This window comes from Melopsittacus undulatus, chromosome 9 (assembly GCF_012275295.1).
Source record: "Melopsittacus undulatus isolate bMelUnd1 chromosome 9, bMelUnd1.mat.Z, whole genome shotgun sequence".
Taxonomy (NCBI): domain Eukaryota; kingdom Metazoa; phylum Chordata; class Aves; order Psittaciformes; family Psittaculidae; genus Melopsittacus; species Melopsittacus undulatus.
In genome coordinates this window covers 43623800-43745114 of record NC_047535.1, presented here as the reverse complement: position 1 = coordinate 43745114, position 121315 = coordinate 43623800, and the positions used below count along the sequence as shown (strand labels likewise).

General features: G+C 40.1%; 1 protein-coding gene and 1 long non-coding RNA gene across 4 annotated transcripts; both read left to right on the top strand.

The window, feature by feature from the left end:
* Positions 1-25829: 25829 nt before the first annotated feature.
* On the top strand, positions 25830-53399 carry LOC115945981 (uncharacterized). Its single transcript, XR_004080146.2, has 2 exons — positions 25830-25896; positions 50350-53399. It is a non-coding gene; the product is annotated as an uncharacterized lncRNA (long non-coding RNA).
* A 13014-nt stretch (positions 53400-66413) lies between these two features.
* On the top strand, positions 66414-81403 carry WNT5A (Wnt family member 5A). 3 transcript variants are annotated; one of them, XM_031046061.2, is made up of 5 exons: positions 66414-67372; positions 70437-70570; positions 71763-72028; positions 76729-77021; positions 78534-81403. In XM_031046061.2, exons 1-5 carry the CDS (start codon positions 67367-67369, stop codon positions 78990-78992), a joined length of 1158 nt encoding a protein of 385 aa, XP_030901921.1. In that variant the 5' UTR covers positions 66414-67366; the 3' UTR covers positions 78993-81403. The 3 variants fall into 3 exon arrangements, with proteins under 3 accessions (XP_030901921.1, XP_030901919.1, XP_005145876.1); XM_031046059.2 differs by lacking the exon at positions 66414-67372 and adding an exon at positions 67913-68289; XM_005145819.4 differs by lacking the exon at positions 66414-67372 and adding an exon at positions 69688-70086.
* The last annotated feature ends 39912 nt before the right edge of the window (positions 81404-121315 follow it).

Here is a 121315-nt window from a genome sequence, read left to right as displayed (position 1 = left end):
GCCCCATATGAAGTCTATTCTTTCTCACTCATTAAGGAATGAACCTGGTTTCTGTTTTATTCAATCTTGTATATACATCTCACCCATAAATATTTAAACTAAGTAAATATAGAATCTTAAACATGGAATATGCTTTCATTCTAAACTGGTGTCTGTGGGGGAAGGTAAAAATATTCAAAGACCAGTGGTCCCTTTGGAAGAGGAAAAAAAATGAAAGCATTGCCTAAGAATTGGATAGACTTGTGCTTGCTGTAGGGCAGCAAACCTTTTACTAGGTTATACCTGCAAAGGATGTATAAGAAAGGGTTTGCAGCTCCTTCAAAAACACGTGTCTAGTATTCAGCCCCTCTATCTGGGGCTAATTTAATCCTCCTCCATTCAAAATGCCTCACTCCTGCCTACAAATGCAGAACAGATTCCCTGGTAATTTTCTTTCTTGGATGTACCGTCATTTTATTCCTAGCTGGGAATAGCATGAAATGGAAATACATTTATGACTCTACTTAAAATCAAACACCAAACACAGTAAAAGCAGGGATAATCCAAAAGATAGTTCCATAACAAAGTGATGCAGAAAAATGCAGAAATATGAAGCATATTGAAAAGTACACAACTGACATTTTTTTCCAGGAAGATTCCCTTTAGTGAAGTGATTTTTGGAAGCAGCATAATATGGCATGCCTACAGTACTTAATTAATTTTGGCTTCATTGCCAGTCCAACCTCATAATGTAAATTCATGGTTTTAATTTGATTCATACGAGTGAAGTTCAATGCACGTCTAGGTGTGCAGCAGGTCTAGATCATATTCTTAAGGTACTATTAACAGAGTTGTAAAAGTAAAGTTTTAGTAAACTGAATATGATGAATAGTGAGCATTTGTGCTCTACAGTGTTATGGCTCTGTGACTCTTCTATGCATATTCCTTACACTTCTTCCATATATATATATTGTACAGTCTGAAATGCTGAGGGATACTGAAGTTTACATCCCAAGGCACAGTCTTGCTGAGGCTTTCTTTAAAAAAATACAAACTCACTGTTTTATTCTGGAGCCTGTGGTTCAGATTGTAGCTTGTGTAGGTACCAAATGGGTTGGAGCAGGCCCTGCAATGAAGTCTGGATCCTTTTGTGGCTAATACGCCTTTGAAACATAAAATACGCTTTGATTATAAAGGGTGTCTTCTGTAAACAGACAGTCACAAAAACTTCATGTTTACAAGGCAAATCAGACCAAACCTCAAAATAGAAATGGAAAGTAGATAATATTTTGCGGTGCATCACAGAGACATCATTAACCGATCAATATGAATCTTTATTGAATCTGATGAGGTCACAGAATTGATTTTAAAGGAGAGACAAAAATACACCCTTTATTTTAATTGATTTCTATGTGTAGACCAAGTACCTGAACTGGACCAGTGGCAAAGGCTGCTTCAGCTAAGTTTACTGCTGCTTCTCGTTTTTGTTTTGTGGGGCTTTGTGTTTGTTTGATTGCCTCATAGCAGCCTTCCAGTACCTATCTGAAGGAGGCCTATAGGGATGCTGGAGAGGGACTCTTAGGGACTGTAGTGAACAGGACAAGGGGTAACGAGTTAAAACTTAAACAGGGGAAGTTTAGGTTGGATATAAGGAAGAAGTTCTTCACTGTAAGGGTGGTGAGGAACTAGAATGGGTTGCCCAGGGAAGTTGTGAATGCTCCATCCCTGGCAGTGTTCAAGGCTAGGTTGCACAGAGCCTTGAGTGATATGGTTTAGTGTGAGGTGTCCCTGCCCATGGCAGGGGGATTGGAACTGGATGATCTTAAGGTCCTTTCCAACCCTAACTATCCTATGATTCTATGATAATGAAGATATATTTTTTTAAGATAGTGTTAATATAGTAGTGTTTTTAACAGCTTCGTCTAGAGCTGTCCATTCAAGCTCTGCTGGTTGAAGTGTTGCAGTAATGAATCCTAAACTCAAATTGCTTCATAAGAGTGTGGCTTTGTTCTCCTGTGCACACTGACAGATACAGAAAGAACAATAACTTTCTTTGGCCTTAGATCAATACTGTAATGAAAATGCAAATACTTGTGTATGTTACCACAGCTCCTGTAGAAGCACCTTTCACACATTGTTTGTGTTTTTTCCTCACTTTAATTATCTGACTTAGCCCACAAATTCAGTCTGTGTGGCACAGAGCCTTCCAGACAGAAGGAAATGTCCTGTCATGTCTCCTTGTGCTTCTGTTTCCCATCTCTTCAAACTGTCCTCCTTCTGAAATGTTCCACTTCAGCTATGCAGTTACCCTTAACTACTTCCTTTTAGTAAATTTAAGTGAATCTAGACCTCTGAGTTGCAGGTACCATTTCTATAGGAACATATCCTCTTAATCCCTGTGGGCATCTTAACTCTGCTGTGCAGAATGAGGTACAGCCGCTGTGTCTGTAGTTGTAATATACTTCATTAGTTTCCAGAAGACAATAACTTGCTTTATTCCCATTTTATAAGGATTAATTATACTCAGAAAAACCACTGGAATCGCAAACAGAAAAGGAAACCAGATGTTGCTGTTTCTTAACCAGTGTTATTTGTGGACAAATATTTAAGCTATGTGATCTAATTTTTCTTCTGGAACCTTTGGGAGTTGGCTACTGAGTGAATAAGACATCCAAAGTACATATGAAAATATAATTTACCTGATAGTATCATTCTTTTACCTAACTAATGCAGGTAAATATCAGTTCCCAGCCAGCAAATTTGCGAAAGTATTTGATTAGAATAGGAACAATCCCCAAGGCATATTGTGTATACAGTCATAATTCATAAATAGGCTTTTGTTGCATAATGCACAGTTGCACATTTCCAACAGATTCAGTTTTCTGTGTGCTAATGAAATGTACAGGGATAAACCTCTGTGCAGAAGCTTCACTTCTGGATATGGTGTTTTGTAAAACAGACATATGCAATCTCTCTTATAACAGTGGTTGATAAGGCAGTTAAAGACGTATTTGAAAGTAGGCATGTGTTCCTAAAACTGTTTCTGTCTGGTTTAATTCTCATATTCAGTACCTGTAAAAGTTGTAGGATGTATTTCTAAAGTATAGAAGCTTCCTGTTTGAGGCATTATAGGACAGACAAACATATCAGTTTGTATTGTCCCTTTCATAAGTTCTGATTCTTGACACGACAGAGATCCTGAACTGTGGCATTTCTCCACATTTACCTTCCAGCTGTCTTCATGAGCACCTAGAGCTTGTTTTCTGCCAACCACTCCTATTGAAGACAGTGTGCCTCGTTTCATTAACAGAAATTATCTCAATGCAAAATGTTGTAGTACTCAAGTTACTACTACCTCAGCATTCGTACCAATATGCATCATATTCAGCTTTAGCTACCTAATTCAAGAAAGCACCTTATCCTTATTTCACCCAATTTGCTCTTTTTGCATCCAGCAGTTCAATGTCTCTTTTCATACAGTTTCTGGTGGCTCTTCATTCTCTTATGTGGTCTTTCTGCTGTTCTCCCCTTTCCCTCTACAACCTTTCCAGCTGCAATATGGTTGCCCATGGCAGGGGGGTTGGAACTAGATGATCTTCAGGTCCTTTCCAATCCTAACTATTCTATGATTCTATGAATATTGTTTCCCAGGCTTTCAGCTAATTTGATCTATTTTCAAACCTGTCTCCAGCCTCTCTTCCCTTCTTTATTAATAACCAGCAGGATCTTCAAAACTCTCTTTTTCCAAACTTAACCCCCCACTTTCCCAGGTTATGTCACCTGTCTCTGCCTCTTCAACTTCTTCCTGCTGTTCTCCAGTGGCACAGAAGCTTTGTTAACAGTTGTGTTACAGTAATTTTCATTGTTCTGTTCTGACCTTAGAAGTTCCCATTAGCTGGTCCATGCAAGGGCTCAACCTCGTGGACTTTGCACTGAGCATAGTTAGAGAAAAATAAAGTACGTAGGTTCTGTCACCAGAGATGATGAAAATCTGTTCCTCTTTCTATGATACCATTTCCTGTTTATAAGAACTTATTATTGCTGACAGTTTTTTGCAAAGGGTATAATTCTTAAATGTATATTCATCCGAAGAAGTTGATGCTTTTTTTCTTTTACTGTATGAAAGATTTGTTTGCTTTATGTAACTGTTTCCCTTGTCTAAATGTAATTTGCAGACAGTGATGATAAATATTAAATGTTCTTGTAAAATAGTTAAATTGTCTGTTTCAAAACTTAGTAAAACATTGATGTTTTCATTAGATGCCGGCACTGAGGAATGTCCAGCTTTCATCATAACAGAGTGGTTTAGTTCCATGTAAGTCTAAATACTGTTCCCTTGGGTGATATCTTACTGTCACCTGCTCCTAAATTGAGAATTATTTGTTCAGCTAAAGGTGGGTTTGTTGTTTTTCTTTTTAAAGGAATCTTTTTTCTCTTTCTGTAACAGACATCTTTGATGTGGGACAGATTCCCTTCAATGTAAAATAAATCAAAGCCTGAGATGCTATTAAACTACCCTTTCATTTCAATATATCCAGTTCTAGATAACCAAAACCTGTTCCTTCCTGCCCTTGTTCTCCCTTTCTCTATTAAACAGATGTGTGGATTTTCAGACAAAGAGTTCTGTTGCCCACATCATAAGCTCCTAAATCACTAGCACTTTATTGATGAATAAAAATGTAATACTAGGTAAACTTAGAACACATTCTCAGTAGAAATATCTAAAAATGTTTATCATGAATAACAAAAGTGCAGCAACCAAAGATAGTAAGTTACTATAATTCAGCATAAAATAAATCAAAAAGCTGGATGTTTCTGATCTCACCTCAACATTTAAAAGAATCAATTTAACCCATGTCAGAAAACCCTTAAAACTGTATAGCACAAATACTGCCTTGTTTGCATTGTTCGTAAATAAGACCTGTTGTCACATTCAGCAAGCTATGTTTGGCTTATATCTAAAGAAAAGCTCTTGGTTTTTTGTTTTTGTTCTTAATAAAGCTCTGTTTATCTTTAAGACACATACAGATCATACAGATGTAGGGCCAAATCAGATTCTGCTTGAAAGGAATGAAGGAATGCATAAATAAATGCATTAGTACCTAGCTGAAACATATTGTTTTGAATTCCACAGGGCTAGTTTTAAATAATGACTGAGAATATTAGCAATTAAGTAGATATGGTTCTTCAGGATGAAAAGTGTACAGGATACATCTTAAAACAGCAAAGGATATGTGCAGTTATTATTAATATCTGGGAAAATTCTGTCCAGGAACCTGTGGAAGAACAAGAATTGTTGTCTTACCCCAGTCATCTTCGTCAGCTGATGGCAAGGTACAGCAAAGCACTATACATTCATGTCCTTCTCTACTCCATCAAAAGGAAAAGCTTCCAGGCCCTGTCTACAAAATTGGCCTCTTTAATACATTTCTGGTATGTCATATATGGTATTAACATCTAGCTTTGAATCTCCTTGATATCTCCTGTATTTATGCATTCTGTCTCTAGATCTGCTTCCTTGTGAAAGTCTGCTTAAGACTGCTACATGTACAATATGACTATTATAATCCTAGCCTCATAGTCTGCACAGAATTTCCTAAGTATGTGTCCTTTTCATATAAAACATGTGAAAATTGCAGATAGATGGAGAAAAATGGTTCTGTGCAGTTCATGTCTTTGCTTTCATCAGCATGTTTCAGTCATTTCATCACTGAGTTTTTCCAGTGTTAGAGTCCTCTCTTATTCTTCTGTCTTCCTATTCTGATGATTGTGTGTCCACTCAGCTATAGAATATTTATCTTCTTAGAAACAACCTATAACACTCTTTCTGTTTCTCTTCTTCCCTGTTTTTTTTTCACTTCTGGCACTGTAAGTTCTGCTTAGTCTTTGTTTTTAGACCAAGAAACAATTCTACTGACAAACATGGTGTCCTAAGGGAAAAGGCTATGCATTATTGGTGGCCTTATGATGCAATATCAGACACCTGAACATTAGGTGTTTCTTCCTGATATTAGGAAAATGCCAATTAAAGAGATGGTGATTGAGGAAGACCTAATTAATGAATGTTTCAACATAGATCTAAGATGTGTTATAGATTTATCTGTCTACCTTCCCTCCTGTTTGGATTGCAGACAAATATATGAAACAAATTGTCACAAGGTGTAAAGTGATCTACAGAGGGAGTGTGTGTCTAAGGCTAAGGATACCTGTGGATTTCACAGCCACAGCATAATATAATACTCTGTAGTTCTGGGCAGAGATAAGAGCATTCTTACTTGCTTAGTTAGCAGGTGCTGTGAAACTGTGTCTTCATGTCTTTTAATAGGAAGTATAAGGAAAATCCTACTAAAGGACTTTTATCGTAGTCTTGTTCAATTATTTGTTACAGTGACACAGAGATGAGAAAGTGGCTAACCCAGAGGTCAGCTTTATCCCAGATTCAAAATACTTACCAGGCAATTAACAAATAAGTATAACTTGGCTTTTTTTCTTTGTATAGAACAAATTTATAAAATGGGAGAAAAATAATTAACAATATTAAAGTGTGTATGACATCTATTTCTGTTAGTACTAGGGACTTTGCTTACAAAAATATCAGATCTCAGATGATTATGTGCTAGATAGCATTTTATGAAAAGGAAGTTTCTACTCAGCCCACTTATAGACCAGGAGGTCATATTATACTTTTATATACTATCTGAATATATATATTTATGATCCTAATAGTGTCAAATGATGGCTTTGAGTCTGTGAATTAGGTCTATGTGTTTGTATGTGTACTAAGCAAGGATGATTTGTATTTGTGTGTGTGTATATACACATGTTCATTTTATGTATACATACCTATTAAGCAAGCTTAGACAACGCTATGCGATGAGCTGTCTAAACTTGTTTCTAGGTTCCAATCCTGTTTACAGCCTGTGGGCCTTATTTTAATGTAAATAATGTAAAAATGAGGGGGAATAGGGTCCCCACTAGAATTACTAATTTAACAGCATTTTTCACACTGATTTAGTAATCTAGTAAATTCATTTCCATAATGGACAGCACTGGTCAGGAAATAGCTGTCCTGTCAGCTACTGGTTTAACAACTGTTGGTTTATTGAATCATAGCTTCTAGAAACCTAATCCATGGATCTAGAAACCTAAACCATGCATGGAACATTCAGATTTGTTTCAGATTCATTCAGTTTTATTCATCATGACCTGACTATAAAATCAAGGTGTAAATGGAAGCTACAGTTTGAATTTGATGTCATCTAAGGAGTATGAAAAGATTTATCAGTGAATGGCACTATATGCATGTATGCAAAGAGAAAACAATCTGCTGTTCTTCTAGACAAGAAGACACTCTGGGACACTCAGGTTCTTTAAGAATAAAGTCATGGAGGCATTTTCTACATGCCCCTATTATAATTCTAGTAATTCCAGGGTTAGAAGATGCTAGAAAAGGCTGATATATTGGTAAGTAGACTGGTCATATTGGTAGCAGAACTTGCATACACTAAATATTTGCGTGTGCTGCAGGTTTAGCAGTTTGCAAAAGCACAAGAATTCCTTCCTTTATAGTAAAGACTGTTTTATATTGTGTCATTTTTAACAAAACATTCAGAAAGCAGTATTCAACCCAGAATGTGCAGAAATGTCAGACCTTCTAACTTGTGTATTTTAAATATAAGTAGTTAATACAAAATTAATTCCAATGATACTCAAAAGAGAGTTTATTTTGTATGATGTTCTCCTCCATTGTATATAAGGTTTTACATAAACCTGTAACACGGGTTGGGGGATTGCATATATTTTAATAAAAAGCCATGAATGGAATTTAAATGGCTTACTGGAGTAACTGTTTCATCAATCAGTTAGAATCTATCAGCAATGAAAATCTTGATGTGTAATCGTTACTTAATATTTATAAATGGTTTTGATACAGAATATTCATGCTTAAAATGCATTTATTTATGTTTTATGTTAAGTTTATATATAGCTCATATGTACTTTAGAATTTGGGAGTAATACAGAGTTTAGTAAGTGTTTTTCCTTTCAACCAGAGAAAATTATAAATTGAAGTTGGCTAGGGCTGCCCAAATTACTTAGTTACACTTACTTAATTATTAAATCCATTCACAACATAGCTTAGAAATATAGTAGTTAAAAATATCATACATAATCATGCTCTAAAAAAATAGCATTTGGCAGCTTTACATTTGTACTAAACAAGGAATGAATTATTGAAGCACTGAAACAATGCCAGTCACAAAGCCATTTAAATCTTCTCTGCTTTTGTGTCATTCACAGTAAAAGCACTTGTTATCTGTTTCCAATTTACATACTGTACTTCTGCTCTATACTCTCAGTTTGGAAACAGAAGATCTGGAAATACCTAATGGCAAATCTTAAGTTTCTTGAAACTAATTAAATAATTTTAGTTCATCAGAAATCAATTAGTAATGATTAATATTATCTACAAAGTATGGAACTGACCACTAAGAGAATATCTACATTATAGAATACAGGAAATTAACTGGTATATGGTTTGCATTCTTTCTTTCTGGATTAAAGTGCATAGTATAAATATCAAGGCTCAGTCATGTATGACTTCCAATGAGCATGCTGTCAAATACAGTCATAGCTCTGCTATGCTATGTAAATCCAAGCTGCTGAGCAGTTAGCAAACAGTTAGCTAAATGACATTCTTTTGAAAGCTTTTAACTACCACAGGATGCATAGTTAAAACCAGCTGCATAGACATTCTTAGATGCCATAATTAAACTGATAAATCTACAGTGACATATATTCTGATGAAGGGATCTGCTATTAGTGGATTTTTGTTCTTTAGTGATCATTTGTGTATCTATAGCATCTTGCTGAAGAATGCAGGTCCATGCTTAAAAGCCACTTGACCTTTTTTATGAAAATAAAAACTATATTTTAGTTTAATACTTTGTGAGAAAAATATTTTCAAATATATAAAAAAAGCTAATTTTCTGTACCTTTTTGGTAAACTGAATAGTTTTACAGCAAGATCTGTGACCAGTGTTACTTTTATCATTGCCAATCCTTGCACTTGCAGGACGAGCACAAAGTTCTTTGGGAAAAAATTTACTGCTATGTGTGTGACCTACTAAACCATTGTTGGAAAAAACACTGAATTCTTAGTGTTATGGCTTGCATTAGGAGTGTGATATCTTTTCTTTTAGCTCTATAATTTAACTGTCATTTGAATGGATATAAAATTCTCTGAAGGTAGAACCTGGTCCATCATTAACTATTCTTTGCATGGATGAATGAATGGATGGATGCAAACCACATAACTGTTTTCCCCTTGTTTTGCTGATGTGTGTTAGTTTGTCTGGGTTTAGATTTGGAAACGTCTGGGGGTGGTTGGGGGAGCAGAGAGGGTTGTATGCAGTGTATGTAACTTTCAGATCCTACTGAACTCTCCAAAAGCACTTTGCTTTAGAAATATTGAACTGCTGCCTGCGGATCAGAGGGTCAAGTTCATATCTTGTGTCCTGGAAGCTATCCAGCTTCCTAACAGAGACTCATAAATTCAGGAAGTCTGTTCCGATTTTGAGACCAGTTGGAAATTGCAAAATAAGCAAAAATAAGAAAATAAGAAATAGCAAATAAGAGTTTGGGCCAGTTAATGGGGAAATAAGAGCAAATACAAATTAATGTGAGATGAGCTTAGTTGCTGCTTACCAAAGCCAATGGAAATGTTCCTTACTTAGGATTGTCCACAGTGATAATGAATTTTCCACAGTAAGGGTAGCTGCTTTTGCTGATGTGTTAACCAGTGTTAATATTTGGCTATTTCTTTGTTCAGAGTACTCCTGTTGCAAAGGTAATTATATGCCTAGTGAAATGTTAAGAATATTTTAGCAGGTATTTATATCTAGATCTTGGACCATCCTGATCTTTTCCTAATTGCTGTATAAATTAGATGAATTTTAACATTATTTTTAATATTTTAACATTTTAACATTTTTTAACATTTTTAACATTTTAACATTTTCCTGGTCTTCTGTAAAAATTCAGTGTTGCTTTTGGAGAGGTTTAGAGCACTGCTTTTTGAGAGAGGATTTTTTCAGCCCATGTTCCCTATTGTCATGGATCAGTGTGGTCCGTATTTGACAAATCTTTTTCACAGGTGGTTATTACAAGCTATTTTTATTTTCTCCTTGTTATGATACATAACAAATTAAGAAAGTAAATGCCTTAGTCTAGATGGAAATCTGCAACAAGTCATAAATGCTGTGATTGTGGTTCAGAAAGACTGGGGAAGTTTTGGCCTGAAGTATTGTGGAAAATGCTTCCAAAATCTGCTCTTTTCTTCTTCCAGATAAGTGGTTTCTCTCAGAGTGAAGGTTAATTTATTTTTTCACAGGTTTGTTGTTTTTTTCCACAGTTCTGTGCAAAACTACTGATGTATTTCAAAATTCACTTTGCATGAAAGCAAGGTTTTTATTAGTCGTTTCTATAAAAAGATAACCGACAATTAAGATATGCAATGGCAAATACAATAGTTTCATTCCTGTTTCCAAAAACATTCACCCGTACAAAAGATGGTATCGTGCCAGTTTCAGAAAGTCTAATGTGACTTGCAAATAAGAGCCTCCAGGGGAGCAGGAATGCAGCACTCCTAATCCTGGCCCAGAGTTGCTGGGAGCCCAAGCAGTAGGTATCTCCCTGCTCAAAGATGGCATGTTTTGGCCTCTTCTTTGCTGGTGATGTACAGCTATGCAAATGATGGCTCTGTCTCTTAGTATTATCAGCACTGCTGCAAGTGTAGGATTTTTTCAGGCTGTTGCATTCAGGAAAACCAGGACACTTGCTGTTAGTGGCTTTTCCCATGGAGCAGAAGCAGGAAAACGCAAGGTCCGTTTCCCCTGCTGGGAACCCCTTCATGCAAGGCAGGTCTGTACAACATGCTGTTCTCATTGGGATTACACCAGCCCCTAGGTCAAGTATCCCACGTGAATGTCAGGAAAATAACACTAGTGAAATGATGGAAAGCAAATCATCTGGTTTGCCTGTACTTCTGAGAGATTGCTTTGTAAGCAGTGTGACATCTTGCTATGGGTGTTAAAATGCTTGTGACATTCTGCAAGTGAAGGGTTATGTACGGGTAACACCATGACTAAAACCTTGTCTCTAAGCGCTGCCCCTGCATATGTAAGTGCTTGTGTGTGGGTGTGTGGCTTCCAGACTCTTGTAGAGAAGTGGCTGGGCACCCAGATAAGAGAGAGGTCTGCTTCCTTTTGTTAGGATTCAGTACATGTTACTGGTTTTGGTTTTGTCTTAGAGTGCATAAAATCATCTTTATATGGGGATAATTAGGAATGTTTTTGTTGAAAAATCCAAATTTGCTTCAAGAAAAATGTTTTGAAGGATGCAATACTGTGTGCAAATTCAGGTCAGGTTTGGGGAGCAGATGTGCTTGTTCTTTTAAGAAGTGTTTTTGAAGAGTTTTAAACATTTGTTTGTCCTCTATAGAAAACAAATTAGGATGAACTCATAGACGAGCACAGCAGGTTTTCTACCACAGCGTTGAAACTTGTGTGCACAAAAAGGCATATACTTCTGCATTTTTTCTTTTATGATACGTCTGACTTTACTGCGTGTTTGTATTCATTTACATATATTTCATATACATATGGTCTGTCATTTAATTCTCCGCTGCGTCATTACACAAGAATGCCAAAGCTGATTCTAATTGTTCAGCAAACTAAAGGAATTTAGGGAGGTTGCCCAGAAATTCAACGTTGCTTAAATAAGATACACATGTATTTTAAACCTTTTAACAGACACGTTCTGTGCCATATCCCCTTTACTAATATTAAAATAAGACTTATCAGCACAAGCTGCATAAGGTTCTGCTGCTGGAGCCAAATCCTGGGATCAGCATCCAGGCCACGAGCCTGCAATCAGTTACACTTATGTTGAACTTCATGCACATTTGTCATTCTTTTGAAATCAGCAGGATTATTCACCTCCATGAGACAAGTATGTGTGGAACTGATTCCATGAGCAGACCCTCCATTTTTATTGGCTTCGTTATGAATCTGAGAACAGGAAGAGGAAAATCTGCATTAGAAGCACAAAATTTAGCTCTCGGGGATCACATTGGAGACAAAATGTTGGTACTCAGGCAGTTGGTAGTTACTGAAGGAGAAAAGGATCGTGCAGGCGACACGCATGGTCAGTGGTGGAAGGCGTGTTCTAGGGGATAAAAGAGATTATGGAGAACAAGAGAGTGGAAAGTTATTCCATTGGTTCCTTAGCTCAGCTGAACCTTTTGAGGTCTTGTGAAAAATAACAAGCACATTGTGAAATGGTAGGAATGAGTGTAGAAGGAAAGATTAGAATACTTTTATTACTATTTTAACATTTTAACATCTGGATCTAGTGAATATTTTGATGACAGAGTTTCCCAAGCTGTTTAGCTGAACCTGCTGGTTTTTGGCTTATCTTAAATGGTGATGTTAATATCATCCAGGAAACGTATTGTCTCCCTTAGGCACTGCTTTTTACATCACCCCTTGAAGTGTTTTCTGCAGTTTGTGCTGTCATGTGCAGTACTTGTAGAAGTTTTTGCTATCAGTGCCAGTATTTAGCAATGGAATTTTAAATGTATGCATGGGTGTGATATTAATGATCTTATTGCCTTTGATTCTTTAGGAGTTTTGTTTGTAAATCTGGGCTTGAATCTTTTAATAATAACATTCATGCCCTCCCTTCACTGCCCAAATAAAAGACCAATAACAGCTGTGCAGAGATTAAGACAGGCTAAATGAAATCTTGTTACATTAGATTAACACTTGAAGGAATTTGGGATGATATTTTACGTTGTGTCCCAACTAGTGATGTAGAAAGGAGATGAAATAAGACTAATTTTATTTTCCATTTTTACTGTCTCTCTTCTCTCTGTCCTTGTTGAAAAACTATTGTCATTTATGGCATTAAAACACAGAATTATTGCCCCCAGACTTTCAGTGAACCACAGCTGTTGACCTTTTTTGTCAAAGGCTCTGAATACAAAGCTACATTGGGAACATTTGTAGCCTGTGGACCATGACAGTACTGTAGACTTCTCTCCTGTCCTGACAGAAGAGGGTGTGCTCACATAGCGACTGCATTATTTTCTGGCAATTGTGTTAAAGATTTCCTTGCTTTTGGTTTTTCTGCCTCTTCTCAAGTGTACAGTCATCCTTCAAACCTATTATACTACCTTCTCAATACTATGGCTTTGTCTCTAAGGTTACACAGTATATTGTTTAAAATGTTTACCAGTGCTGTACAGATATTAAATTAAGCATTGCAACTTATTGTGGAATCGGTAGATATTTGAAGCTGCATTTAAAAGACGTCTCGATTTCCTTACTATGTAATAGTATATCACAGTGAATAGGAAAGTTAAAAATTAGCCTTTTCCAGTATAGGAAATGTTAATTTTCAGTGAAGACTTATGAATATTAAATAAATTCTGAATACTAAGCATGTGAAAAACTCAAGATGTCTTACTTGAAATATGCCATAAACTCTTTTATTTTTCCGGGTGATTAAATTAAGCACTTTTCAGTAGTGCACACCAGCTGTTGCATCTGTAAATAGAACAAGTCCTTTCCCACAGTACATACTGTATATTTCATTCGTACAGCATTTGATTTTGACAGGTAATCTTTACTCTTCTGCATGCGAAGTAGAATTCAGAGAATAAGTAAAAATTAAAGGCAAAATACAGTGTGTTTCACAGCTTCTCTGAATTTAAATAGAGCCATATCTTTATTAACAAATGCCAGCACATTCTGTTTCTAAATACGTAGTCTACACATAGCATGAAGTCTTAAGTTTGGACCCAGTTTCCTTCTTCTCTGTACAACTGGCATTTTCCCAGCCTTTAATTTCAGACTGTATGAGGAAAGCAGTGAGGGTGGTTGTGAAAGGGAATTCTGCCTTTTTTCTTAGGCAAATTTGCTCTGTGAAACTTGATCTGTCTTAGTTACATTTGTGAGATTTTGTGAATAAGGAGGAGCAATGTGATATGAATGCAAAGATCGTGCATTTTTAATATAATTAATTAGGTCATACTCCAACTTATATATGAAAAAAACCCACAAATCCTTTCATAGCTTTCTAAGCATTAACATAATTGTAAGCATACACTTAATCTAAATAGTCTTTTCCCTCAGAGAATAAACAGGTACATTTTCTTTTTTGCATCCCCAGTCAAGTCCACTTAGAGGTGCAAGGAACAGAAATTGTACTTGTAATTCAGCTGCTATTTTGAGATTATACTGGTAGAAAAGAGGCTGCCTTTCAGTAAACTGGTTTTCTATGCACTTCCCTGTCCTGTATCCCTTATCCTTCTCTATAATAGGACAATATACTTCTCTCAGCTGAACTGCAAAGTTCTCAAATATCCTGAAAATCAAAATGAGGATTAATGCTTGGAATGTACGCACCTACTGCAAAAAAGAACCCAAATCAACCTGTGTGCTAAATGTGACCCACAGAGATCTGACTTTTGGTCACTCCAGATCCCAGGAATCAACATTAGGCACATAGGGGCCACAGTGATTAAACAGGAACGCTGTTTGGCTACTCTGCTTTAGGTAAATCCGAAGTACTATAGTAATGTCCAAAAGCCTATAGAGCATAAAGAATGAAAAATAGCAACAGACACTGATGATGTAGTTTAAGACCATTTAATCCAATAACCTCCTCTTCTAAATTAGCAGCAATATTACTTGAATACCTTAGTGTTGAAATATGTACAGCTATTTATTATGCCAATATCTGTTGCCAAATTATACTGTTATTATTTTATGCAAGAGTTGTTAGTAGTATATGCAAAGTATATTTTTTTCCTTTTTTGCATGCCTATGAACTCTGTAGTCTGCAATGAATCAGCCACTTTATAAGGGGCATTCTGTGGTGTCATTTTTTACTGCTGTCATTACTGGTAGGCTGTTATCTCACCATAAACAACTGTCTGCTGGTTACTGAATGTTCCACATACAGACTGGAATGCTCCATAACTGCAGAGATCAAGTTTAGGCACTTTGTTGCACAAATACTGCCTCCATTCACATTTTCAGGACTGAAAATTTACTTTACTAGTAGTACTAGTAACACATGATTGTTCAGCTGCCTAGAAGAAGCATCCCCTCAAATCATGTAGTAGTTAAGAAGGTAAATGGCATCAAATTACTGAAGGCTGTGTGATTGAAAGCGGATCTGATGGGTGAGGATGCACTTCAAAGCACAGGAATGAGTGATGGTCCTTCAGTGCTGAAGAAGTGTGATGGAAAAAGGGAGAAGGAGAATTAAGGTAATGGCTCCTTGCATGAATCCTGAACAAAGCAATGAAGTTGAGTCGGATTTATGGCAGTCTTTGAGTAGATCAGCAATACTTGTTTTCCTAATTTAATACACTGTTATACAAAAGACAAGTACATTTTTTTCCCTTTCTTTCAATAGTTGACATAGTAGCTCTATTTTATTTTTACTTACAGGAAGAACAGTACAAAAGACATTATATCAGAGGAATAAAATACAGTTTGTATACACAAATTTATCTCTAAAGTCTTCATAATAGGCTAAGAAACACAGAGAAGGTATGTTCTGTCATCATTATGGTGATCCTATCCTTTGATTTAGCAAACTTCCCAAAACTATAAAGCAATTATAAGAAAAGCTAAAATGAGATCTGTTTTTGGAGAGCACAGCAGTGTTTAAAAAAAGGTTAAAGCAGGACATTAAGTAATGTGAGAGGAAGCACACAAAGAGCGCAGAACTGTCATTCAGAGCATCTAGGGTCTAGCAAGGGAAGGCCAAATTCAGACAGGTGCTGCTGCAGCACTTCTGTCAATACGGTATCTTTCATATTAGTATTTTCTAAATATATTGGTTGGTAGTTTAAGTTAATATCTAGAAAACCCAAAACCTTAGATTAATAAGAAGGTTCTATCTGTTCCCTGAGGTCTTTTGAAACAAAAGGTTAAACACAGTGATGTTCTGCAAGGGATAATCTGAAAGCGTCTTCCTGACCTGAACTGTAAGGGTACAAATATGCAGGGATCCTTCCATCAGCACCTATTGCCAGAGGCTACTTTCTCCCAGCCCAGGCTGTCCCTTGCTTGGCATCCTCACACAAAGTGTGTTTTCCTGCAGCTCTTCTGACATAGCTTTTAAATAAAGAAATTCTCTCTGAAAACACAGAAACACAGAAAACACAGAAACAAAGCAAAAGAATTCTTTAGAATGAAATTAAGGAGATTGTGGTTAATAGTTCAAGATAGTGGCTAATTCTTGAGGGAAATGTGGTAATAACAAAAATAAGAAAATAAGTCTCCTTGGAAGAAATAAGAAAGAAGTTGTAACTTATTGGCAGTTTTTCTCCTCATGTGATATTCTGGGAAAACAGAAAACAGTAATGATTGCAAATTAATTACTTGTCATGTCATAAACTAGATTAATAGGCTGAGATGTTTTCAAATTCTTGACATAATTGAAATCAGTATTGGTATGAATTGCCAGAATAAAATACAAGGATGACAGATTCATAATATGAGGAAAAGTACATTTTTAAGTATATTAGGTGCAAAAACATTGGAAACTATTCATCTGATTTAATTATTTTTTTGGCAAAAACATTAATGCAATACCTTTGAAGAGTAATTGGTATAAAGAATATCCTCAAAGAAGAGCATTTCCACATGCCTAGGCTTTATTTTGCCTTCATTACGCTTCACTCTGAGTTGAATATTTCCTATCTATAGCGTAAGGATTATTCTTGTTCTGCAAACATCTTAACCTTTTAGATTTATCACATTATGCTCTCTGATGCCTTTTCCAGATGCAGATCAGTTAATGATAATCAAAGAGGATTTTTAAGCCCTTTAATGTTTTCACGTCTGCCTTTCTCTCTTGCAAAATCAGACAGATTGGAAGCTTATTCTGATCAGCCTAAAATGGGCAAATTTATTAAGCAATAATTGCTTTCAGGTTGCATAGGAACTAATATGTACAGTCCAACTATAGTTCAACACAAACATAAATTAAGGACTGAAGAATGATAAGAATGGAAGGACCCTTGGGCAGGACTGCCATATACTTTACTTTTAGTCCTAAGTGTAAAACTTTGACTGAAGAGCGCATATAAGAAAGCTCATTTTAGTATATCATAATATTCATTTCTATATGACTGTGTCTTACACTCTGCATCTTTGAATCGATACTTGTTTTGAGTTAGGAATTTGTTGTATGTGCATCGTGATGAATCCCTGGTCATTGGCTGGTCTAAGTAGATAAAATCAAGAATCGTTTTTATTAATTTGTATCATAATCAAATTAACTGATGCCATTGTCTATGAACTGGGTTTATTTCCTCCTGAGCTCAAGATCAACCAGATGCTTAGAAGTCAAGATGTTGTCACAAAATGAAAGATATATTCAAAATAAAGTCTAGACTAACTATCTCTTTCTCTTCCCCCTCTCCCAACATCCTTTTTTTCCCCACCCCCATTATCTCATGAACTTTGCTTCTCACCATAAATTTGTCTGATACTGACATATTCAAGATAGTAAGTCTAGACTTTTGGAAACGCTGTAGACTAATGAAAAAGTCATTGAGGTGGTTCTTAAGTGTTGGGCAATGTTCCCAGGGCACCTTTGACAATCGGTGTTACTTTAACATTTCTGCTCCACATTTAGAGGTCTTCTCCATTGCCTGAAGGGAACCCTATGGACAAGCAAATGTTTATGATAGTGACTTTGTGGGTGTATGATCTGGTAAGATGTTTCATTAACTTCTTGTGGCCTCTCCAGTCACTACAAGTCTTAAGGATCTTTGCTTTTATGATGGTTTTTGAGCTGAAGGCTCCTGCTCCTGGGGAGATAATACTGGCAGTAGAAAGCTTGGTGGGGGGCGGTGGCTATTGGCTTTTGCCTAGTATTAAGCAGTCACTAGCAGCAGACATCATGTGCTTTCTGCACATGTGTTATGACTCCTGCTGTGAAAGCAACCTTAGTAGTTGCCATCTGGGGTGCCTTAATTGATGTATTTGGATACTCTTGTACAGCTGTAATGAAGACTTCAGCTGGTGTTTAGCAGAGTTGTCTTTGGGTTTTGGTTTATTTGCTCGCTTATAGCTAGTAAAGTGATGGCCAAAGCCAAAGCAAGAGAATCACAGTTCAAAGGAGACCTATTTTGATAAGACAGGAGCCCAAGAAGTACAAGAAAGGGTTGTGCTGCTAGGGGACACCCACAAACCTCTGTGCAAGCTCATTAAAAATATCTCCCTTTTTAATGTCCTTTATCATTTACTGCTAAAGAGTCTGGAAGAGGTGAAGCTTTGAAGGATGTCATTTGTTTCTTAAGAGTTATGTCTATGAGTGGTTTTGTTAGTAGCAGAGGTTCTGAAAGCCTTGACTAGGTTCCCCTTTCTCACAAATATTATAATGATTAGTGATAAAACAGTGTATAGAGCTGAAGATCCCAAGAGGGCAATTCTTCAAGTTGCCAGGTGTTTTTTGCAGACTACAGAAGGAATGTGCTTTCTGGGACTTGAAGAAATACTGCATACCACAGGATTATTCTCTAGGTGGCAAATCTTGTATTTCCATTATTGAACTTGAATTGATTATATAAATAAGAATTAATATACTAATGCTATATCTTATTTTCAAAACTTGTCAGCTCAAATGGTTTAACATTTTCAGCACTGTAATGCATTTGCTTTCTCTGCTGCTATGACGAGTGTCCCCCATGTGGTGCATATATTATACATAGTAGACTTAACTATATAAAGATATTTTTGAGGTGTATTTGAGCATCATTATGTAATCTGTTCACTGGTACACAGAGGTTTTGTTTACAGAGGCTTGCAAGTGCTTGACTCCACACCAACCTGCACAAACCCCTGTATCCGCACAGCACCTCTTGACACTGAGCTGAGAGCTGTAAGCACTGTACACACTGCGAAATGCCACTGATATCAGTGGCTTCCACTCAGACATCATGTAAAATTAGTGTTCTGTTTGGTAGATTCTAGCTGTATTGTCCTGCCCCAGACTTTGCTTGTTTGCTGCTTACATTTGTGCCAGTGTGAAATGCTGCTGTACAGCAACAGGGTATATAATTCAATGTTATTATCTCATCCCAAGTTCTCTCTCCCTTCATTGTTAAAAAAACAGCTTTCCCACTACAAGAACAGATTACCAGTTTCCATTCATAATTAAACACACACAAGTAACTGCACTACTCAATCTTTTTAATGCACAAATTAAACCAATAATTTATTTAATGAAAAGAAATTGGATACCATTTCAGGTATCATCATAAACATGGCCCTACATATGGACCATCAGAAAGCATCAAAGACCTTGTATTTAAAGTTGATGAGAAAGATTTTAATTCCTTTGCAAATGAATGCCTTCAGCATAATTTGGATTTAGTTGTTGCAGTTCCACTAAAACCATCATAGCCATGCTCACCTATGTTTTCCCTACTGTCAGACTTGTGTTTGCTTTTATCCTAGTCAGCACTAAGAAACCAGTGCAGTAGCTTTCATGCATCTATCTGTGTCTGAGTTTTCAACCAGTCTTTTCTGATAACCAGTTCCTCTTGCATATGGTATACCACTGTGTTTCTTTGACCTTCCTTGGGAGGTTGATGAATGTGTTTTTAAGCATCAGTAAGTGAATTGTAATATATGCTAAAATTATTTTTTTGCAATATTTCTGCCAAAATGAACTGCAGTGGATGCCTAATGTCCACATTATGTTGGAATGTGCATGCTCATAAAATTTTACACCGGACATTTGACTTTTTGCCAACATTCATTTGCTATCACATCACCATCATTTCCTACTTTAAACTTACCAGTATGAAGTGCAAATGCAAGAATAGTTGTATGCTGCTTAGAATATTATATAGATAGAAAGGAAGGAAAGATGAAGACACAGAAAGACTCTGTGAAGGTCCATGCAAGCAGCATAGAATTGTTTCAACTTTAGACATAGACAACTGTATGAGATGGGTGAACAAATCTATAAGCCAACCTTTTGGTGTTTTGGTATCTACATTCTAATAGCTTATTTGCAGTTAAGTTGAGGAAGAATTTAGACAGAAATAAGTTAGAGCTATTGCTTCTCTGTTATGTATGTAAGCTGTAGTCCAGAATATTGCAGGTCGGAGGGACCTGTGCTGTCTGAAGAATACAATGAAAGGAGCCATTTTCATGAAAATCTTTATTTTACACAGTATTTCTTCCTTTAAATAGAATTAGAATGAGAGAATGCAAAGGAATATTGTCAAGGTAAGCTATATAACTTCTACTTTGATTTTAATCTCTTGGGCTTCTGCAGCAGAAGAGAGAACCAAAATCTGTATTGAGTTTAATGTTTGGTTCAGTTGCACATTCTTATTTCATTCATTTGTATGGGACTGTTTACTCTTGGCAATGATGCACTATCTACCCTGGTCTTTCTCTTCGTAATGCTGTTGTATTTGGACCAAAGCACAGGTCAGGGCTCACAATAGAAAATAAGTTTGATTTTTATGTTATTTTTAAAATGTGAAGGCATTTCTACTCCAGCTGATTTTCCAGAAACATCTTTAGCTTTTTAAACCTATATTCTGAGCCTTATTAGGTGATGATGTATTTAAAAGAAATTATTACTACTGGACCTGATCTAGATATCCTGTGTGGGACATCTGCCATACACCTACACAGTCATACCAGGAAAGCCCTATACAAACACAAGGGCCTGTCCCTACAGCTGGCAGGAGGATCAGATGGTCTTTCTGAGAAAACATTCTTGTTGGCAAGGTGTCTTTTGAAGGTGATGAACTGATAAGCCTTAAATGTGAAGGTATTCTCAATTGCCAGTGATATTTTGGAAAGAGAAAAATGGATTCTGAGAGAAAAGCATATTAAGGTAAGAGGAGCGAAATAAGTTTGTATTAGTACAAAATGAAAGGAAAACACAGAGGAAGATAAATATAAAAGGAAATAAGAGGAGAATGGATGACCCCAAAAGCTTCCAATTGTTTTCATGTTGTCCAAATTTTAGGACTTTACCTGAACCATCTAGATTATAATGATTTTCTGTATTACATCTACATGAGCTCACACTATAAGAAACAGAAGTACTTGAAAGAAAATGAACAAACAAGTCTGGTCTTTATTAGCAAAAGAAAACAAAGGACTAAGGCAAAATTAATCCCCTTTGTAACCATATAAAGTTAAGAGGCATAGCGTTATGAGACAAACAGCAGAACAATTACATCTGAAGTCTGTAATAGATTTACAGCATTATATTTTAAGGGGCTTAAAACCATATTTGTGAATGTTTTGCATTGAATCTTGTGGAAAGATATAATTTTCCAGGGTTTATCTACTTTAGGACTAAAACCTATAGAAAAGTATAACTTGCTGCACTGCAGACTGCTCAGGATTTCCTTCTGATCCTGCTGTTGCTGGGGTTGGCTACTTAATTACATTTCTTTTGTGCCATGTAGTCACTGTCTGCTTAAAAGATAAATGTCAGATGTTGTTTCATGAGATTATGTGTTTCATGTGGAATTTTCTGCTGCTGAAAATGGAAATGCTTCTTATAATGGTCCTTGGTAGTTGTAATCTTTGAGTAACAGGTATGTGATACAGAGCTGGTTGAATGCACAGAAAAAGGGATTGTAAAGACAGAAAAATGTAGTGCTGTTGTTTCTTCTGAAGCTCATGAGACTGAGAAGAAAATGATACATTCCTTGTAGCATCTTATTTGAGCAAAAGCTTTTCCTCACACCTTGTTACTGGAAGGTGCATATCTCATCCCTCTGTAAGGGTTCTTCCTATGGAAAATAGGTCACAGAGAAACTATCAAATTCCATTTATTACTGAAGAGTTCCAGGTATTATCATTTTCTGTCTTTCTGTCCATCCAGGATTAAGCATAATATGACTAAAATTCAGATGATGTTAGAATATGGCATTCTCCAACATGAGGAAGGATGCAAGTCCTCTAAGCCAACATAAAGCAAACCCTAGGTCTTGTCCAGGGATATGTAACTGCAGTGGATATCTTATTTCTTCAGTGTCTTTTTGAAAACAAGTAAAAGCACCATGAGCTGTTCTGAGAATGAAACAAATTCAAGTTTGGAATACCAACTGCATTATGTGTGTTTAGTATATGGGTGGGTAACAGTAAATATTATGTAACTTCTCAGATTTGGACAGTGCCTTGCTATCCCCTTGATAGGCCCTCATCCCTTGAGGTACTGAATACTCATTTTCTGTAGTAATCACTCAGCCCATTATTTTCATCAAATGATTGCATCAGATAATACATTTTAGCTTGCGTAGCTTAAAACTAGTAATCCCAATAGATTAATAAAATCATAAATGTAAGTAGAATTAATCAAGTTTAATCAAGAGACAGGATTAACATGGTACTATTTTTATTCTTGTTGTCAGTCACTCAAAAGAATATGCGAGGCAGAACTTACCCCAAAGTAACGTAACAACACTTCAGCATATCAAAAATTCCCAATTTCCAAAAATTCTACTTGAAATTGGCACTTTATAGAGTGAAGAATCTATGTCCAGTGCATTAATTCTTAGCCCATTGCATTTTAAAACAAGCTACAATTACAAATATAAAATAATGCCCAGGGAGGTAGTGAATGCTCCATCCCTGGCAGTGTTCAAGACCAGGTTGGATGAAGCCTTGGGTGATATGGTTTAGTGTGAGGTGTCCCTGCCCATGGCAGGGGGGTTGGAACTGGATGATCTTGAGGTCCTTTCCAATCCTAACTATTCTATGATTCTATATCAGATATAATGCATGAAAATACAGATGTGGCATAAATAAATTGATTTGAACTGGTCATCTAACATGTAATTCTTCTGCAAAGAATTCCTGATGATTGAATTCCTGGACTTCCATTTTGAAACAAGCAGTATTGGTTGGTTGAGATCCAAGACCATTTTTCACTTGATACTGTTTTGTTTTGTCAGAATAAGTTTTTATACCTCTCTGAAATGAAGCATTGACTCCCTGATTTTCCAGGAATATTCTGGCTTTCTGTTCTTGTTCTAAAGAGAAAGTTATTTGCATTCTGTTTAATCTTGCTAAGAATGAAGCTTTCAAAGTTAATTGTTGTCCACTTGGAGCCATGGACAATAGCAATTAAAAAATACATGTTTTAGGTCACCCATTCTGTCTCCCTACTCCCTAGGCAGCATTTTCTGCTGTCACGCTCCTGAAGCTTTTCCTTTGGGGTAATTCCTACCCTTCAAAAACAGATTTTCAGTGTATGCAAGACTGGAATTGAAAACATAAAATAAAGGAGTTTGTCTTCCAGTTAGGCCTGAATTTTCAGCTGGAGTGTGTTCTGAGTGACTAACTTATGTTAATTTAAGAATCTACATTTCTTTGACTGGAACATCGCTGCAGGGAGCAAGGCCCTGTAGTCTAACAGTTCGAGCAATGAGTGAACCATTATTCTGCTGTAGGAGATGGAACATGCTGGGTCATCTCTCTGTGCATGCTGCTGTTTTCAGTCTTTAGTTGTCTTATCTGTTTAGAATACTTTTCAGTATGCTCATACAGCCATTTCAAAGGCTACTTATTATACAAATTTATGATAACTATAGAGTTATAGATGTCCTCCCTTTGGAATAAATATTTCTCTCCGTCTCATATCCCACTGAAGAGTGAAGATCTGGAAAGGCCCACATTAGCACTGCAATGCATTGTGCTTTTGACTTGAAGATAAATGAAAAGCAAACAAACATGTCTTTGTCTGACAAGTTTTGTCTTGGGCACACCCACTTATCCCTCATCAGCCAAGATAAATTGCTTCAGAGGGAGGACTTCCATGTTTGCAGAAGGAATGCAGAAATTCTTTCTATTTTGTACATTCTTGGCATCTTTCCTTTGTTATCAATTTCACGTCCTCTTTGTGTTTTGAAGCTCTGCTTGGGAAAGGAGGTTATAAATATTAAAGCTCTGCACAAGCTCTTAAGAAGGACTTGGGGTTTGGTTTTTGTTTTGTGTTAAATATTCTTCGTTTCTGCTATTTTTACCTCGAAGCTAACCTTCCTCTTCCAAGCAGTGTATTTTTAGCTAGTCCGGATAGTTGAAAAGATTGTTATTAATTGGACAGAGATTGCTTTTGGCTTTCTTCTCTTCCAGTTCTGTTGTAATATTGCCAGCACAGGGAAAAACATTTAGAATAGGTTTTGCAAATATTATACGGAAGAAATACAATTTATGTTTTGAAAGCACTTTAATGAATGCCCTGCCATAAACAGCAGGAGTATTTAAGTACTGGAATGTTGGACTTCATGAAGAAACAGACACAGACTTTGTGGATAATTACATAGGACTTTGTAATTAAAATTCTAATACAATCAGGCTGTGATTGAGACAGTCTCTGTATCACTGTAGATAATGCAAATATGTTTCTGGCATGGCTTGAATTGAATGAGGATTTCCCTCTCATAAACATTTACAGCAATTACTGGCATATACCTGAAAGGACAGGATTTTAATGTGTGACAAGAGGCAAATACATATATTGTATTGAACCCATAGCTGTAGACCCCATTTTTAAGCTTAGTTTCCCTTTTGCACTATTTTAGAAAAACAAAAATTATGTGGAACTTTTCCACATTAACATAAATAGTCTAAAGAGACCCTTTTCCTTCACATGTGAGGTTAATGCACAAATCCCTCTGTCACTTCGCACAGTCACCTGAAGCTCTGTAGGGGAACAGTGGGAAAGGGTATGGAGTAAGCAATAAAAGAAACAGTCCAAGTGCAATGCAAAAGAAAGAAATGAAAAAAGAATACTTTCCATAATTGGAAGGTCCATAAATGACTGTAGCCCTGGGGTCAAATATTTATGTGTGGAATTGCTGGACCATTTAAGCAGCTACTCATTAAAACCGTGTAAATGCTTGAACAATCAAGCTATCATTTTACACTGATACTTGTACCTGCTCCCAAGGGGGGAAGGCAAATGCGCATTGATAAGGATACATATACATATACGTTTAAAGAAAGGTAGATTCCCACATACACAGCCCTTCTCCACACAAATGTTTCCTTAAAGGCATACTGTCAGTTGAACTTCGCAGACTTGCAAGCTCTCTCTCAGTGTTAGGACCTGTTCTAATGATAATGGAAAAGCAAACAAGCAATATGAAAGACATCCTGGTAGGCTGCTCCCCTGTATGTTTTTACCTACAGTGCAGCAGTAGTAGTGTTCCCTTGCAAAGCGACCAGTGAGGTCTGCAAAGATCACAGGGAGTACTTCAAAGGCATCTCAATGGTGATGGGTGCTACCACTGCACTTCAGTCTTCCCCTTTTCAGTTTCTCAAACATAGGGAGGAGGGAAAGATTTGCTCAGCAGTGGTAGCTTGCTCATAGTTCTATTAATCTTCAACTGCATTCACTTTCTGGCAGCCTTCCAGTGGAGTTCAGCAAGGATGGTGGATATCACTCGTGCCTGTACCTGCCTTCTTCCTCTTCCAGAGCCGGGGAGTTTTCCTGCAGGTTCAGGAACAGCAGTGACATCCATTAGTCCCCTCAATGTACTTCAGGACAGAGGGGCCCTCAGGTATAAAGTCTGCAGTCTGCATTTAACACACTGTGTTAAACCCTGTTTTTCTCCTAATGCAGTCTTCTCTCTTTAATTGCACAGGCTGGTTTATCTCTTCTATCTTGGCCTTTTTCCATGTCTGTATTTAAATCCAGTTTTTTAATTTTCCCTGTGCTTTTCCCTTCCAATTTTCAATTGCAACTGTTATGATCAGCTGCTGCTTTGTTCTTCTCTCTAATCCTTTCACCACCACACGGAGATGAGGTCCCTCATTCTTCAGCCACACATGATGTGAGTGGGTGAGTAGTGAGCAGATGACAGAATTAATTTGCAGGTGTCTCCCTCCTTTTGCTTTTGACATCCTGTCATTTACCATGTCCTTATGTCTGGGGGGTTATTTCTCAGAGTTGTGCAATCCTTTTCTAGGTTAGCATTGAGCAATCTTATTTCAGAAACCATCTGAATATAAGGAGATGTTTTTTGAGACAAAAAAAGACTTTCAAATGTTTTTCCTTTAAAAACAGTTGAATACAGCAAAGTGGAGAAGGAATGGAAGTAGTAGCATCATTTTAAACCATGTCTAATGGAGTAGTTTGCAACAGAACAAAATGCCAAACTTGAGGAACGATTAAAGATATTAAGATTCATTGCTGTGTGTTCCTGTTGAAGGTTTGGTTTACTCTGCACACAGTTGCCTCCTGGTGAGGTGAGGTGAGGCATGCCTGATTGCAGAAGTGTGGTGTAGTTGACTTGTATGTGAAAATCTTACATTCTCATTCGTTTACAAAAACTGGGATGATTTATTACAAAGAGTATTCCCCCTGTACATCCCTTCCATACCTTGTACATGGTGAGCATCTGTTATCCATAGCATTTACTAATTTTCCAGAGGGGGAAGGGTAAAGGAAAAGTAATTTGTGCAGTCATAGAGTCAGGTGTGATTGGAGAATTCTTAACCTGTAGTAAGCACACGCTTAAATCCTATCATATTTATCCGATTACTGTTTAATTTTCCTCTCAGCATTCTAGTATGCTTCTTATTACTCAATTTCTTTTTCTTATTCTGTTGGGTGCCCCCCAGAAAACATTAATTGTTCATAATTATTCATATTCTGCCTCATTCAGGGAGAAGAATGTAAGTAAAGATGTCCAGAACTGTAGGTCTTGTGAACAGTCCTATGTCTTTGAGCACTACAGATATTATTTCTTTGGAATACTTCAGTTGTGCCCAACCTTAAGGGAAATCATCTTTCTCTTTAAGGACATTGTTTTCATTAGTTTAAACATTTCTGAGAATGACAACTGAGATTAGCTGAACAAAGTACACATTTGGGGAAAGGAAGAATTAATAAGGAATTTAAATTACATGAGCACCGATATTCCTTTTTATAGGCTTCATGCTGTATGTTGCTATATGATTACAAACAGCAAGTATTGCTAACAAGTCATTAAAATGAGACTGCATTTTCTTTATTTTTGTGGCCTTAAATGCCCAAAAATCTTAGTAAAAGAAATGTGTGATATCTGTGATGTAATAATAAAAGAAAGTAAAAGAAGTAAAAGCTGGAAACAAATTTGTAATTCTTCAGTTCTCAATCTGTATGAGTTGATTTCTATGCTCAGTATTACAGTTTGTGACCAGCAGTGACATAAGAATCCAAACTGAATTATTAAACAGGAATGTTTGTCTTTATTTTTACTTAAGCTTGCATGCTGAAACTGTTGCTGTAAATTGTGAATAGCATCTGGAATTTGATACGCTTGCATGCTACTTTCAAATAGATCGATTATCATTTATCCCTCATAAATGGCATAAATGTGCAGATTCCTTTCACTAGTGTGTGTTCTCACTGACTTAGGTGGGAATTACGGGTATTGAGATCTCTGAAAATTTGGCCAAAAGACAATGTTGTGCAATGCTATTTATGGAGTAGTTTGCAGACGGATGTACAGAATTCAGTTCTGACACAACCAGAAATCACCAGGAAGCTCTGTCTCCTCCCTGTATCTTTTTGGGAAGAAAGGTTTCTTTTCGAGCAAGAGATTTATTTCAGAACATCCCAGATTGTTTAAATCGTATTTGAAGTCATGTGAAGCCTTTCCAACAAAGCCAGCATCCTTTTTGTGATATTGAAAAAGCTTCAACATATTTGTGTTGTTGCTTTGTTTGCTTTTAAAACTGGTAAATCACCCTTTTAATATTAAAGCAGAGTTGGGCCAAACCACATTAACAAGCTCAGTTATCTTGAAGATGGAACAGAGCGTTTGACCAACTGGGGAAGGTGACGGATTGAATGCTTAAGCCAACCTGTCTAATAAGGGAGTCTGTAACAGTTCTGCCTGTCACAGAAGGCTCTTTTACATGCTCTATTTATAATGTCCTGTTACCATTTTATTGTGCCTTTAACAGCTATGCAAGGGTGATTAAAAACAGTCCCCAAGTTTCCTGTGTCACTTTTCACTCATCATCACTGCTCTGAATGGTAACGGTTTAAACCTTCCCATGCCCATTAGCGGATGCTTGTTGAGAATGTAATATTGGCCTCTTTTTATTACAACCTTCACGAATCTGAATTATTAATTCTTTCTGTCAGGATTATGGGAAGGATCCAGAGCTGGAAATTTAAATAACAATTCATCTTCCTTGTTTTCTGGTCTTTGAATTCCTCTGCACAAAGCTCTACTTGACACAGCATTACTCCAGAATTAGTTTCACTGCCTTTGCCTAGCCACACAAATACGTTCTACACTTTCCAGGTTTCTCCTGTTAACTTCTAATGCTGCTTGTTGTCACCAGCATATCTTTGCTATTTATTTGTTACTAGGTGTCATGGCTCTGGACAGGCTTCCCTAGCTGGATGTTCCCCAAACCGCTTTAGGTCCCATCATGCTAGAGCTGTGCTCTCAATCTTCCTGACTTTGAGCAGAACCCAGGACTGCCTTTGGCTCAGGGCTCTTATGTGCCTTCTCAAGGTATGCTCTCCTAATAACTCAGACCTGCTCTCTGTTGCTTAGGCCTGCATTCATGCTGGATCTCCAGGAAGATCCCCATGCTTTCCCAAAGCTCAAATCCTTTCACTGCTGTTCTTCAGACTGAGATGGAAATTTTCACGTTGAACTTTTGACACGACAAGAAATAAACTGAATCCAGAAGAAACTTCTTTATATCCTTGCATAATTTTCTTCTTGATCTAGGAATACAGCTTTTAGACAGGAGTGGAGTCCCTCTTTGGAAACTTGCAGCCTGTTTCTTGCTGCCAGTCAACTCCCTTTCACCTTTGCCATTACACAGTAAGGAAAGTTTATTCTTTGGCCCAAAGCCTGTGCCTTTATTCATCTCTCTCCTACTTTTTGCCTCATCTGTCTTCTTGACCCACCCTATCTTCATGGCTCTTAAAAACAGTGTTTAATACTGTGCTCCCTTCAGATTGCCCCAGGAGGGTGGTTCTGTCTTCTCAAGCAATCCTTAGCAAACTTGCTGCCCAGCTCAGCACATTCTTGAAGTGTTAGCAACATCTTTGCTTGTTCTGTAGTTTCTCTGAAACAGAAGATGTCAGAGGACAGTGTCCTCATTAGATTTACTTGGTGTGTGAAATGGAGGGGAAAGAGTGAGGACATGGTTACATGGTTTGCATCAACTGCTGCCTGATGTGGAGATAAAGCACAGCTGCTTAGCAGGGTCAGGCTTTTGGGCACAGCTGAGGTTTGCTACTGCCTGTCCTAGGCTCTGCAAGGGTCAGCATTGTTGTTCTTCTAGTGCCATCTGTCCTGTGCATCCAGCCCACCATAGCTACTGCTTCCTGTTCCCTTGCTCTGCATCCTGGCGAGTACATTGTGCTCAGGTGAGGGAGCAGCTTTTGAGCTATCTGGCTGTATAGGGCTCTTAACACCTCCAAAGGTGCTGGAGGTCTCGGGGATGGGCTGAGCTCCAGCATCGTACTGGATGTGTGGGGCAGCTGCTTCTGGCAGCACTCAGAATGACTCAGAAGGAAAAGTGGCAGCAGGTAAGTGTGTGCTGGAGTCAGTGGTGGTTGCTCAGTAGAGACCTGTGCACTTACAGCCACACCTCAGCTCACACTGTCATGTAAGAGCCTCCACCAACACGTAACAACTGCTCCTGGCTGATGCTGGTAGTGACGGGAGACCCTGAGCTCCTGCCTCATGTGCCAGCTCAGTCGCAACCAGCTTTATTGGTTTTTAACACCATGTGTAAATGAGACAAGTGTGAGATCATTACCTACTTGTTCTTTCTGTGACGAAAAGAAACCATTTGACTGATAGCTCTTTAGTGCATATATGAGTTAGCTGTGTACACATTCGTGAATCAGTCTGAATTGGGAAATACATTGTTAAGATAATAAGCTTGGTGAAATAAAACATTTAAAATCGATAATAGGTGCTAAAGAAATTGTATTTAAAAAAGAAGAAATCAAAAGCAGGAAAGGACATGACCTTCTTATGTCAGTGGTGGGTTTTGTTATTATAGGAATGAGAGGCTTAATTCCTAGAAGTGCTGGAGTATTTTTGGTTGGCTCAGTGTGTCCTTCATAGTAGTCTGTTTGTCATCTGAACCTGTGTCTGAAAATGGCATTCAGATTTCTGGCCAAAAACATAGTATTTCCTTTTACTTTGCATTGAGGTTGTATAACAGATGGTGAGCTCAAATGCACTCGGTGTTTCAAAATCATTTGATGACTCATAAAACTGAATAACACTTTCTCCTCAGAACATGTTTTGATTCTATCTAGGGACGAGTAAATCTGTTGAATTACAGAAAACTTCATCTAAAATATCAAGCAAGTATTTGAATGGTGAAAATGTGTAAATCTGCTGGGATTATTCCTCTAGAATTCATTTACCCATGGCTTGTCTTGTAGTAGAAAGTACTTAAAACCTCACAGGAGAACAATGTGCAATTCCTGAAATGTTTAAGGAATAGCTATAGTTCAGTCAACATTGAAACTGCAAATGAAATCTTCAAGTTTGATAGTTCAAATATTGTATGTTTTAACTGGAACTAACATAAATTATCTCTCTTGAGAACTGCTGGTTTCTCATATATTTGGAAGCAGGGTGTCAGATTATTTTGGAAATGCTTTAGAGGGCCTATCAGGAAATGAGATGCTAGCTCATTGAATGTTTGTTCCTAATGCTTGTGTGATAGACAGGCTTGAAAGGCGTGGGTCTGATTTTCATACCATGGCTGTTTGGTTTCTGCTGGTACAATCCATCATTTTCATGAACATTCTACTAGGTGGCCTTAGCTGCTTCTGCACCTACACTGAAATAGGATCATGTCACTGACTTTGTTAATTAGGTTTTGGTAATGCATATTTGGTCCAAGCACTCCCTGGTCGTAGTTCAGTCTGACCCTTCTTAAGAAACAAGGTTAGTCTGCTTGGAGCAGATGAATCTTTATTGGGTTAGAAGGGGAAAACAAACCAGGTTTTGGAGTCCTGGTACACACTGATGTACATGTGAGATTTGGAGAGACACATGAGGTTATGGAGCTCAGTAGGTCTCAGTACCCAAAGGACTGTCTGGGGCAGACAGTACTTTGAGTGCTCAGAGGATCTGGCAAAGGAGGTGGTTACTAACCAGTTTTTTGAGTTCAGGTTATGGATTTTCATTCAGAACAAGCTATTTATTTGGGCCTAACAGAAAAAAAAACATTATTGTACCTTACTACTTGGCTGTGGATATGTTTTTAAGTTAAAATATACACTACTATGGAAGAAAGCTGGACACTCAAAACACTTATATCTTGCAAGTACTCAAAAGTGTATTATGTATACAAAGAATACACAATTTTGAAAGGACTCTTAGGCCTGCTTGTGGTGTTTACATAGAGAGTATTACCATTCTCTGTGTATCAGTAATATCTGCCTGAAAAAGAGATGTCATCCCTTGGATTTGTCTTTTTTGATGAAGTTATGTTTTGCATTCTGTATATCTAGTAGCACAAAGCTTGTTTTTCTACAAGCTGATCTATTTCCAAAGATGATAGGTAGATGGTAAGAGTTCCAGCTCTTCTTCCTGATACTACTTGTATGGCTATTTGCATTCTCTCAGCACATGTTTTCTCAGATGCAGAAAATTATGTAATTAGTTGTGGGGTCTCATACCATCATTTCAGAGATGTTTCCCATTTAAATTAAAGGCCTGTTCTTCTAGCCAATCAGTAATTGTCTAGATCTTTTAAGATCTCCTTCAGCTTGATTTAATTGTTAAACATTAATTTAGTGGGGAAAAGGCTTCAAAGGGGAAAAAAGAACTGCTGGAGGGGCAAAATATTAATAGGTGCTTAAAAGCAAAACAGTAATTCTTCCCTTTCTAAGCTTGCAGCCCTTCAGGCCTAGTAGAAAAGAAACAATTGACTGTATTACAGGATTATATAGGTTTCATTGACTTAAAATGAACTGAAAGCAGCTGTAGGGAGACTTACCTCAAGTCTTTATTATTAGCCATATGAGGCAGAAAGAAAAACAATGTTTTGTTTGAATCAGAAAATACAATTTTCAATGGTGGTTTAGAAAAGGTTAGATAAAGAGAATATTACTTTTCAATAGGGAAAAAGGTGAAAAGAAAAATTCTGTTTTGCCAGCATTATGTACCATATGAAAAGATTTCAGCCAGCAGAAAAAGGGGCTATCATATACTTGTAGGGTCCTTGTTTTCTTTCATTTCTGATGGATAATCTTTGAGTTTACTACACTTAATATCTCTTTTTCTTACTAATGACAGTAATGCTTCACTCCTTTGAGTATTTCTACCATGCAAATGGAGGTAAAGATCAAAAAGTGCTGCTTTTTTACAAAGAAAACTATTCAAAAGTCTGCATCTCATTTAAAACTGCATTGGTACAAGTTTCCCTCTAAGATTTCTGCCCTTGGTTGTTGAAAATTCTAATTATGAAAGAACCAAGGAGTTTTTATTAATAAAAAAGGTCAGTTTTAAAGACCCACAATATCTCCTTATTTTATGTGAGATTTTAAAAACGTAGTATTATTTTACTTACCATAGACTTTTCTGGAAGCCATATATCTCATTAAAATGCATCTGACAGTAGTTGGTTTCTAAACTGTGCTTAATTACTTTTGTAAGTCAGTACATTGCTTTACTTCCAGTGATGTGCTGAGAATGGGAGCTGCTTGCTCAGACAAAAATGTGCTGTTGTGCTGCAATTTTGAGTGATAAGGCATCGGTATACATACATATCAAGATTAATAAATCTGATGCCTGCTATCAGTAATAAGGTAGTACTAGCTCAGAAAACACAACACTTTCTGTTCCATGAGGATTTCTGGTACAAGTTTCTTGTTTCCTATAACTTATGTTCATCCAAGGAGATTATCTGTAGTCACATGTATTTTCTTAGGCTGTGTTACAGAATAGATTCTAATATATATAATAGACCTTCCCTCCCACCACCCCTACACCCACCCCCCCCCGCCCCAGGCTGTTCACATGAAGTGCTTTTCTAATGTATCCACAACAGTATTCATTATGATGCAGAATGGACTTAGATGATTTTGAATATTATATTAGCTGTATATTATTTGTGCATTGCAGCAGCAACATTTCAGCAGAGCCAAAAACTGATTTCGAGAGGTGAGAAAATAATTTAACCAAAATAAAGTAAAATTTGTGGACATAGAAGAAAAGCTGGAATGAAATTCTCACTGACATTCAAAAATGTTTTCTTAACCTATTGACTGGCTGCTCCATACTCCATTTTTGACTGGAGCAAAAATAAAGCTTTATTGGGATAAGGAAGGATAATTCTTGTGTAGGTACGAGTGGCTACTCAACCACTTACCCATACAGTTCCTTCTTCAAAGTAGAGTCTACAAGATGTGGCTGATTCTGTCTGCAGCAATGTAGCTTTGAAGTATGTATTGTTGCATTCTGATTCTCTGTGTATGCAGAGGCAGAGTTTTCCCATGTTTAAGTGTTGTCTTACACTCTTAAGTGCAATATACCATTTCTCAACAGTTTCAGTGGGATAATGATTTTTTGAGATATTTTGAGACTTCTAGAACCTGCAGCAATCATCTTAATTACCCATTTTGAGTCTGATATATTTGTGAAAGAGACGTTGTCAACTCTTTGACATTCGTGGTGTCAATGTGCCTTTGAAATACCAATTTTTTCAGTTCTTTTCTTAACTCATCCACTAAAGGGTTTCCATACAGCAGCAGAGCAGCTATTGCTATGCACAACTTCAAAGTGATGTACCTCATGTTTAGATCTTAAGTTAGAGAAAGGGTAAATACTCTGTGAAAGTGTATCATCCAGATACAAAAATGTGTCATCCAGAAGCTCTGTTCACTCTTTTAAAAGGTAAGTCATAGTTTCTGATCAACCTGAATTCAGATAGCACTGCATATGCTTTTTCAACCTAAAGTTACTGAAAATAGTGTAGTGGTACAGAAGAAAGTTTAGCATTTACATTCTGCTTTGATCTTCTCTGGGTTTAGTAGCTGATTTTTTTATGTTTACAACTGAAAAGTCTTGGTATAGAGAGATTAAGGAATTTACCTCAAAAGGAGTCACTAACACAATTGGAGCTGAACACTAAATTCTTGTCCCATTGTTCAGAACACTTAAATTGGAGGATGGGAAGGTAACAGTTGCTCTGGCATTCAGAGGCATTTCTTCCTGGAATCTCATCCCCTGTTTGTTTCTCCAGCAAGAAATCCCAATCTTCCTTATCTTCTGTAATTTCCAGTAGGTTTCTCCTCCCTTATGCTATCAGCAGACACTCGTGTTATCGATGTTGCCTTCTAATAGGTAGTCCGGTTACCTGCCACTGTGTGTAGGAAGTGGGTGCTTTCATTCAGGTTGATGTGTTTCATGCTCAAAAGTGTTCACTTGTAATTTAAACTTCCTAAAGGTAAGAGTTCAACAAGGAAATTTGATATATTTGCTGTAGATGTGTTGTCAGACTTGCTAAACACCATCCCAAACACTAGCAGGGGTGGGAAGTGGAGAGTGGATATCAGTGACCTGAAACATACCTGAATCGTTTGCACAGCTACACATATAATTACTTGATATGTACATTTACGTTGCTGTATTTGCATGTCTTCTGTACATTTAGTTATGTATTCTTCTGTTAATCTGCTGGAAAAAACAGCAATATTGAACAAAAAGAAACATTTCTAATGAGATATTTTAGTTCACCCATATACAAAAGGAAAACTAACCTGTATGTACATGTATTTAGGTTAGTGTTCTTGACAAAATGGATGCTGCTTGTAGGACAGGAATATTTGTGTATAGGGTGTACAGAATGTTCTCTGGACAATGTTCCCTGCTCAGAGTTGTGAGTTGTTAGTGATCAACAGGAGGGATGAATTATTGAAAGCTATCACACCTTCCAGGCATTTCAGGGCACTAACCTATAACAAGAAGAGGCACATTTCCTTAAATGAATACATTTTTTTCAGTGGGTTATTCACTTAGCCAGCATTAAATGTAATCCTCTTTGAATCTCAGTGGCCACCTCCTACTCTTTTCCTGTCAGTCTTCATCTCCTGCAGAATCATGAATGCAGCCTTCAAAAGAATAGTAGTTTGGTTAACCACTGGGTAGCTTTCTGTAAGGAATACAACAGGGATTCTATAGAATTGGCACAAAATAGTACAAAGTCGGTAGCTCCTAATACTTTTTACATCATTATTAAAGTATTCACATTCTGTTTCTTTAACTTCCTTCTCTTCTTTGCTTTTCCTCTTCCCTTTTTATTTTCTCTTTCTCTATATCTGTCTGTCTCTATCGGAAAGGTAGCTCAGTGATATAGCATCATCTCTTTTAATGTTAACTTTATGTTCAGACACTGCTGGCCATTGTGATTTACTGCACACCAGTGTTGCAGAATATAATGGAGTGGGACAGTATTCTTTTTGATGTGCTTAATCTCCGTTATACTTGTGCCTCTTCTGCAAACTGCACTGTGTCACAGAGTCTTTTGTAGCCAATGGTGACAGGAAGATCAACAGAGAGAGGTTGCTCCATTAACCTCTGAAGTAATGAAGTTGCATTTCAGGCAGTCAACACTCACATTGCCAATTTATTATCATTTAAGAGGAAGTGAAACTACTTCAAGACACTCTAGTGTCCACATTTTGATAAATACACAGATTGCTAATGTCCTAATGCTAACAACCAGCCTTGAGGGGACCTCTAATGGCATGAGACGCTGTGGCTGTGTCTTCTTGGTCTTGCAAAATGATCAGTCTTCAGCACTAGGAAAACAGGTTAAACCTATTTATTTCCATAGTGAATATGCAGATGTAGTTTTCTGATAATGCCAGCTTTATCTGTCCGTGTGGAAATACTGAAAATAGATAACCCCTTTGATAACAAATTTGTATAAGCTTTCAAGGGAACTGAATTCACATCTCCAGATTTGCTTTTATTTAATCCTGGTTTCCCAGGGGATACACTTTTGTAAGGGGATCACTTTCCATGTTAGAAAGGGACATAACCAGAATCTTGGAAACACATGTTACAATCCTGCAGGATTGTCTGACCTTATAAGATTTTCATGACCAATAGTCAAACCCTGTGAGAACAGCTTTCTGAGGAAGCAATAACCCTAGTCTCCCCCACCTCAGCAGTAAAACAGGCTTGTAAAAGAAAACACTGCAAAGCTGGCATGACCATACCCCCATTCTTCCTGAGTTCTGCTCCTAGGCATGGTCTTTGGCACATATTTTTTGCTGCTAAAGGTAGCATAATTTACATGTCTGGCTTTCCATAAGTAGTGAAAACACTTTTTATGTATAAAAGTCCAGGTGGTTTCATAGCCATATCATACATTCCTTTTCTCCCAGGGTGACATAAATAGTTATTTATCCACAGCATTTCAGAGACACAGAATCAAGGTGGCCAGTTAAGTGCAGTATGTTCCTGCTGGTGCCTTGCAGCATTTCTGATGGATTTGTATTTATGCTGTGGGCCAGGTTTTGCCTACAGATGGATCTCTGAGTGTTTGCTTCCTGGGACTAGTTTGACATAGATCCACTGTAATGATTTGAAAGGCTGTTTTCTGGGGGCTTTGGATGGATCCTTTTAGTGTCTTTCATCTGTGCAAAGAAAGCACTCAGTAAAGTAGGGGGAATGTTACCTGCATTACATAAAAGGGTATTGTTTATGAACAGAATACAGAGCCATGGCCTCCTGCCCATTGTGCAGGATGACTGTTTTCTAGCCTCTCCTGTCAATAGTCTGATCTACTTTTGTCTCTGAGCTGTAACTCTTCTTGCTGTAAAGCAGATTCTTCAGCTTGTTCCCTTTGTCTTGCCTCTGTATGAGGATCGTGGCTGCATCTCCTGGTTTGGGCTTCTCTTTTTTGAGTAGTGGTTGCTGGATTATGTACCAAATGACTAATGGTGCAGAGCTCTGCCAGGGGAGGGAGTAATGGTTGTGGCCAGTGCAGTTTCTCACCGCTAGCTCTGTACCTAGCAGACAGCATCCTGAGGTCTGTATCAATGCTACAGGATTTAAGGTAGCACTGCGTTGCTCTGCTCTTTGCCACAGCTTATTGCAGACCTGGGGCCAGAATGAGGACGACAAGCATCGCCCATGTGTGCCCCAAAGCTGCACTGAGAAATGCAACCTGCAAAGCTTAATGCATTGCCATTATATAATATATATAATGCATTAATGCCATTGCCACCATGCCCCCTCTCTCTCATCTCCCTATCACCAGGACACACTTTTCTTCTTAATAAGACATCAGATATCTCAAAGCTGTCCCTTTATCTTTAGGCAGATGGGTTTGGAAAGGGTCCTGCAGCGGGTTAGAGCACAAGGTTACCTTTGAGTACCTGACTTGACACACAGTGGTTGTCTTCTTCAGCTGTTCTCAGCCATGGGAGGGTTAGAGCTGTGCTCCCAGCTGCGTGCAAGCAGCAGCGCAGCAAGGGTTATGGCAGTCAACAGCATTCCCAGGACAATGTTCTGAATGCAGGGGGAGCAGGACAGGGAATTCCTGCCACATGCACAGCCAGTGGCGGCTGCAGAGCATCGAACTGACTGTGTGTGCAGTCCTCAGTTTCTGCTTGTTGTAGAGGGGCTGGGAAAGCTGTCAAGAAGTCCATAGCAATGTTCCAACCAGAGAAACATGGGCAAACCTCTGTGGGCTAGTAGTGTTTCAACACTCTTTGCCCTCTCACCCCCTTGCTCGCTCGGTATTACTCGCATTCATAAAGCGCAGTGTGTGTGTATAGAGGAAGAGGGCTGGGATGCATGTTGTGTGGTATTGCAGAGAGATGTTGTTGGCGTCGTTATCTGATTTTCAGGTAGTGAAGATGTTTTATTTAGCACAAAATTAGTGTATATTTTGTATGTGTTTTCAGAAAGGTGTAATAAGATTAGGCAATACTGACTTATACTTTGCAAAGCTACTGTTTGTTATTTGTGTCTGTAGTCTATGTGATTTAAATACACAGTTCACTAATCTTAGCTTCTTCCCTTCTATGTGTAGCCAAAGTGAACTGTTAAAGAATGTGAAATACATTATTTTATTGGCAGTGACTCACGGCTGAGTCAGTGAACTTTTTTACACTTACAACTAAAATTGGATTCTAACTTTCAACAATTTATGACAATTGCTCCTTCTTGTGGCTTGAATGTTGACATATAATTAATTTAGGGTTTCTTCTTGAGATTTCCTGTGTAGGTTTGTACCTGTCACAAAAATATCCCTGGAAGTTTATCTAACAGCTGGAACACCACCAGAGTCGATTGAAATGTAGCAAAGAGATTTACTGGGGCCAACAGGAAGTGCTCAGAGCAGGATGGCATAAATATGCAGAAAGAGCCCTTTTATTTCAGCTGTTTTGAAGGGTCCCAGTCCAGGCTAATAATGGCGTAATCCTGAGAAATGCTGACACTCTGTCAACCAGCAACACCAGCACAGAAAGGGGTTCTACAAGCATGGATTGGTGCTTTGTTGAGTTATGCACAGAATGGAAATATGTCTGTTGCCTTCTGTCAATCCCAGCTGCCCTGCAGGTTTCAGCTCCTCTTGAGAAGCCAGGCATATTTAATGGGAATTTCCCACAACATGGTTTGGAAATGTATTCTGTTCCTGTGCAGGACTGAAGGAATTCTGGCAATTCAAAATCTAGCTTGCAGTGACTCGAGAGACTGGGCAGTAAAACAGTAGGTGAGATTTCCTTTAGAAACGTAAAATTAAGCATACAGCAGAAAAGCAACCCTAAAATTACATATCAAATGTCAGCATTTAAATTAAAACTCCTCAGGATGGAGATGTTGGAATTATTGTGCATAATCCTCCAAAAATTTAGCTTTATTTGCAACAGTAATCAAAAAGGCAAACAACATTATAAATACTTAGGAAAGAAATATATACCTAAAACACAAAGCTGTTTTTAATCTCTGGACCTGTTCAAGGTTTGCCCACATCTTCACTATTTCACACATTCTGATAGGCCATTGAGAAAGAATAGAGAGCACAGGAAGGACTAGAAAAAGATAATGAGGATGATAGAGATTTCAAATGGTTTTTATGTAAAGAGAGGCTATTGCAAATATAATTCTTCAGTTTGGGAATATTTGTGATCTTACCAATTGCATGAAAAACTTCCTGGGGTTTTTTTGGTGTTTTTTACATGATTTTTAATTGTTAACATCTATTCCTGGCTTAATCAATTAGTTTTAACAATAAAACAATTGATATTACAGTTAGGGTATAGGCTACAACAGCTGGCTTGCTCAAAAGCATGAGTAGCTTAGACAAATTAATACAAATTTAGTTTAATTTGACCTGAAATACGTTTGTAAGACCAAGATTTTATAATCAAAAAAAATGCAGTGAAACCATGTTCTTTGACTTATTTCTTGCATTTTATATTCTAGCCCTACCAATACAGTACACTCAAATATCAAATCATGGTCCAGATGTGCTTCTTTGCTGAATTTCACACATCTTTATGTCCAATTCTACTGTTCCACTGTGATACATATGCAAAGTGTATAAAGACGAATATGGAGATGTACATTGCAGTGGTGACCTATATTATACATTTAAGGCCACACAGAAAATGAGGCAAGACATGCAAGTGTGAGGAAAAAATCGGGAAGTTTAGAATTAAAATGGGCTGGATAATTGTATTTAGAATGCTTAATGAGAAAGTAGGATGTGTTGGCAAATTTCCTTTTCTCCTCCTGAATTAGAGAGCACAGGAAGAACAGAGTTTCTGGAAATTAGTCCTGAAACTATTTTGTCTTTCTTGTAATATGTTTGTTTCAGTGGGAAAGACTTTTTGAAGCACCATTTTTGTTGCCAGTCCCTCTAAATTTAATGGGGGAATGAAAAAGTTTTGTAGTGCCATCATTATTCCTGAGTTAAGTTCCACTCTGAACTTTACTTCTTCCTCAGTGGGGTTAACACATTTGTGCAAGCACAGGAAGAGTGTCTTCTGGGGGGAGTTCTGGTTTTAATTAGCAAATTGTTATCCTCAAAAACGTTTTTGTGAATTACTGTTCTCGTTTCATTGTGTTCCAACCAACAGAACTGCAATATGCACATAAAGTAAATGGTGATGATACCACACACTCTCCATCTATAGTCAGATACCACCACTCAGCAATGAGGCGGTCAGGAATTGCCAACAGAAACTGATAGAGGCTACTACATTCACTACTGCAGAGAATGGAACAAAAAGAGTGGGGAGAAATGAATCTTAAACAAGCAGGAAAATAAAGGAAAAAGGTAGATAAGGTCTGTGGACAGTTGAAATGTGAGATTGAGAGGGGAAAGAAAATGGTATGGGAAATTGATGTTCTCTAGCAAAAAAATACTGTTTAGTCTAAGTTGTGATTAACAATAGAATGTAGTGATTATTTTTGCTCATAAATTTACTGATCTAGTTTAATTACAATGCATCTTTTTTTTGTTATAAATGCATCAAGTAAAAAATGTTGCCCTTGTAATTTTCTATGATTTCATAATGAAGTTCATATTTTTAGTTGTATATATTTACCTGTCATTTGACACTTGCACGAAAGGTCTGAGTATCTTCTTTGGCAATCTTGCAATCTAAGCCTCTGGCCTCGCTAGCTCTTACACTCTTGCATGCTTTTGAGCTCATAAATGGTTAAAATATGGTGTTTGAAGATTGGGAGGGCAAGCTTTTGCCTAAACAAGTTGCTTATTGCTATTTGATTATTTCTCTTTATGCAATAGTCATTATTATTGGTATGCTGATAACTGTGGGTCTTCAGTCTGCAAGGCATATTATATGCATGCCCTTAGTAAAAGGGTAGCCTGTAAGGTCCCTTTCAGGAGAGACTCTTAAGCAGACTCTTTATGTTAGGTGCACATTTGAGTCTCATTTAGAGTAAAAATTAAAACATATCTTGAGGTCCTTTCCAATCCTAACTATCCTATGATTCTATGATTCTATATGCATTATACTTACTTGAGCTGGTCCCCAAGTCTTCCCTACCAGGCACTGAGAAATGCGTGGGCAGACCCATAATTGTGGAGAAGCTCATAATATTGGGGCCTAAAGTATAAAAATTATTGCATAATTAGACCACACAAGTTAGATTTCAAAATGCTGCGTGTTGCTTGGATGGGTATTTAAAAAATAAGTAGCTGTCGAGCATGTATGGTCATGTTCACACTGCCACACACAGTCATTGTAATGCTTCAACAGCTCGAGGAGTTTTAAGTGGATCCAGCATTGGTCTTAGTTCAAATAGACCAAACCCGCTACCACTTTCCTTTGTTGCATCTCTTTCTTCTTGACCTTAAAAGATGGAACTGTAAATATCACACTTCACTTTTATAAGTAGGTTCATATCATGAACCATGCAAAATAAATAATATTTAGGATCATTTGGAGGGGAAGAAGATGAAAGTGTATCTTAGGTACTGTAAAACAGGCTTTGGTGTATAACAAAACTCTGAGCTATCCTTTGGCGTATTGATTTCTTTTATGTTATTATTAATATAATAAGCATACCTCAAAATGGCCTCCACAGCACAATTAGTATTTAGATATAACTGATAGGATAACTTTAACGAGTACAGGGCTATTAACTAGCAGAACAAACTAGTGAAATGGCATGTTAATGGTTTACCTAAATTCTGAAGTATAGATAGGGACATAGAGTACTTGGTCCAAATATTCAGATCCACAGAGCAATACTCTGAAGCTCATTAGTTTATTCTCAGCTTTAGAAGATAAACAGTCTGAAGTGATTAGAAAAGCAGATGCAAGCCATTAGATGCAACTTTATTAATGTTCTTATTATTACTTGGTTAAGAGAAAGATAATCCTAGCAAACTTCTGCCAGTTTACTAGAGTCATCTGCCCTAAGGACACCATGCTGTGCCCAGCACTTCCAAGAAGACATGGTCTCTAGCCAAGAATCTAGCCTTTTCCTAAGGGAAGAAATAGGCACACACATAAAATACCTCAAACCTGCACTCAGCCCTCACAACCTCTCTCTTCCTCCCACCTCCATCCCACCTTTGGGTACTTCAAAGGAAGGAGTACAGCCCTTCTATGCCTGCTTGTTGGCTGGAATGCTTTGGGACTAAACGTCCTCACCACAACCACCAAGTTTATTAATATTTACTCTGGTAAAACATCTCATAACCAATATGCTTCTAACAACAGAGTGCGGTGACAGCCGCAGTAACTGGAGTTATCCAAGCACAACAGCCAGCCAATTTTAGTTATTCAATATTGACTGACTCTGGTAGGATGCATGAGGTGAAAACCAAGTCATACTCCCTACAACCAGACAAACATAGATGAGATTCTAAGAATTTCCTTCTAGTCCCAGACTATCAGCAAATCTGAAAAGATGACAGGGGAAAAAAAAGAAAGTCCTACAAATTCTATACATTCCACTCATCCAGAGAAAAGCCACAGCTATGACCTTGCTTGGCTCAGGCAAACTGTGAAGAACAGCAAAGAAACACTCCTTCATCACTAGTGGCCAAAGAAAGTATGTGCTTTGCCTTTGACATCATTTTTGTCCCTGCAAAAGCAGTGGCTGGACATCTCTGTTGATCAGCAAGTGGGACTGACTGAACCTTCAGCAGTGCTGCCAGCAGCAGTGTGAAGCAAAGATTCAGTGTGAAGCAAAGACTCTGTTACCCATGCAGAAACAGGGGAGGGCACCAGGGAAATGCCTGTGGACAGAGAGAACAGAAGTTTACCAACCCCTTCCCTCCTTCAGCTGTGACCTGTCTTTATCATCCTTTGCACACTCTGCACATTTAACCTCTTACATAAGCTTTAGCTCATTTGGGAATGAGGGCAGTGGCAACACGTAACAGGCTCGAGAGAGAAAAGATGTTTCAGATGCACAAGTGTTCAGCCCACTTGTCATCTGCTCCATATCTTCAGGCTGGTAACTCCTGGCAGTGATGAATCTGCAGGGATTTACAAATCATGGGACCACAGTGTGGTTTTACAAGGCAAATAGAACTTTCAGAGCTCAGGGACCATGAGCATCCTTATGCTGGGGAAACCTTGCACTGTTCCCTGATAAAAGTGTAGTCCTTAGGGACACAGGGAGGGGTATTCTTCTGATTTGTATTTTGTGTTAGGGTTTATAATTTAAATCTAACCCTCAACTATATCAGTAATTTCTCTTTCCATTAATTTAATTAATCTTTCCTGTCCATTTCAAAAGCCAGGCTTTAAAATGTGAATTAAAGATATGCTTTATCTTAAAGAAATGAAATCAGAGCATTGGGGAGTGCTGATTTAAATAAGTGGATGCTCCTGAGTGAAACTTATCCCAGCTGATATTCTAGTGGGTTCAATTTCTGTCTTCATTTTGCAGTTAATTTCTAGCCACAAAGATTTCTCTATTCAGTAAAAATTTTCTCTTTTAAGAGAAAACAACATCTTGAGGTTTCATTAAAAAAATAACCAAGTTGCCATGAAATTTCAGTTAACAAAATGCAAAAATACACCCAACCTCCATCTGCCAAAAATAAGGAGTTTGAAAAGTAATTTCACATCCCTGACAATGACGACTGTGTTTATGACATATTTCTGCTGCCATATCCCACTCTCCTATCACTGCCAGCTTGCGTCCAGTATTTAGAAATAAAACAGAAACACACTGAACTTGCTGAACTAGATGTTGCCACAGTGCAACTCTAATGGGCTTAGTGACCACAACCTACGGGGCCCAGAATGTGTCAACAGCAAAAAGGCCAACCTCAATCACTGTCTGTGCTTTTACAAAGTTGTTACATGTTTAATTCTTTGCAGCTTAGTTCTCCTGCTGTTTTGGCTGCTCAAAACCAAGGCTCATATATTGCAGCAGCCTTCTGTACCTCATATAATGCCACAAAGGTCCCAGCAGGAGACCTTTCACTGGAGCAGACAAGCCACAGGCTAGGGCAAACAGGGCATCACAACTTCCTAATAAGATGACTTATTAGATTGGGGGCTTGACACAGCCTTTATTTAACCACTTCTTTTCCCAGCACCAGAAACATGAACTGTCTGCTTGGAGCACAGCAAGTGATCTGTGGATTTGCCACAAGCACTGCCCCAGGCATTCAGTCCAGTCTGTAAGTAAACCAGGGTTTATGGTGCCATCTTTATCACTGTAACAATGCAATGATTTTGCCCTTAATGCTGGATTTCCAGCCACATGATTTTGTTATTATATTAATACTTTCCCACTGGGTTGGTCACTGCCCTATTCAGGGCTTGTGGAGGGCTGGTAGTGAACGGGTTAAACTGCTGAAAAGGCAGGATCAGTTTCCTGCCTGCACTTGCAATGGCCTAAGGCAGTGCCTGCTGTTCAGGAGTTAGAGAGAGTGCCTTGCCTTGTCCCAGGTGGCAGACAGGCAAACCATGTTATTAAGAAGCAGAGATGGAAAAACCTTGATCTTCAAAAAAGGCCCCTAATTAGTCCCTAGCATGAGAATAAATGGCATTCCACATCAACAAGGATGAAAAAGGTTCCCTTGAATTTCATTAAGTAATCTCTGCTATTGACAGTTTTTAGGATCACATTGGGAACTCTTGTTATTTGAACCACTTTACCCAAGAGCTCTTCTTTATTTGTCATTGCTGTTTAAATTAAAAGAAACAAGAAGTCTTAATGGTCTCACATGCTGCATCTTAAGGAAGTCATAAATGACTTGATGAAGAGCTCTGTGCCCTGTGCTGCTGAGTCACTGCTGCCCCTATGAGCAGCTCTCCGGTCTGCAGGAGTCAATGGAAATCCTTTCATCATCTTCAATACACTCCAGCTCAGCCCATTGAAGAGTGCCACCCTTAACATTTACCATATCCCTCCTTTTAATTTGGTGTGAAAGTGACAGATTGACGAATATGTGCTGAGTTTTCTCATATTTCTGAGGAGCTTTGATTTGGACTAGACTTGTTTTATGAAAAGAAATATTTTATTAAAAAAATACCCCAAAATGTCTTTAAAGTCATATATCACTTGTCTAATTTTGATTTATAAACATTCCCAGTAGAGAAGGCATCCTTGTCCAAATAATCTCAAGGTTCATAAACTTCATCTAATTTAATCATATAATTGTACAGTAGTTTTCAAGGACTCTTACTCTCTAGAGGGCTTGAATCCATTTGATTTTATTCATCCCAATGGTATTTGCTTTTATCCCTGACAGAGATTAACAATTCTGGCATTATAGCAATATGGAAAGTTCATCACATTCATGCAGTGATTCTACCACCAGCTGCAGATCCCTCTGAAGTTTACTGTCTAATGAATTTAAAACATAAATAGCAACAAATGGGATAAATAATTTCTTTGCCAGGATTGGAACAAAGTTAGTTTTGTCTCTATAAATAACTTTCTATACTGATGCTTTTTTGTGAACCTTTCAATATGTAATTAAATCTCACAGTTTCTGGATCTTTCTTTTAGAGTATATTTAATTCATTTATTTACCACTTTTAAGCTTTATTGTAAGGAACTATAAATCGCTGAAAAAGTGAAAATTCCTTCTACTTTTACACTACCTAAGAATATATTTTTTAGCCTCTAAGAAATACACCTAAGAATTGCTTATTCAAAATCAGTAAGTTATCATTATCAGGGAAATTTCATGTTGTTATAAAAGAGAGATTTGTCATTAGGATTTTGTCAACTAGATTTGAAGGGATCACTGCAATGAGAGTAGAGCAGGACACATTTGCCTGGGTGTACCTGCATGTTGCCATACAGCTGCAGATCTCCCAGGTAACATTCCTCAAGTGGAATTTTTAAGAATGACTACAATTTGTTCTCCTCCGAGCAGGGTGTTTACTTTCTGTGTTCAGTGTTCTGCAGATAATGTGCAGTGCTGCACTTGAAGAAACTTCCTTTAGCGTTACTTTAACCTGTAGGCTTTATTGACTTGAGATGTAAGAAATCCTATGCCAAAAATCTGGTTCTTTTAGCTAGTTCTAAACAAGAAAGACTAACATCAGTTTTGACAACAAACAAAACCAGGTTTTGTTCTATCGGTTATGTTTAAGAGATTCCTATTTCAAACCAAACACAACTTGTGGTTATTCTGTCAGATATTTATATAGCCACTGGGGCGCCATAGTTATGCACCGCATACATCATTGTATTTTTAAAATGTACTTAATGAACATTTTTTCTTCTCTGGTAACTACTTCATTGCCTTAAATGAATGCATTCCAATAGAATTTGTAACAAATGAGCACTTTGTGTTTGCATTAATGCCAAACACGTTTAACAAATTTTTAACAAGGAACACTGGCAAAAGGCCAAACTCCTAGAGGGACACTGAAGGAATGCTATAAATTTAAACTGGATTTTACCTTTCCACTCGGCTCAACAAGTGTCTTCGGTGTCTTTGGCATCTCGGCGTTAAGAGTTTTCTATGTAGGTTCGATACAACTTTATGTCTTAATTATTTCTCTTCTTGGGCCTCCTCACTAGAGATTTTCATGTCGATATAACAGGCTTTAACAGGTTACTTTAACCTTTAGAAAGCGAGAGGTGAGGGTTTATTCTTGCCATGAGGGGGAAGTAGCAAAACCAGTGTTTATTATTGGGACTATAATGACAGAGAATTTCAAATAGCACATATCATGCCATTTTCATATCCTATGTCAATAGAGTCGTACAGCAATGAGCACTCCAGCAGATCTGTGCTACCTAATATTGTTTCTTGTGCTGAGTTGCAAATACCTGGACTGTGATCATGTTTGCAACTGTACTTCAGGGGCAGGGGAAAGCAGCCTGCAGTGCTCCCACTGGCCCAAGCTCTGGGCTCACACAGAAGCCACGAACATCTGGGAGGATTCTGCAGTTGTTAAGCTATGCCCACATGGTACGTGTCATTACGGGCCTTGGGAATCACCCAGTCTATAATACATGTTCTTATTAAAAGTGTTACAAGTAGCCCCACAAACCACATGCTTGCTCTTTACTTGTAACTTAATATATTAATTTCATTTTTACTATGTTATTTCAGTTTTAATCAAATGCAGGAACTGAAAAATAATAATACTTAGCACTCATCCAAGGCTATTAAGGCACATTACAAACATTAAGCCTTGCAAAGTCCTGTGAGGAGCTTGATGTTTATCCCTGCTATAGCAAAGAGCAAGTTAGGCACAGAACAAAAGCTAGTGGCAGGGACAGGATTCATAACAGTACCATGCCAGGGCTTTGTCTTACTTAACTGAGTCATTTTCTCCATGGTTTTTTTTGCACAGACAAAAGTAAAACTGGAGAAAGCTTTCTTTTTAATTCATGTCATTTGGACTCTGTTGTTGCAAGAGAGGCAGGTAAGTTCTAGGAGGTCACTTGAGAAAGACTTTGAGTTATAGCCTTATATTTTAACTACTACTTTTCAGTCTAGTGGCTTGTTTCCAGAACATTAAATAATTCCCCATCATTTGTTGGTACTCTGCTTGCAGTAAGGATGAATGAGTCTAGAGAAGGAAACTTAGGAATGCATCCTGACACGTTTTTAAAAGATGTCACATTATAATGCAGACGCCTTTTCATAGATTAAGGAGCAGAAATAGCCTAACAGGTTTTCATTAATGATATCCTTCTCTGCTAACATTTGGTCAGATACCCATTCCCTGCAATAAAGTGGCTATTCCCTTTCTTTCTGACTCACTAATTACCATATCAGTTGTTGGCCTTTTATGTAGGTACCATGTGTAACAGGTTAGGAGAGGGCAATTTAAGCCTATGTGAATGGGTATCTGTTTTTGTATCTGGGTGCTTGTTGCAAACATTTGGAAAGCATATGGAGCATAATGGACATTAACCCAGATGTCAAAAATAGCCTGCATTTTACTACTGTTATTAAACAGTTTCCCCTTTAACCCCTTTGTGTTTACCCACCCTCTCCAGCTTGTTTCTGCAAATCACTGCTGAGAGGAAAGGATTGGAGGTAAAAAGCAGTAATCAGGCAGGTGTCTTTATCCAAAGGAAAACCAATCTGAATAAATATTTGTGGGCTACTACACTTTTATATCTTCACATCCTTCTGCTGTTTCCATTGACTGGTATCTAACGGACTGTCAGAGGTGCCAAACGCATACGACGTTCATTTCAGATGGAGCACTGCTGAATCTCAGGCCCAGTGTGTGTTACCTAATTTCATTTCTGTTTTAGAGGTTCACCTATACCAAGTATAGCATTTGTTGAAGAAACAGATATAAATTTAATTTACTCAACCTCAGTTGGTATTTGACAGCAATATCCTTTTATAGATTTATTTGGCTTACTCGAGAAATACTTTGCATTTCCTACCTGTGGTGAACAAGTTTTTGTTACACTTCCAATACATATATGGTTTCCTGGTGAATGGGTGGGTTGATTAAGCAGATGGGGCTTATTTAGGGGTTTCGTTCTATAGCAAAACCCCAACACAAATTTGGGGAGCAAGCCAGAGAGAGATTGTATTTTGTGATTTGTTGCTGTTCCTCAGATTGGACATTTGATCCTGGGTTCTTATTTTTAAGAGCATAAATGAGTGTTAATTGCAAAGGAACTTAGCTTGTAAAATACCAAGTATATTGAAGATTTGCTCTGATTGTGTTTCAGTGAACCTGTTAAAATCAGACTTGTTTTGCGCTGCAGTTTTTGGAGTGTATTTCCTCATTAATTCATATGGGTGCTTCCTATGCCTGTGTATCTCTCTGAATAATGTTTAAATACTCAGCGTGCAAAAGAATGGGAGCTATGCACTGCTCTCCAAACGTAATGCGTGCTCTGACTTACAGTTTTCATAAAACCTTTGCAGAGATTTTATGTGCCAGAACTAGTAACATGATCTACTTTAGGAACTCCCTGGCTTTCCAGCTCTGCAGAAGTCATTTTTTTCTCCATTCAAGGGCCAGATCCCAAACCTGTTAAAATCAGTGGGAACCCTTCCATGTTTCAGTGGGGTTTGGATTAGTCCCTGAGTGTTTTAACCAGAGGAATTGCACCAACCTCCCATTAGAAAAGTAGGAATATTCATCTGTTTGTAGTATATAAACCATTCTATGTACTTGCCATAAAGACATGAACTTGAAAATTGGGATTTAGAGTCATTTGCAAGTTTATCCTGTAAACCGTGCTTCGCTCACAAATAGTTACACTGATAAATATTAGAGTCTAGTATTTTAAGGGCCATTTTAGTCAACTAGTTCTATTTACAAAACAGAACAATTTTTCAGCTGTATACAAAATTGTAAGCATTCTATGGCATTTCCTTTTCATAAAATTGGGTGGTTCAAGAGTTTCTAAGGTTACATAAATGCAAAGGCAATAACAGAGAATCCCATACATTGCATTTCCCCTTTTCTAGAAACAAACTTGGTGGATAAATGAACAACTGCCCTGTAAAGGAATCATTTAATTCCTCCCACTTATCTGATACACAGATGATGTGAATAAGACTATTTCACTGCACTCTGTTGAAGAATACTGTGCCATTTGCTTGCAGTAGAACTAGTTAACAATAAAAATCATTCAGGCCTTACTCCATAGTAACAGTCAGATATGAAGCCTCTTTCAAATCCCGTATCAAACAGGAAGACTCTTTCCGCTGACTAACTTGGGCTTACACCAGTTACTTCTCAAAGTCCCCTAGATTCCAGCAAAGGCAGCCAAGCCATGAAGAGCAACAGTCATTGATTTCTGACTTAATAGCTGAAAAACTCGTAACTGATTGTTGTGTATCTTTACTTTTATTATAAATCTGAGATTCTTGTATCCATAAAGTCTTTTACCACTGTTTTGTAAATTAAAGAAGACTTGAAGAGCTTAAAATACAGAAACAAAAAGTTGCTTTCAGTACCTTCAGTGTTGGAGAGTTGCTAGAGGTAGTACATATCCCTACCTGCTATCATCAATGGATGGTTCTTTTGGTTTCCAAATAAAAATACTTAGTTTTATTAACAGCATTTCCAATTCAAGTTATTGTGCTTATAGATAGGAAAACTCACCGTTTACAGAGGCACAAACACAATAGAATTTCACATCTTTGAAATCTAAAATCTTTCCCATTTGGGGGAGATCTTGTCATACAAATTGGCTGTAAAACTAATTGGCACCCTATAATTGCCATATAAGTGGGTTCAAATCAAATGTAAATCCTTACTTAACCCTTAGTCCATAGAAAGTAATATAACCACTGGTGTCTATGAGAAGCTTCATTAGATGAGGACTAGGATGTTTTGTATGCTTCAATCATGTTATTAATTTGAGTATTTTGTTCTCTTGTACAGTTGTCAGAGGAACTAATGAAAGAGGAAGAAAAAAGTGTAGCGCTGGAAGGTAACGATAATCTATTGCACTGGATCTCCAAATGTAACCACGATGTCCAGGAGAAGGATCACAGATGCAGAAATGAATGCAGAGGTTGATATCTAATGGAATCCTGCATTGATTGGCATATTCTCCATTATTTCTTGTAGTCTACTATGAAATTAGATACTTTGGAAAACAATGAAGGTGACTCAAGCAGAAATCATAAGAACTTCATTTCTGTCTTTAATGGGTCATGCAAGTTATTTTGTTTTCACAAAAGAAACCATCTGTTAGAGTACTATAGTTTAATGAAGTTCAGTTAAACAGGTTATTTAACTAATTTTTTGTAAATTTATATTGATTTTAATAAGTAATTCTGATTCTCTTAAATGTGGTATCTGCATTTGCTGATTCTAAAGTATCAATTCTGTTGCACTAGATTATCAAAGAGGTATTAGTAAAATGCTGTATAAGGGTGTTGGCATTAATCTTACCCCCAGTTAGATGTGGGCTTTTCCAAAAACTAAACTCCAAGCCTTTACCCTCCTCTGTTTTCTTAGATCTACTGATAAAATCATAATAATTAAAAAAGAACCAAAAAAAACCCAAAAGCAACCAACCAAAAAAACCAAACCAAAACCCCCAAAACATTGATAGTATAACCGGTATTAAGCTCTGGGCCAGGTTGGAAATGACATCAATTTTTGGTACTAATAACTGATAACAAAGATAACTTTATGAAAATATGGTGTGTGTCTCTGACAATGCATAGGACATCTGATTTGATCATAAGTGTAAGATTATATACAAGATGTATCTGTTCCTGGATGGTAAAAGCTTGAGGTGTATATAAATGCATACGAATGTATATATATGGACATATATAAAAGGATATATCAACCTTTTACCATCCAAATACATACAGGTTTTCAACAATAAAAGCTGGGACTCTAAAAAAAAAAGAAAAAAAAAAGAAAAAAATAACAAAATAACAAAAATAAAGATGAGATTGCTGTGAATACAGTATATGCACTAGGTCTGTAAATGAGGAACTGTTTGTTACTGTTTTCTACACTGAAAACCAATCTCCAACATGGATCCCAATGAATCTGAGATGTTAAAGAAAGTACCAATGAACAAATAGCATTTAAAGGCTGTTTGTATCAAAAAATAAAAGAAAAAAATAAAAAGATGTATCTAGTAAAATAAATGTAAAGCACATGCAAGGAAAAATAAAAATGTGAAGTCATTACATTGAGTAAGAGATTATAACAGACACTCAGATCTCTACCACTTCTCAAGGAGAGGATCCTAATGACTCCATGAGGATCCTAATGACTCCATGAACATCTTCAGCCAGTCTAGCAAACGTGCACGTTTGCTGTTTTATTGAGGTCTCTTTGTGTCCATGGAAGAAATGCTTCCATGCTGATGGGAGTGGGAATGGAATATCTGCATTTTTAAAGGACAAACAATAACTTTAAGCATGGGTGGCCTTAATCCTTAGTAGTTTTTCTTTGCTGCTGTAAACGAGAGAAATCTAAATGGATACTCCTAAAGTCTTGCACTGAATTTAGAGACATTATTTTTTGAACCTGTGGTGCAATTATCCCTAACATCCTTCATGAGCCATACATAGTAACCCCTTTCAAATTATTGTCTAGAGATGATATTTTATTTAGTGGTACCATCATTCTCGGTGCAATCAAAGAGCAATTCATTCAAGCAGGAGTCTTGCTGGATGCTACTGTCTTCAGTAAATAGAGTAAAATGCATAGAATTAGCATAGCATAGATGATCCCAATTTCATTCATGTTTAAAAGGTTTGTCCTTTAACTATCAACGGCATTTTAGATCTTTGTTTTTGAAACAGCAAAGCTTTTGGGAGTTTATTTAGCACACATGACAAATGTTGCACTTGGAAACTCAGACAACAAAACTAGTTTCTCGTGACAAAGTTGTTGTCGTAGTAGGGGACAATCGTCTGTGTCTCTTACAATCAGGTCTCTACCTTAACTCTGCAACTGAATACTTGAAGTAGGAAATAAACTAGGGGGAAGTAGGGTCACAGGTACAAAGCTGTATAGCTAGATATTTATATGTATGTGCCAATTTTGTCACAGGTATTATTTTAGGGGCATTTTTGCTCCGCTCATGTTGGTAAGAGTATTGATCTAAACTTCTATCAGGGCCTACAAGTTAGCCCCTAAAGAGGAAAACTTTGTCTAACATTGCTTTTTTTCTTTTCTTCTTTCTTTTCTTCCTTTTTCCCTTTTCATTTCATGTGATTAACTCTGTGCTGTTTGGAGAAAATCTTTTCATATACTAAAATAGAATCTCGGGGTTTACAATAAACACTGTGATGTTGGGAAATCTTTTATTTGAGCAATGTTTGGTAGGTTCCCCCCTTCCCCCTCTAAGTGTAAAGAAGCAAACCAACTTTTGGTTAACATTAAGATTGTTATTATTATTTTCATGTGAGATCAGTCTTGTACTTACACATTCTTTATTTCGTTTAAATGTACAGTATGAATTTTGTATTTAATGGATTTTGTGTATCCAGTATGCACGTACCTGCACATTTGACTTTCATTTGAAAGTGGGTTTCAATTTACTTTTTAAACAGTGTTTATGAAAAGACCTCAGATGTGTTGACACAATCTATATCTGCAGTGTTTTTGTGTGTGTAGGGTGACGTTTGAATGTGATGTTCTGCAGCAATGGGTCAGTATTCCCTATTTACCTTAGATCCTCATTTGATAGCGCTTCTTGTAACAATTCTTTGAAGTGAGTGGCATGTTCTGGATTGTGATATTGATATATGGTTAAGGACATTGATATGAAACTAAGGAATTCCTAGAAATTACCAGTGGGCATGTATTAGACAGTCATTGTAATTTAATGTCTAGTAGAAGTGTAAAGTACCAAGGTATTTAGAGTTCATAACATTGTTATCATGTGTATGGGAAGTATTTAGTGTTGATCAGCTTGTTTATATTCATCAAATAAACTTGGTTTCTTTCTGAAATCAGTGTTGTGTCATTAAAAGTGGGTTTTAATGACTATAAGAAAATGTGTGAGAGATGTTTTCCACATGGTAAATCTATCACACTCCTTATTTCTCTAATTGCTACCATTCAAAGTAATTTATCTTCCTGTTGTTACTATCACATAAACTGTTTAAGAAAGCATAAAAAGGAAAACGTTTCCTAGGCCCCAGTCCCAGAAATGCTTACGAGCAACTTTGCTAAAGTGAGGACCCATTTTCTGGATTGGGCTCTTAGAGAGCAATATGCTTTTGAGTGGATTTCTAAAACATAATATTCTTGTGTGACCCTGCGTAATTGCATAGAAAATTACATTTTGTTTATGTACTTTACTGACCAAAAGCCATAAGGTGTGAAATTCTCTGCACAGTCAGCTCCTTTTTCAGCTGCCTGGTAAGTGCTTCCCCGTTTCCATTATGTTCACTTTTTTTAGAGAAGGAACTTTTGTTGAACAGGAATTTCTTACCTCATAGAACTCCCTGGACCAGCTCAGGGCACACACAGCAGGAGAATAAAAGGTAAGTAAGTATGCATTTTACTTAGGTTATTTAAAAACACACAGTCTCTTAGTTTTAAGCTCTGTTTCTTTACCTATAAATTAGTTCCTTGGTAAGAGAGTACTATGTACTAACATAGGATATTAAGTTTCACTTTTAACTACAGCTAAATATACGTTTATTGTGTATTCTACTTACGCCTACTTAGCTTTGAGTTGAATGCTATCAGTTGAGTAGCAGTTACTTCTATCTTCTTCCTAGACCTGCCCAATTGTTCACAATGGCCTTGTTCTATATGCAGAGAATGCCCGTGTTTGGGGACCCTAAATCCCACTCCACTGGAAACACACACTTTAAATTCTATTTCCAGCATTAATCACTTCCTGCTTTAAAGGCAGCTCCTGCCTCCCTGCACAGGGAAGGGGACAGTGCGTGCCAACATGTCGTGCTATGGACATAGGACAGTGGATTTGGAGAAACTCTAAAAGGTTCTTGAGCCCCATTTTCTGTAAGGTTGTTTCCAGCAAGGAGTCTCTTCTTTCTTCTATAGAAAGGGTGTGTGTGGGCCCTGGACCAATGTGTTTGTGTCTGGTGGGTGCCTCAGAGGTGGACATCCTGGCCGCAGGAACATCTCACCTCAAACTGAAGTTTGGGTTCACACGGTCAAGAGCTCCTCAGCCCTATAAGAGAGAGCCTGACTAAGGGTCAACCCCTTCTGAGCTTGAGGTTTCTTCCTAAGAGAGCCAGCTTCTTCACTCCAGACTTAAGCCAAAGTAGCTTTAGGTTTGAGCATGCAAAAATATAAGCACTGGGGGACATTCAGGGGATGAAGCCATGTGTCAGCTTGCATTTCAAGCCAGCATGTCAGTTCAGACACACTTGGAGAGCCCTGAACAACCCTGTGCCAGCACAAGCTGGATAAAGCAAATTGCAGAACACCTACTGCATCTCTCAGTTTTTCCCACTGTGCTCCAAGACCAGGATTTGATCCTGGAAGAGCTGTGCTACCTACACACCCTGCATCCTGCCCTGTGCAGAAACCTGTCAGAAAGTACAAAACAGGTTCAGAAAACCGCATGACTGTATTTCACCTGTTGACACTGCTTCTCCAAAACACAAAACTTTCAATAACTAATGCATTAAATCATTCTAAATAAAGCCAAGTCAGCTCTAAATAAGTAATACATTCCCCATTATGAAGCCAGCAGGAACCCTGCATGTTGCCAGGGCATGATTTGACCCATATATGAGAAGGACAGCTAATGTGGGACTGCTGTGCAGATTTTTATCCCGTGAGATGGGTGACATTATTTCATGCTCTGAATTTTCCAGACAAGGCATCTCTATTTCAAATGCACCTTTTCAAACGAGGCAACTTCTGCCTTCACCAGGAGTAGCCCATGACACATCACTAGAGTCTGTACAGCCTGGAGGCACAGATGCAGCAGCAGCTCTGTTGAGAAGCCCACCCTTGATAGATGTAATTGCAGGCTCAAGGACTGATTTTGTTTGGTTTTACTTCCCTTCCACTCCTTGCTTTTCAAAATTACTCCTCCTTCTGAACGAGACAATTCCTAAAACCATATTGCCACAGATACGGAGGAAGAGCTGGGAAAATGCCAGCGCATCCCAAAGACAACACATGTATCCCTTTGGAATTTGCACTTAAATCTGTGTTACAGTTATACTGTCTATTCCCACATAGCTACAATGCAAGAACTTTGAACCCATCCAGTTTCTAATGGAGGCGACTGTCCAACTTTAAAAGGCCACACTTTTGGTCCTCACCCCAGCGAGGCCCAGAGACAGCAGATGTTCTGGCAGCTGCAGGCTGCCTTGCACTTGGGGATCCAGGGCTGCAGGAGAGCAGCCAGCTCCCTCCAGATGGAGCAGACAGCAGAGAGGCGAGTGGGAGGCTGCACGAGGAAGTGGGATAGCTCCAGATAGCAAAGGACTGATGATGTGTGGCTCCACATCACCTAACCAACTTTGAGAGGCTGTGCAAGAGAAAGGAGAATCAATCCACAGTTAGCCTGAGTTCAGTAAGAATTCTTCTTGTCATGGGAAAATCGATAGAGAGGAAATATCTGTGCAGGATGCATGATAATGTAGTATAGTAACTACTTTCTATTTTAATTTAATGTGGACAAATGCATTACTCATAAGTGATTTATCCAAGGCTTGACAAATATGTGGCTAAACAGTTATTATAGCAAATTACACCATCATCTGAACACCTCTGTTTTGGCTCTTGGTTGTCTTCTTTTGCAATAAGGTTTTTTTTTATGTTGATTATTGTTGTCTAATACTGCTGTATTTATTGCTTTGGTTACCACAGAAATAAGTACCACTGTGAACAACACCACACAAGTGAATAAGAGCATTTTCTGAATTTCATGAGGAGAACACCCTTGTTAATGAAGACCTGTATGGTTGGGTAGTTCTCAACATAGTTCTCAAGTCTATTGATTTGTGTCCTCATATGCGTTTTATTATAGGCTTTATATTTCATTTTAAACTTCCAAAAATAAAGAAAACCAGCTGAAGTACTCTTTTTTGTAAATGGCCAGATTTTGGTTAGAGGTTAACACAGGGCAAAAGAGAACACAGATCTGCCCTGCAGCTCTGATAGCTTTATTTTGTTTTGTTTTAATAAAAAGACCCTTATTACAATCCACTAAGGGTCATAGAAATGGGGTCATTACAGACCAGCTGTATTCCTGTAACACTCCTGCCCTCTGTACCTTCTCCAGTCTTAGATCTATTGAATGTATGAAAGCAGGATTGCTGTCAGTCATGATAAGGTTGTGCATTAAGGGACTAATCAGAACTTTACTGCAGTGAACTGAAAGACTATTGATTAAAGTAAGTTTCTGATTGTATCCTGCTTGCTTCTTTCTGGAGCAGATGTGTACATTTACAGCAGCATGGGCCAAACCATTTCCTCAATACATTAGATTTTGAGTTAAATGTAATTCAGACGAACAAACTGCCTGACTTTTTGAATGATTTGTGATAAGAAAATACATCTTAGGTTTCATTAATGAAGTTCATTTACAATGTATTTTATTTATAGCTGTCCTGACTGTGTTTCTAGGTCAGCACTCCTGTCAACCCTTAACACAGCCTCTCATTATTTAGAGTGTCTCTGCATCATGCTCACTTATCTCACAGCATTTGTTATGACTGAATGAGTATCGTTCAACCCACAAGTTAGTTTGCTGTTGCTATAGATAGATTTGCTATTGTCTAAGGGTGTAAAATGCATTATATGTAAGAAGTCTGTTTTCTAAAACTGGACCAATCTTTCAGCTGGGTTTACTACAGGAAAAAGAAGAGGCAACAACACCCCTCCATGCCCCAACATCTAATTCTGAGGGCTGCCCAGGTAGCCACCTTCTAGGGGATTTGTTCCAATTCTGATGCCATTCACCATGTCAGAGTTATTCCCATTGAAGCTAAACAACTGGTCTCCATATCTGAAAGCTGAAGGTTGTAAATCTCCCTTGTGAATGTTGCCTATGACAGGGGAGGAAAGACTTGTATAATTACCACTTGTACTTCCTCAGAGAACATGAGCTCAAGTCTAAAGCAGGGAGTTTGGTCAATAAAACATCAAGGTCTGAAAACTACAAGAAAAGACCTGTCCAGCTCGTATGATAAGGAATTCTTTCCTCTTTGTACATGAATATTTCATGGAAAGCCTCTTCTTCAGACCTGAGAATTGTGCAGGTATTCTTCATTTTTTTCTTCTAAGTTACCATCAGTATAGAAATTCACAGGTGAGTTAACTGAGGTATCTTACAATCTTCCTTCTGTGTGAAGGGCAGTACACTGGATATAGTTATTCTGCTAAACTACAGAGAAATGTTTACTAATCTGACTATAGATGTCATTATATTCATTAGTGTCTTTGGAACTGGTTAAGAATTTAAAACCAGAAAGGAGTAGCACCCTGTTTCCTTGATAATGCTACTTAAGATAGAAGGAGTTACTCTTAGTCCTCGTCAAGTGAGTAAAGGATATCAGTGCTTGGAATTTTTTGCTCTAATTGGCCAGATAGCTTACAGAAGAACACAGCTACTCATATGAGCAAGTTTTTACAGGACTTAGATCCTGAAATCAATTACAAACGCTTTTGGGGTAATGTGGATGCTCGTGGTTATACTGATACATTCTCATAGCAATCCTCGTCCTCGTCTGTTCTCTGCATAGATAGCAGGGAATGATTTCAGTTAAAAGGTTTATGCTTTGCTGCTGTGTTTGCTTTTCTCCATTGCAGCCATTGGGGCGTACAGGACTGATTTTTCTGCTTTCTGCAGCACTTTGCACATTTTTAGGTCTAAATTCCTCACACAGAAGTGTCATATGAGGTCCTTCAGAGATTCGTTTTGAAGGGATCCTGTGATTTGTTTTCAGCTGCTCTGCCATCTTCTCTGGGGTGCACAGAGGACTTTCCACAAAGCAGGAGGCACCTAAGGTAAGACTGTCTGAAATGAGACACCTGCTTCAGGCTTGGATTACCTATGGGTCCTATTCTGTGTGATATGGAAATGCTTTCCTTCCTTTGCTTGCTGTGGGATTTGAATATAATCAGCATCTTGCATGATAGAGACTGAAATATGGAAAGCCTTACAAAATGTTCCTAATGTCCATTAGGCTGCCATCATTAGTGTCCCAAAGAAATCAGGAAATACTGAAACAAGCTGTTTAGAAATGCTGGGGGTATTTCAGTGTCCTTGCCTAGTCTGTTTGGCTCAATGGCTGTTTTTCAATAGTTATTTTTCCCCTCTCACTTTTGAAATTCCAAATACAACTCATGATATATGCACATTTGTTAAACCCTGAGTGATTGCCGAGAAATTGCACTGCAGGGGCATCTTCTGCAACTGATCTGTTGGATCTTGACACCAGAGGGGGTTCGGAGAAGAATCTGGATTTCTTAGCAACACAGACATTAAGCTGCAGTCGGAAAAGAAAGTAAATGGGATATATGAATTGACTAATTCATAGGAAAGGAACAGTGCCTGGATGTGTAATAGCCTAGGTGTTTCAGAGAGGTCAAACACCAGGGGAGTGGGACAACTTTCAAAATGCAGATGTTTTTATTTTGCTAAATTTCTTCCTATTTCCATATTCAAATCATTTCAAAGTTGCTGCCTTAAAATATGCTCCAAACAAAATGGCAGCTGAAGAGATGGTTTTGATGTTATACACATCCTACTTGCACCACAGGAATGAAGATGAAAAGGTCTTTTCTTTCAAGTGCCACATCTCAGTACGGTTTTGTAATTATGCTACACAGACAATATTAACAACTCTTTCTAAATACAGGATATCATCTCAAAATGAATACCAGATTTTTAGGAAGGGCTTTTTAACAAATATTTTAAAAATCTGATTTCACTTTGAATTAGCTTTCAAAATTCAGTCCAGATATATGTAAAGAATATAGAATGTAAATATATGTTTAAAGTACTACAGTATGTGAAATTTATCAATTGTTACGTGCTTTGCTAATGCAGCAGAGTGAAGCTTAGTCTTAGATCAGATAGAATCTTTTAGATAAATCATTTATGGCTAGATGACTTCTTATCCAAAAGTCAAATATGTGATCATTTACAGAGGTCACTGGCTGTATTCTGCTCTGTGTTCCATAATCAGCTGAAATAAACCCCAGGAGTCCCTCCTGGTTGTATACTCACAGGGTCACAGTATAATAAAATACTGCTCAAATTGTATTTCAGACAAGGAATGATATCCCCAAAACTATTCTAGTCTCAGGGACGGGACTGTCAATACTCATTCCAGTGCAAATGGCAAGTATAAAGTCCAGCATTATGAAGGGCAATACCCTGCCTCCTTAGCAGCAAAAAGCCTTGCTGTGACATACATTTAACTATTGAAGTGACTTTTACAATGTATATTCTATGCTTTTTTTAATGGAGTTCACTGCAAGTAGCAGTAGCTCAGTACATACACCTCTGTGCTGGGTAAGTCACCCAGTAAGCCTCAGACATTCTGGAAGTGTTTTATGAAAACATTAGGAAAAGAGCTGATTAAATAAAGAAAAGTTGCTAAATTGGTAACCTGTAATAAAGGCAATTAGATAAACTGAAGTGCAATGATTATTATCAAGCAATTAAGTGGCTACTTTTGTAGCTGTTCCCTTGCTTGGCTGCTTTGTTACAAGTGGTGTCATGGAGTCACCACTGTGCTTTGAATTATAGGTTATTACTGACTGTTTGGGTGGACGAAATGCTGCGACCAGGACAGATGCCAATAAGGCAGGGCTGAGCAATTACCATAGCTGTTCAAAGCAGCACACTAGGCAGTAATGAGTACCTGTCATGCTCTCCCAGGAACAAAAATACAGCTACTTGATACATAAGCTTACAGTGTTCTGTACTATTATGAAGAACAGAAGATCATGTCCCATCTCCATGGGACCGTCAGTTCCAACAGCACAGTAAGCTGCTTGGATGGTCTTTCTCTGCCTTTGATGCAGAAGAAGAACAAGGGCAGTCACACATACACAGGCTATGGGTTTTGATGGCAGAAATTAGGTAGGCTGGAGTGGAGCAGAGGACTTGCTGCAGAAGCCCTCATCCCCTTTGTTGCCAGGTCCTGCCTGGAGGCACAATACACTTCCCACCACAGTGGTCCTTTTTCTTTCAAGATTATATTATAAGCATTTTTTTTGTCAGGCCATTCCTCAAAAAGTGACAGTTTTAGAGGCTACAGGCTCTAAACAGCAGAAGGGAATGACAGGTGGTCCATGATAAGTCAATTTTCAACTTTTCAAGGCTGAGTTAGTGATTTTAGCAGGGGAACCACTTGCTCTAAGTGCCAGGTCTACACATGTGGCCATTACACCTATTCTATAAAGGAGCTTAATGGTACCTTAATCATTCCATGAAAAAACAGAAACAGTATCACCAGGACAACAAGTCACAAGGTTTGTCCAATTAAACATTTAAAATGAAGAGTTTAAAACTAATCTAAACCTTAAATATCTTTGTAAAATGAGTTGTCAAACAATCCTATATTCTAAATAAACTGGTAAGAATGAAGGTCAATTCACAGACTATTATGGAGCTTGAAAGATAGGGTTAAATTCATTAGTTGTGCTGCTCATGGTGCATAGATTGATAGCTATGTTCAGAATTATATTTGCTTTAAGCAGTCATGGACAAATATACATTGGCTTAGCTGTTACGACATATCTTTAGTGCTAAGGAAATGATGAATTAGCTCAGTAGTCTTGAAGATAAGTGTCATATAAGGGCTAACCAAGCTCCCTCCTCTCACTCTTAAACACACCTTACTGATGACATGCATGTGAAGGTATTTTAAAGGAATGCTTAGTGATATTTCAGGTGAGAGCTTCAGATGCATCCACCTGCATTTCTCCTTGAGCTATGCAGACTTTAGGATCTAACAGTGCTACAATTATAAACTCAAGCATAATCTTCTAATATTCTCAGAGGTGAGTAGCACTATTCAGTAATGGATGCAGTCCCAGGCAACCCCACATGGTTGTGACCATGTCAGGAGTGAGTGTCAGTGGTCCATGCTCATGGGAAGGCTGTGGTACCCTTTCCTCTCTTGCTGCCCGTTCATGGTCTGCTGGTTTGCCATTAGTAAGACCCCCTTGAGTCCTAGTTGCCTGTGGGTCATGAGTATGGCACAGCAATCACACTGGAAGATACGCCAGGCAGAAAATGGGATTAAAGAGTTTCTTAAGGCAGGAGTACCATCTTATACAGTCCGAGGAGGATGGTGAAACAAGTGGGGTGATGTACCACCCCACACCATATGCGCAGCCCCAAACCACATCCCAAGCTGCCTGGGGTGTTTTAGCAGTGTAAATGGAGAGCAGCAGCAGTCTGGTTAAAGAGCAGAGATCACCCCAGTGTGATCTGTCACGCTTACAGCTGGTGCTGAGCTGCTTCTGCCCTCTCTGCTGCTGCAGTTGGGAACATGAAGCACAGCCACAAGAGACCTGCATGTGAGAATGGGGCTGCTAAGGGCTATTACACGTGAATGATACAGGCAGGCTGTGGAAAAAAAGCCTTGTCCAGTCCTTTCCCTGTTATCTCCTGTGCTCCCTGTGGCTATGGTCTTCCATGCTTCGACTGTTCTGTGGAGGAACCAAGAGACTCTGCTGGTCTGTAGTCAGTATGACAAAGCTCCCTGCGTGGTCATCTCTGGAAAATGAACTCTCTGTGTGCCTTTGTGTGTGTGCATATTGGGTAGAGTTATGTTGAGGCCACTCAGAAGAAACATATAAGAGCCCTCCAGATTTTATGGGAGGTGCCTTTGGCCTCAGTGAAAGAAGGAACTGGTAGCATTAGGAGAGGGAAAGTACTCTGTTGTTAAGGAGTGGCGGTGGGATTGTTTATTTTTCCTCCCATAAACGTTTTTTTTAAGGTCCTAATGGAAACAAAGCAAAGTATTATTCCTCTAAAAGCACTATTCTTTAAGTAAACCAGACTCACTACTTGAAACATTCCAATGACATATGGTGGCAGCAGGGGGATGGCCGAGATGCAGATGGGAGAGTATCACCGAGATAAAGACTCACAGCTTACAGGCAAAGGCACAAGGTGCGAGGAGAGGGACACCTGCCCCAAAGAGAGTGAGGAGAAAACAGCAAACGCTTATGGGGGCATAAAGTTATCCCTCTGATAAGTGAGTTCAACAACCTATTTCAGAGAGAAAACATGTCAGAAGCTCCCTTTTCATGGTCTTTTACCCAGTGGGCATCCCAGTTCAACAGCTTTTAGAGCTACTTCTCATTTTTGTGCAGAATTTGCCTATCTATTTTACTACAGGACCCATCACATACATGTTGTACCTGGGCTGTGATAGCCACAATGGCAGCAAGGTCTAGCAGATCTCAGTAGGAGGGAATGAAACTCACTCACCTGTGTTTTGCACATTAAAAATGAGTCCACAACTGTCTGTCACCCATTGATAATGCACAAAAATACTGAGGGATTTGAGTGGACTATTTGTTATGCAGTTCATTACTTATATTATAGTTATATATAAATGTAGTTATATATAAATATAGTTATATTATAAATATTATAAAATAAAATTAGTTATCACCAATTCAAATATAAAATGGCCTTTTTTTTCCCCTACAGACTTCACAGGTTTGTAGATAGTGTATTTACTAGAATCTGTGACATTCCATTACGCGGTAAGCTTTCTCCTCTTGCCTTCTGCTTCTTATTTGCATCTAAAATTTGTCTTCACCTGGTAAAGATGGGTGCTAATCTATATTTCTTCCTCTTTAGTGGTTGTTGCTGCTCCCAAATATCCTGGCTTCTTTTATCATCATGATTCTGGGATTTGAGGAAGGGGAAGGGGACAGAGGGGGGACATGATGGACATCCATACTCTCTTCTTGGTTTTGTACTCTCTTGTCAATATTACTTCAGCAGTTAGGCAAGCTAGAAATATAAAATGGTTATTGAGAAAGAGAGAGCTTCCCATGCTGTTTCTTGCCTCTAGTGGCTAATGATATAGGAAAATAAAAATCATTACAAGATTTGGCATAAAATTGTCATCTTTGGCATTTCTTTTGTAGTTTAGCCATCTTTCAGATAACAGGGGGGTCTGTAGAAGAAAGCAACAGCATGTTTTAGGGAAGAAAACAGCCTTAAGAGGGTGCATGTACTTCAAGGCAATACATCTAAGTACCTCAGAGCTTAAAGTAAAAAGTCATCCCTGTAGCAGATGTGCTGGTGGGCAGAGTGCAGGTTACATGTTCAAAGTAACATGACATCTCTCCTCTGTCAAATGGTCATTATGGCAATGTATATGGCCCTCACCTAAAAAAAGGATATATGCAGATACACTATGCATAGTAACACCAAAACAGCTTCAGATGGGCTTTGGCTTCACAAAATTTCAGTGCAGTATGTGTAATAATTTCTGTATTATATATTCAAATGCCATGATGGACTAAAAGACATATAGGAAAATACCTTCTTTTCCCTCAGAAGTTCTGCTTCCCAAAGAGATTCTTCATGATGAAAAATGCCTATCAGCCTCTGACTGCATATATATACCATTGGCCAAGGTGTAATGACAGAAATCACACAGCACTACATGTTAAAATGAACACATGCGTGCAATATGTAGATGTGACCACCCCTTTGTTAAAAGGCATTAATCTGCAGAAAAATGGTAGGAACTCTTCTAAAAGACCAGAAATTATTTGTGTCTTGCAGAGTATTGAAGAGCCATAGCAGAATTTCATCTCTAAAACCCTGCAGTGTTGCTGTATAGAGTTCTGCAGTATGGACATTCAACAGCATCTTTGCCCTTCCTATTATACCAGTCTGAGCACTTATTTTGTGCCTCCAAAGCCCACTTCGACGTTGGCAGTACAGCACACCAGATCAACTGGTTAAATTACAAGTTCCATGGCCAGCAAACCTGGAAAACAAAAGCTTGGGCAGCACGAATGGCTGTAACATTGTCACTTCTCCCTCCTGCCCCCTCCAGCTTCACCCAGCTGTTTTAAATAGCGAGGAGAAATTAAAATTCTTAAAGCCTTGCAGGATGTTTGGATTTCTGCCCTTTATTTCCACTTCTATGAGCCACAGCTTGAAAATTTGCCCATGATTTATAAATCCCCTCTTCAGTTTTCTTTCTTAAAGCAACGACGAGGAATCCCGGCTAGGCGAATGATCTGGGTTGGCTTTGCCTCTTGCCAAGCTCTGCTCGCAGCCCTGCCTGCTCGCTTGCCTGTATTGATCATCCCGAGCTGGGCGTTTTCCTGTGCCCGATGACATTATGCAATTACATGACGATAAACATCATTCGGGAATACCAATGCGAGAGGTAAACAGCTCGGGGCTCTTTATTAGTTTATTTCAGGAGATCTTCCCTGGTTTACTGTGCAGCTCCTCCCCTTTTTACAGTTTTCTGCTATTCTTTACTAATTCTAGTGATTTGAGAAATGACCTTTAACCCACGCAGTTTGCAGACTCCTAAAGGGGATAATTGAAATGCCACAGTAAACCAAAGGCAATAAAATATTATTTACTAGGCATAAAACTAAGGTTGGTCTTCCCAAAAGGAACGAACAATCCCTTTATTCCTCTTTCCCCCCTTCCCGGACCTGGTGCTACACCTAACTTATAAATTCCTCACCAGCCGTCCCGGGGAGTGACCCGTAGCCCAGACTGGGAGGATGCTCAATGGAAAAGCTCCTCAAGATATTAGGGAGTAAATAAACGTGCGGGGAGGATGCTACGGCCCCGGCCCCGTATGGGAGGACAGGTGTCGGCGGGGGTACTGGGCAGGGGTCCGGGACACCCCAGCCGCCCCTACGGCCGCGTTAGGCAGTGGAGCGACCGCTCCAACACCGCCCCGCTCCCCATCCGAGGGCTCAGCTGCCCGGTCCTCGGCTCCCGAGCCGGTGCCAGCTCCAGCGCGGCTCCGAGCACAGCGGGGAGGGTGGCTCTGCTGTCGGGGTGGGGACATGCGGCGACCGCTGATGCAGGGAGATCTGCGCTTACCTGGCGTGCACCGTCCCGTCGGGGCGCTACCAGTGGCAGCAGGCTCAGGCCGGCTGGGATGTGCCTTTCCCCCACCCGATGGGCTTCTGAAGGGGTTTTATTTGCACTGGAATGATTTGGAAGGAGTGAATGCATTTATTGATAGCGGGGCTGCACTCGCAGCCTGTTTGGATTTCCCAGGGCGGCTTTGATAACGTGCCCCCCCCCCCCCCCTGCATCCCCCCGGACCTGCAGTCGCAGGCGGGTACAAAGGAAATAATGCGGAGTTACGGCCTGGCTGGGGGAACGCTCCCATTTCCTGCACTTGGGTGCATGCGAGATGTGAGAGACGCAATAAAACCCCTTTGGCTGGGGGCTGCAGAGCAGGGAAAACACTCTGCAGTACAAAGGGTCCGCGAAGCCGTCCTCGCCTGTGGCTCTCATTGGGTCTTATATGATGTAACCCAAAGTTTTGTCAACAACTTGGTGAATTTACAGCGGAAAAAAGAGATGCTGGAGAACCAGGGACACGACCGGCTGAGCCGCTCGTCTCCCGGCGCAAACAGCCTCCTCCTGCGGTCCTGAGCTGGCGACGGACGGGACTTGTCAAACGAGCCACCCGCCGGGAATACCGGAGCGGCCCCCTCGGGCCGGCCATGTGCGCCGCACATGTATGCGATGGGGAGCCCCCGGGGGCCGTTTCCGTGTGTGTGTATGTGTGTGTGTCCCCGCCCCAGGACACAGACGGGGTGCGGGGGGTGCGGAGCGAGCACCGCACTGAGGGGAGAGCTTGTGCTCAAGGGGTATCAGACCGGGCTTGGAAACCCAGACGGGCCCCACAGGTACCAAAGAGCGTGCAGCGGCTGCTGAGCCCGTCCGCCCCCACCAACCACGGGGCTACACCGGGGTCCCACTTGCTGCCGTACAGCTTTAAAACGCAGCCCAGTCTGCAATAGGTCGGCTCCGGGCGCATGCGCTGCGGGGAAAGTTTTTCGGCTGCCGTTGGCTCTGCAACTTTTTTTTCCCCTTTTTCTGCCTTTTTTTTTCTTTGGGAGCAGTTTTAAGCAGCGGTGAAGAGGAGCGAGGAGAGGAACGGGGGGAGCCGGGCCGGCTGCAGCGGAGCTCCGAGGGGGACGGGTCCGCTCCGGCGCGACGCCGTCTACTCCTGCTCGCTGTCCCGCAAGTAACTTACTCTTCGGCGCTGGGCGATGGATTGGGGGAGCTGCAGCTCCTGAAGCCCCGGACTTCTCCCCTCCCCCTGCCTTGCAGGATCAGTCGCCCCGTAAGACAGACACACGCGTGCACAAGGCCCCCCCTCCCCCTTTCCCCGTTGTGCAGACACTGTTGGGCTGTTTCTTCCCTGTGTAAAATGGAGGGAGCCGGCCCCAGGACGGCTCTGCAGCCGCGGACGCCCGGCCTGTAGGCAAGCGAAGGGGGGGACGTGCAGGGGGAGAGCCCTGCGCCCGCTCGGCTCCTCTCGTCCCCCGCACCCAGCCGCGGAGAGGCCGCACCGGCGGTCCGAGCGCAGCCGGGAGCCCTGCGGCCGCACCACCTGGGCTGGTGGGACGGATCATCGCCCGCAGCGCTTTAGCTGCCGCTTGTGAAGAGTTTTATTTGCTTCCGCACAATCACGCCCACGGGCGCTGTGTGCGTGTCTTGGGTTGGCTTCTTTTCTTCTTTCGCCTCCTTCTTCTGGTGGTGGAAAGCCCTAATTACTGTGATTGCTGATGGACCTTGGAAAGAAGGATACACTGCTGCCCCGCTCCGCAGCCGGACACGCTCAGCCTGCGCCGGACAGACCGACAGCCGCCCGCTGCTCGGGAGGATCCCGCTCGTCTCCTGCGATCCAGGGTTTGCTTTTCGCCTCGCCCTTTCCCCTCCTGCCCTACTTGGATTACTTGGCTGCTCTCGCTCGGTGATCCCGCATTAATGGAGGTGAGTCCGCGCTGGTGCTCAGCGCTGCGGGCGCGCAGGGTGGGCTGCACCTCCGCGGGCCGTCCTCTCCTTCCCGGCTGCCGCTGGGTGCTCCCATCTCTCCGCTCTCACCCAAGCGCTGCTCCCCGCTTGGAGAAAAGCCTTTATTTGCCTTTCTCCTGTTCTTTGCGACCATCCCCATCTCCCCGAAGAAACGCTGCCCACCGCAGGGACACTGGCTGGGCTCGCTCTGCCCACCGCGTCCCGGTGCATCGTTCTGGCAGCGGCTCCTCACGGGAGTTTAAAGACAACTTCCCAAACTTTCCCGAGGAGGATTGCTATGGAGGAGTTCGGCGTCGGCGCTAATGGTGGCCTGTACCTTTAAGGAGAGCTGGCTGGGGGCCAGCAGAGGACCTGGAGTCAGTTCCCCCCCCCCCCCCCTTTATTTAATATTACTCTAAGTTTCTGGACATTATCACTCTGCATCTGCAGAGGGTCCCGCCTGGGTCAAGCGAGGAGGAGCGCGGTCCTCGGGGTCCCCCTTGGAGCTGCGAGGACTCCATGTTGGAAACGCTGTCGGCTTTTCGTTGTTTGTTTGTTTGCTTTTAATTGGCAATTGTACACTAAATCGGTTGCGCTCGACGGGTCACGGAGAGTTCAGCCGGGCCGAGGAGCGAGGCTCTCCCCCCGCCGGGGCTGGCGTGGAGGGGAGGACGGAGGTGCGCCCTGGCCCCCCCCGGTAGTCCCCTGCTGTCTCTGCGGTGGGAGAGAGCTGGGCTGGGGGACGCACCGGGTGCCTTTCCCTGCCGACGTGAAACCTGTCCCAGATGGATGTGAAGTCGCTGCGGGAAGCCGGGGCCGGCTGGGGGGTTCCCCGCGGAGGCCGCCGCGGTTTACAGCCCCCTGGAGCCGGAGCTCTGGATGCAGCCTTCCCGCAGGTAGTGCTTCTAGAAAACCAGATGCCTTCGCAGGCTTTCCAGACACCCTGTGTAAAACAGGATCACAGGCGATCCCGCGGCTTCAGGATCTGTAAAACCGTCCCTTTTCATCTCGGCAAAGAGCGAGGGCTCCGCATGGGGTGCATTAAATACCAAGAAACCAATCTCCGCGGCCCTACAAAGCTGCAAACGGTGCCTTGCACTCCTGATAGCCAAATGCTGGCGGCGAGAGAGTTTTTGTTGTTGTTGTTTTATCGCTTTGGTTTGGGTTTGATGGCAGCCTGACAGCTGCTGCGTGGAGAAGCGATGGGCTGGAGGGGCTGGGCCCCCACCCGCAGGTGCCTCCTCTCGCCCCACCACGCAGTGCTATGGCAGGAGGATGAGGAGGGCGATAACAGCGGTGATGAGGAGCGGGAGGTGCCGTCGGTGCCGTCGGAGGGGCAGCAGCCGCCCCGTCCCCTTCGCCTCCCGGCGCTGCGGCGGCCGAGGCCGCCCCCTGTTGGGCGCAGCACGGCACAGCTCCCCGGGGGCTTCAGGACCGAGGCTCGGGCCGGATGCGGCGCTGGCGACTGCCGGTCCCGGGGGGGACACTCGGGCCCTTTGAACGGGGCAGGGGGGCTTTGGCCCCGCCGTCCGGGTCTTGCAGCGGGGGCACAGCTGTCCTCCCAGACATGCCCCGGTCACCCACCCAGCCGGGGCTGCTGCACATCTGTTGGTGTCCCGTTTGAACACCGTTGTGTCCCTTCTCAGGGCTCGGGCAGTTCCGCGACATTTCTTTATTATTGTTGTTATTATTCGCAAGAATTAACAGATGAAAGAAAAGCCCCAGAACTTTGGATTTTGGGTGCCCCAGCGAGCTCCTCGCACTCCTTGCTATTCCTCGTCCCTAGCTAAATATGCCCTCTGCTTCCGCACCTTTCCCGGGATTGCTCCCGTCGATAGCGGATGGGATCATTCAGTTGTGGGAGACCGGCTCTACTCACACCCCCCAGCACCGAAGACTTGGGGACCCCCCTGGACAGGAGCTGTTGGACCCACAATAAACGGCCATGGGCGAGCGGAGGCTTCGCCCCGGCACGGTGGCAGGACCCCAGTCTGAGTGACCGCGGCTCCTCTGCGTGTATCCCGACAGGTTCCGTGTCAGCCCTGCTCGCCGTCGCGGCGCTGCGACATCGGCCTCTCCTCCCGACCCTTCGCAAGCAGGAATAAATCAGAATTAAGAGCACCTTCAATTCAGCAGTGAGGACTTTTTGAGAATGAATAGGGAGCCCCCAAGTGTCGAAACGTCTTTTTTCTTTTTTTTTCTCTTTTTTTTTTCTCTCTTTTTTTTTCCCCTTCCGAGGGGAGGGGAAATAGAAAACAGTGAATGGCACTGGTTAACGCGTTAGAGTCCCGTGTGAGGACGCAGGCGGTGATCGCGGGACCTGTCGGGGGAAGCGTTTGACTTCCAAGGAGGCAGCCTGGTTCTTGCAAGGGTCGGGTCTGGACGGGGAGCCGGCCCTTGTAGCTCCTGATACCTCCCCGGGCCGGTACCAGGCCCGGGGGCTGCCGTCGGGGCTGTCGCCGCTGCGCCAGCGCGGAGCTCGGGGCTGCCTCGGTGATCGCGGAGAGCGGGCGGCTGCAGCGAGATGCTTTAGGGGGCAGAGGGGGAGGGCCCCCCCGGACCCCTCTGCGGTACCGACCTCTCTTGGCACCGGCATCTCCCGCTCGGGGTCCCTTTGCCAACCCGAAGGCACCTTTAGCTGGCCGGGAGGGTTTCGTGTCGACGGTGCTGGCTCTGAAGCGGGGAGCGATGGGGTAATGCCCGTCCCTATAGCCCCGGGTAGGGGGGATGGCCGGGCGGGGAGCGGGGTCCCCCGTGTCCGGAGCAGCGGCCTCGTCCCGTGCGGCCGTCGGTGGGGAGCAGCGGGGCCTCGGGATAGGCGGCCGCGGATCGGGACTGCGGCCGCCCCGGGAAGGCGGTGTCGGGGTTGGGGGTGGGTTCTGCCCGGTGGTGCGGGAGTCGCGACGTGCGCCTGGCCCCAGAGCATCGGAGGGAGTCAGAGTCACGTTAAAAGGGGCACGGGCGCTTCCGTTGTTTAAACTTGAATGCTCGAAAATAGTCTGAGAAGCAATAAACGATCTGATCCTTTCTCTCCCCCCTCTAGAAATCCACTGCAGTATTAATCCAAGGAGGTGCTTTGGGGACAGTTGGCAGTACAATGGCTTCTCAGTACCTCGTAGTGGCTCTGGCCATTTTCTCTTCTCTTACCCAGGTTGTAATAGAAGCCAGCTCTTGGTGGTAAGCATCTTGTGTCGACTTGATTTTAAAAGGGGGTGTGAGGATTTGCTTGATTAAATATCTATTTGCTTCTTATGTATGTGCTTCATCTCAGAGGGAGTACCAATGAACGAGACAGCAGGGGAGTAATGTTCTAGTTGTAATACGTTGGGTAGTAAAATGAACGTGTCTCATAGTGTAAATGTTCAACATCTCGTGCTGTAAAATCCAGTTTTTAGGAAGTTGTACAGTAGATTCTCTGTGGATTTGATCATCCTTAAATGACTAGAATTGCCTCTAGTAAGAGTCATCTTGACTCCCTTAGATTAGTAATTTTGCATATATAAGCAAGAATGCTGATTTACAAGTATAGAATCATAGAATAGTTTGGGTAGTAAAAACTTTTGTTAAAGGTTCGGTTTGAACTTTCCTGCAACATCCATATTTATAAGTGTATTTTGTTACAAAGAAATACATTTAAGTTTCTGCTTTGGCGAATAAGCTATTTCTGTATGGTGTACGATGTTAGGAGTTCTTTAAATGGGTGTTTCTTTGCTGCTTCAAATGATCCTTTTCGGATTAATGGCCGCTTTTAAATTGAAATCTATGATGTGAAGAGCACTTTCAGAACAAAGAAAACGAAGTTGATTTTTGTTTACAGTGGATATACTTCCCTCTGTGTTTTTGTGTGTGGCTCGGAAGAAGTTAGGAGTAGTCTGTAGCCAGTTTCAAACATGGCTTTTTAAAGGTTTCCCCGTTTCTTTATAGTAGAACAGATTGAAAAAGCCAAACTTAAACCTAAAATGCATGTTAAAGAAGTTGGGGTTTGGGGGCTTTTTTGGTTTGGTTTTATTTATTCTTCTGACCTTGCAGTTGTTGGGAACTTGTGTTGTTTTTACTACGTCCTTTTAAGTTTGTGAAGGGCTGTCTAGATGCAAGTCTTCCGAGTCTGCATCTTGCTGCAGTCGCTGATGTATTGTGATAACCACATGGCTGGGAACTAATAACTTCTGAACTGACTTTTAAACAAAAGTTTCATATATAAGCATGCTATATCTTGTGTTTTGTTTTTTCTCACTTGTTAGCAAAACCAGGAGTTGTATAAGATATAACTCATGTATAAGATATAGTTCTGTTTGGGATATATAGACTTTTCTTTTTTTACTTTGTTTTTGAATCTTCTCTTTATTAATCCAAATCTTTCTTTATGCAGGTCTTTAGGGATGAACCCTATGAACCCCATGAACCCTGTTCAGATGTCAGAGGTATATATAATAGGAGCCCAGCCACTGTGTAGCCAGCTAGCAGGGCTTTCCCAAGGACAGAAGAAACTCTGCCAATTGTATCAGGACCATATGCAGTTCATTGGAGAGGGTGCAAAGACGGGCATTAAGGAGTGCCAGTATCAGTTCAGACATAGAAGATGGAATTGCAGCACTGTGGACAACAACTCTGTTTTTGGCAGAGTCATGCAGATAGGTAGGAAGCAACATCTTTATGATTAAACTCTTGTCTAAGGATGTGTATGGTACATGCCTCATTGCACTTAGATCTCTTGCCAGGTTCTACTGAGTACTGTATACAATCAAGTGTTTTTAAAAGTTGGCAAAGGATTTGAGTTATTTGTAGCTGGAGGTGATTTCCCACCACTGTCCAGCCATGTGTCTTGGAAGACAAAGTAGGAATATGTATTTGCATATGGGAATAAAGGAGGAAGGAAAATGCATCTCTGAACTCTTAGAAAACCTGAGACAAAATGAAGGCAACATAAGGGAATGAAAAGCAGCAATGTCTTGTAAAATTAAAGATGTCCATGTCTAGTTGCAAAGTTAGCGGCTGCAAGATAAATTGCTCTTGGTCTGGAGGTTAACTGGAAATTGCTGTGCTCTCTGTTAGTGTTTATAAGCAATTCCTGCTTGGTTTTTTGATAGCAGATTTGGTAGCGGTTTTTCTTTCTTTGAGAAAGGTGGGTTTATGTTAACATCATGTTAGCAGGGTAGTTTTTATGAGAACAGTTCCAGCAGGACAAAATGTGTGATTGTAACTTGCCTTTAATGTAATCCCATCGCTGGTAAGAGAGACAGATTCCTGCTTAACATCTTACCACCATTTGATGGGCACCCAGCTCCTTCCCTATCAGATACTCTTTGAAATGTGCTTTTCCAGTGCTCATGTGTTGCCTGCCTTTCCTGTCAGGTTGTATTTTAAAGTCCTTGGCAAAATTGTAACCAGTGCTGTTGAACTGGGTCCATGGTGAAACCTTCCCAGTCAGATTCCTGATTGTGTTTTAAGTAACTAGGAAACGCCTATGTTTCTGGTTGAAAGTTGTGATTTTGTTACGTAGTAATCAATACACTGAGAAACTCAGCTGTGCTTTTTAGTGGGAGAGGTAAAGCTTTTATATCCGCGTTTTTCTGTCCTGCTTTAACAAAATGAAGTTTTAAAACCAGACTCAAGTTAGGTTTATGTGTAAATGGGCTAACTCCGGTTAAGGTCGAAGGAATACATCAATTCACATTTGGTCTCATTTTTGTTAAAAGAAGGTTTTATTTGTAGATAGACAAATGGAAAGAAATCTATTAATTGGAACAGATGATTTTAGATAAACAAGCTTCCCTAAGCTTTTTACAAGCACAGTATTAACCCCCCTCATAGAGTTTGTTTTTTTCACCCTACCCGAGCAAAAGTCTATAAGCACATGAGACATGAAAGAAAGCTTTATGCCTTTCTGTTCTCATAACCTAACAAATGTCAGAAAACCAATCTTTTTAACATTTAGGCCTTCATCCTTTAGTCCTTATTTATTACCCAAGCAAGTGAAAATTAGCTCAAGGGGACTGTTGGTGTGAAGAAAGGAACAGGATTGGGCTCGCAATTTGTGGTGTCTGTCTCTGGAGTAGAAGTTTCTGCCCTTCCCAAGTGTGACAGATCTATTTAAAGGTGGTTTCTTTCAAGTTAAGTAACTTTGCTGCACCCTTCTGCTGAATATGACTGTATTAGCCGATGTCTACACAGCAATTCATCATGTAATTAAGGCACTTATTCTAATTGCAAGGTTAATGGCCATATTCAACAGTTAAAGAGCCTAAAGAGTGTATTCACTAAGAACAAGAAAGGTGTTGTGGGTAACAGTTGTATTATTTCATGCTGACCTTTGGTAATGACCAGTTGCTCTTTGAGTGGAAGGAAAAATGGGTACTTCTAGAGCCTGATTCAGTTTTACTTCAGCCTGTGTACCCTGGGTTGACAGGGACTGACAGATACTCCAGTATCTGACTGACAGATACCACTGACAGATGGTAGTCAGGTTCTGCATTCATGTAGCTTGGGAGTATTTTGTCATCTGAGTTAAGGAGGCGTTGTCACTGGCTGTGCACAGGCACTGACTGACAGCACAGTAATTACCCCAGTGTATAAATGGACAGTCTTTCTTGCAGGAGTTATCCTGCAAAGTTAGCTAAAGCTGTACAAATAAACCTAGCATTGGGTTTGGAAACTTGCTCTGTGGCTTATTGAACTGCAGCATTTTAGGGCTTTTGTTCTCTGCTGCTTTCCTTTACTGGTGGTGCCTAGGGCAGGCCATGGTCCTTGCTGCCTTCCCTGCCTTGTGCCACCTCCTGGCTTTGGGGCCAGCCCAGGGATGCCAGCACTTAGGCTTTGTAAATACCTAAGTGCTAACATATAATAAAATAACTGGATCCTCCTACAGCAGCTCAGTATAGTTGGGGTCCAGTTTATTCATGCCTGATGTTGAATGCTCTTAAAATGTGAGACAAAGAGCATTTTGTATCTTATGCTCAGGTATATATATATAAAAAATGGTTCTGTTCTTGCAGACTTACACATATCAAGTGTAAAGGGCAGGTCCTCGCTCTGTGGGTGGCTTCTTACAGTGTGTGTATATTGAACAGTTCCATTTCAATGTTTTATATATATGGGAGAGAGGGGACTCGAGTGTGTTTGGAATGTGTGTTTCCTTGCCATGGCTACAATAGAGAGAAATGTTGGACTGTGGGAAAAGACAGATACGTTTGACAGTGAAGGAAAGCACAGTTGTGCCTAAAGGTTTAAAACAAAAATCAGAGTAACTCATCCATGTGGAACCATCACTCTTAATGTGTTCCTGGGGTTGATGACTTGAGGCCGTGTTGGCTTGCAGGTTGTGGGGGCTTGAAATCTGCTTCAGCAGCTGATGCTATTTTATAGTTTGCCTAAATGTTCAAGGAGGAAACTTGGGGGGGCAACTACCTGTTCTGTACCCCAGCCTTTCCTTCTCCTTCCCACTTAGAGTAGGTTCTTTAAAGTATGCTCAAGGATAATAATGAAAGCTAGTCAGAAAAAAGTCAGTTTTATGAGTTCAAATCCTGCAATAAACGGTGTAGTTAACCATGTGAAAGCATGAGCTAACTAAACATGAGAAAGAATAAAAGAGAGCGGAAGAGGCGAGTCCTGTGGTCCGAAGCAGACCACGTTTCTTTCCTCTCAATCTAGTGGAAATTTTGCTTAAGGATTCAATCCAAAAATGTGTGTTACAGAGCAAATGGGAACATTAAAATCTGTACGAAGTTCCCCCTGCTACAGTTAGCAGTGAATGCAAGGCATAAGTCACTGTATAAGGCCAATTCTTTTTTAACTGAAAAGGCTATTCATGTAACCCTTTATACACATAATTCATGTAAGTACTTCCATGAGCAGGTGTCTGTGAGGATTGTAAGTAAAGGACCAAAGTGCTTCTCATCTTCCTTATATTCGATCGAAAGATCAACATAAGACTTCTGATTTTACCCACTGAAAACCAACATCTATTACTACAATTAATCCAGTAGATGACAGCTGTGACATTAACAAAGATGAGCATGGTGTCATCTTGATGTTGAGTATGGACCAGATTACAAGTTATTTGTCTTCCAGAAGTGCTCAAAAGTTGCTGTTCAGATTTGACCTGTTACGGTAGGTCATGTACAAAGAGTTTCTGCCTCAAAATGTTGCTGCCTTAATAGATGTGACATGCCCAAAATGCAGCCTCTTAAGGCCCAAATTTTATATGGGCCCATGCTGCTCCTTAAGAAAAATCTTGTAAAGTCAAGATTAAAAACTAGCTTGGTCTATTGATTGGGCTAAAGATTGGGAATAAAGCTTAACTCATATAAATTTTAAAGAAAGAAATATTTAGTCTCTTCTCCATCATTCTGGGAATCTTGGAAAAGACACAGTGGGATGCTGTACTTAAAGATGAAAACCCAACTTCAAGTGAGCTCTCTGGTGCAAGTTTTGTGTTTTGTGGGTTTTTTTGCTTATTTGAAAGCTTTTCTGGTTGTAGTCAGAGCTTGTAGCACCCTTGGAAAAGCAATAGGGGAAGTTGGGCTCTGAATAAAGGTGGGATTAGGTCTTGTCAAGAGGATGGTACGTGGCCATGTCTTACGCTGTGGGTATTGTAGCTTTTTCTTCTGAAAGTTTGAAACTCGAGGTTTTCAATTTCCATTTAAGGGCACCAGATGCAGGGGAAAACCTTCAAGGCTGCCTCGTGCCAAGGTTTTTTCCTTCCCTGTAATTTGTAAAGATGATTGCCCATGGACTCACTTGCCATATTCACATGTGCTGGAACAGTGGATACTAAGCAGCACAGGTTGTTGTTAGTTTTAAATAGCCTCCTAAAGAAGTGCCTGGCTTATGCGTAGGGTGGAAAGTTACGTGTTCTTCTGCTATGCATTTCCTTTGATACCAGGAGGCTTTGTAAAATGCTATAACTTTAAATAAATTGGAACAAGTGGGTGAAGTGCATAAATCATGTTTGAGAAGTAGTAATTTTAGAACCAGACTTTTAAAAGTTGTATTTAACATCTCTTTTTTTCCTGAAAGACAGAGTCTGTTTCCCTTTCTGCCCCTCACACGCAGGCACGGTTGCTTCAGCCTGGCTGGCATTGTGCTCCAGACCCAGTTCACCTCCTTCCTCCCTGCTCTGTCATCCAACCATAAATGAGAGGTGACTTCTGCTCTTCACAAACACCTTGTGGATTGGTTTCACTTGGGTTTTAGACCTGTTGAGGAGCACAGTTCAGGGTTACTCTGCCTTTCAATAGGCAGATGAATTCTGTTGGCTCCTATTGAGCCTCGCAGCTCATCAGCAGGCAGGGAGTATGTGATGGGCTCTCCCCTAACCCCACTGTCTTTCTGTGCAGGCAGCCGGGAGACGGCGTTCACCTACGCGGTGAGCGCGGCCGGGGTGGTCAACGCCATGAGCCGTGCGTGCCGGGAGGGCGAGCTCTCCTCCTGCGGCTGCAGCCGGGCGGCACGGCCCAAGGACCTGCCCCGGGACTGGCTATGGGGCGGCTGCGGGGATAACATCGAGTACGGATACCGCTTCGCCAAGGAGTTCGTTGATGCCCGGGAGCGAGAGAGGGTTTACCAGAGGGGCTCCTATGAGAGCGCGCGCATCATGATGAACCTGCACAACAACGAGGCCGGGAGGAGAGTAAGTGGTGTGGAATAGCATCTTCCTCTGCCCCCATCCCTCCTTTCGGGGCAGGATGTGCCTTGGCAGGGCATGGGGTAGTGAATGGCCACTGAGCCTTGTGTCTGTTTCAATGCGTACACCAAGAAGACAGCAAATACAGGGTGTAGGTGGGTGGGGATTACATGGATTTGTGTTGTCTGACAGCCCAGCTGCCTTCCCCATTGGGACCAGTGTTGTGTTTCCCTCTATGTTTCTGCATTGGAAGTTCCCTCTCGCTGTGGATTCTCTGAACAGCATTTCATTAGTTTGTATTTCCAACCAGGGCAGTGTGTGTTGGAGGGAAGAGGGACACACCGGCCTTCCCAGGCTGGAATTGTGCCGCAGAATAGTTCTGAGGGTTTTATCCCTGCTTTAAAAGGATGTGAAAAGCTCCTCCATGCTATTAGAAAACACTGTCTTCTGTGGTTAAACAGGTCTTTATGGTTTCTTTAATCTTGAAAATACCTTAAATGAATGGGTGTAAACTTCTCTTTTTTTAATAGTCTGGATATGAAGAGCCAAAATCATTATTTTCCTAGAGCTTGAAGTGCCAGAATAGTCGGCTGGAGACTTTACACTTGTATTCTAAGGTGAAGAAGGATGAAAGATAATTGAAATTTAATAGTATTTAAATGTGAGAGGAGGGTGTCTGAAAGCAATGGACAGGCCAATTTACTATTAGCAAGAAGAAAAATGACACTTTCACAGTTGCTTATGGAGGCTGGAGCAGTTTTTTCCTTCCTCAGCTTCACCTTTGCAGTGCCATTTGGCAGCATTGATGCTCTGTAACTGCTGGGTGGAAGTTGTCTACAGTATCATCTAATGTGTCAGACCCCAGGATTTTTGGGGCAGTGTCAACAGTGGGCAAGTGACTGGTATTTCCCTGCCAAAGCTTTGTAAAGAGGATATTGCTATGTAGCTCTGTCTGCCACCCATAGGTGTTTGGGGGTTTCTTCTTGGATGAAGTCTCTTTTGCAGGCAGTATTTGGGATGCGAGGAGGATGCTGAGCCAAGAGTAGACAATCAGCTGCAGCTGAGCCAGAAGCAAGAGGAATCTTAACTCTTTCCCTAATTGCAGCCTTAAGTGGAGATCAATAGAGAGAGTAACTCAGAAAATAAAGGGATGTTTTACATATCTCAATGAAACAGCAAAATCCTTCGCTGGCTTGAGACTGAATTCCTCAAACTTGACTGCAGCCTGACGCTGCTGTCTGGGCTCTGTGTGCTGTGGCTGCTGTCTCTGTGATGGGGAGAGGATGGTGAGAGCACTCCCCTCCTCCTCCTAGCTAACAGGGTGCAGGGGGTGCGCACATGTTGGCTCTCTCGCGCTTCCTTCCCAGTATACTGTGGAAGGGAAGAGGATGCTAAGGTGAATATTGTGAAGGAGCAAGAGGGAATGGGACAGAGGGAAGGAAATGAGGGGGATAAATGCATTCACAGCTATGCTAAGCTTTCATCCTCGTTTTTGCTTTCCCTCCTTGGCTTCTCCAGACTGTGTACAACCTGGCTGATGTGGCCTGCAAGTGCCACGGTGTCTCTGGTTCCTGTAGCCTGAAGACCTGTTGGCTGCAGCTTGCTGATTTCCGCAAGGTAGGCGATGCCCTGAAGGAGAAATACGATAGTGCTGCTGCCATGAAACTCAACAGCCGGGGCAAGCTGGTGCAAGTGAACAGCCGCTTCAACGCACCCACCATCCACGACCTGGTCTACATCGACCCCAGCCCTGACTACTGTGTGCGCAATGAGAGCACTGGGTCCCTGGGCACCCAGGGCCGCCTTTGCAATAAGACCTCGGAGGGCATGGACGGCTGTGAACTCATGTGCTGCGGCCGGGGCTATGACCAGTTCAAGACAGTGCAGAGAGAGCGCTGCCACTGCAAGTTCCACTGGTGCTGCTATGTGAAATGCAAGTTGTGCACAGAGATCGTGGACCAGTTTGTGTGCAAATAGGGGACAGACGAGGTGGAAGGAACTGCAGCTGCCTGCCAGCAAGGGGTGCAGGCCCCTCTCCCTTTCTACAGGACTATCTCCAGTTTATTTATAGAGTCCAGTGAGTTGTCGTCTTCTCAAAAAAAGGAAAAAAAAGGAAAAAATAGAAAAAAAAAAGGCAGGGGGAAGGAAAAAAATAAAGAAAAATATAAAGGTTGCAAAGAGAAGTGCCTGGAAACCCTCTCTGCGCCCATCCCAGAACTGTGTGTGGCTTATATTTTTGGCAATAATGGAGGAGAACCTGAGAATATTTATTTTACAAAGTAAAAAAAAAAGAACATAAAATTGACTTTTCTTAAAAAACACTAGAGTAGTTTGAGGGGAAAATCCAACACATCCCCATTTAGTCCCATGGGACGTAATACACGTGCAGTAGGCTGAGCAACCATGTAATGTGCTTGGGATGTTAGAACAATCCTTACGGATGTGAGGAATACACAGAGCTGTCCATGACTTCTAGTTTCAGACACTAGAAGTTATCAGAATAGGGCATATAAAGCTGTTAAGTACATTTAGGGCTCTGTAAATAAGAGGGTATATTCATCACAAAGTATGTTGTCAGTTGCATATCTGATTGTGCCCACTTGAATATGCAATGTCATCGAAGGGTAAAGAGCAAAGGATCATAGAGGCTTCAACTACGCTATTCCTGAGTCACCATGTCTGGTTCCAGAACCTAACAAGACAAAAAAAAGAGGAAAATAAAGCTGCCTTGACAAATAATGAAGATATTCAAGGCAGGATTTGGCCTTAGTAAGCTAATTGTGACGTTCAAGTGTCTCATCTTACAGAGCAGTGCTTCACTCCTACTGAGGGTGGAGAGAGCCAAGATGCAGACTGCATGGGGCACTGTGGCTGGGCGGAGGGGAGCTGCAATGCTCGTAAGCAGTTTTTGGTCTCCCAGCTTGGAAAGCCCATAGAAAATAGAATTCCCCAGATTTAAAAATGCCTTAAAAATGGTGTAAGAGCTGGCTGTCCTTCAAAACACAGCTTGACAAGTAACTCCTCTAATTTTATGTGAGAAAATAAATCATTAGATATCCACTCTTGGAATGATTGAGTTTTATATGTTTTTTTCGCAGATTTTGGGAACGCTTTCACTCAAGGAGACAATAGTTTCATATTTAATAACATTAACTGACTATTATAGTTCAATGAAATGTTGCAGCAATACCAAATTTATCATCCTATGTCTTTAATACACATGCTTTAGATAATATATTGCAGATATACACTACAACTGTTCAGACTATACTTGAGCAGTTACTTATATATGGGAGAACTGTGGTCTGCTGGTGTCTGATATTTCAAAGCTTTTTGTACATATATATTTTAATGGTTTAAGAAATAATAAAAGGTCTAAATTACAGGGGCGCTTCATCCCCCATCCTCTTTTTCAGTTCTCTTAAGGTTACTAGATTGGTTCTAACCTTTCGGTGTTCCTATTTTTAAGCTTTAAAGCTTTTGTAATTCAAAAGTTTTAAGGATAATCACAAAGAATTAAGCCTCTTCCCAGCTTCAGGACTGTCTTGGGCAGTTGGTAGAGGCAGCACCCTGCATTTGAATTGATCCTGGTCTGGAGATCACTTCAATTCCAGTCTCACATTTAAGGGCATTATTGATTGTTGCTGAAAAGAGACACCTTCCAACTCCAAAATGTGCTGCATGTGGCCCTTGCTTTTCAGTGTTTGAAATGGAAATTGTTGGTTGTCCAATAATGTGCGTTCCCCCAATACTGTGTAGTTACAGAGGATGTCATCATTGGTTCAGATGCCTCTTTCCAACTCGGTCCCGTCCAACAAGTTAAAGAAAACGGTGTTTCAAATACCAAGTGAGGAAAATCTTTCACTTTAGCCTAGTTGTACTAAAGCCTTGACTTTCACAAGCCTTTAAGCTGTATCATTAAGTTCATCTTGATCATTTATCAGCTTCTTAAATGGCGCTTTATTGCTCTTAATTTATTGTACAAGGACATATTTACCCCTCATCTTCAGATGTTTGCAAAGAATATCTTTAAAGTAAGATAAATAAATAAAGCACTAATTCATTGAATATGTCACTTTGGTTTTTATTGTACAAAAACCATGGTCATTTTTCCATTCATTTGGTGAATCACCTCATGTTCCTCTGTAGTGACTTTGGTCTGAGCAGAACTGAATCTCATGATCCCGGCTATTAAAACACTATTTAATGTAAAATATTTTCCTTGTCATTCAGATATGTAAATCTCCCATGTCCTTTTCTCTGTTCTGTACATTTAATGTACATATTTCTGTCTTGCGTGATTTGTATATTTCACTGGTTTAAAAAAAAAGAAAGGATTATGCCATAATGGAAGATAGACTATAAAAATAAAACTTTGGTTGTATATTGGGAAGTGGTTTTAATTATCTTTCAGATAAGGGTTTGTTAAAACAATGAACAGAGTTGGTTTTTTAAACGTACTACATTGTAAAACAGGGAAGTGATTGTTCGCCAAGCATACATCTTGAAGTTTTATTTCTGCATTAAGAAGCTATACAGATCTGACTACTTCTTACATAGAAGGAGACAAAAAATATCCCCTGTCCCAAATCCCTGTGAGTTTGGACTAAAAAGCATTTTAGAGATGGGTAAGTACTTAACTGGCCATGGATAGGGACCTGGGTTAATGTTATTTGTGTGCAGAGCTGTTTGTAGTGATTCTGGGCCAGTGGGGCCTGATCCTGTGACCAGCTTCCTCCCAGTGATGGCAGCAGGATCCTGGTGTGAGCAAAGGTTTCCAATGCAGAAGGATTTTGGGGCCAGGTTCTGTGGGTTTGGGTTGTGTGTGCGGTCGTGGGGGAGCTGATTCCCCCACCCATCGAACTTGACTGCATGGGAGCTGCAAGAAAAAAGCTGTTTTTTTCCTTAGGCTTCTTGTCCAGAAACTGAGTGTGTATGTAGGGAAGAAACCTTAAAAAGGCAAAATACAATGAGGTAGTAGTAGTAAGGAAGTAACACAGAAAATGAACATTAATGTCAAAACCTCAAGCCTTCTGTTTTCAGACTGCCTTTTTTCTTGAACTGATTTCCTGAGTAAGTCATCATTTTCTTCTATAGAGAGCTTGATGAATTAGTGGCCTTTCTTTACCTCTTTTCTGCTTCTTTTCTTCTTTTTTATTCTCTTTTTGCTTAAGGATAACCTTCTAACATATCGAAACTCCTTCTGGCTGCCAAGAATGTATTATCCCACAAACCAGCAGACCAACATCGTGTGTTTAAAATAGCGATTCTGGGCAAATGCAGCGTTCTGTGGTCCTATTACTGACATCTGGTTCAGTTTTCCTTCACTTGTATATTGACCAGTATTCTTTATTGCAAAAACACAGCCCCTATTTAGGAAAGTCAGCATTTTTTTGGACTGGATTATATTCAAGCTCTTCCCAATAACAGAAGAGTTACCAAAAAAAATCTTTTATTGGCAGCAGTAAATATCTATATTCAAAATAATCATTATGGGCTCAGATACAACAGAATTGTTTTTAATTTGCAGAAAAGTTTATCAATCTATTTAATTTTGTTAAAAATATTGTTATTCCCTGGTTTGGGATCTTGTATTTTTAGCAATTTCTTCAAATCTTTGTGTTTGCTTTGCCATTACCCATTTTCACCCTGTTTTTGCAAAATACTGAAGTGTATATGAAGGTGTTAACAGGATATGTACGAGGAAGAGGCAAGAAACGAATGGCAGCTTCGAGTCAGACACTGCATGCAGCAAGCAAGCTAAAATCCTTTCTTTCTGAGGGATGTGTTTGACAAGGATGGTCTTACAGAGACTTGTACAAATTGGTACTGAAGCTGACAGAACTGCTTTCCTTTGGGTAAGGATTCTTGAGAAACAATATCTGAATCACTATGAGATCCGTTGGGAAAGGGTGGTTTTGCAGAATCAGGAGAGACATTCACTTTTTATGTCTGTATGCTAAAGGAAACTAGGAAAACAAAGGGGGAAAATAAGCTGTATTAAAAGTATAGATAAATATATTCATGTACAGCTTATGTGCATACTTGCTATGGTAGTCTTAAAATGGCTTATCTATTATTGAAGTCGGTTTGGAAGGCAGGCCAGATTTGTTCTTTTGCTCTTCAAACTATTGAAAATCCTCAATGGGGGAAAAGAAAGAAAAAGCTCTCTCCCCTTCTCCCCTGCTACAGGCTCTGGTATGTCTGTTTATGCTGCAGTGGGATAAATGAACCATGTAATAGCGCAGTGAGGGGGTTGTACATGAAATTTCCTTTTCTTTAAAGGTGTAACTAAAAAAATCCAATGTGTGTCATGCTCTGCTCTTATATGAGATTGCGTGTGTGCATTTGTATATACTCTGCTGGTATTTTCCAATTGTGTTGGCCAAATTCTGCTTTTAGTTATGGTTAGGCATCTCTCCTGACTCTGGTGGTGTCATATGAGCCTGACATTTTTCGACCAGACGTGAAGGCCCCCCTGCTCAAAGAGAATGCATATGAAATATATCAGCCTTTCTTCTGCTGGCTGGTTATTTAAACATGGGTAACTGAATTATTGTGAAACAAATTCTGGGACTGCAGCTGCAAAAGCAGTAATACAGTATATTCGTAGTGATGTTTCTACGCCATACCTCCTAATTTCCCAGTTGATTTCCAAGGCAGACAGAAAGTCTAGAATGCATGTGGTATGTTCCTCATCATATATTTTATACATGTAAAATAACAATTTGTCAATTACTGTTTCTATTGCAGAGATAAAATTGGGTATTTTGGGCTATTGTGATTTTTTGAAGACCTCTTACCTCTGTATTGAACATTGCTAGCTAATAGTGTCATGGACCGGTGCGATGTAAAGCTGCTTTCGGTAACATCTCTGAACCCTGGACTGTGCAGTGTGAATACTGGTACCCTGTATGCTTTGATAGCCAGTGTTGCTTTGCGTTGTGTTGTCTTTCCCAGCAGTCCTGCTTTCTCAAATGGCAGTTGAACAGCAGCAGTCAAAATACTCAGCTGACAGAGAACCCCTGGGCACTCCATGGGCAGTTATTCAAACACTTTCTGAACCGGTTTGACCCATTGCTGATTTATTCCATTGCAAGGAATTTGAAAAATGCAAACTGTAGTGTGGCTCTCAGTTCTGGTCGGTTTGGTTTTGTTTTTATAAAGCAGCCCATTCCAAATGTCTTTTTCTTTTAGCTTATATTTTCTTTCAAGCCCCTCTCAGGGAGGCTTGCCATGAGCAAAGGAAATGGGCCCCACAATACAAGATGATAATCTCTGTGCAGTTCCTCTGCTGACTCCCAGGTCCTCAGTGACAGGTTACATTGCAAGGACCACTTTCAGAAACCACCCACAGCAGCTGCAGCTTGCTACTCATTAGTGTTTGCTGCTGCTTTCTGCCTCTTCTTTCTACCCAGGAAGCAAATCCATTTCCTGGGAGGTTTTCCTTGTGTTTCTGGTAAGGAGAATTGCATCTTCGCACAGCTTTTCTCAGGTATGGGCTGCATTTTACTTCCCATGGCTATTGAGTTCAGAAGAGCTAATGCTTGGTAGGCAAATAGTTTTAGGTCTTCTCAGGTATCTCTTTGCTTTGTAAATCATAGCCTTGGAGGAGTAAAGGGTAATCCCTAAGTAAACTTGAACTGGCTGTTACTTGGAGTGGGGAGATGGAGGTTGTTGATGCTGTAAAATGCTGTTCAGCTGTGTTTTTCTGCTTTCCTTGTGGTGATAGGGTTCACAGCATGGAAAAGAAAGTTGCTACTCAGCAAGACATGAGCTATCTCAAGATGTGAAGTATCTGAAGGAAGTGTGGAAAAGCCCAAGTTATGGTGGGCAAAGACTGTTAGAGTCTTCATTGGTGTTGATTAACATTCATTTATAATTGGGAAGCTGCGTATTGCTGTATCTATGCTTTCTGGACAAAAGTATTCCTTTGCTAATACTTTAATCTAGCTTGTAGATGAGACTAGATATTTTTATCTAGTACATTTGTGGGTAAAGAGCCTGTAAGTAAATCAAGTTTGAGGGCTTAGTGAACTAGAAGTTAAACCATAACCAAGAAAATGTTTGAAAAACACAAGAAACAAAACAAATGAACAAACAAAACTGAGATAAAAAACCAAAACCAAGAAGCCCAACCCAAAACACAAAAACAGCCACAAAAACAAACCCATTAGGAAGAAAACAAACAGTGCAAGATTTGTCAAACAAATACGTTTAAGAGTCAGGGTTGCTGTAGTTTGTAAGCAGGCATAGGGTTACTTCAGTCTGGTTGAAGCCATATTACCATTAGGCAAATGCCAGTGATAGCCTGGGAGCAGCTTCGTGGTAGTTACAGGTATTATATGGAATGCTTGTTGGCTATAACCTCTGGTGATCCTCTGTGCATGACAATATGCTTGTACCTGCAAATAGGCAATGTTTTTAAATCTGTAAAAGTATTATGATGTGGATTGCATTATAGATGAGAACTTTTTTTTGCTACAGTCTTCTAATACATATGGGAATCTGCTAAAAATTATGGGAGAGGGTGCAACATCTTGGCATAAGCAGGAGCTGTACACTGTACACAGCCTAGGGAATGTGAAGTGGAGCTTTCATTTTGATGTTGTCTCTTGTAACAAGGCAGTATGTGTACATCCTGGGGAACATATGCTTTGCGAAAGAATGACAGCACTTCATGAATGGAGAATGTAATTCATTCATAGTAAGTACAAGGTCTGATGTACTAGCGTTGCCTTTGCCATGTCGTTTGCATGCAATATGTATTTCTATATGAACATGTAAAATGCTAAGATCTTTACTCAAACGTAAGGCCTTTATTATAGCAGATTAAAAGCAGAATAAGCACTAATGAAGTCATGTAATAGGAACTGAATATGTCCCTTGTTCTTACATTCCAGTGGATTTTGTTGTTACCTTGTTAAGATCCCAACTGTGTCTTCAGGATTTGGCTGGCTGAAATGAGAGATTAGCCATTGTGGAGGATTTTATGGATAGTACATTGCTTTTTTTTCTTAAGGGATGATGTATGCCTCTTCTGGAGGGCATTTTCATCACTGAATCTGCTTTAATTTGTAATGTAGTTTCTGATCCTCTCTGTGGTTAGAGAATATGTGGAAACATCTATGCCTTTGTGTAGACTCTGTCATCTCTCATGTCTTATTGTCCTTCTTGGTGGGGTATATTTTGAATACTTTAAGTTACTATGGCTTTTGAAGCCTGAATCTTGAAAGTAGAGATCCTGTAAGGCCCTTGGCTTGGGAAACTTACTGTAGGAGATCTATTACCAAGTTTAGTGGAACTACTCAGCTTACATAAGAGTGGCAAAATTTAACCATTTATGTGAGTAGCCAGCATGTCTGTACAGTTCTAGGCAAGCAGGATTAGGATAAGATGTGATTTCTTTGCCTTATCCTCATGAAGAACTAAAGACATCTATCTTCCATGTCTATGTGAACTTCTGAAAGGAATAAAAAGCCAGTGTCAAATGGTAGCCACAACTTCCCCTCTGTGTCATGGTCCTGATGTACTTGTGAGATCTGAAGGCTATGTTGATCTGCTACATGATTATATAATGCTCTTAAGACACCTGTGTAAATAGCAAACAGGCTTTTTATAGATACTAGATCTTAGATAAGTGGCTCTAAGAAGTAATATAGGATCCCAGCTGTAAAACCCTGCTATACATACCATGTATTTTTGGTTGTTTGTTTATTATAAGTACAGAAGCTATTCCTTGTAACATAATTTTGTAAGGCTTGCATGTGTAAATGTAAAATTTACAAATATTAAATGGAGAAGCATTAGAAAAACTACTGAATGAATATCTTCACATTCCTCATTGTTGATTCCGAAGGTGATTTCCTTAAATGCTGCTCCACTAACATTCAAATCTGAGTGCTGTTTAAGCCTCAGAGAGGAACTATGTAATCCCTCAGCCCCGGCCCTGTCTGGGTGTAGATCTCAACCAGTGATTTTTAATGGTAACAGATGTTTGTTGGAATCCTCCTCAGGGCACTGATGTTCTGGTTCAGGAGCTTGTGGTGTTAATCAAAGCACCCTGTCCCTCACTGCCTGCTGAGAATCTGTTCCTGTGCAGGGACCACGTTTCTCAGGGAGGTGATTCTGGTGTTGGGCTCCACAGGGATACACTCTGTAGGAACTACCCCATCTCAGTTCTATCCTGCAGTAAGAATGTCCTGGTGCAATTAGCTTGGCTTGCATTAATGAGAACAGACCAGAATCTGGAGATGGTGTACATTTTTACCTTGTGAAAAGCAAACTTGTTCCTGTGGTCCTTGGTAGGTGAACGTGAGGGCTGCTGAAGCATTGCAGCTCCAGGAAGGTATATTGAATAGTTCCCCCTCCATACTTCACTGGAATGGCAAAGAACTACAGTGGTGAGTGAACTGTTGCTTACCAGTATTTATAGAGGAAGGTTGCTTTACATTATTACTTTTAAGTACTTAGTAGGGCATCTATTAAGAATGAAACTATGTTTTTTCTTCTGAAAGTAGGGTGAGGAAAAATGAGGCAAAAATACAAAAATGTGGATGTGGCATGAGACTGTTCCTGTTTGTACAGTGTTAGCAGATGATTCTCCAACCACGTAGCTGTAATTAATAGTCTGTGTGTGGCTTGCAGCTGACTGACCCATGACTTCCCATGGAGTCAAGGTTTCCTCAGCCAGCCATTTCTTGCAATACAGTGAAGAGTAAATGGGTCATATGGGACACCTTAGTTGAGCACCTCAATTAACAAGAAAGTGCAGGGTAAACTCAGTGGCATTGATGAAACCTCTGGCATAAAGGAGCTGTGTACAAAGAAGTAATTTAGATTCCAGATCCTTTGAATTTCTATACGTATTTCTTCAACTTAAATGATCTATAAGTAAACTAGTTATTCATGATGTTACTGTTACCCAAACTGAAATTTGTTCAATGGTGATGATATCTTTTATTCCATAGGGGCATTTGAACAATAATATCAAGCATGCTTAGTTAGGATGCAACAACACGTTGTGCAGCATGGCTTGTATAGACTTGAAGCATCAGACCTATCCACATCTTCGAATAAGTAACAATGTGCCACAATTAATTAATCCAAGAAGATGTTTTAGTGATGGTTAATTTTCCCCCAGTGCTCAGACCAATTTGTCATGTTGGTGTTTATTAATTTAACATTTGATCTGAAAAAAATCTCCCGAACTTCAAAGTTCAGCCTGTTCTTTAAGAGCCATCCAAACCCATGTTTCTTCAGGCCCCAGGCATTTCTGAAGGAGCTGAAGTTAAACAAAACCCATTTCTCTCAAGCTCTGCAAATGTTCTAAGAGCTTTAAAGTGGCTCCTCACTGGAGCAGAGAGGGAACCCCTGGCTTATTTTTGTTGCCATGCAGTGGCACATGGTTTCCTGGAGGAAAGCTCCAGAATTATCACTTTTCTGTGTGTTTGTGTGTGTTTTTCCTTCCTCTTTTCACCTCTGTCACTGAGCTTCTCTCTACCCCTGTGCCTGGATCATCTGTTGAGAAAGTCTGGGGAAGGTAAGGGTTAGATCATCCTTCCAGCAAGGATAAACTGAATTCATGTCTGAATGAGAAGATGACTCACATCAGATGTGATATTTTCCTAAGCTCCGTGTTGAAAGGGATGAAGGAGGACTTTCTTTTCTTGAGGAACTGCATCACCGTGCTGGGGTCTGAGCAAAGTATTTCCTCGGTGTGTTTCACTTTCATAAGCCATATTTTCGCTCTGCAGTAAAACAGCATTGGTAAACCAGTCTGTATTTTGCTGGTTCCTTTTGCTGTTATAACAGCATCCCTGAGGTTATGAATTCTGTTGAGCACTTTTCACTGGAGTAATTTTGGTGTGGTCTTAATTCATTTTCCCAAGCAAAGACTGGTATTCGCATAAGATGACAACATGGCTAATCCGCCTTAAGTGCAGGCTCTGAATGTATAGAGGCATTTCTAAGGGAATTGCTTCATTACTCTGAGGAGGCCCAACCCAAACTAGTAATTCTGCATCCAGTTTGGTTAATATTTGTGTTTGTTTAAGGGTTTTCTATTTACAGTTTGCTTCTGGAAATTTCTGCCCAGTGCATCCTGCCTTGGGACAAGCTCTTTCAGCTCACAGTACTGCTTTATGGGGACTAGAGCACTTTTCAGGATGTGGCTGCCATGTAATGTGTCTCACGATGGGGAGCATCATTAAATTCTCCCAGACAATTGTATGGTAAAATATGCACTGTTGCCCTTACATCATACAATAGCTAGTTGTGCCACATCACAGACAAGACTTTGACATATGTTGCAAACTAAAAGTTGCCAGTCATGGACACTTTTTTGGGTGTTTTCATCTCCAGCAGTGCTGTCATGATCTCTACCAGCAAATCGTCTCCTGCTGAGAGCATAACACAACCACCGCCAACACCCTGCTTCCAGATGTGTTACGTGGCATTGAACCAGTGACAAATCAGGCTATTTTGATCTTGCACGATAACTGGCAGTGAAAAGGATACCTTGATTTCCCCAAATATCAACACGCTATTAAGCTTTTTGTACAAGATGTCAGTGGCATTAAGGGATGGGATTTGTTTTCCGTCACTAGGCACTTGCTTTGTACCAGATGTGGCTTTGCTGAAACCAGTCCTAGCTGGGACCCTTGGCATGACCCAAACTCTCCCTCACCCACCTCCATAAGCACTAAACACCCCCTAAATCTGTGTGCTCAGCAGCTTTGGTTTGTGTAGGCAGTTTTCCTGGAGAGCAGGAGGAGAGCCACAGCCCCTTCCTGTACAGACACCATTCTTCCTTGGGAGCCAGGCTGGAAGGGAGAAGGTCAAGCAGCACTCAATCAGGGTGGGTTGAGCAGTGGTGTGCAGAGCAGGTCATCATGCTGGTGTCATGCTAATAATGTTGGTATGTTTTATACCACAAGCATTTAGCCTCCTGCTGATGTCATGGTGCTGATATAACACCCTGATATGTGGTGCTCTAACAAATGTCTCTACTGCTGCACGCATAGCTTTGTCCAGATATGCTCTCTGGCTTGCAAACCTCTCATTTACACCTGTCAATAAAAGGAGGAAATACTAAAACTAACATATTTTGCACTTGAACAGTGAAACTTGGGTAATGTAGAACGTGAAGGGCCATGCGTTAGTTGTAAAGCTGTCTTAAAAAGAGACATTTTGCCCAGGAAAACTAATGTTTGTCCTTTGAAAGTAGTGAACAAAGTGGCATATCCTGAATGCTGAATGCTGTTTCCTAGTGCACTCATGAGATCTCTCTTTTGGAGATTAATCTTGTAATGGTGAACAAGCTGATCTCATGTGGCTCCAGTCCTTTCCACAAGTCAAATGAGTTGTGCTCCCACCAAAATGTGAGTAAAAATCTTGGCTTCTGCAGTAGGGACTGCAGGTGTGGGCATTCAGTCTCCTTGTTCATGTATTACTGTAGATCAACTCTGCTGTGCTGTTAATACCTCTGCCTTATACTCACAGGAGAAGTAAATGAGCTTTATTTGGATTTTCTTTGCAAGAAACAGCAGTGCTGTTTTCCTTGTGCCATTTGAATTAGCTTTTCGGAGCTTATTTGACTGCCTGCTGCTTTTGAGACAGGCACTAGAGCCAATCTGGTTTTGTATGTTGGGTATTTTACAGTAGTAAGAAATGTGTAATTAGATGGGGAAATATTTAAAATAGCTACATGTCTTAATGTCAGTCCAGGTTGGCATTTGTGCATGCAGCCTCCCTTTTCTTTTTCTTAGTCATTAATCATTACTAGTGAAGATATGTCAGAATTTATAGTTAGATTCAGCTCCTGCTGTGTTTCTCATTTCTTGATCAGTTTTGTGTTCCGGAGCTCTTTCTGTTGTCATGGTGTAACAGAGTGACTTGTGGCAATAGATAATTGAATTTCCAGTCTGTTTTTCCTCTGGGATGTTGAAATAATCTCTTGGATAATGCATTAATGATAATGCTGTATCTGCTGTAGGCACCAGTGTGAAAGAAACTGGACAAGGGTTTCACATCTGAAGGTCTCTGATGCTGCGTGAGATAACGTTGCTATAAACCAGCCATTTCTAACATGGGTCTCCTTTGGGCTCTGCAGTTGAAACTGTAAGAAAAGCCAACAACCCTGCAGAACAAATAGTCCAAAAAGGCTATAGTTTACAAGAAGCTTAATCAGGAAATCACCCTGTTGGTGCCAAAGGGGCAGGAAGATTTACTGTCATTGGGCAAATACATTTGAAAAGGCTCAAGGAACATCACCTCTCAAACTTTCTTGATTCCTTTAACTTGGAAAGACTGTAATCTCAGTATAAACCTTATGGAAGCTGGGCTGCACCTAGGGAGGACTGAACAGCCATCCAGGCACCCGCTCCCAGGTCAGTGTCCCTCTCAGCTGCGTGTTGTATGCAAGGAGTCCTAAAGCCAACACACTGTTCATCACACATGGTAGTTCTGGCACCAAGGATGGAGAGACGAGTGAATCCACAGGATTGTTAAGACATGGCTTTGTAGCTAATACAAAGTATTGCCAGTTGTCTGGAAAACACGTCACAGTGGGTAGGCTGTAAATGCAACTGCATTTTTACCTACTTCTCAGATTTTTGTTTAGAAATGTGATTTCAGAACAAAGTATTTAGTAGAACTCAAGCTGACTTCATGGCTACGTCTTCTTTTCTTCCTCTCTGCGTGGTATTCCATCCACGGTTTACTAAGTGGTGCAATTTTGATATTTCTCCTCATCACAAGTCTAATGGGTGAATGGTGATAAGTTTGTAGCTTTGGAGAGGTTTTCTTGGCAGTTTCAGTCTATATTTCTGACAGGAAATCATTTTCTCCCTTGAATGATGATTGTTGGGTTATATGAGTGCAGTTTAACCACCGCTCAACTGCTGTTTGTCTGCTGTCTGTCTGGTCTTATGAGGAGGCCAAACTGCCCCAATGTGAAACATAAAATTAGATGAATGCTGCAGGAAGGGAATAACAACATCATTTTCTGTGATCTCTTGTGATTTTATTTTCCCACTTCTTATCTGAAAAGCATCTTCAATCCACTTGGAGTCAAGACTCAAATTTGTTTAGAGACAGCTCTTCCCATATATGGAAAACAAATGGAACTGACTCCATTTGTGTGGTTTTGTAGTGGAAGATCAGTATGTTCTGCTACAGATGTTCGCAAATAAGCAAACTAGCAGAATATGTGGACCTCATCTTAGATCTTAGAAATCTGCCCTATAACGTGGCCTGTATCTTTTGGCTAAACCTTGTGTATTCCACATCAAACACACAGTAATGACCTTTCAAGGGTATAAACCTAGTATTTGGTATGGTGTTCATCTATAAATTGCTGTGGGTCCTACTTGCTTCTGAAAATGGATAAATTTAACTCTTCCTAATAGAGGCAAATACAGTGTTTGGAGGGGAATGATTTACTGGAAGATATTGTTACAGATGAAATGTGTAAATGCAAGGTAATTTCTTTTTATAATGAATAGCCATACAGATAGACGGCAAAATCCATTATTGCACTGTTATGCCACAGTTTTGCTGTCAACACCCTGCACCTATCGCTATGGCTCTGGGCATTGCAGGCAGCAGTGCAGGTGTATCTCATCTCTAGATGCAGGAGTTGACAAAGTTGGTGAGAGAGACAACTGAGGAGAAGGAAATGGAGGCAATAATGAACTGAAAATAGAAGTCACACCTAGCTAGTGCCATATACAAAGCAGGACTACCACGTCTATGCTTTCTTCACAATACTGTTTAATGAAAATCATGGTACTTGTGAGTAATGGCTGAGGAATGAGAGGGAAGAGGGGCTCAGCCCTGCTGCTGCCAAAGCCCGAAGAAGCTCTGTCACTGCCTTCTGTGGGCTCCTCTCCATGGAAAGCTACAGCTGTCAACTTTGATGCTCTATTGAACTTGCTAACGTAATTGAAGAGATCATCTTGAAGTAATTTGATTTTTGCCTTCGTAAAGTCACGCAAGTGTTGCTGATTTGTGTACTTGCTGTGTTTGTTTGTGCTGCAAGTTCAGTTCTAGTCCATTTAATCAGTAGGCCAGAGGGTCGCCTCCCCTCTCTGTGCGCCAAGCCACCAGCAGCTCCCCCATGCAAAGTACCATTGGCTTCAACAGCAGGGAGTGAGCTGTGCCCTTCCCCAGAGGGCACAGAAGATGGGTGCCCCTGTGCACCAGTGCCAGGGTCCCTGCCCAGACCCTCTGGGCACTGGTGACGGCAGCTAGAGCAGAACATAAATCCCCATTGCATGGTCCCTGCTGTCACCTGGGAGATGTAAGACCATGTTAATGCAAACAAATCTTGTTAATTCTCATGAAATGCATGCAGTTATAACCCTGTTAACAGCACAATATTAATTAACTGAGTGGTGCTTGGATTAGGTACTTAATTTCTCTAACACTTGTTCATAACCCATAGCAACACAGATCATGTTGTGCTCCAGTAAAACTGCAAATAAGAACTGAAGCATGAGTCTTGTGGATTTTCTTAAGGGAAGAAAGTCTTCACCCTGACTAGTCCAGTAGTGTCTCTAATCCCTGTCCCTAATAGCTTTGAAGTCCTGTCTTGCGATGCAGCCTGTGTTTTCCCTGAGAATAGAAGAGGTCATCAGGCTGAGGGAATTTAATACATGAAATCTGAAATATACCTCTAGCTCTTCCAGCTAACGTGATCCTTAAAGGCTGCCAGTCTCAGGTTTCTGTGTGAACAGAGAGGATGGATGGTATGGAGTGAGGTATAAAGAAAAACAAATGGAAAGCTGAGTCAATATAATAATAAAGATATACATTAATAAGCATCTTATAACTAATTGTTTCTGGCTCAAATACAAATAAGACAAGCTCTGGTTTTATTTGCTGTTCTTGAATTAGACTTGCCTTTAGTTGGGAACATTTTTCTTAACAAAGTATGTTGATTTTTATAAAATGAGAAAGCTTTCATAAAACTCCATTCTGACATAGACATTATTATTGTAAATGCTCTTAGAACACTGGAGTTTTTCTTTAATGATAAAAATGGGATGCAGTATGTTAACATGGGCTTTTTAAGCATTTGTAGTTTCCTAAAACCTATAGGAGAGCATCAGGTCGTGCTTACTGTGTTTCCCAGGGTAGTCTGCACAGAACAACCCAGAGAATGAGTTATGTACTTGGAATAATAAGGTTGTGGTAGTGAGGAGCTCCACATAAGCTGATTAGGGGAAACTGGGACATTATCTACAGGTAGGGACCCCCCAGTGCTGCCCTGCACAAGGCTGCACTACTGGCTTAGCTTGGTAAGTAGATGGTGAGATCAAGCATGCAGAGTCCATCACACTGTCTTAAATGATGTCTATAAGCAAGTGCCAGAGTTTGCAGTATAAATGCAAAGACTTTGAGGAGTGCTGCTGAAATGTTTCCTTGTGGACAATGAGTAACTTGGTAGGAAGCAAAGTAAAGTAAAATATGAACCTCTCAGTTTAATCAAAGTTCTTTCTTAAGATGCTGTCCTCAAGAAGCCCCAGTTCCTGAGCTGAATCAGTATCACCTTATTTTGCAACAATGACTACTTGTTCTATGTAGAAGTTTTACTTCAGTGATTACACATTTAGTGGCATTCTGGGTACATTGAATAAACTAAAACCAGAACCTTTAAATAAGTAAGAGAGAACACTTTTCCTGAACTGATGTGTGTTTACCAAACACCTTGTTGGTGTATTTCTGATTTCTTACCACTGGTGTACTTGCATCCTTCAATACTACTCCAAAACTTCAGAGCTGCTACTACAATTCTTATTTATTTATATTTATGTTAGAAAACAGCTGTGTGATTTGGGGTTGGCTTTGTGACTGAGTAGGATGCTGTTGCAAACTGTGTCATTACTGTGAGCTTGATCCTGATGTTGGTGCATGAACTTGAATTAGCAGTGTTTCATCGGCAGAGAGAGAAATCTGTTCTTTCTCAACAGATAGTTACCTATGAACGACATGAATGTTGTTAAATACTTTTGTGCTGCTACAGATCAGGTTAAAAAGAAAACCTTTGTGAACCTTTTTTTATCACTGAATTTGAACAAGATGCAATTTATGCACCAAGTAGCATGAATAGTACCCTGCTTACTCGTATATGCTTTTAGAATGCACAAAGGCTCCTACCAATGCGGATAAGAATTATTTTATGCACAATGCCTTTTCAGTCTGACTTCTGTTATACAGAGGTATTTGAACTCACAGGGTACTAAGAGAAAACACATGGTCAGCTGAAACATGAGAGAGCCTTTTAAGCAGTGTGTCTTTCAAGTCTGCAGCCATTGCCCATTGGTCTGGGAGCTGTCAGCTCACAGGCGAGGCCAAGGGCTCTGCAGCTCTCTGGACAGCCACCACAGCCCAGGCACATGGGGAGAGGGTGGGTTACCTGCTGAGCCAGGGGTAAATCAGTGCTTAAGAAACTGATGGACTTCCAATGGTGTCATCTTTGTGCAGGGGTTGGCTGGATCACTACCTGCTTCAGTAGCATTTTTGTAAGTGTAGTGTCCTAACTGTATTCCCACTTAATTAAGGTGGAATGGGAAGAGATGACGGCTCTATGTGTCTCCCACCTACTTTCTGCTTTCAAATAGCCAGTGAAAGGACTACATTTTCTTTCCCCATGTGGAAGCCTCAGTTTAGGGTGGAGGTGCTTTGCTTTGACTTCCCAGGAAACTTTGATGATGTGCCAAGCTTAAAAAGAAAGGAGATGCTATTTTCCTACTATATTGTATGTCTTAGATCTGATGAGAAAAAAAGTGATTTTCTTAAATTGCATGGGATGTCTGTGGGATTTGATCCCTGGGTAATAGCATGTGGTTTTGGGGCTCTGCATGTCTCATTAGTTTTACATAACCTCTTGCTCTTTCCTGATACCACATTGCTCGAACTTTTCATCCTTCTCCCACTGAAGTTCCTATGCCTTGTGCTGACACCATTCACCCCTTCCATTTGTGAGAATATCTTCCTATTTTTGTGGTAAACAGACACCTACTTTTTCCTTCTTTAAAACTATGTTTTAACAAATCCTTGCTTTCAGACTTTTGTTGGAAAATCACTTGGATCTGTACAAATTTGATGTTAGACTTTCAAGGATCTGTTATGTACAATGCTGTTAGCACACTTAAGGACCTAAAAACATTTTATTAATGTAGCTATAACAAAATACAGTAACAGTGTCTACACAACAAAGAGCAGAGCATGTTATAGCATATTCGGGACACAACGTCCCCGTCACAGCACATTTCATGGTGCGGTCAACCTATACTTTCCTTGGGGAAGGAAACAAATGTGAACTGTGTACTGTACAGAACTCAGAATGTTGCTGGTACTGGATAAATTACAAAACAATATAACTGCTTCTCCAGCAGTAATGATCAGAGACATCCCTAATTGTGCTAGTGCCTTGGGCAAAGGAGTTTTATAGTGTTGCTACTCCATCTTGAGAGACCACACTAGCCGCATCCTAATGTCACCATGGCTATTGGCCAGCTAACATCAAGAGTGCACTTCCTAGGATGATATGGTATCAGTATACCTCATTCAAGGCTGCTGAAGTCACTTATAGGTAAAGAGGTTTCTGTTGAGGGCATAGAGATGTATTAGTCCCAATTTTGAAGTGATTACAACTTAGCATGAGAAATCTTTTTGTTTCCACTTCACTTAGCAAAATGCAATCAATTCCATATTTTCTGTGAAACAATACTCTAGATGACATCACAAAACCAGCCTAATGCCTGCACGGTCCCAGGCATATTTGGTTGGAGACAGATTTTCCATGTAGCCGTTTTGTACAGCCTCAGGACACAACCAAAACTCCCAGCTCTTTTGAAGGCAGAGAATAAATAACTTCAAATTTCTCCCATTGAATTTCGACATGTTTCTTTTATTGCAAAACTTGGATTTTCATGCCCTTATTTGAATTGTACATTAAAATCGGTTACTTGCCAGCATCCCACCCACATATAGTACTACGTCTCATGGAAGTCATCACTTAGCTGGAAATGTGTGCACCATATGCATACTCTCAACTCCAAAAGTAGCACCCAAGGGTTTTTTAAACTCAGCCCATAATCTACAGACACTGTAAGAAAAATATAAAAGATAAAAGAGAATATTTTAAGATGCTATAAAATCTTTTAGAAACTATTTTAAACCTCTCTCTGTTACAAGGAATCTGAGGAACATTTATTTTTCTCCTCAAACAGGAGAAAAGATAGGAGACTGTCCAAAAACTTTTGCAAGTATTTTTATTGCACTGCAGGAATAGGAAATGGGAGGCTTGGAGAGAGCAGGGGGCTCTTGTTTGTTTTCCCAGCTAGTGATATCTAGAGGTTTTGAATCCTTATGAATAATATATAAATTGAGTTATTTCTGGTTGGACAACTTTAAAACAACAGCCTGTGTGGAAGCTCCTCATTGCACACCAGTATTATAACTATGCCATTTAAAAGAATACTGCACGTAATGCTGCTGCTACCTTTGTAGCAGCTGCAGTTATTCTTGCTTAACAGAGAACAGTTCTTGTTGTACAGAACATTTCTGCCTGTTAGTCACCTGCTTTGGGGATCACTGACAGAGAGGAAAGGAGGCTTTCCTGGAAAAATGACTTTCCCTTTTGACACTGTGTGTTAGATGGGAGTTTGGTGTTCTTTTGAAAATGACTTAAATATTACAAAGAGGATTGAGGTAAAAAGGGCATTTATAAAAGGACTGAAGAAACAAGAAGAGGCAACATGAGTATCAAATATCTGCACTGTGGATAGTTCTGGTTGGGTAGCATTTTATATCCTGTTGGCTCAGATCTGTACAACTGCACAAGGTACAAGGCAAGGGAAAGCCAGGCAAGAAGCATTAAACAATGTTGACTTTATTTTGATACTTGGGTGTGCATATTTTCTTTGAAGCAAGTGATCAAAACCTAATGCCATCACCGTATCAACCTGTTCCACCCCTTTACCTTTTATTGCTACTTAAAAAACCCCAAACAAACAATGCCATCAACCTGTTCCGCCCCTTTACCTTGTATTGCTACTTAAAAGACCCCAAACCAAATGCACAATGATAAAAATAAATAAATTAATACAAAAAGAGGAAGATAAATGCACTCCAGGAGGTGGAAGGAGCTGGGATCAGTGTTAAAATATTCAGCACATTTTGGTATCTAATGGTCTCAGTAGATCAGTGGAGCTTGAGTGATGCTTTGGTGTCTCTGGAAATCCCCAGGACCCCAAAGCACTGGTTAAAGCTTCTCCACTGCTTAAACTACCTCCTGGTCAACTTTATGCCAGAGATGCATCACAAAGTAAATCCTAATACCTCTCAGGAGCTGATAAATTACTTTGAAGTTAAAAAAATCCACAATGATTTTTTCTTATTAAATAGATGCATGCTTTTTATGAGCTCTATGTTGGAATGCTGGTTTTTAGAATTGCTACTATAGGAGTTACTGGTTGTTCCATTTGTTGCACTTACATTTAGTGACAACGCAAGGATTTTGCTAGTAGTGTTCATTTTGTTCCTGAAATTGTAGCTGGCTTGTATCTGGAAAGGCAGACAGGAACCAATAGTTCCCTGGCCTTGTGCTGACTTTAGTCTACCACTGAATAGTGATTGTGATTTCCCAACTTAAATTAACACTAGGTTAAATTTTGAGGCCTTCACAAGAGGAAGAGAGCATGGTGTGCATTTCTGCTGATTAAAGAAACACTTAGCATAGCAGGATGACAGAATATAGAGGCTCATTTAAATATATACTATTAACACCATACATTACAAAAATCAGGATGTGTCTTTCTTATGCAAACAAATTCTGAAGCTGTGTATTTTAGTCTCCCCTTAAATTGTTTCTCTTATTGAGAAGGTAAATTGCTAATATATGATTTTTACTCGGTTTATGTAGTTTGCTTAAGCATTTTCAAACTGAAATGTGCTAAGCAGTACATGGAGGCTTCCTTACCATGACGTTATTGCCACTTGTCTACATTTTTGGGGCTTTTTGCTCCATCTCATTAGGAGAAATCCTCTGTGGAATTTTGTGTATTGACCCAAATGTTTTGATTATTTTGTTTTTTTATGGTGAACTTTATATTGACTTGTATAATTGACATGGTCTTGGACCACATAAACATGTAATATTGGCCTGAGAAACCTGTGAAGTAGGGAGCATACTTATCTTTGTGTAGCTGCCATGATGTGACCCATAAGAGGCACTGCAGCTCTTGCAGGGCTCAGTTACAGGCTTGAGCTGGAAGAATCACGTCAAAAGGGACACACAAATGGTGTAGACATGGGTGACTCTCCTTATAACTGCTTTGGGGGTCTGGATTGGTTGTTTTAGCTGCTCTAAACTGTGCCACATGGGACTAGTGGCATAAATAGTGTGGGGACTGTTTCAGCAGGTGAGAACCCCCTGAGAGAAGATGCTTTTTGCTTGGATCAAAAACAAGTGCAGGGACCCAACAGTGTTGTATCAGGACACCTGGTACCATTACTACAACTGCATATAAAGTCCTCTTAAGCTCTGATACAAATGTGAATGGTAAATCATAGCTCTCTTGCTCAGCACTGAACACACCCCACATTCTGAGCAGCAAAGAATGCAACTATTGCAACAACCCCATGGGCACAGAGATTGTATTTTCTCCACATCTCTACAATTGCTATTGTGCTGCGGGCTCCACTTACTTCTTTTGTAGACATGGGATATCAGGGAATTAATCGGAAGCAAGTTTGTTTCTTGGTTATTTCTGTGAAAAAATAGCATAGTCACAGATGAATGAAAGATCTGATGCCTGTTAAAGCTCCTATTGAGAAACAGAGTATTACAACTGACTTAATTCAAGTATAGGAATTTAGAGGAAATGTAAAAGGAAATACATATAATATATCAAATTATGTATGCTATCCACAGGGAAAATTTCTTAAGCATTGAAGTCTATATGCTTACTGCATTGCTTTCTTTTAAGGCAAAGTTACATTTTCCTTGTAATACATGGTGCCGTATTTGGATCCCTTGTGTTCCTTTTGGCATAGCCCAACCTGCACACTCTGTCTTTCAGCACAGAATTAGGCTGATTAAGAAGTAGGGTTCATACCCTTGTATATTCCTTTTCCATTGGAACTGAATTATATTCTTAACACTTTATTTATTCCTACCTTATTTACATAATGGGAAGTTTTCAGTAATATTTTTATTGCAGAAAGAAAGTGAGAAATTGAGTGTTTTGGCCAAATTAACCTACTTCACATTAGGTTGGCTAGCATCTTAATTTTCTCAGTTTGATCTGAAATAGCAATTACATCATGATGAAAGTTCAGAATGGTTTTTGTCTGTACATTGTGTTGATTAGTGAGTTTAGTGTGTGGGGGTTAAATATTATTTTCACTTGATTTATTATTATTATTTATGGCACAGCTCGTTTTGACTGTGTATGCATATATGTGTATAAACACACACATATGTTATATAGAAGATGGCAGTGTGTGGTAGTAAATACATTTCTTGGCATGAACTTGGAATGTCGGCAATGCTCATGAGTAGCAAATTTAATTCTTGCCAAGCTAACATAAGAAGATATGCGAATATTTAAAGTTATATATAGTTGTTTTAGGGGCTGCATTCTGCACACATGTTCTCTTTGCTTGGGGAGAGATAACTTCTTGTTCATATTAAACTTTTGTGTACCCAGGGAAGCTGCCATCCAACGACTGGGTTTTGTTCCTGCAGAAATCCTTCCTATTCCTAATGGGAATTAGCTCAGCTGAGGACAAAGAAAAATAGGGATGGAGTTTCTCTGCCACTTCCTCAGGTCATATCAAAGTCCAAGCCTGTAAATACTTATGTATGTATTTAACTTGGTACTTTGAGTAGTCTTAATGATTCAAATGAGATTCCTCGTGGCAGAGTAGTTAATCATGGGAAAAAATGTTTGCAGGTTTGGGTCCCAAGGCTGTTTTTCCTCTTCAGCTGCACCATTTCATCTTTTTTGTGTTCTCATTTGTGAGAGTGGTGTCTAATGACCAGGTTATACCATGTCTTACAAAACAACAGCAGAATATCTTTGTACGTAGAAGAAATGATTATTTCTTTTCTGTGTGCTTACTGTTGATCTAAATACTCCTTTTGATTCAACTGCTTTAAAACATAGCAGAATGATGGAAAACCTAAATGAAAACTGCAGGACGGATACACTCATTTGAGGAAAGTGAAATGCAACATGTTCTCATGATGAAATAGCTGGTTAATTCCTTGTTTTTAAACTCTCATTTAACTCTACTGCACTGTCAGATATTCTTTAGGAAAAAAGGTTAATGCTGATTTCATATGCATGTTGTAATCAGAGTCTTGTAAGTCATTTGTGATGTTTGGGTTGATAGGACCCAGCTGTTTGATGGCATTTATAGGTATGTTTAATGCAAATATTTAATCCTGGTTCATCTGAAGATCTATTAAAACACAAAATGAAATGTGGTGGATAAAATAGTGACATTTCCTGCCTTAAATGTATCAGAGAATGTACTCTTAATTTAGATGCTTGTATTACAAAATGTGTTTGGTTAATTTTATTTTTAATTAAAGTAGTGCTCTAAGGGAAATTTAGTGCTTATATTCTCCTGTATGTTGCACTGCAAATGGTTTTGTGTGTCGTTGTGGTAGGTAGCACCATGCTAGTGCAAATGGACTGCATTTCAAATTAGCTTCTAAGGACTTAATATCTCATGCAGATGAAGGGAAGAATATGGATTTTATGATTTTCACCTTAATTAACAGGACTATGTTTGCATAGAATTTATGAAATCCTTTAGTTTAATATTGAGTTTGTTTCATCAGCTATTTATGTGGAGAATTGCTGAGAAATGTTGCACATGCCTTTTGGGTTATTTTAAACGGACTGATTTGCTTTAAAAGAGGTTTTAATCTTTATCACATCTGTGGTGGATTTACTACACTTCCTGTAAAACATTTTCTAAGGTAATGAATATAACATTAACAAAGCCTACTTTTTATGTGTCAGTCAACATTACTTGATTTTTTTCCCTCTTATTCCATTAGCTATTTTTTTGTCTTTTCCTAAAATATTTATACTTGAGTGCACTTTAAAAAGTAAATTAGATGGGAAATACATTAAAATGAACCATCAAAATATTTGGATAATAATATAAACTATAATATTTGTTAAATTTTGATTCAAGCATGCATTTAAGTTTCTAGTTTTTAAAAGCAAACAAAAAATGGGTATATTGTATTATTACCTGTAGTTTAGAATAGCCTTATGCATTGTATTCTGCCTGTGTTTGTATCTTTCTCAAGAATATATATTAGGTGTTTCTATATCTCTGCTTTATAAATGCAAGTAAGAAGAACACTATGCAAATAATGTTACATGGCACAAGCTTTCTTAAATATTCTTATCATCTATCATGGAGAGTACAGAATGTATATTCTTCATACAGCTTTTCATACTAGAGTGAAATACTGCTCTTTTGCACTTGTCCAGAATTGTGGTGTCCTGACTTTTCTACCATTACTTTCCCATCTGGAAATTCAATATGCCCTCCCATGGGCTGCCTCTTTCCCTACTGAGCAGCTCTGAAAGGTGTTGGTAGGAGAATTGGCCATTTTCCTGTTGCTGCAGAACGGCATGCTGTGATTTAAATAATCCATCCTCGAAACTTGGACCTATTTTTTTGGTAATAGATTATTCCTAAATGAACCTTAATGAGAGTGCCAGTAGGTAGTTAACAGCAGCAAAGGCAATCTTTCTGAGTGTATGTCAGAGCCATAAAACTTGGGAAAGTAAAATATAATGAGGTTTTCACCTTATCTGCAAGGTGAAAATGATAGGAATAGAAATGACTGCATGTGAGGACCTCATGGACTGCTGTTTATTTGAGAAATGTTACAGCCTGTGCCACATGCCAGCTGGAACATGCATTTTTCCTGGACATTTAAGCATCTCTTTCATCTGACTCAAGCCTGAGCTCAGATTCACTCATTGCTGCTAAACCTGATACCTCCCCCAGTTCCAGTGTTTAACACATGCTGTGAATCCAGTTCCAGGAACTGTTCATATCCGACTGTTTGCTGACAAACTGTTCTTCTGCCACTTGTGTCAAGCACAGCCATGCCCTGTGGTTGCCTCTGTTAAAACTGAAAAATGTCATCATGAGAGAGAATAATCCCCATGCCTTTGGTAGGATTTGTCATACCTGCCTGCACTCAGGGTTAGGCACTGAAAGGGCTTTTCCATGCACAGCAGGCAGAGGCAGTGGAGCTGTGCAGGGCAAGCATGAAGCCCTGGCCTGAGACTCATGGTTATTCTACCTCTTCCCCTGCCAAAGCAGCAGCTCGGGGTCTTCCAAACTCAGGCGTGAATGGCCCAGGTTGTACCCTAAGCCAGGCACCTGACAAACACCCTCAGACTTGCACTATCAAACCCAGATTTTTGGCAAGCTGAACTGCAGTGGCAGTAAAGTTAGCTCTCTGTAAGTACTGCAAAGCTCTGCATGGAGCTTGGCTCAGTTTTGCGCTTGTTAAAGCTTTCTCAAAGCATGCTTTGGGTTGAATTCTTCTTGGGACTTGGACTAAGACGGGAGTGAAGACAAGATGCCTCAAACAGGGCAGTGACAAATGCAAAGAGAAACAGTGAAAAATGAGGAGACAAGGATCTTAAGGAAAAACCATAATAAACATCACATACAGTCTACCCACTTATGCCAGCTCAGCTTTCGGGGTGTTTTTCTAGCCTCTTTTAATATATAGACCAGGCTTCCCTTCAGTTAGGAAAAACATTAAAAATGTATTAATCATCCTTAAACAAAAAAACATGTGTTTGAATGGCAGGGGGAAAGTGTGCAACATCAAAGTAGATGTTTCTGGATTTTGGATATCTCTTCCATACCCTTCTCCTGAAGTAAATCCTAAAATCTACAAAACATCCCTGTGATCCCCATAGCCCAGCACTGGTACGTGTGAGCCACTGATTGTGGGGCACAGGGCACTTGGACTCCAACCAGCCCCCAGGCCCAGGTTACTGATGTGAATGGGTGCTTGCAAGATGATGCCCCCATTTCTTATCCTCTGAATCTAGGCCTAAATCATACAGATTTAGCAAAGAAGACTGTTTCCACTTGCAGCAAATGGAATGGAGTGGCTGTGCTTTAGGAATGGAGAGGCAGAATGACCTTTAGTTTGCCTTTTATGTGAGGAGTTGTTTGTAATCTGCTGCAACAGCAGTCAGTGACGGAAGGGACAAGAATGCGGCTGGGTAACAGGAACAAACCTATTCGCATGCAACTTGTGGGTATCTAAACAAGCTGAAGTGGAGCTGTAAATGTAGAGCAGTTGCTGTATGCACCAACAGTGTTCTTATGCACCAGGCACCAAACGGTTTCTGTTTATGCAACATTAGAATAAATCAGGATCAGCAACCCAATGTTTTTAGCACTGCTAAAAAGGCGAATGGTCCCTATTACAACAAGCTGCCTAGCTAAGACTTTAACAGTGGCCTGTGTTAAGTGTAACACTGATTTAAAAAGACTTAAACATGCACTTCATCTGGCCTCTCTTCAGAAACCATGTAGGCATTTTAAACAGCTGCTTTAATGGTGTTCTTGAGGAGGAGATGCTGAAGATGCTTTCTGTCTGGGGGAAGAGAGGGGAAGGAGCAGCAAAGTGGAGGACAAAATAAAGGGATTTCAGGATAGAAATTTTTGCATACTTACTCTCACATGCAAATCAAGAGAATGCCCTTCATGTGAGAATAACGACCTCAAATCTGAAAGTATTAGAAATAGATTAGAAATCTAGTATTAGAAAGTACTAAAAATTAACATTAGAAAGATTAGAAATCTCATTAGGTATTGCACTTGGGAGAATGGGCAGGCTGATATCAGAGGAACATGCTATTGAGTGTAAAAGGAAACAGATTTTGAGAGCTTCTGCTTCCTTTGATTATTATCATTTGGTTGATATCTTGTATGAGAGAGACATGTCTTGAGGAAACGACCTCTGAGCTAGTTTAAGGTGAATATTTGATGTGACTGGAACAAGACATTCATGTGTGAAATGAACTAGGTACTGTGTTTAGCAGGAAGGAGAGGAAGTTTAATAAGACACCAGAGCAAGTAAATGAAGCTGTGGGGATCACTTGTTGCTTCGAGGGTGCTTTCCACCCATGCATGAATCACAGCAGCCCCTGGAGAGTCTTGTCTCATCCCAAAGATAAGAGGCTGCACTGTGGCAGTTTTGTGGCAATTTATGTACAACTGTTAGAGGAGATGAGGTCAAAAAGCAGTATTTTACCCTGTGAGCAGAGATGATGAGCAGATGGGGGAGTTAATTCCCCAGCCTTGAGCCACTTTTGAGATAGTCCAATATCTGGGAGCTTCCCATTGGCGTTGAAGGGCTCCCTTTGCTGGGTAACAGACTCCTGCAGAGTATATTGCTTTTTCAGTGGTGCTCCTCTGGCAGAGATCAAAGCAGTCAGCACCCAGTCCTCCCCCAGTACTTCACATCTTCAGGCCACTGTGCAGAGAAAACATCCCCTTTCCCTGTTTTGGTTCTCTCAGACCTGCAGAACTATTCTTAGAATTCCTGTTCCTGGCCTCATTATCTACTTTGTCTATCTTGTATTGTAGCACTTTATTTTCCTTGAGCAACATATTAAACATGCCAGCATATCCAGCACAGCTAATTTGCAGACCAGCAAACTTGTTTTCAGCACCTTCTAATCTCTCCGCTTTATTTTCAATAGCAGAGACAGTCTGTGAGGAGTCTAGTCTTTCATGTATCAAATCCTTCTCTGCACCACTACTTGTTTCACATCTAATACAGCGATCTCCCACACAGGACTTGCAGCAGTGGATACAATTCCATTTACTGTATGCTGCTGGACTGCTTGGGTGGTGTTGGAAGTTTGCTCTTAAACATGATGAAAACAGGAGTCCTGCTTAGCCCTTTCTCACGTGTCACCTCGGTGATCATTAGAGACTTCTGAAAGAGGCACAGCCAAGCAGACAGAAAGGAGCAACTGCATGTTCTGACTGTCTCCCTTTGGATGTCCTTATGCCACCTTACGATTGGAAGTTAGAAGGGCAGATATTGGAGGGATTACCACTGTACATTCATCTATAAGTATCTTCAGACGATCCTTACTGTCCTCTCCTTGTCTACTAGGGGCTGCTGTCAGAGGCAGAATATGGAGCTGGATTCATCTGTGAGCCAGTTCAGTACTGTTACTCATGGAAAGCTTGGGTCTTGTCTTCTGAAGGAGATAAGCAAGTTCCTGTTAAAACATTAGAGAGGCCACTCACAATATTTAAAACACACATTCCTGCTTACCATCTTCCTGGCAATGTGTTGTTGAAGACCTCAGAGGCTGGAGAATGCCAGGAACTCAGTGCTGCAGGGCAGAGTGCATGCAGCTATGGATCTAAAAGTTCCTGTAATGAACCCAGTATTATCTCCCACTCCTATCACCTTGTTCAGCCTCTGAAGAAGACAAAGACAAATGTCCTTTTCTCTCTATGCTAATTGGAGTGAGGAAGGGGATAGCTGGTAAAACCTACTGATAAGATTTAGACAGAGGTGCCAACAATTCCCAAGAAAATGTGGAACATAAAATGTAAAAGAAGGGAAATTTCTAGCCACACTGCTAATCCTGCAAGACAAATGCAAGAGAAGTACTTACTGTTTACTCTATAGAACAGACTTCAAACACAGTGCAGACCTCCTTTACTTCACTGGGTGTGAGCAGGTACATCGCTGTGATGTCAAATTTGTCCATCACTGCTACAGTAGGTTTTACTTTCTGCCTTATGGGTTGTCATTTGTTATGCAGTTTCCCTGTTTCCAGATCTTCCACACAGCACATTGCTAATGAGTATGTTTTCCCTGAAGATAGATATTGATAAATGCTGGGCAGGCAGCAGGCTGCCCTTTATAGTAAAGCTTCCTCCCAGTAAAAACTAATGGTGAAACCTCTTTGAAGCAGATGTATTGTAGAATAAAATGGGATCAATATGTTCTGCTTAGGCTGAAGACAGACTTACACTGAGCGAAGCAGAGGTGAATTCTGAAAGAGATGTTCCAGATCTCGTATAATGGGGATTATGAGGCCACTGAGCCATATAAGATATTTTAAAACCTATTCAGCAAGCTTGCTGGCAAGCCTGCTGCATAATCAGGTATCAAATGGCCAGTGGTGGGGAGTCCGTCCTGATAACTTCCTTGTTTGCTGTGATATTGAATGCAGCAGTATCCACAAGAGCTTTGGAGAGTGTTACATGAACGGTCCTCTGCCCACCTCACCTATGTGTTAATCACCTTTCCTATGGCATCCCCGTCAAAATTGGAGCCTGCCACAAGTGGCCTATTTTCCATGAGTGATGAGGCTTTGAAAGGAACATATAAAAAGAGTTAATGGAAGCAGGGGGACATTTCTGAGTCAGTTTGCCATGTAAATTCTGAGTGGGGCTTCCCAAACATAACTTCAATATTTGAGTTAAGTGAATTAACAAGGAGCTATTGAAGCAAGGAGCACTGGATATTTGGCTGCCACATTGTGGTTTTGATCATAAGCATGTTGGAAGAACTGTACCAATTTCCTTTCTGTACTAAAAAATTCTAAAATACCTATTTTAAAAAATATTTGTGTTTTAAATCTTCCTTATATTTTTGCACTGATTTTACTCATTCTCTCAGCAATCCTTCCCTCTGACATGATCTAATTCTATCTGCTTTCCTGATGGTAAATGAAAACATCTTGGGAATGCAGTGCGGGCACAGGCACAAACTTTAAAAGCAAGGAGTGATCAAAGGCAGTGTTGGCTAACCACAGAACAATTTCTAATTAGCTTTCAGCTGTCTTTATAGAGAGCAAACTGAATTTAAAGTAATTATTCATATAGAGGACACATAATTTAGACAAATAACTTGTAAAACATAGTGATTAGGCTGCAGTACACTCTCTTTTTTTAATTAGAATTCATATTTGGGATCAGAGGAAGGATTCTTCTAGTTTTAAAAGGAGGGAAGATGTAAGTTACAGGAATTGGAGAAGATAATGACTAATAATTTATCTGGTTATCTAGACAAATCCTAGCCAAACATGGCATTCTTCCCTTGACACAACATCGTGAAGAGTTAGCCTTGACACAGTGAAGCTGGAACATCGTTCCCTCTCTGAAAGGAGGCACACAAAATATTCTAGATGGTTATGCCCTGTGTAGCACTATGTGAAGCAAGCGTTGCATTGTTAATTTGTGTTCAGCATATGTTGTAAGAGCCACTAAACCTCCTGTTCGGTGCAGAATTTTACTGCCTCTTTACAGACAGTATTAGTTGTATTTGTCCAGGTTTTGGTTTTTCCTCCCTGTGGTTTTAAACATCTTTAGGTCCATTCTGATGTTCGTAGCACTTCCTAATTGATGTGCTGCGCATAGTTACTATGTTGTGTGCTCCCTCTTAGAGATCATTAATGAAGTTTCTAAGTAAAGTTGGTTCTAGCATCTATCCAGCAATCACTTGCTCTTTGCCCTTATAAAGACATTAATGACAATACATTGTAGCCATTGCATTGTCTTGGCTGTTTCTAATAGAATCTTAACCAGATTATAATCAAGAATCTGATATTAAGAATCTGGACATTTGTATATAGTTGGCCTTTTAAAAATCTAATAGTAAGTTGGTTTTGTTAACTTGTATAGAAGTGTAACAATTTTCCCCACTTACAGATTTGGTTGCTGCAGATTATTGTGTGTTGTTTTGGTAAGGCTTTTCATTTTCTGTTTTGGCTGTTTGTTTCATTGCTTCCTAAAGGTAGATTCGATACACCATACTTGCATGCATCTTTTTCCTCCTTTTCAGTAACTAGAAATACCTTTGCTTTCCCTTCCCTCCCTCCCCACAACTTGGTGCCAATTTCTGCCCTGCTTAATCTTTGGAAAATACTCATTATTCGGAATTTGATTGATGCTGAAATATTTTTTCTGTTATAGTAAATATGAATTCTCAATATTAATACACTATGTTTGGAGAAGAATACTACCATATTAAAAAAAACAAACCCAACTATTCAAGTACTAATGTGAAATGAATCCCAGAAAGGAGTAACTCATTCCAAATTTTAATGAGATCAGTTAATTTTGTTTCTGAAAAATGAGATCTGGTTTAGTATGCAGTTATACATATAGAATTAATCTTCTATTTATGATGTTCCTGAGATCACACACCACAAGTAAATTCTTTTAGTTTTCATCAGTGCAGTCTAAGCTTTTAAAGACTCTTCATGAATGCAATACAGTGAAAATCATGGGAAAACAGAGTGGTGTACAAGGATGCAAGTATGGTTTCGATGAACAGTGAAAATACTTGTAGCGGAGGCTGGGTTTTCACTATGTTAAGGGAACCAGGGACTTTACATAAACTCCAACTAGCACAGAATGTGGCTGCCAGGTTTCTTATGAAAAGGAGACGACAGGAGCACATTCAATTTGTTTTGAGAACGTATTGGCTGCCAGTCAAATACCATACTGGTTTTGAAATTGCTCTCCTTGTTTGTAAGGTGTTACATAGACCCAGCCTATCTCTTTGACAGTCTTTGTCCTCGCATTCCTGGTCAATCTCTGTAATTTACTCAGTTCCAAGAGTCCTCTAAAGACCAAGGACTTTAATTTCTTACTGACAGTTTCTTATACCAGAAGACACTGAGATTGTCCATGATTTTTGCTGCAGCCCTACCTCGGAGAATGTCACTGATCCAACTGAGCAGTCACTTTGATTGGAAGTTGGGCAGACTGTTAAATACCTTGTTATATCTCAGTATCACCTTATCTTCCATATTTTGACATAGAGAGAAGAACCAGGCTTTTGCTTGTTTAAAGTGGTATCTTCTTTTTCCAGTTTAGTTTTTTCCAATACATTGATTATACATTAACAAACATTAACACGACATTTTACCTGTCAAAAAACATTAACATGACATTTTACCTATCTTTCTGCCTTCCTACTTACACATATTGAGAAACATGCCAAGCTTTTGATAAATTCGAGTGGTAATGTTGTAGCACTCCACATTTTACCATGTTTCTTTAGCTTTAGGAAAACATTTGCACTTTTTGGAGTGTGCAGCTCTCAGCATGAGTGACATTGGAGGAGGGGGAGGGAAATAAAAGAGAAAGGAGGTGATATATCTTTCCTAAGGACAAGCATCCATATCAGCTTTTTCTTCTCTTTGATTGAAGAAACTTATCTCTAAAAAGGCAAATTCACCTTGTTGTCTGCACTAAAAAGGTGGTGGATCAGACTGGAAACTCTTGTATTATTTTTACAACCAGTTTATGTTTGTTTTCTCAAAGTCACTAAGGGACTCAATTTATTCTATTTTTTTTCCCCACAAGGATATCATCTTTCCTAGTGTTGTTTAATGTTTTACAGTTTAATTAAGTTCATTCCATAATTTGAAAACCACGAATAGGTGTTTCTTCAAACTCAAATAAGATGGTAGCTTAGGATCAAATAAGCCACTGCTAGTGCCACCCACTACCACCCACTGCTTAGTCCTAAAATGGACTTGCAACCTGTACACCTGCAGTGTCCCAGCTGCTGAGCAATACATCTTTTAACTCTTGATTTCCAGATCTTTAAACCTGTGAGATGGTTTTCTCAGGAGATGGATTTTCAACACTTCCAACTTAAAAAACCCAAAACTTAAAGAATTAAGTGCTTACCCACTAACCCTTTTATAAGCAGGTATTATGCAGAAAGAGAATGAGTTATTTAAAGTTGTGCTACCAATGTTAGTTGTGCTAACGTGGGAAAGTTATAGTAAGTGCCTTCTGCATATTCTTGCCTTTTGCATTTAGAATATAGTTCTACAAAAGTGATAATGAATCCCTGCTTTCCTTTTTGCCTGACCACCAAAAATGCTTTCTTTCCCTGGGGGCACAGACCAAGATACTTAGCCAAGGGTGTGTTTTATTTCTCTCAGTACTTCTGCTGCTCTCTTTTCTTAAACCAATGATGTGGTGTATACTCATAATGTTTTATAAAGTCCAAAATACATATAAACATAGCTGTGCATAGTTACAGTTTTCTGAAGCCGTGTTTCTTTCCAGTAGCTTTTGTTCCTTCTCTCCAGCTCTTTTCTTTCCTTTGTTTTAATTTGTATTGGACAGATTGTCCTTGCTTTATTTTTCTTTCAACACCGCATAGTAAAGCTTCTGTCCAGGTCTATCTTTTGTATAAGAAGATGTGTGCATGAGCTTCATACTTATAGCAAAGTTGGAATGAACGGTGCTGACTTCTTTACACAACCATGCCAATACCCCTTATTTCATATAGGCAATATCCCTTCCACATGATGTTGTTCCTTTGCTAAGCAGCTGTAATTGTGCTGATTTACTAAACCTGGTGGTGTGCACAAATGAAGGGAAAGATGAAGCACTATAGAGTATTTCTGCTTGTGGTCACACTGGAATATTCTGAGCTCTTCTGAGCAAAATTGGAGTACTTTGGGGGTAAAACAAATAAACAGAATCTTTGTTGTAGGTTTTGTTTTTCCGGATCAGAATTAAGAGTGGTTTGCCTTTGGGTATTGTTTCACTTGAGCTTGCAACAAGTGGGGTGGAGCAGGGAGAATTATATGAAATAAGCCTGGCTTTGGCCAATTTCTAGATGAAAAACAAGTGAATGAACTAATGTTCTGCTTCAGCAAGTTTTCATATTGTCTTTCTTTGGGTTTGTCAAGCGCTTATACTTCTTTCCTCAAATTTTCTCTTTGAATCCTGTATTATATTCAAAACACCTCAACAATTATAGGCCTGGCAGTATCCCAAAGACAGCAGAAGCCTCTCCCATGATGGTATGCCAGGATGAGAAAATAATGAAGAAAATCCAAACATACAAAGAAAGCATTGCAATCTTTCTCAATGCATGTTTTTTTGCAAGCAAGTAACCAGCATTTACAAACAGGATTAAAAGCCTTATTAAATACTATCTAGATGCTAATGCTTTTGCTCCCTTTTTGGGTTGCTTAATACATAATAATGATCCTCTTCTGCACAAGCTGCCTTTGATATTCAGATTCCGTTGCAATAAACTGCTTTTTTCTTTTAGAGGGAAAAGTTGTAGTACCAGATGTGAATGAATAAACACAAATATGTACAACAAAGCATGTCCTGAGCTTGATGTAACTTTATTAGCAACAAGTAGGAACAACGTAACAATATACTATAAATCAGTATAGCTATAGAAGCACCATTAGAGGGAGCTCTGTTACTTAGTCCAATAGTTTATATCTGACAGTCCCATAACCAAGTTGCAGATTTCTGATTTGAAATTGGAAAAAATACAGGATTGGAAAAAAAGAAAGAAGTCAGCTTTGGCTCTAAGCACAGATATCAATTGGTATCTTTATTGCTGAATGAGCATGTTGGTTTTATTTATTTCAAGCTGCTCCATATAATAGTATCTGTAAAAACACTGAAACTGTGACATGGTCCTTTTAATCTTGTCTGTTCTCCTCCATCTCCCTCAAACTGCTGAGATATTGGCTTTACATAATGATTTCTTCATTTAAATATGTCTTGTTTGTCTCCTTGTGGATAATGCACATGCATGTATATGAGCAAAAGAAAGCATCAGGCCTGGGATGTGAAGATTTAGTCTATAATGTTATCTCTTCAGAATACAGAATTAAAAGGAAATAAAAATGTGTCTTAGAAGTATCTAGAATTAACAAATACTGATGAAATGTAGAAGTAACAAACGAAATTATATATCAATATTTATATCAACTTTACAATTTCTGAGGTGTAATTCTGAAATGAATGTGAGGATTTTTTAAACTGTATGTTCATTTTCCCTGTCTGAATCCTATAAATGCCTTAGTTTTTTAATCAGATAAATATTAATCATGGTCCTTGAAAGATTATTCTAGCCGTTTCTTACCTGCAATAGAAATGACTAGAGTTTTCAACCTTTGATCCATGTGAAACTTTGTGCTCTTTCTTGAATGGGATTTTGGTTTTAGATTGTCAGTTTTCCTCCTTTCTCATCCAATGATGCTTAAATCTAACTTTGCAGAAGAGCTCTAAAACAGCTTCCATGTTTATTTGTTTATAAAAATAACCCCAGTGGAGAAAAGACACCTGACTTGGGTCCCTACAGAAGGATGGGTTGTAGTGACTGTTAATCTCCTATTACAGGTAATGGTGCATCCATGCAGCAGTTTGCTATCAGGCACAAGCTCATAGGAAAGCAGGCTTTACTGGTTCTGCTGTTAACAGACCAATATCTCTCTCAGGGAGTTTGCTTGTGACGATACCCTGAGATAGGAGGGATTTATCAGCAGTTTAAATTCTTGATTCTAGAAAGCCAACAGATTTAATTTGACTAAAACTAAGAAGACACAAGAAAGGAAAACTGGGCTCTGCTTCCTAAGTCAATGTTTGGAGAGGGGCTGGCTTGTTTCTGTGCAGAGCCAAAGCAGTGGTGCTGGGGCTCGACTAAAGAACAAGGCTGTGCCTAGCACATATCATAATACAGCAGAGTGTTTATGTAGCAGCCAGCAATTGCTAAGTGCTGAGTGCTGGAGTGAGGGAGAGCACTCATTGCCTTCCTCAGTGACTCTGCACTTCAGTGTCATACATCCCAAACCAGGACATTTATTGGCTTTGAGCACTTGATATGAATAAGTGAACCAATTTATAAAACGGAGCAGCCCCCAACTAGTTGCACAATTGTAATATTCCTCGAGTTCCTAAATAAATATAGGCTGAATGAAGAATATCAGCTATATTCGAGCAAACAGCCATTAGCACTGGTTTTCTTTTCCTCCTTTTGTGTGGCCTCTCTCCCTACACTTGTGGCAGCTTGTCAGCACTTTCTTTAAAGGTAACACAAAGCCCCCTGAATCTCCCTAACAATGAAAACGAATTACCATAATGTATAGTAAATAAGAACCACCTTTTAAATCAGTCAGTGGCTATGTTAAAGACCCCAGAGCCTTTTGCATTTCCAGAGCTAATGTGTGAGTTAGGTCACATCATCCCCAGGAAAGGTGGTTGGGCCAAAGGGAAGGGGGATTTCATGCTTTATTCTTGTTTTAATTGAGGGGATGGAGCAGGAGCATTCGGAGGAAGAAGTCACAGGGACCAACTCAGGGAGTTACACACAAAGCTGTGAAATGAATGCTAATAATAAACTGTGGTGTTTCAAGTTAATTAGTCTAGACAACCTGGTGGCAACACACTAACACCTTGGCTCACACTAAAGTGTCTAACCCAGGAATGTGTATTTCCACTGCTCTGAAGCCCTTCTCCACTGTTGCTTCTTTTTTGGTCCCCTCCCAGAAATGTGTGGGACTATCTCTAAAGCCAGATCCCATGCAGCAGTGAGATAGCCAAAGCCTGGCTCTTACGAGAAACTGAAATACTTCTTCCTGAAAGTCAAAGGAGACATGAAATCTGAGTGCTGGCAAATGTGGGCAATGGGGGAGGGAAGGGGGGAATGTTGGATGCGAATAAAACTTAGTTAATAACACTGCTATTTACTTTGCCTGAATTTCCTCACCCTCCCTGCAAACCCCTTTTGCCAAAGCAGCCGGAAGAAAAAGCTGGGTAATTTGAGACTTCAGTCACTAATAGAATACCCCAGAATGTTAGTGGCAGTGCTTTCCTTCATTTATTGTGGAGGAGTACAGATTGCAGGCAATTGCATTGATCCATTCAGCTTCATCCATTCAGTCACTCATTTCACTTCATTGGAAAATGAATTAATTCTGACAGGCTTTGGCAAAAACTCGTTAGTCTGTAGCTTAATGCTTAATAAACTGTCATCTCTCCTTTAACAGTGTAGGACCAATTGCCAGCCAGCCTGGGGATGCAAGGAAAATCTGAAGACTTCATTTTTCTCAGAAATTAGATTAATAAAAGGCAGAATGATATAGGAGTAAATGAAAAGAAATACATACACGAAATAAGTAAGTAAAGTTTATTATTAAGGGAGGCAACTGGAATTTAAACCTGCACCAGAAATGAATTATTTCACTGTGGCATAAAGCATGATGTCCTTGGGCATCACCATCATCCATCTTTGGATGGCCTTGGGCTTCACGTCCAAAATTTTGTAGAGTGAGGTTATTTCTGGTAGTTTCAATGGTAGACAAATAGTGTTTAAATGTTCTTAGGTTAATAATCAAGATTTGGAGAATGTGAGCAAATTTCCATTAAATAAACCCAACCTACCCAGAAAAAGCCATATATGCAATAATCCACTAAATGATTGACTGGCTTCTTTACCTCCATCTATCTGCTCTTAGATGCTGAAGTCAGTCATTACTTTGAGCAATAAGAAGGATTTTCTCAGGCTGTGATAAAGGCTTTGAATACAGCATGATCTTTTTCATCATTTTTGGTGTGCTTTCAGATGTGATTATATTATATTACATATGATATTCCAGCAAAGCTCTTTATGAATGCACTTATTTTGTTTTCTGTGCTAGACTGACAATCCCATTTCTGCATCTACGATATTTACTGTGCCAGATATTGGGCCTTTCTGTGTCCTCTCTCAGTTTGTAGTGTGTGATCTATGAAGGACCGTTGCCATCCGTCCTGGGTTCAGCAGTGGCAGTCATTTTTTCTCCTTCTTGGTAGCTGGTGCAGTGCTGTGACTCTGGATAGAACTATAGGAAAGTTGGCCACAGGTGGTACATAAAAGGGCCCTGCACAAACGTGTGTGAAGCCCTGTGAAATGACTACATGTTGCTATTCCAGGTGTTTTTTTTTCCTACTGTAATTACATGCTTTTATTACATCTTGTCAAGATGTTCTCCAATCCTCCCACTTGCCAGTAAATCAATTTTCGTTATGTTTTATGATAGAAGACAGCTTGATGAATTTAGTTGAGGATACTAGTGACTACTCCAGCTATGTGAAATGAAATGGTAGTCCTCTTTCTTTTCTAATGAAGCAAAGCCAGGTCTTCTGTCTGTGTATGTGGAAGTGGCCATGCCCCAGTGTACCTCTCTCATTGCAGCAAATGTATATATATAGGCATATAACCTAGTCTTCAAAGGCTTCTCCCATTCCCATTTTCCCTAGAAGAGTTTGGGCCTCCTGAAACTGCTGACCTGAGAAGGATCATGGAGAAAACAAGTAGCATATATCAGTGGCACCAGCTCCTATATGCAGTATGGTGAGACTAGTAAGAGTTAATGTCTGAAGCAACATTTATCTGCGGCATAGCATGGATTCTCTATGCTAGAAAAGATTTGGCAGTTTGCTATTCTGGCAAACTTTCCTAGTGTAGCCACAGCTTATACTGGCAAGCTAGTGTTTTGTCTGTATGTAGTTTATACCAGTTCCCTGAATGAAATGTGCTATACTGGCAGACTCCTTATCCCTCCCACCCACATACAGCAGCATCTACTTTGGCATTCAGTATACAGCAGAAATTTGGACTACAGATCTATTAGTGCATGAAAAATCATGTTCCTTGGTAAAAAGGGGGCTGAAAGGAGGTCACTAAGAGTTGGGTAGAAAGCTGCAACTATGCAGGGAAATTATAAGCATGTGTGTATGGTAAGGTGATTTACCAGTGCTGATGGTGCCAGATTAGTGCTCCAAGGATTGTACTTGCACTGGTTTGCTACTATATTTTCCAGGTGGAGAGCCCGGAGGCATTTCATTTTCTGTGTCTAAGATTGGTGGGTGAGAAACTGCTGCCATTCATCCGTTTACTCTTACAAATAACCCCCCTTTTCCCTCACTACTTCCCCCCTTTCCCCCCCACCTTTATCCTGAGGGGATGTGGAGTTTGAAATGCTGATGGCACAGAAGTCCCAGTCTCTGTTATCTCTTTTTATGGTTCTCTTTGAAGGGGAGAATTTCCCTGCCTGTGGCTGAGATAACAGAGAGATGCTAAGTGGTGGGATTTTTCACAGCACTTGACCATATGCAATAAAAGATCAATTTGGACACACATCCCAGTGAACTTGGAAACATCAGTTTTACTGGTTGAATGTGGAAATCAAAGTGTTTCAATAGCTCACCCAGTAGAGCTATTACCTCCTAATTGCCCTTTTCTTCATTCACCCCTCACTTCTTAAAAGCCCAGTGCATTACTATTCACTTTTAAGTTTAGAAAATGGTTGACTGGGTGGACTGGGATTGATTCTTGCCTGTTTCTAACAGCAGCACAAGGGCTCACAGGTGAGACCTGTGGGGGCCAGGTCCAGAACCCCAAAGCTCTCCATGAGAGGAGCAGAACCTCTGGACCAAGTGTATCTTGCTTGTCAGATGTTCACATGGGGTTCAGCCAAGACTGGAGGAGGACTCATGAGAAAAAGACCCTCTGAGGGTTACTGAGCAAACCAGTCTGGAGCTGGGAATCAATGGGGCTGAAAATAGTTTAAGATGGGAAGAATACTCCCAGTATTATGGTTATTCAAAATCTTTGGGTTTTTTTCTGCTCCTTTTTCTTTTTCCTTTTCTCCTCCCCCCTTTTTCCTTCCTTTCTTTTTCTCCTTTATTTCCTTGTGTGCCAGCTGAGAGACTGCTGCAGACTGATATAGGATAGATGCACCCCAGTACGCCTGTTCTTACAAGTTCTTTTGTATATGGGGTTAAATCAGCACAGAATTCAAGTTTATAGAGCCAGAATATATCCATCTTGTAATATTCCTCCCATTAAGAGTAGTTTATTCTTTGCAGGAACACTCGCATATTAAGGTTCCTATCCAGGTACCTCCTTGATAAAGAATGCTTGGCACAGTTAAAGATGTCAGGTTTTGAGTGATATATTGTTGTGAGCTTGAGATAGCAGCACTCAATACATTTCTTGTTGTTTTGGCTTGGCACCTAAAACCAGCTGAGGCTCAGTAAAAGGAAATTTGGCATTGCTGCTATTTAGGAGGCTGCCTAATGCAAGGATTTGGAATAAGAAGAAGTATTTCATCATCATAAGGTGGTCCCTAGGTTCAGTCCTGCAGCCTTTGCTCATGGAAAACGAGTTTCTCATACAGCTTATTCACACTAGGACAAAAACCATGATTGAGTTCTTTGCTTGTCAGGGTTACAAACAGCTCTGTGGGGGACGGAGGTGCGACCTTCATCTCTTGCCTCCTCTCTGTGAAGTTTGTGCTGGTTGAAGCAATGGCAGCAGGAGGCACAGAAAGCAGGGGTGCTCAGGGAACCATATGGGAAACACAGCCAGGGCTCCCCCAAAATTACACCCAGCTCTTGTCCATGCATACCCCGTCCTGTTCCAGTGTAAGCCCCAGTGTCAGGCTGGCTGTCAGCAGGGGAGCCATTTGTTGGATTCGCCCTCAGTATCTGTTGCTTCATTGTTTTATTTATATTTATTTAAACCTTTGTCTCTTTTCTTTGTCCTGCCTCCTCCTCCTCCTCCCCTCCTCCTTTTATGGAGGTGGAAGGGTCCTGAGGACCAAACCTGGCACCCACAGTGATGCGGGTGACCAGGGAGCCAAGAGTGAGGGCTGCAGGACGGCCATGTCAGGGCCTTGCGGCTCGGGAGTGTGCAGCTGCAGGGGCTGTGGGGAAGCAAATGGAGTTTCCATTTTGTCAGCACAAACTGTATCACTTCTTTCTGTGCCTCTAGAAATGTGGTTTGCCTTAGTTTGGAGGATACCTTGCCCTCAGCAAGTAAATAAATGCCAACTAAAATAAAGAGGAAGCGCAAAACAACAATGAGGCCTGCCACACGCCAGCTTTGGAAGCCTCTTGAGGCTGGAGGGGAAAGCAGAGTGTAAAGGGCTGAATCCCGAGCCCTGCCCCATGGCCCTGTGTGTGCTATGGGGGATGAGCCCTGGCCAGGGTGTTCTATGGGTCCTGCAGCAAGGGGAGGCTGCTGCCTCCATAGAGGTGGAGAAGGCCCTGCGGCCATGTGCTGTGCGTGGGCAATGGCGGTGGACAGGCCTCTAGGAGTAAAAGCTGCCATTGCTGTCACACAGAGAGGGCAGAGGCAGACCAAGGTTTGAAGCAGTAAGTTTCTAAGAGTTTTACTTACTAAAAACTAGTAAGGAAAAGGAAGTAAAGCCCACCTGTACAGTGTCAGCCTCATTTAGATCCCTTTGAGGCTGCAAACCGCATATGAATTTGCCTAATTAAAACACCTGAAAATTGAGTGATAGTTTTACTTCTTACCTACTTTTTCTTGAAGAATATTTAAGGATTTTTCTTTTTTTTTCCTGTTAATTTGTCAATGAATGGATGGAATCACAGTTAAAGGATAGGGGAACTCTTTGGCAGAAATTTCTCACTTTTTTTTCCTAAAACATGTGAAAAGAATGTTGTTAAAAGAAGCTATAGAAAATGAGAATTGTGTATATTTATATGCACACTTAAATACTTAAGTCCTAAGTAAACAAAGGAGATTCCACTATAAATGGAAAGAGCCTGAAAACATCTTTAAAGCAACTTTATATGTGAAGGAGGAGCTACACTTCACATTAGCCACCCAACTACACACTTGTTATGAGACAAAAAGTTATGTAGCACATTACTTACCTCTGTTTGAATAATTTACTACATATGCTTTCCCATCAAGATGGTGGTAGGTTAAACACTTAATTTATTTTTTCTGTATACTCTTGTTCTCTCTGATGTTTTATGCCAAAATGCTGTGGTAAAAAGGAGTCAAATATATTTAAGACTTATATTTTAATTAAAAATATTAAAAGAAATGTATTTGTGCTCCTTTTTTATTAATAGCAGGTTGTTGGCCAACTAGGCAGCAAAGTGATTTATTCAGAAGACATATGTTATGCTGTAGAGTAATACTACAAGTAGGACAGTGCATGTGATAAGTGGTTCTGTTGGCAAACTGATTCACTTTATTTCTGCTGTGTTATGGGAGAGCTGGGCAAATCCTTTCCTGGTGTAAATGAGCATTGTCCTGCCAACACTGGCCCGAGTATCAAAGCTATCAATGTGACCGCATTTGGTGTGAGCAGAAGGAAATCAGGTTTGTGATGAACTAATTTAGGGCTGTTACCTGCGTAGTGGTCAGGAGAAAATAAGGTAATGACACAGTGGGCATTTTCTGTAGGATTGAACTAAGAGCTTAATTCCATAAAAGTTATTTTTCTTGTAACTTTTTGATAGCTTAAGTGACTAAACCAGGCAAGAAAAGTAATGAGTTTGGTCACAATAGTATCAGAGAGAATTATAATAAAAGAGGTGTTACTGATATAACCTAGGCTATTTTTAGCATTTTCTTCCCTCTTCCTCATCTTTATCAGTATGTTTTATGTAAACCTGACACATTTATATATGTGAAACAGATGCAAAATCAAGCAGTTTTGTCTTCAGTTATGACCATGTTTTTTCAATCATGGACATGATTTATGGAAATGTTTTTTGCTGTAAAAAAATTGCTTTTAAAATCCAAACCACATTAATTATAATTCTAACATTCAATTTCTTTTGATACTTTGGGGAATGTGGGAAGTAAATTTTTAATGCAAATAAATGGTTTCTTTAAAAAATCAGTATTCATTAAATGTTGAGAGGAAACCAGCACTTCTAGGTGAAACTATTGGAGAATTCAATTAGATGTTGAGAAAATTAACTCTTTTTAAAGAAAAATATTATCTGCCTCAGATTTCTATCTATCTGCTATGGAATATTTTGGAACTCCTGGGGTCAACCAAACTGAGAAAAGCTGTTGATGTTGGCTTCTTGGCTGATCAGGCTGTTCAAGGTTGAGCTAACTTGACTGTGGAATAAACTCTAAACATGTCAGAGTTCAAAAGAGTTGTGCAGAGGTGTAGGAACTGCCTGAGACTGAGCGTTATCACAAGTAGAGACCAGGAGAATGTGTAACATCAGCAGCTAAAGACAAGGCCAAACTATATGATATCCACAGCACTGCCAACTATGACAACTTTATGACATCTCTTACAAGGCGCAGAGCTTTTCTTCACACCTCAGCCCATACAGCATGTACAAACCTCAGTTTCCATTTTTTACATAGCCCTTGTGATTACAAGCAGAAGCTCAGAAATGTTAGTCCCAGAGGCTGAACACTGAGAAAGCAAACACAAGTCATATTTTTCTTAAATCTCATTTTAAAACCAGTCTCATGCGTTTGGGGGTCTCCTTCCTAATTTCTAGGTGGGTAGATCTGGCTATACTGAATATCAGGAAGCTAATCCAGTGTTACAGAATTAAGCCATCCTGGTAGAAGGTCTCTTGTGGTCTGTGGTGCTCCTGTGGTCTGTGGTCAACTGCTACTTCTC

Bases quoted from the DNA above. Each gene is read 5' to 3' on its own strand.
- WNT5A (XM_031046059.2), top strand. From the start codon at position 68,179: ATGGATGTGAAGTCGCTGCGGGAAGCCGGGGCCGGCTGGGGGGTTCCC. The intron at 70,571-71,762 runs GTAAGCATCTTG...TTCTTTATGCAG, and splicing joins ATAGAAGCCAGCTCTTGGTG to GTCTTTAGGGATGAACCCTA. The intron at 72,029-76,728 runs GTAGGAAGCAAC...CTTTCTGTGCAG, and splicing joins TGGCAGAGTCATGCAGATAG to GCAGCCGGGAGACGGCGTTC.